Consider the following 126,201-nt stretch of genomic DNA (forward strand, 5'->3'; position numbering starts at 1 on the left):
TGACTCATAAGGAGGTCAACACACACACACACAACTGCAAGATTTTGTCAATTTATATTGACACTCTGCACTAAATAGATTTGAGGTCTCATAACCTTCTCGGTATACTTATGAAACGATCCCGAGGCTTAAATGATATGCTTAAGTAGATTTATTATGTAATGCCCTCTACATTCCTCAGAATGGTCCCAAGGATACACCTTTTACTAAGGCTTTGAGAAATACACTAGGGAAAGAAGCTCTAGCATCCATAAAGAGCTCTGTGGTGGCTATTGTCTAAACGTTAGAAATGAGAGGAAGAAATGCTGCCATCAAATTGGGGTCCATGATTCTAATGGGGATGATGAAATCATGCGGTGGCAGGAGTTACTTGGTGGCATTTAATCACAAAAGATGAGGAAGATGTTGTTACCATAATGGGCAACACAGCTGAAAGGCATCACAAAAGTCTGACCCATACAGACCTTTGACATTCAAAAGTTGACCACGATGTCCCTAGAACTGAAATAAACGATCACCCTAGGAATGTCTCACTCGATTATAAACAGTGTGGTGAAAAGAAGTCATACCCTATTTAGCAATAAAGAATTGTGGACCCTCAGCCAATTGCCAGATTTAAGCCAGTTTAAAGACCCAAAGTCCCTCGAATGAAAGGAAAACAGAGTCTCCTTGAGGTATACTACTACTAGACAATTAAAAATTTATATTCTAAGTCTTCCTCACAGCCATGGTTGAGGGATCTTCCACCTGGGGCGATCTTAACCTCTGGAGAATAGTTGTTAATGTCTGGAGACATTTTGGTTGGTCACAACTGGGAAAGTCCTTCTGGAATTTAATGAGTAGAGGCCAAGGATGCTAATAAACATCCTACAATGTATAGGATAGTCCCCACAACAGAGAATTATGTAGCCCAAAGTATCAAGAGTGTTAAGGTTGAGAAATCCTGGTTTTCCCAAAAGAATTGTGACCACTGAGTTTCAGCAAGCAGGAAGTGGGTCAACTCAATTTGCAGTGATTCAAGAAGACCAAAACTGAACATTATGCTTGGATTTGACATATATAATAAGTCTGGGAGTCAAAACACAGATTGAAGAGTGATGTGAGCTCTGAGCGATGTGAGCTCTGAAAGTTTAATTATCCAAAGCATTATATAATTGCAAGAGAGAGAGGGTTATCTGGAATAAAAATATAAAGAATATAATTAATCATATTAACAGGTTTTTAAAAACTTAGTTTAAACTAAAAATACTAAGCAATCCTTTCTTTCACTTACCAAATGCAATTCCATCAGCAACTGCACTCCAAAATTTAGTCCAAATACCACTCTTCTTGTCTACTCTACTACAACTCTACTTCTCTTCTGCTCCCCATCCTAGAGGAAGCCACCATCATGTCTCTCCCGGAAAGACACTTTAGCAACCTTTTTACTTCCTCCCTTGTTCCTGGAGAATCTATTCTTGATATGCTGCTGCCAAGTGATCTTCTTAAAATGTAGATTACTTGCAATGCTCCTGTGCAGCACAGAGTCCAAGGGAAGATGTGGGCCATACTATGAGAAATGAAATTGGAGTCTTTTTCCTACCTTTAAGGGAAGCCCAGAGGTATGAGTAAAGAAAACACTGATCTAGTTTCACTCTGCTTAAGAGAGCACATGTGGAAGGTCTCCCTGCTTCCATGCCTGGTCCTGCACCACTTACACACACACACACTCACAGACTACCCTTCACAGCAGCAGCGTGCTCCATTCAAACCATAAATCAGGTCACTCAGCATAAAACACACTCCCCCAAGAGCCTGCTGGAGCAAGCACCTAATCTAAATTGTCCTGAGTGGGGCCTGAGGAACTTAGAGTTTTTAATCTCTCCAGGTGATTCTAATGTCTAGCCAATGCTGAGAACCACTAGCTTACAGCTGTGCTTCTTAAAAATCTAATGTGCATACAAACCACCTGGGAGTCTTGTGAACTTCGCTTTCTGACCCCATGGAGCTGGGGTGGGGCCTGAGAAGCTGCAGTTCTAGCAAGCTCCCAGCTGTGCTAATGCTGCCTTCTGAGGACCCCATTCTGGATAGCCAGAGCCTAGGAGGGTAAATCATTGCTCCCCTCTATCCAACTTCCTTGTTCATAATTACTTGCAATCATATTTTTCACCCTCTACCAGTCCTCCAGTTTCCCAGCCTCCTGGACCTACTAATAACTCTGCAGTTGGCCTGCTCAGGACTTCCCAACAAGGACCTTTAGGACAGACTTTTGTGGACAAAAGAATGATAGAACGATGGCGCCCACTATGAATAGGCCCAGAATATTTGAATGGGAAATGCTTATATTTCTTCCCAAGGTACAGTAAGGCTTTCATTCAGGTAAAATTTAGCAAAATTCAACCCCGCCATGTTCTGTTGGAAAATGGATCTTCAGTGACAGGTTAAAACCTAATCATAGTACCCTCCTCTCTCTAATATGTATCTAGAGCAGTGTTTCTTAATTTTTTAGTTATTATCACCTCCTTAGGAGCATTAGACTTTTTTCCCTAATCACAACCCCTTCCCCCATGCAGTGTTAATACCACAACTCCTTCACCTGTCAAACAGCAGTTAAAAAAAAAAAAAAAACCCACCCCCAGGGCTATCATGCGGTTTGGGACAATTAACACTCAGCAGAGAGCCTGGCTCCCATTTGGGGCCTCTCTAGTGAGAGACTGCCTTGCAAAGATGGTTGCCTTGGTGATGTCGCCTGAAGAATTGGTGGCTTCCCTGGGAGGGGAAATAGTGTCCAGTCTCTTTTCTTTATTTCAGGATTCAACTGATGACCAACTTGTATCATATTACAGTACAAACTTATCACTAAAGGATTATATTAGTTTTTCCTGACTTTAATCTCTTTCCAAATTAGATCCTACCAACAGTGCCAAAGGCCTCTTGAGATTCTACCACATAAGAAAAAAAAATTCTTTAAAATATTTAGTATTTCAACAAATAATTAAAAATAAGTATTTCATAAATAAATAATTTTTAGCCATTTTCATCATTTAACCTTATTTCTTGAAAAGGAGAAGGGTAATGACTTATGATTTTCCTATTAAATCACTATATAAAAAGAAATTTTAAATTGAAATTCTAAATCAGAACTGCATTTGACATTGTCATGGTTCTCAACCCTGACTGGTCTTCAAAATCACTTGTAAAAGATCTTAGAAAGAAAGATGGGTAGCTCAGTCGATTAAGCGTCCAACTCTTGGTTTTGGCTCAGGTCATGATCTCACTGGCCGTGGGGAGCTCTGCGCTCAGCGGGGAGTCTGCTTGAAGATTCTTTCCCTCTGCCCCTCCCCCTACTCGTGCCTGTACTCTCTCTCTCTCTCTCTCTCTCTCTCTCTCTCAAAAAAATAAATCAATCTTAAAAAAAGAAAAAAAAAGTTCTTTGGGGCCATAGCAAAGGTGCCTCTACGAACATCTCATAGTCATCTTTTGGGGCATATATCTGTTTCTGTAGAGTATATATCAGAGAATAGAATTGCTAAATCATAGGATATGCATGTGATCAACCTTTGTAGATACTCTCAAAGAGCTTCCTGAAGCAGTTATACAAATTAGTAATCACATCAACAGTGTCTGAGAATCCCCTTTATTCCATACCTTCATCATCACTTGGGATTCTGTCCTTTCTACTTCAACCATTTCAGTGATTGTTTAAATTTGCATATCCTGAAACACTAATGAAGTTGAACATACACTTATTGGTCATTTGCATATTTTCTTTTGAGATATGTCAAAGTATTTTTTTTAATTGAGTTGTGTTCTTTTACTTATTAATATGTTCTATATATGTATTATATTCAAGGTACAAGTTCTTTGTTTTATATATACATACATGTATTGAGGGTATTTCCCTTTATATCTCATGCTATTTGTGGTGGCTTTTATTGAACAGAAGTTCTTAACTTAATATATCTCAATTATCAGTTGTTAGCCATCTAGATGCCCATGAGTAGTAGATAAAGAAATTATAGTTTATTTGCAGAATGAAATACTATATAGCAATAAGAATGAACAAATCTACACTATCTGCAATAATATGGATGAATCTCATATAACATTGAGGGAAAGAAGCTGAGTATATGTTGTTTTAATTCTGTTTTGTTTTGTTTTTTTTTTAATTCCCCAAACTATACTAATCCATGATGTTAGAAGTCAGCATGTTGACAACTTTTGCTAGGCTACAATAACTGGAAAGGGGCTCAAATGGTTCTCTTGAATTGCTGGGGATAATCTGTTTCTTGATCTGCAGCTGGTTACCTGAGTTTGTTCAGTTTGTAAAAATTCACCTAGGTTCACATTTATTATATGTTTACTTCAATAAAAAGTTAACAAAAATGGAGGTACACAAGCCTGAGCCCCAACCCAAAAGGGCCCAGGAGTCCATGTTTCTTTGTGATTCAGATGGGTAGCCAAGGCTGAGGACTTTTGAACAACACTCTGATTATAAATATATACAGATGTAAGAAGGACTGGAAGCCCCATTTCTGAAAAAAATGTCTAGTTTATTGGACTCAGTAAAATGGTGGGATTATGGAAGTTTTTTCCCTTTATCTTTGCCACTTTGTATTCTTGAAATATTGTTTTGTGTAATTATTAAAATCCTATGGATTATACTTCTCTGTCCTCTCATTCATTTTTTTTATTGTTGTTGTTGATTATCCAGCAAGAAACATGTGCTTGTAGGTCCAGATGTGCAGCACAAGGGAGGAGGGACAGAAGCCAGGAGGAAGTGAGAAGATAAACATGACCCTCCTGGTGTCGGCTTTCTCCATCTTTTGCAACTCTGATTAGTTCCAGCCCTCCGCCAAGCAGCCTCCTCTGACCAGGTGTGGGGGGACAGTGATGATGTACACGTCTCAGGAGGGCAGGGTCCAGAATGTATGGGGCTCTGCACATTGCCGGAGGAGAGTGAGGTCCTAAAGAACGGGAAACACAGAGGCGGCCGCAGCTGCTGGGCATAGCCCTTTCATGCCCTGCTTGGCAGTTTGAATGAAGACTAGTCATTTCATCATTTTTTTGCAAGGGCCTATGAAAAGGGGTATGGACTCTGATGCGGCTAGGCAGATTCTAATTTAGATTAGAGGCTGGAGAAGTAGGGCAGGGGACATGAGAAGGACATGTTAACACTTCATTCATGAGCCTGGAAAGAAAGGTGACTCTGGATAATGGAGATGTTGGCCAATGGGGTCAGTTTTTCAGAGAGAGAAAGAGCCTTCATTTCCAGGCCTTTGGTGGTTGACTGTTTTGTTTTGTTTTGTTTTTCCCCTGTCATAAGCCCTCCTTTTTATTCCCAGGCAAAACAAATCCCTCCTTCTCCTGCACTTGGCACTTCTGAATATCCCAGCTCATCTGCACTGTGCTTCGTGGGTTGAGATCCATGACTTGCTCTAGACCCCAGGTTCTCCGAGTGTGGTCCCTGGAGCGCTTGTAAGACATGCACATTCTTGGAACCCAGCCCAAACCCACTGAATCAGAAACTCCAGGTATGGGGTCCAGTGATCTGGAGTAAGGAACAAGCCCTTCAGGTGATCCTAATGCAGGCTGGTGTGGCTCCCAAGCTCTAGCAAGTGGACTTCCGTTTGAGGAGAACACCTGTGAAGTACATCCTGATGGACTTGGAGATCAACTGAATGTAGGAAGGTAGAGAAGCAGTAAAAGACAAACACATTTCTAGTTTGGGAGATTCGATTGATTGGTGGGACCATGAAACCAAATAAGGAATATAAGGAGAGGAGATATTTCAGCCTGTTCCTGTTTGTTTGTAGGGTTCACAGAAGGGAGGGAGCAGGTGAGAAGTTTGGTTTCATGCCTATTTTCAGCTGTGTGAGCGACATGCATGTGTTGTTCAGAAGGTGTCTCCAAGTACAGATCTGGAAATGTGAGGTCTGAGCTGGGGCTCCAGGCAGCAGCAAGCCCTGGCCTGGCTTTCAGTCCAAGTCCTGCCACTTCTAATTCTTTGAGCTTGGGCAAGTCTTACACCTTCCTGAAACTTTGCTCCTTCATCGGACAATGAGAAAAGTCATACGTGCCCCCAGAGTTCAGGGAAGAATGAAATGAGAGAATGCGCTTAACTCAATTAGCAAAGTCCCTGGCTTATAGAAATGGCTGGTGCTGCTATGTTACAGATTGCAAGAGAGGAGAAACACCTCTGAGCCTGGGGGCGCCGGTGCTGGCAGGGCCACGCAGGAGCAGGCAGAGATGGACGAGAAAGCACAGGCTGAGAGGCAGGAAGGGGCTCAGGAGAGAGAGGGTGGAGGGGACAGACAGACAACTGCACATGTGCCAGGACTGGAACGGAGACACGGCCATTTTATTAGGCACTAAGAAAGTCAGCGATGACCTGGAAAACAGCACCACCATGGAGTGGGGGCAGGGAGAGGCAGAACCCCCCAGCAGCGTCAAGCAATCCTTAAATGCTCTAAGTTTGGTCATTAAAATGGATCCATCATTGGAAGAGAGAAAGGGAATGTAATCCACCTTAAAAATGGGAAGAGCCTAATTAACGGCATTAATACACATGATGGAGTAAGTTTCATTTGCTCAAATCAAAAAGGATGTAGGCATCATCCTCGATTCCTTTTTTTCCTTCACATCTCACGTCTAAGTCATCAGTTACCTCTGTTGGACCTATCACCAAAATAATTCTGGCATCCATCCACTTCTCTGCTCTACTGCTCCCGCCTTACACCAGCCTACTCTCATCTCCCTCCCGGGCAACTGCAGTAGCTGTAACTGGTTTCCCTGCTACCTCTCCTGCCTCTCCGGATGGCCTCCCCACCCTGCCCTCTGCCCAGCAGCCCCAGAGATCTTTTCACAATCAATCACTGTAGTCTCCTGCTCCAAACCCCCCACGAGAGGCTTCTCACCACACTTAGCCAAAGATCCAAACTGCTTACTTCCGTGGGCAAAGGCTCCCTGAGCTGTCCCTGCTTTCCCTCTGACCCCGTACTGCCCAATAGGGTAGCCACTAGCCACATGGTGGCTATTGAGCATTTGAAATGCTAGTGAGAGTTATTAAATACATACTTAAAAATATTTATATTCACGGAGCCACATGTGGCTAGTGTGATTAAAGAGCTGAATTTTAGATTTTATTTAATTACTATAACTTAAATAGCCCATGTGGCTAGTGGTTACCATAGTGTATAGCACAGAGGTAGAACATTTCTGTTATAGAAAGTTCTACTGGATGGCGCTGCTCTGGCCTGATCTCCCACCATGATCCCCCTTGCTTACTGGACTTCAGCATCACTGGCCAACCTTCTGTTCCTCACCCACCTCAAGCTCCTTCTCCCAGAGCGTTTTCGCAGATCGTTCTGTCTAGACTTTGTGGCCCATTGATCTTCACATGACAGCCTTGTGTCAGCTTCAATGTTACCTCCCCAGAAAGGCCTTCCCTTTCCACCCAAATAAAAGTCTCCCTATTGTGTTAGCGTCAAAGCATTTCTGGCTAGGTAAAAATATTTTCTATATGGATTATTTGTTTATTGCCATACCCCCCTTTTGGCATGTTTATTTTCCCAAGGACAGGGACCTTGACTCTCCAAACTTGGAGAGGCAGAATTTCTACTTCTCGAGAACAAGAGAGCAGAAAGTGAGCACAGGTGCTTTCCTTGGAAGAAGACAAATGCATCAAATATTATGCCTCATGATCTCTAAGTTCTTTAAAAAATAAGAGGCAAGGTCATCTGCTGAATGTGAGCCTCCTGGGGATGAAGGAATTTGAGAATCTGGGAAATCTAGTAAGGAACTGCTGAAAAGGACTTAACTAGTTATAACTGAGGGGGACAGTGAGCATCACTGAGGATCCAGAAGAAGGTGGAAGTTATAAGCAGTTTGCGGTACCATCTGTAGTATGATTTTTCTCCAAAAAGGAAGAGCCTGGATGTGCTTATCACATTTAATCCTTATAACAATCCCTGAGATACATGTTAAAATATCCCCACTTTATAGGTCGTTAAACTAAAAGACAGGGAAGTTAAGTAACCTACCTAAGACCATGAAGCTAATAAGTAGAGGAGCTACAATTTGAGCCCTAGCATTCAGAATCCAGAGCCAGAACTCTTAGCCACATTGCCTCCCTCCTTATTAGAGTCACACAGAGTAGCTATTTCATGAAAAATGTAATAAATGTCCACTTTAGGGCTCTGAGACTTCCCATTCCTTCCAAAATGGCAAACCAGGCATAAGAAACAGGATGGGGTAGAGAACTTAATAACATTTGCAACCATTTACATAAAATCAAACTTTTGCTCACAAACAATACACATTATGCAAGAATGCATACATAAAGACATTACATACTTTAGCATGGTTACACATGGGGGAATTCAGGAGAAACAGAAAACTGATCAGTAAAACAAGAGAAGGGCCTCGCATGGACGGATAGTGGCAATGCACCATGAACTGAGAAATAAAATTCAGCACTCTACTCCTGAGACCAGGTAGCCTTAGGACTGCCCGGCCCATTTCCCCACACATGAGGACCGGGGGCAGATGCTTTCCTCCTCCCCACAGAGGTCTCCCACCATTCTAACCTCATGGGGCTTGAGGTAAAGTAGGAAAGATTTCAATGCATGTGGAAATGCTTATAAATATGTATTTTTTTTTTTACTCTTCCTAGCTTTTGTCACTCAAAACTATGAATACTTAGCAATTTTAGGTGAGACAAAATGTGGGCCTTCAAATCAAAAGCCTATAAATATTAATGTTATATACTTTGATGGTTCTCATCCTTCGAAATGACTCTCAAATACGCTTCCATATATTAGGAATCTGCAGCTCTGCAGCAGAGCCAGGGATCTGGAGTGTGTATGTGAGTCTTTTAAAAGCAGCCCCCAGATGACTGTCATGACCAGCCACTCGGTAAGTGCCAGTCTTCTAGTCAGACGTAGAAGAGAGGGGCATTCCAGGCATGGAGAAGGACAATATAGCATGGAAAGTTCTGGTGGGTTCTGGAAAAAGGCATCTACTGGAGCTGGGGTTTGCGGAGATCTGTGGTGGAAGCTACTGCAATGGGGTCTGACTCTAGTCTCTAGGAAGCAAAGCTGAGGGCCCTGCCCCTTGCTCTAGAGACAACAGGGCTTGGCACGGGTGTCTAAGCAGGCGGTGACCTGATCGGGCATGCTGGTTGTTAGCATAACCGGTAGCCACGTGGACTGGACTGCAGGGCGGTGGGACTGGTGCACATGCTAAGTAAAAAGGGAAAAAGGAAGGCAGCAGTATGGCCTTTCTGCCCAAGAGATGAGGCAGGTTAAGCATGACTCTGATGTTTCTATCATCAGAGACTGAGTGGAAAGTGGCACGAATAACAGTAGGTCCCCCTGCTTAATTTACAAACTGAACATAGATAAAATCAGGAGGAACCAGGCAGCTGAGCCACCCTAGAAATAAATCCTCTTCTTTTTTGAGTCATGTAAACAAGAATGTTTATGTTTAAACTCCGTGTTCAGGGCGCCTGGGTGGCTCAGTTGGTTAAGCAACTGCCTTCAGCTCAGGTAATGATCCCGGAGTCCCAGGATCGAGTCCCGCATCGGGGTTCCTGCTCAGCAGGGAGTCTGCTTCTCCCTCTGACTCTCTTCCTTCTCAGGCTCTCTGGCTCTCATTCTCTCTCTCTCAAATAAATAAATAAAATCTTAAAAAAAAAATAAATAAACTATCCGTGTTCATTTAATCCTGACTCTACCCCGAGGGTGGAAGCCTGGGAGGAAAATAACTATTGCAGCTTATTTATTCTAAATGCTGTGCAGAAGCAGCTCCGCTTACTTGGTATCTTATGTTTGATAATCTAATTTAGCCTTCTGGCTCCCTAGGCCCGTCTGGCCTCCCCGTAATTACTTAGCAAATCTGCCACCTCTTTACGTCTTGAATCAGCCTGGCAAATATCACTGACCTACCAGACGATATTGTCTGTCATGCCGGTTTCAAGCATCTGTGTCCCTTTGTGTTTTAGTAGCTTTTCCCTCCTGCCCAGATCATTCTCTTCTCAACTGCCTTGTTAGACTCTTTCTTTTTCTCTCTGCTTCAGTCTAGCTGGATGATTATAAAAGCAAGTTACAATTTCTTGTATAAAGTACTGTTCTAATAAGCATGTTACAGTTCAGCTCGGAATCCTCCACAGCAGCGGCTGAGGAAGTCCCACTGGGAGGCTGTACAGTAATCCCGAAAAGACAGGATGAGAACCTGCCTGAGCAGGGCTCAGGGAAATGGGAAAAGGGGAAGAGGCCAGAGAGGTCACGTGGAGAAGGCAAATAAATTTGTTGAAGGGAGAGACAAAAGATATGCAAAAGATTAGGGATCATGATTCAAGAAAAAAGATGTGACAAAAGAAAAGATGAAAAAATAACCACTGGGAGCAGGGGGCGCCTGGGTGGCTCAGTCAGTTAAGCGTCTTCCTTCGGCTCAGGTCACGATCCAGGGGTCCCGCATGGGGTCCCACATCGGGTTCCGTGCTCAGTGAGGAGTCTGCTTCTCCCTCTGCCACTCCCCCTCGCTTGTGCGCGCTCTCTCTCGAATACATACATACACACATACAAACCACTGGGAGCAGAGATGTAGGTAAAGCAGGTATTCCCCCCCCCCCCAGATTCTAGTATGGTAGAACCAGGCAACATCTCAAAAACTTGGAAAGATTTAAAAAGAAACAACCTCTTAAGAGTAGCAATTCAGCCTATCTACACTTCTGTAAAGAACTGCACCTGCTGTAGTGACACACATCAGACTCCAGCTAAGTTGTCCCTGCTCTTATATCTAGGATCCCAAATTGCCTGCCCCCCCCACCCCGCTAAGACATCGACCTCCTTGTTTCTTGTACCCCTGGTGGTTTCCAAAGACCACCCATCTTCCTTTCACACCCTCAGACTTGTTCATAAGTGAACTTCTCTTAAGATTTTTCACGACACTATATCCTGCTAACTCATTTTTGGGGAGTTTATCATGTGCTGAGCAAAGCACTAAGTACCTTACAGAACTTTTCTAATTTAGTGAACACAACTTAGGGAGACAGGCTGTTGAACAAGATGGGTCCATACCTGTAGTTTAGTATGTGGCAAAGGTATATGCCCACCATTAGAGAGGGCTTTGAACAGTCATGGAGTCTGGGTGCTTTATTTAGCAAACACTGTGTAAGAACCTTGTCAGAGAACTAAGTTCACAGACTTCAGAGCAGGTGACCTTGATTATGAATGTAAGAAAAATAAATCTAAGTATCAGATAGGATCTGAATCTTTCAGGAACATAGTCACAAATTTTGCTATTATGACAGGTTGATAAGAAAAGGTGAGTCCCCTGAAGGAAGTTAAGTGATTTAATGATCAAATAAGAGGTAAAAGGATAAGCCAACTAGAAAGACCAGGACAGGGCTTTTAAAAAAGTGCTCCAGGGGCGCCTGGGTGGCTCAGTCAGTTAAGCGTCTGCCTTCGGCTCAGGTCATGATCCCAGGGTCCTGGGATGGAGCCCTGCATCGGGCTCCCTGCTCAGCGGGGAGCCTCTTCTCCCTCTGCCCCTCCCCCCCATGCGCACGTGCCCACACACTCTCTCTCTCAAGTAAATAAAATCTTAAAAAAAACTAAAACAAAAAAAAGTGCTCCAGGTGATCACAATGGTGAGTTTAGAGGCCCCTGCTTTGCTTTCCTGTAGCTCACTTTATACATCTCCCAAATGACAAGAACAGAACATACCAACAGAATATTAATTTATGTTATATGCAAAAAATCCGAAGTCTGCAATATAGCAATGGAAGAAGGAAAATGAAATCAACGAGGGTTAATGTCATTAGGGTTGACGCCAGACTCACAGAACTTTGTCCAAATGTAGCATTATTTTCTGCCACATTTTACTTAAAAGATTTTAGTTGATGCATCCATTTCCCCATCTAGGTTATGGAGGCTCACAGACATATACTGCTTTCTATTTAATCTTTGTATTCCTAGCAACTGATGGTGTACCCAGCACAGAAAAGACTCTCAAAACATATTTGATAAATGAATGTGGTTGGTTTTCTTGACAAAATGATAATAAAGGAATTTCTCAGCTAGAAAGAAACTCATTCCAAGAATCGTAACTGTAGAGACTTAAGGAAATCAGGGTCTGTACAATGTGTTCCTGTCTCTTTAAACAGAGCAGGCCCACCCAAATACCCTACCTACTACATTTGGCCTATAAGATCCAACTGCAGAGAAAAATTATTCAGGAAATTTCCCTGGTGCACTCCCCATTCATATACATATCCACTACTGCTTCTGCCATGCTTTGGCTTTCCAGACTCAGGTTTAGATCTCCAACTCTGATAGATGGCTGCTTTGGGCTCCTTCAGGTTTGAGGACACCAAATGTCCCCCCTCTGGTTCGCAAAAATCTCTGCTTTCCACCTGGCTCTTGTCCCTACTTGCTCCCCAGTGATTATGATTTTATTAGGCTCCAGAAATACCTTCAGGATAATCAAATCACCCCTCCGAGTGCTAAGTGAAAATGGCAGTGAATATACCATGAAATGAATTAATAGAGACATCTGTCATCACTGGGGTCAATGACACTCTTCAGTGGTTCTGTCTTGGCTGTTCCTGGAAATCACGTGGGGAAATCTAAAACTACTGACCCCTGGTTCCCACTCCCATGGATTCTGATGTGATTGGTCTGTGGTGAGGTCTGGGCATCAGAACTTCTTAAAAGCTCCAGGTGATTCCTATGTAAGGTTTTCAAAACATTGCTTTAGGTTGAAAAACAAACTGGTACCATTTTCCCCCCACATTGCAAAGAATAGACATTACTAAATGAAAATGAAACAGTTTCTTAGCTTTGTCTTCTGTTCTCTTGTCTGAGTATACCACAACATCTATTTAAGTATTTCTAGATGAATGTAGGTTGGCTTAGATGGTATATTTAAAATTACCCTGCAAGTAAAATGAGGTAAGATGGGTGGATAGCTTTCAGACTTCTTAAAACAAACAAAAAAAACTCCAAAATGTTAATACCATAAGGATTGATTCTTCTGTCTAAAGTAAGAACTAGGGTTGAATGTTTTCCCCACTCCCTATCTTAACTGAACACTGCAATCTGTCAATCCTCTCAGGATGTGGGCCAATATCCACCAACCCCACAAAATTAAGAATTGGCATTCTCTTACTGGACCCTCTCCCACCTACAGATCACGTGCCCACACACTGGCTGTTCTTAGAAATTCTAGTCTGGACAGACATGGGTCTTAGCTCTTAACTGAGGGGACAAATGCCAGCCTTTGGCCTGGACTCATGCCTAAGAAAAGCAAAGGGAGCCCAGGGGTATGCAGGTCTCTTTCATTAGCTGTTCTTCCTTAAAGAGCTGATGGGAGTGTGTCCCTTCCAGATGCAGTAGCTGCGGAACCGTGCCAACCATGCCAACTCAGCCTCTGTTCCCCAGGCTTCAGAGATAAGGGTAAAGTACACCCTGGATGCTGGCATCTTCCGTCTTAACTCCTGTGTGTCGTGTGTCTCTCTAGACATAAAGGCCAGCTCATACTTGGTACCAAAGCAAAGCTTCAATTTCTGGGGAAAAAGGGGGTGCTTATTAGTTTGAACAGAGTTGCTAACAATGCCATGAAATTTATACTATGTGTAGTTTAAATAAGCCACACACAGTGTATTTGTCTTCTTTTATTATGCCCATTATAGAGCTCTCTTGGGACGCTCCTCAGCATCCCCCACCTGGGTAGTCCAGGTCCGAGGCTCGTCTCAGAACAGCGCTGGGAGGAGAGCGGTCACTAACTGTTCACAACTTGCACCATCCCTAACAGAGATCCTGAAGGGGTCCTGCCACAGCCCAGTTCTCACGGCCCCCAGGGGGGTGTGGCACTGTCATTTAGGAAGACTCCTGGCTCTTCTGTGAGGACACATTTGGACCGATGTTGTGATCGGCTGCCTACTTGCTGGTGGAAGAGAGAGGGCTACGACATCCATTACTGGCTGGCGCTACAACTTGCACAGAATGAGTCAGGCAAAAAGAAGCAGGCAGGCAGGGGATGCTCAGATAGTCTCCACTGCCAGGACTGTCCAAAAGCAAGAGAAAGCTCCCAGCAGGGCTTGCGTGCATTATGGAGAGGGCGAGCATAAACAGCCAACTCCCTGGCATCTTGAACAGCCCGCCTTGTCTGCAGAGTCAGAGATGAACAGGTCTCCTTGGCAACATCGGCCCTTGCTCTGCGGGGCTCTGGGGCAGGCGTCTGCAAGCCTGGAAGGAGTGCTACTGTTCCTGCCTTTCCAGACACGCGTCCTCCCACTCCCCTTCAGTGCTGTCATCGACTGCCTTCGGGTCACTCTCTGTCATTGAGGAAAATCCATCTGCCCCCTCCTACCCCAAAGCCTAAGAGATTTCAACCCCTATGAAAACAGCCAGGGAGCAATTTCACTTCACAGGTCCCGAATCTCCTTGGCTGCATTGCACTTCAGTCCCCTGATGCAAGGAGCCCATCCGGGATCCTAGAAACGCCCCAAAGCAGGAATTCTAAACTCCAGCCATCAGCGCGCAGATCGTCTCCTACCCTCGCCGCTTTCTCTGCCTTCATCCCCGTCGTACTTGTTCCCCCAGACTCTCGAATTCCTTCCTGGCAGGCTAGCCGGACCCTCTCAGCCTCTCCTCTCCAGGACTCAGCCCCTTTGCTCTAAATTACCAGCTCGCCGGAAAAAGCCACACCCGCGGTCCACTCCACCCGCTGCCTTCTCTGCCGCTGGACTTGGGCCCTGCTGCAGCATTTGCGCACAACGGCACACAGTGACTGCAGAATCTCGTGCTTTGCCCCTCAGCTGAGCCCTGAGCACCATTTATCAGCCTTTCTGTTGGTGTTTGACAAGCTTCTTCATCCCGTCTTCTCAACGGCTGTCAGGTGATTGCTTCACTTCCTACTTTATCCACAAAACTGGCCACGGCAGAAGCAGCACGGTCAATGCCCTACCTCGTTTCGCGTGTACACACTTCAGACAGGCTCTCGGTGGGCAAGGGCCCCCCGGGCAAGGGCCTCCCCCCGCAAACCACCCAGGGAAGGCTGGCCTGGTCTCCCACCTGCGCCCTCCAGAAGTGGTGTCATTGGTCTTCCTCGTTTTCCTTGACTTTCAACAGCTCCCTCCCCAAGGGCCCCTCCTCTTGTGTCTACAGACCTGCTCCGGTTCCTCTCACCCTTTGGCCCAGCAGACCCCCTCTGGGGTTTGATAAGTGAGGGCCCGCAGGAAGTCTGTAATGGTGAATAAAATCTGATTGGGATATCACCATGCGCATTTGTTTATATAGTGTCTACAGGGGCTTTTGCACTACAACAGCAGAGTGGTTGAGTAAGTTGTGAGAGAGATCATACGGCCCACGACGCCAAGAAAAACTGCTCCATGGCCCTTTACAGAAAAATTTGTCTGCTCCTCCATATTCACCCCCCACCTTCCCTCCTCTCTAACTCCTTGATCCACAGCCACTGGGATCTTTTTTCCATGCCTTACCATCTTCTTAATCTTACCTTACTCAGGCCACTCAGATGATGCATAATTTCCTAATTCCAAGACAGGGGAGATTCTCTCATTCTTTTTCTTCCTAGTTCCAAGGCAGGAGAAATTTTCTCATTTTTTTTAAGATTTTATTTATTCATTTATTTATTTACTGGGGAGAGGAGTAGGGGGAGAGGGACAAGCAGACTCCATGCTGAGTGTGGAGCCTAACATGGGGCTGGATCCCAGGACTGAGATCATGACCCCAGCTGAAACCAAGAGTTGGAGGCCTAACTGACTGAGCCACCCAGGTGCCCCAGATTTTCTCATTTATTCATTCCTCTGCCACATTGGACATTGTCTATCACAGCCTTCTTGAAATTCTATAGAAAAATCCCAAATTCAAATGCCCAGAGGAGCCATGCAGACCATGTCAATGAATAAAGCAGGCCACACTGAGATAGGAGTGTGTGGGGACCTAGAAAGCCTGTCCCCATAGCAAAAAGGCAGCCCCATGCACTCCTGTAGGTCCCATATACCCAGCTTTTCCAATGCTTCAAGGGAGGCTATAAATGCAGATTTTATGTGACATCTCTCGACTCTAAAATGTTGGCAACTATTTTAAAAAATATGAACCCTGATGAGCCAAACAAAACAAAATTTTTGGCCAACCTGATCTACAGGCTGTGGATTAGGCTGCCTGGATTCCAAGTCCATGCCTGAATTTCCCTGGTTCTCTTGGAGAATCTCTGATTTTTGCTGCTGGAGGTTCTCTGTGAGACAAACTGCTTCTGCCTTCCCAGGTGGTCATCCCCTGTCCATGGGTTTTTTATTTGCTACACAGGCTCTTTAGGCAAAATCCCAAATTTATATCTCACCCTTACCTACGCCCTTGCTTCTGACTCTCGTTTCCAGTACCTGCTGGATCGCTCCACCTGCAAATCCCATGGACACTTCAACATCCACATAAGCCCTCCACCATCCTCAACCCATACCCTTTGCCAAGCCAACACCTATTTATCATTTAAGACTCAGCTTCCCCCCACCCATGAAGCTGCCCTTCTTTCTATCTTTCCATGGAAGGATTGGGGCCCCTTTCTCTCTGTCTTTATAATATTTGGTAACTATACTTTCTACAAAATATTATAATTATTTGTCTTTGTGTCTCTCTTAGCCCCCTAGAGTGTGACCTTTTAGTGGGCAGGGACCATGTCTCATTAATCTCTATATTTCCAGCTTCTAAAAGAGTGCAGCCATATAATAATTTCCTAATAAAAGTTTGGCAAATTAATATATGCACAAATAAATAAGAGAGGGATGCACTAAAAATTAAATTGCCAAATTTTCTATGTCTATAGAACACTTGTGCTAGTGTTATTTTGATTTTATGGTATCTTTGGTACATAACTAGAATTAATAACATCTTAGTATTTATCAGGAAAAGATGTAATTTTCTCTTATGATTGTTGAAAGCGTTTGTTTTCATGTTACAGTAAAACTTTATTATGTCCAGCAATAAAAAATAATAAGGTTTAATAAATGGAAGTCAATGAATAAAGTAGGATTTGCCAAATAAATATAGTGGAGACACATATCTTTTAATATGTGTGAGATTTACCGGGAAAATTTACTTCTGTACAGAACAGAAAAAATAGCTTTTTGATCTTCGAATTCTTGTCCTGTGGAATGATAGTTGACAATGAAACAGGTTTCTCTCAAGCAAATGGGGGCAATGATTCCAGCTTCCGGGAGGCACTTATAGTGCCCTACCACGTCTTTGGTTTTGTGGCATACTTTTAAGAATCCTATGAGCTTTATCTCTGGGGGGAGTCTGTGGGGACACAGCAGGGTGAAAATGCTGAAGTAACATTAATTTTTGTCCATGGTTACTTGCCTGGGACTCCCCATCATTACCACTTGCAGATTAAACATTAAGGTAAAGTTCTTTTTCTACCAATAGGTGGCAGTATTGCTTTGGGACAAACAATAACTTTTTTTTAAGATTTCTAGATGTTTATCTTTATTTCATTCCTAGACTCTAGGCCTCAGAGTGCCCAATATGAATAACAATGAAATAAACAAGACACAAACATGATATCTGAAGAAAATTGAAGAACGCTTACCAATAACACCCCTTCATTCATTGCCTTGCTTTTGAAAGAAATGCCCACTAATTTCTCTCCCCCCAGGAAGGCTTCTTTCTCATCAAGTAAACCTAGAGTTACAATTAAGGCAGAAGAAATAGGTTCCATATTGCAAGTGGCAAATTTGCTATCATAGCAAATTGGGTTATATCCAATTCACCAATCTACTCCCCAGCCTGGCAAGAATCTACTCTGAATATGTATTCACATAAGTCTCTTTCTTACATTGACTGTTAGCATAGGACTAGAGTCAGACTGACCAATTTGTCGATTGTCTCTTAATTATTTTAAATTTATACATGTATATGTGCCCATGTAACCATCACACTGATTAAGATTAGAATACTACCAACATCTCAGAAGGCTGTCTATGCACTCTTAATTTTTAGAATCGGGAAAACATTTTATTTCTCAAATAATGTGTTTAAAACAAAAGCAAACAAACAAACAAACTCATGAGGCAGAAAATTTGGGGAGAGGAGTTGCCCTGCTTTATACATCAGGTCAGAGTCTCTGTGCAGTCTTGAATGGGAACTCTGCGATAGATGCTTTGGGGCGGATGTGCTCAATGCAAGGCTGGGATGGAACATACCAAGTTACAGTGAGGATGTCGAGCAACTGGAACTTGTATAATCACTTAGGACAACTGTTTGGTAGTATCTACATATGCGTACCCTATGACCCAAAACTCCACTCCTGCATAATATGCAACAAAAATGCAAACATACTTTCGCAAAAGACATCTACCAGACTGTTCCAAGAGCAAATGGCCTGTCAATAGTAGGATGCATAATCAGATTGTGGTATATTCACGCAATGTAACATCATATAGCCACAATGAGTATAATCGTCCACAAATACATAGAATGATATGAATGAATCTCACAAACATATCAGTATCAGCAGAAAGAATCTAGATACAAAAAAGTGCCTATGTTATGATTCCACTTTTATGAAGTTCAAAATTCATGTATCCTCTGAAGTGTGGATAGTAGTTACCCCTGGGTAGGAGCAGTGATGGGAGAAAGATTTCTGGGGTGCTGGTAATGTTCTGATTCTTGGTTACACAAGTGTGTTCAGTTTGTGAAACTTCTTCAACCTGTACACTTACATTTAGGTAAGTATGTTAAGTATGGAAGGAAGTAGAGTTAAACTTTAATTAAAGTTTAAAAAATTATACTCTAGCCAAGTATAGATAGAAGTCACTTCTACGTGAAATGACAGTGCAACTTGCCCTCAAAGATGGGCAAGCCTTCCGAAGTAGAGAGGAGAATGGCCATTCTATAAAAAAGCAATGTAAAAAACTGTGATGGTATGAGCAAAAGCATAGAAAGGGTAATGAGTAAGGAACATTTGGAAAATGACAAAATTAACCAAAGAATAAGGTTGATATAAAAAGCAGGAGAAACATCTCAAAACTAGTCTGAGTCTAAAGAACTTAGTCTTTTATTTATTGGGCAACATGAAACTAGTGAAGTCTTTGGTTTTGGTTTTTATTTTGTTTTGTTTTGAAGTGGGAAGCAAAATGATCAAATCTCTACTTCTCGAAGAAAAATGTGCAGGATGCAGTGAAGGAAAGGAAAGTCCAGATTGGGTGGGGGTCACATTCAAGGGCACAAAACCTCTGTAATCCAGCCCCTGTCCATCCACCTCTTCAACCCAGTCCTTCACCTAGCCCCACCCAACTACAAGCCAGTCATCTAACCACTCGTAGCTCCTCAACCAAACCAAGCCCTCCTGGCTTTGGACATGAGGCTCCATCTCCTGGGAAGACCCTTTCTCTGCTCCCTCACTACGCTTACACTGGAAAAGAGCCATCTCTCTTCCAGCAGCATGCCAAGAAGCTCTGCCATAAAATAAATCAAAGTCTGCAAGTACAAAACTAGTCTTCAGGACCAAAAAGTGTGTATGTAAACCACATAAAGAACATAAGATACAAACGGTTTCTATGGCCAAATCACCTGCAAACTCCGAAGGAAAAAAAATCTATTGATTTTCAACATATTAATTTATAAACAATGACGTTTCATTCACTAGTTTCTCAGCACTCCTGAGTCTTACTAATCTCAGTAGTTTGACGACGGTCTTGATAACCACAGGAACTTGTAGTAATATCTATAATGATAAACCACCAGGGATCACCCCAGAATATAACTGCAGCCCAATTTTGTTTTGGTGTACCACACGCTGTCACTCCCCCTTGCCATACTAGCAACCAGAAAAACGCACCCTGCTTGTTGGCAAGAAATTAGAAATTAGGTATTGAGTCATTGGATTTACCAAAAAGGCTCAAATTGTGAAATGTTTGAAGAAAATGTATAAGGGCAAAAGAGAATTATCCGGACATTGTCCAAGATTCAAAAGGAAATAGGAAAACTTAAGTAGTTCATATCCTGTACACCTTCTAAGCAAAACACACCATTTAGCATTTGTCCGTTACAAATGCAAATATTGGCAGTGACTCACATGCCAGGCAGCAGAAAATGTGAGGCACAAATATTTGTAGGGAGGCTGCAGTGCCAGGACCCAATCCTGGTGAAGAGGAAGAATGGAAGCCAGCCATTGCCCTCTTGGAACAGGAGGGGCAGCAGTGAGCAGTTCAAATGAAATGAAGGGGCAGGAAGGATGTTGAGTTTGAGAAGTGCTTTATAGATTTTGGATACTAACCCTTTATCAGGTATGTCATTTGCAAATATCCTCTCCCATTCTGTAGGCTGCCTTTTAGTTTTATTGACTGTTTCCTTCACTGTGCAAAAGCTTTTTATCTTGACGGAAGTCCCAGTAGTTTATTTTTGCTTTTGTTTCCCTTGCTACACACAAAAAACAAATAATCCAGTTTATAGCAGCATTAGCAACAACAGCCAACCTATGGAAAGAGCCCAAATGTTCATTGACTGATGAATAAAGAAGATGTAGTATATATACATGATGGAATATTACTCAGCCATCAAAAAGAATTAAATTTTGCTGTTCACAATGATCTGGATGGGGTTAGAGTGTATTATGGTAAATAAAATAAGTCAGAGAAAGACAAATACCATATGATTTCACTCATATGTGGAACTTAAGAAACAAAACAGATGAACATATGGGAGGGGGGCAAAGGGGAGGGAACAAACCATAAGAGACTCTTAAAGATAGAGAACAAACAGAGGGTTGATGGAGGGAGGTGGGTGGGGGATGGGCTTGGGTATTAGAATGGATGGATGGATGGATGGTTGGATGGGTATTAAGGAGAGTACTTATCATGTGAGCACTGGATATTGTATGTAAGTGATGATGAACCACTGAATTCCATTCCTGAAACCAAGATTATGCTGTATGTCAACTAACTAGAATTTAAATAAAAATTTGAAGAAAAAAGGGGGGGGGCAGTAAGGGAATTGCTCATCTTAGGACAAAGGTCTTCGCTGGAGATCAGGATACTAAAATCTTAAAAATATTGATCCTCAGCCCCTACCCTCAGATTAAATTTGTCTAGGGAGGGTCCCAGATATGGACATTTTCCAGGTGATCCTAAGGTGTAGCAAAGTTTACAAACCACTGCAAAAGCAGAAAGGCAGTAGAGTCAGACCTATGGGAAAAGTTCAGGTTGTATTACTTCCCTGATGAGAACTCATTCTGTTACTTACTCACCCCACCCCTTTCCACCATACCTCACCTCACCTCACCCACACTCACCTTATAACCACCAGCTGGGTTTTGACCTCTCTCAAGTCAGGTCCCTGGGAGTTTCCATCCTTCCCTCCTGAACCCCCAACCCTCACCCAGCACAACTTTCTCAATCAATCAATCACCAAGTTCTGTTTTTTTCTGCATCCTAATTCTCAAATCTACCCTTTCTTCTCCATCTCTATAGTTTCTAACCTTACTCTGGGCATTTGTTTGTTCAACAAATAATTAGGAGTGCCTACAACTCTGTAGGTGTTAGGTATGTATACTGTTTGAGTGAATAAAACAGACATAGCCCCTGCCCTGAAAGGCTTATAGTCTAATGGAGGAGAAAGACCATAACCAAGTAAGTTAACAAATTAATTTAAGATTATAAATATAAGTACTGAGGAGGAAACAAGCAGGGTGTGGTGAGGGAGACTAGGGGAGGTGGAGGGAATCTGACTGGACAGGGAGGGCAGAAAGGACTTCTAGGAGAGTCACCTAATTTCCTTCTAAACATCCAATGCTCCATGCAGAACGTGCCCTCCTTAATACCCATCACCAGGCTAACCCATTCCCCCACCCCCCTCCCCTCTAGAACCCTCAGTTTGTTTCCCAGAGTCCATAGTCTCTCATGGTTTGTCTCCCTCCGATTTCTCCCCCTTCATTTTTCCCTTCCTTCTAATGTCCTCCATGCTATTCTTTGTTCCACATATAAGTGAAACCATCTGATAATTGTCTTTCTCTGCTTGGCTTATTTCACTTAGCATAATCCCCTCCAGTTCTGTCCATGTTGATGCAAATGGTGGGTATTCATCCTTTCCGATGGCTGAGTACCATTCCACTGTATATACGGACTACATCTTCTAGTGCTGTCTTTCAAAGTCAGTGTATACACACTGCCTCCAGTGCCCTTTCATGTCTTCCATCTGGCTTATGCCTATTTCTCCTTCAGAACACATCTTACGTTGCCTCCTATGAGAAGCCTCATTGGACCCTCCCTTTTAGCTGGTCCTGGTAAGTCTTAGAGGAAAACCGGGTGATATTTTGCTCATAAGTACTAAAGCCAAGGGTTAAAGCCAACTTCTATCAACAAAGCCCATATTTCTTTCCCTTAATGATGTCACAATTTTCTCTACACTGTTTTTAAAATCATTGATACTATCTACATTGCATAGCTACTTAATACACGGTCACATTACAAAACTTTGAAAAATACAGAGAAATGAAAAGAAAAAAGCCACTCAAATGTCATCTCTAACCACAATCACTATTAACCTCAGAGTGGGTATTCTTTCAGACATTGTCCCACACAAAGCCATCATATACAAACATGTACATTTTGTAACCAGGCTTACAGGTATATGTGTGCAGACATTGTCCTCTCCTACACAGTTTCAAGGTTATGACTGCAGTTTTTTTTTACGCGGAAGAGACTATTCCTTGCTCAGAATTCAAAAGCTGGGATTCAAAAACAGTTGTGCTGGTTGGTTGTTTTGTTTTTGTTTGTTTGTTTCACTTCAACATTTGCTTAGAACAGGACATGTTGCTTTTGGACCATGTGCTCTATTCCTTTATTATAGCCTCAGTTTTTCGAGCCCTCTCTGATGAACCAATCCAAGCCACCGCGGTCTTACTCTGAGCAGTTTCTCTCAGTTTCTCCATCCTTCTCCAGTGCAGGCTGGGTGCCCTGCAGCCTGATGCTCAGCAATGATCCTGGTAACTTTTAAAAAGGTATTTTAGAGAAAAAAATTCTAATCCTTAAATATTTGAAAATGTCCCCTTCCTCCACCCCCACTCCAACTTAATTCATAGTTTGGCTGAGCATAGCAATCTAAATCTAAAGTTATTTTCTCCAGAACTTTGAAAGCCTCCATGTTTTTCTCAGCATCTCATGAAGCTGATAAGAAGTTTGATGCAATTAATGGTAATTGCCCTTTGTAAATTTTCTGCTTTCTCTCTCTCTTAGATTTTAAGGTGTGGGAGTTGTGTTTATGTATGTAATTGTTGGGTAAAAGGAAATGTATATTTTATTGAGTCAGACAGAATAATGCTCCCACCCCCTCAAAGATGTACATGCCCTAATCCTCAGAACGTATGAATATGTTCTTTTCCATAGCAAAAGGGACCTGGCAGACATGATTAAGGTTACCGACCTAGAGCGGGGGAGATTATACTGGAATACCTGGGTGGGTCCAACCTAATCACAAGAGTCCTCAAAAGCAAAGTGACTTTTCTGACCAGGTCGGAGCTGGAACAGGAGGAGGAAGAGATGTCAAGTGTGAGAGAGACTTGAACTCTGTCACTGCTGGCTTTGAGGATGGAGGAAGGGGGCCGTGAGCCAAAGTTTGCAGGTGGATTCTAGGAGCTGGATCTGCCCTCAGCTGACAGCCAGTGAGAAAAATGAGGAACTCAGATTAAACATCTGCAAGGAAGTGAGTGTGCAAACAAGGGGAATAAACTAGAAACAGATTCTCCCCTAGAGCCTCCAGAAAGGGACACAGCCCTGATGATGCCTCCATTTTAATCCAGTGAGACCCAAACTAGACCATGACCTTCAGAGCTTAAGTTAATAAGTGTGTGTGTGTGTGTGTGTGTGTGTGTGTGTGTGTGTGTGTGTGTGTTTTAAATATGTATTGTTCAAAGCCACTGAAGTTTGTGGGAATTTGTTATAGCAGCAACAGAAAACCAATACATTTATATTTTGGTAAATGCTGCCAAAACTTCATCCCAAAAGGCTGGATTTATTTATACATACACCAATAGTTGTTGAGCAAACTTTCTCAAAACCTTCACTAACAGGGCATATTTTTAATATCTTAATTTTTCCAAGCTGATCCTGAAAAATATTTCATTTTTGTTTTCATTTGTAGTCCTCTAATGTTTTAAACAAAGTCAACCATCTTTTATATATTTGCTAAACATGTTTTGTTTTGTTTGAAATTGTACTTTTTTTATCCTTAGATTGCTAACATTTCAAATTGTTATGACTATGTGTATAAAAATGTATCCTGTTAGGTGTTAGGTACTTTTAATTTAATAATTTGTATCTCCTTTCTGCTCTAGAAGCTACATTGCATATTAAACCATGTGCAGAACATGCTAGCTGCCCAACTCAAAGAATCCTGGTCTTTATCTGATCCTATTGCTGCTGAGAATGAAGGATTACATGTCTTAGCTTTTCTTGCAACTAGGTTTGACAAAAGTGATGTAAGCAAAATTATGGGAAACCTGCTTAAAGATAGTTGCCACAGCTTGGAAGACCTTTTCTTTCTTTTACTTTCTTTCTTTTACCTTTCTTTCCTCCTTCCCTTCCCTCCCTTCCTTCCTTCCTCCCTCCATTCCTTCCTTCTTTCTTCCTTCCTTCCTCCTTCCTTCCTTCCCTCTCCCTCTTTCCCTTCATTCTTTCCTTCTTTCTCTTCTTCTTTTCATTATTCTGTTGGCTTCTCTTGGGTTTTCCTTTTCATATTGGAGACTTTCATCTGATATCTATTAATTTTTGGTTGCTGTTCACATTAAGAATGAGGCAATAATGGGACAAATTAACATCATATGCCTCCTGATAAGATGCACTAAGAAAAACACCTACTTGTGTGGTATTCTGCCAAAAGTGTATAACCTGAATTTAATCATGAGGAAAAACCTGACAAACCCAAGCTGAATTTCTACAAAATAATTAAAGAGTAGTCATAAATGTCAATGTCATGAAACACAAATTGGTGTTTGGTGATTAGCCCTCATTGAAAAAGATTAAAAAAGACATGGCAGCTGAATGCAACATGATCTGGTCATTTCTTTTGCTAAAAAGAAATGTTAAAAAATAATCGGCAAAATCTGAATAAGATCTACAATTAGATAATAGTACTATGTCAATGTTAACTTTCTGATTTTGGTAATTTTTCTATCCTTGCATAAGAGAGTGTTTTAAAGAAATAAATATACACTGAAGTATTTAAGTATCATGTTTATAGCTGTCTCTAAAATGGTTCAGCAAAAAATAAAATGTATATATATATATATGTATATATACATACATATATGTATGTATATATACACACATAGACACACACACAGGTCTACCTGTTTGTTAAGAAAGAGAGAAAGGGATAAAGTAAATATGTTAAAATGTCAATATTACAGGACTTAGGCATTGTGTATATAGAAATTCTTTCCACTTCTCCAACTCTCCTATAAATCTAAAATTATACCAGAATTAGAATAAAATTGTGCCAAAATTTAAAAAAAAAAGCTTTTTTTAAAAAAAGAGAATATGGCAATAGAAAGACTCTCTGGGAGCTGCGTGTACACGGGCTGGTTGATGGTAGGCTTCAATAGAGTCCATACAGGCATGAAGCCAGCTGTGACTCTGGGAATCCTTAAATGCCAGAATAAGGAGGCATTTACCCTGGAGGTGTTTCCTGTAGTCATCTGCTCTAGTCTTTCTTTGGCAATTTCTCAGGATTATTTAAACCTTCCAATTTTTGTCCTGGCCTAAATGGCTGTCTGCAAATCCTTTCAGTCCAATGTCTCAGTCTCATCTCGTATTACATCTGCTGTGTTAAAGTCTAGGGCCTATCTGGGGCTCTACCAGACAGTCAGCTCCATGGTGTGTTTTCGGCTAAGGCTTCCTCTACTCTGCTTCATCAAACACCACTCACGAATCTGTTTTGCATCTTCCAGAAATTTGTTGAAATCTTTAATTTGTTGAAACTTTTGTTTACCAACAAGCCCTCTCATTCCTTTCATTTTTATTCCTGAGCATGTACTTCAACAGCCATCCTAAACCAGAATTTAGACAATTTAATGTTAATCTGTAACTTATTACTCAAGGAACACATCTTTTTTCTACTTTTTTTTTCATATCTGACAATCCATCAGCTTTTCAATATTCCATGTTATCATAAGCTTTCTCAGCTCACTATAGGTCACATTGAATTTTTAGACCTTCATACTTTTTTGTCATACTATTTATTTGGTCACCTGGTAAAGTTATATTATTTAATTATTTCATGTGTATTGTCTTCTACAGCTTCACTTTATAGATTTGGGCTTGTCAAGGCCAACCTCAATTTATTCCTTTCTTTATATTTTATCTGAAGTAAGGATATGCCCGGAAGAATGGGGTAGCCCAGCACATCACGTTACCTCTCCTTCATCCAGCCATGGCTGATTAAACCAGGTATCTGCCCCAAATGGGCAGCCAATCCATTGGTTGATCAGAGACCTTTGATTGGTGTGGCTTGACTAGAACAGATACCTAGACTAATCAGATCCCCCCTACTATGAGTTCAAATTATAAAATACAGAGATGGTTGCTGGTCAGGGGTGGGCACTGAAATGGCAAAGTCATGTCAGCTTAGTGATTGAGGCAGCCATTTACAAACAAATGAAACTGATCTTCAGAGAGATGAAAATGTTTTAATTGTGGAAAAGAAGCTGTGATTACGTGAGAAAGAGAATTTATCTTGGTTCTGAAAAGCCCTCTAGTTTGTGTGAGGCCCAATTGCACAGAATTCTGTGAAATATCTGTAGCATTGAAACAAAACTTCCTTCCTAATAATGAAGCTAATTTGGGTGGGTATCTATTCCTTGCAACCAAAAAATAAAAAGCCTTAACTTTATTATCATTCTCTGGTTCTTGTTTTTGAAAACAGAAAGAACTATTTGTTAACAAAGCTATTCATAAAAATTAACATCTATATCAATCGGTACACAAATTAAAATGTCACAAGAATTAGGAGGGGTTTTTTTAATCCTCCGATAGAATGTGGGATCTTTTTCCCTAATCCTTGACTCTTTTTAGTCAATTTAATCTAATCCCACCCCTAGAATACAAATTTCTTTAGGGTGAATTCAGGTTTGTTGTTTCAAGAGTCAAGGATTAGGCATGAATTTTCCATTGTGAACTCTCCTATAAGATTTCCTGCCAACAACACATTAAGGAAACCTAATGCTTCCTCTGCTCCCTTTATTTGTCCTTCATCTTCCTCCAGAAGCAGTAAGAAAAAAACTCGATGACTTCAATATGCTTCCATATTTGCTACTGTGAAATTATGTCTTAATCCAGTACTATCCTCTCTATGCATCTTGACCTTTGAAGCTACAATTTCTTCTTGTTTTTATATCAAATGGATCAGATATATCATGGGTTTTGGAGAATGAATGCATAGATTTATAAGAATATCCAGCCAGAATAAAATTATTTAAACACACTTAAACAAATTCTACTTTCAAAAGAGTTATAAAAGAGTTCTACAATAGTCTTCTAAAGTGAGTTCCTGAATTCAGGGACCATGTTCTTTGATTTCTTCTACATTCCCTCCAAAAAAGCAAAAGATTCAGAACTATGTAACTTTCAACTATCCAATTAATGTAGTTGAATCGAATCATTTCAATTACCAGAAGAAAATTTTATTAAGCTTTAGTGCCAAGTTTTAAAAATGAAAATATATTTAAATCAAAGTTAGGAAATGACATTAAAATTTTTAAATTGCAAAAGTCAGCAGTTAAGAGTAATGTTCCAAAATAAGCACTGCCCATCTTCTGTGAATAAGCAGTTTATTTTGGCAAGCGCAGAAGTTTGCCTTGGGTGGATTCATAATGATCCATGCCATTGCTATTCTCTTCCAGACCAGTTAGAGATTTACTTCTTAATTCAGCTATCTGATTGCTACAGCTAAAACAAATGTGGTTCATATCATCTTCAAACAACAATTTTCTTTCAATTTAAAATAGTTTGTTCATAAAAGAAAATTCTGAATATAACAAAATTGGAAAAATAAATTATCCAGAGTTCCACCACGCAAACAGATCTGCTCTTAATATATTCTTCTAGTTACTTTCTGCTCACAAACCAAAGAAATATATGTTAATCGCTTTTTGCATAGGATAATAAGCTAATCTGTATGACATGCTGAGGAATTTATGTTCTAAATTGTAATGTACCATTTGTCCATGAATTCTCCCAGACTTACTTTTGTGCTCTAGGTCAAAGTTGCCCTGCTGGAAGGAATGCTTTGTCCCCAATGACAGTATGTTCAGGTACATGAGTGTTGAGGAGGGAGAAGGAAGCTTTCAAAAACATTGCTTCTTGGGCACCTGGGTGGCTCAGATGGTTAAGCGTCTGCCTTCAGCTCAGGTCATGATCCCAGGGTCCTGGGATCGAGTCCCGCGTCGGGCTCCCTGCTCCTTGGGAGCCTGCTTCTCCCTCTGCCTCTCTCTCTCTCTCTCTGTCTTTCATGAATAAATAAATAAAATCTTTAAAAAAAAAAAAAACATTGCTTCTCAAACTTCACGGTGCATAGGAATCATTTGTTACTCTTGTTAAAATGTAGAGTCAGTTGGCATTTTTAACAAGCTCACAGGTGATGTAGGAGCTACTTGTCCATGAACACACTTTTAGTAGCAAAATCCTAATATAACCTGAACATAAGAAAATTTGATGGAAGAAATTTTTGCCTTTACACATCCATCCACCATTAAGCCATGCCATGTTTCTGACCCATTTCTGGGAAGACATGGGACTATTTCTCACACTTGGAAAGTTTGCCACAGGCTGAGGGTGGAGCAAGGATTTATTTATTGCAATGCAAGTGAAAATATTGAGCAACTATACTGAGTCTCCCCTCTGCAAAGGAAGCCTTGCAGAATTCACAAAGTATCTGTTCATCTCTTCTTCTTTGGTAGCAATATCTATGACATCTGGGCACAGGGTCTCCTAGAATGAAGCCTACCTTTCCCAGCCTTTGAAGCTGAATGTGGTCAGGTTACCAACTTCCAGCCAATGGGATCTAAGTAGCAGTATATGTGCAAGCCATGTTTTGAGGATGACAATTAAATTGAACCATTTTATTTGTCCTAGTTAGGATAAGCTGCAACCCAGGTGCAGTCAGCTAAAAGTTTAACTGGAAGTGTATACCCCAGAGGTCGTCCCTGATGTTCCAGTCAAAAAACCCATAGCTTACAAGTGACTAAGTGTTTCTGTCATCAATATCTGAATCAACACCAGACTTGCTGCTGATGCTCTCAGTGAATTTCAGAAATGGGGTTTTAAGGGTGAAATTAGCAGTCTACTAACGAGTATGATGAATGCTAGAAAGGAACCCTTATTGGTTAATTTAAAGATACGTAAGAAATAAGGTTGACTAAACCCTTTTACAGACACTTCCCACCCTTGCATGAATAGAGTAAAAGAATCCAGTGAGGCCTGCAGCCCACACTTTTAGGAATGGTGCCCGAGGTTTGATCTCTAATGATCCTGGGTCAACCCTTTGGTTTTAGGCTACCTAATGTTGACCATACAGATAACAGATTCCTGCTTCTGGCGTGTTGTCATGCCTGCCTTGATTGAAGTTTTCACTCCAGGTAAGACTGGAGATTGGAATTGAGACTTCATTGAATTGAAAAACTAGATACTATAAACTATTCTTATGCTTGCTTATAAATAAATGTTTTGTTAATAAATATTTGCTTTTGTGGCAGAATTTTTTCTGAGACTTACTTATCACCTGGTACCAAGGTTGGGGAAGCGCTTTGAAACTACTGTTATCTACCAAAAAGACCCTAAGAACTGTGTGGGACCCGGTTGGCTGGTGTCAGCTCATGGTAAAGAGAAAGACGGATAGAAGGAACTGGATTTCCTGAAATCCATGGAGCAAACATAGAGCTCTGGACTTCTTTCCTCCAGATGTGTTTTCATGTCAGAGAGAAATAACTGTCCAAGTTACATCAGACATTATCACCTTACATTTTCTGTTACTCACAGCAGAACCTATCCTGATAGTCAGGGATGCCCCAGTCACCATCCCAGGAAAAACCATTCCATGCACAGCTTTTATGATTTCACTTCCCCTCATTCTTATTATTTTCTGTATTTAGGATTCTCTTCTACCACCACCCTCCTCCCTCTACTTTCAGATACTTTGGACCCCCCTTCAATCCTTTCTAGTCAGAAATATCTACTCTCCCAAGAAAGGCTCATCTATGACATTGCTGCCTTGGTCCTCACCAAGGGTTGATCACTCACCCTGACTATTTCAAGGAAAAACAGTTGCTAACCTAACTATTTTCCAATGACAGCTGTATCAGAAGTCAGGCATTTTATCCTTAGACTTCACATCTTAGCATATATGATCTTAAAAATAAAAATGATCAATTGTTCATGATCAAATATAATCCAAAACGCATATAACATGCTATGGAACTTCTCGCCATTTTTCATTTATTTTCATCCCATCCTTTGCATTCATTTCACAGATTTTTTTTAAAGCAGTGTTTCAAGATTACAAATGCCTCAAGACTATATAACGTTCATGATTACATACATGGCCTTGACAGTTAGAATGCCTTTCAGGCTGATTATCATTCTTTATCCTTCTTTTCATGCTTCCCTTCCCGCTTCTTCAATAAGGTAGAAAATGGAACTAAATAAAGGGCTTCGGGTTCCTCAGACCTCTTTTTTTGCACAGCAGAGTACCATAATTTGGACTTGGGGAGATTTCTTCTTCATGCAAAGTGCAGTCCATGAGGAAAGTGGTAGTCTGGGCGCCTGGGTGGCTCAATCGGTTAAGCATCTGCCTTTGGCTCAGATCATGACCCCAGGGTCCTGGGATTGAGCCCCACATCGGGCTCCCTGCTCAGCAGGTCTGTTTCTCCCTCTCTTTCCACCCTTCCCCCTCCTTGTGCTTGTGCACCCATGCATGTGTTCTCTCTCTTTCTCCCTCTCAAATAAATAAATACAATCTTAAAAAAAAAAGAAAGAGGGTGCCTGCATGGCTCAGTTGGTTGGGCAGCTGCCTTTGGCTCAGGTCATGATCCCGGAGTTCTGGAATCGAGTCCCACATTGGGCTCTCCCTGCTCAGCGGGGAGCCTGCTTCTTCTTCTGACCCTCCCCCCTCTCATGTACTCTTTCATTCTCGGTCTCTCAAATAAATAAATAAATCTTAAAAAAAAAAAAAAGAAAGAAAGAAAGCAGTCAAGTGAAATGATCTAGCATACGCTCTAGAGTCAGTCTGAGTTTAAATCCTGGCATGAGCTATGTGTCCTTAGGCAGGTAACGTAATTACTCTGTGCCTTAGTTTCCTCATCTAAAAATATGGCAATAATAATAGCGCCTCCTTCCCAAGGTTGTTGTAAGAATTAAACAACATAATCAATGTAAAGAGCTTAGTGTAGTGCTTGACATGCAATAAACTTGTAATAGCACTCATGTATTCAACAGGTAATTACTTGCTATGTGCTATAAGCAAAGTACTACCTAACACTGTAGCAAATTGAAAGCTGAGTCAGAGTGTGTTCCTTCCCTTAAGAAACTTACAGTTCATTGGGAGAAATAAAACAGCAAAGTAGATCACCACAATACAGATGGATATATGTCAAGATATTCCAAAAAATTATTTATTGCACTATATTAAAGATAGTTGCAAACTCTGTTATTCCTGACATGGAGTCTGGTTCCTTCCCTTTGAATTTAGGATGGCTTTTGTAACTTGCTTAACTAACAATGTAATAGAAGTGATATTCCAGGACTTTCACCCAGGTCGGCTTTAGAACACTCTCACTCTCAGGGAAGCCAGACTTCGCACAAGAAGTCCAAGTGGGTGGAATCATCATGCTGTAAAGAAGCCCAAAATATCCGCCTAGCGAATCTGCATAGACAGAGCACAAGGTCTGGCTGTTTCAGCCATCCCAGCCCAGGAATCAAACCTGAGTGAATCAGCTGTCCTGGCAGCATCTCGGCAGCCCCAGGAAATGCAATGTGGAGAAGAACCAAGAACCCAAATAATAGCCATGACTGAGTCCAAAGATCTATGGTCCTAGGTCAAGCCATCGCAACCAACTAACTAGATAGGACTTTAGAAAAGCCATGTAAACCATCCTTGCTACAGGTTACTTATTTCAAATGGGTTTATGATAGATAGCTGTCTTTCTTACATCTCTATATGTGCTGGAATAAAGTAAATAGTATGTGCAGAAAAGAGTTAGCTGAGCAGTCCTGAGACTGCTAGACTTAGAAAGGTTTACTTGCAAAATTGGCCCTGGGCTGGCATCTGGAACCTTGGCTGCTAAACAGTTCCCTACACTGGTATAAAACTTTCCCTATAGGATCAAGGTGGCTCTCTAATGCTAGACTGCTTCTACAAACCGTATGGTTTATGCTGAGCACCTGTTTTCCTTCTAGAAGTCTGGGGTTGGGGTATGTGGTGAGCAAAGAGTGCTTCTTTGACCACACTTGATAAAAACCTTGAGCACCAAGTCACTAATGAGATGTCCCATGTGTTGTCACTGCTCATTGCTGAATGAATTAAGCTACCCCACTGTAAAAGGGCTCTTCAAACCTTGAACTTGAGGTTGCCCCCAACTTCACCCTATGCACCTTTTTCATTTCTGATTTTGTTCTGTATGTTTTCATGGTAATAAATCTTAACCATGAGTACAAACAGATGCTGAGTTCTGTGAGACCTTTTCTATCAAATCACTGGACCTGGGGGGTGACCTTGGGGACCCCCAATACACAGCGTTTTAAAAACTGTGTGAGAAATATTAGAAACTTCTTCAACTTTCTTTTCTTAAAACGTGGTATCCCTCTTAACTCTTTCATGTTCTGCCTCGTATCCCGCCTCCCCAGAATATGCATATTGAACTTCCTTCCCACCTAAATCCAAAGTGGCATGTGGACATAAACACACTGTTGGAGATTACACTTGGTTCTTCAGGCCTAGAGCAGCTGTGTAACTACTATCTCTCATAAATATAGAACCATGATTGCCTGTATTTTATTCTTTATCCTATTGTGTTTGCCTTGTGTGGGTGTAGTATAGGAGCCCCTCATTGGGCTAAAGGTATCACTGAAGTTCTTTTTACAATATTTACCCTAAGACTGAACTAGTGATAAGTATTTTCTTTGCAACTGTATAACAAGACTTTATAAACTTATGGCTAGTCATAAAAGAACTGGCACCACAACATCGGCAAGAATCTAGATCTCCCTCATAAAATATATGCAGCATATCTGGCTATGCAGCATATCTGTCTCACATTGTGTAATATGCATGACTTATTTTCAGATGGTTTTCCTGATAAACTTTATCATTTTACTTGGACAGAGCTGAATATCATTTCTTTAATCTCAGAGAATGACAAGAACTGAGGCACTATGACAAGCAAAGTCCTTGAATTTGGCTCTAGAAATCCACTGAGCACAGTATATTTTAAGAATTCACACAATAAGCCAGCAAACTGAATATTATGTGCTAAGCACTTAAAATCATACTGTAGACCCAGGACTGAGACTTAGGAGACCAAGTCCTAACACAATCTATGTTCTAAAAACACGACCTTGATAAATAATTTATCCTTACTGGATCTCTATCACATCAGCTGTAAAATGAGAGCATTCACATGAACCTTATTTTCAATCTCAAACATTCTATGACTCAATGATAATATGAAGTGTGGGAAGGTAAGGTAAGTACCAAATAAGAGAGTGCAAGTTTATTTTGTGGAAGGGAGAGGTTCCTGGAGATTAGAATAAGAAAATTTAACTGGCCAGAAAAGAGAGGGGCACTCCTCTCAGACTAAGGAGCTTGGGTAAAGGTATACAGAAAGAAAATTTTCAATATAAAATAACAATGATAATAATAGCCAACCATTGTTGGGTATTTAGTAAGGTATTATATATCATCTTATTTAATTTCCATAACAATCCTAGGTATTGTTATTATTCCTGTTTACAGAAGAGAAAACTGAGGCACAGAAAGATTCAGAATTTTCACGAGGTCACATAGCAAGTGGTAGAACCCAGATATGAAGCAATCTGACACTCTAGAGAATAGCTCTAATTGCTATTACGGCAGTCGTGTGTGAAAGTCAGCAATAAAACTATCCTCTGAAGCACTGTAGCTTAGATACAACTGACTGGAAAACTAACATAAGCAGAAAATAATAGGCCATCATCAAGAAGAATCATGATAGTTACTTTTCATGGAGTCCATTTATGTGCTTTTCATTTATGAGCTCTAACCTCTGCAGATGTTTTTTGTTTTTATTTTTGTTTTAAATTACCATTTTACAGTTAAGAAATTTGGGCCCAGGAAGTTCAACTCATAATAGGTCGAGAGCTGTTAGGCGGGAGAATTGGGATCCAACCCTGAGTTTGTCTGACTTCAGAGACCCTATGTACTCTACTATGCCATGCTAGATTCTTGGCAAGAAAAAGAAAACTATTCGCAAGTATTAAAAACAGCTGTATCCTACCGCATGCTTTTATTCTAGAATAGGGAAAAGTAGTCTACAGAGATAGAAAGCAGACCAGTGGTTGCTTGGGGGATGAGGAGATTGACTGCAAAGAAATATAAAGGACTTTTTTTGAATGATGGAAAAATTTTATAACTTGATTATGGTGTTGATTACATTTGTACCATATTTGTCCAAACTCATTGAACTGTATTCTTAAAATAGGTGTTTATTGTATGCAAATTATACCTTGATAAAGTTGATTTTTAAAAAATGCAACCGAGAGGCACCTGGGTGGCTCAGTTGGTTAAGCGTCTTCCTTCAGCTTAGGTCATGATCTCAGGGTCCTGGGATTCGAGCCCCGCCTCTGGCTCCCTGCTGAGCAGGGAGTCTGCTTCTCCCTCTCCCCCTGATCCTCCTCCCCACTTGTGTGAGTGCTCTCTCTCTGTCTTAAAAAAAATAAAAATAAAAATCCAACTGAATCCAGTACTTGGCCCTTAGACATAAACTTGGACCACTGGCATTATGTGTCTTTTCATATGCATGGATCACCATGGTGGATATGAAATGCTGGCTCTTAGCAATCATTCTGAACTCTTCTATGGCTCCTTCTTGTATTGCCATGGCTAAAAAGCTCGAAATCACATTTCTCTGACTCTTTCACAGCTAATGTTCAGACTGTGAGTTAAATACACTCAAGAGACTTGAAAGGAAGGAGTAAGACCAGGGCCAACTCCCTGCTCTGTTATTTGTTGCTACTGGCAAATAAGGTCATGCAGACATTGAGTCTTTTGGCAACCACGTTCCAAACATCCAGTGTCCAGCTTCCTGAGGATTAGAAGTTAGTGGCTACAAGGGTGACAGTGTTTTCATGATCCTCAGATTGCAACTATACAGTCTCTACAAGTTTCAAAAGCTTCCCCCAAAGACGCTTGACTTCACATCTTTATGACTGTGGCAGGAGCAAGAGCTCCCCTGGGAAACCAGATGAATAGTTATCTCCTGGGAGTTATTTCCGGCATTGCAGTTTAGAAACTGCTCCTCCAGCTCTCCAATGATTTTGCAAGCACCTAACTACCTGTATTAAATTTCTTTCTACTTATAATTGCCGGAATGGTTTCTGTTCCCCCAGAACTCTACACTGACGTTGCTAGGAAAGATGCTGTGCATTTGTTGGTCAGAATGGCAACTAAAATAGCAGCAGAGCAATAGCAACTTTTTCTGAGTACTGACTTTCTCCCACATGAACTCACTAAGGTCCATTCAGAGCACAGTTTTCTTCTTTTCTCCATCCTACTCAAACTCTGTGGGTAGATTTGTCCACTCCTCCTTCTTTTTCAGTCACTCTCAGATCATAAAAATCCTCCTGTTCATTGCAGTCCTCCAAGTCAACTCATTTCAGTCCTTAAAATGTCCAGTCCAGGGCCATTAGCATATAACCCGAAGCTCTCATCTGGTTTAAAGTGTATTTATGCCCTCAGTTTGAGCTTCCTTTGGGCCGGAAAGTCTGGCATTTTTGAGGACGAGAACACGGTTGGTTTCTACTCCATTTCTCCATAAAATATTTGTTTCCCTTCTCCTCCCCATGTCCCCTTGCCCACTAGGCTGCTTCAGGATCTTCTGAGGTTAGAATGTGGTTGTGAAGAGGTAAAACTAGTCTCTAAAAAAGTCTCTCAACTGGTCTGAATACAACCTGGCATGTGAGCCCTCTGGGTATGGCAGATTTCCAGTGCTGATACTTTCTCTGCTGGAATGCTGACATAGCTTCCTTAAAGAAATCCCACTGCTGCCTTCCAACCTCCAACCCGCATCTTTCCAGACTGCACGGTCAGGCATCCTCCTCATTTCTGTATAGGATGGTATACTCCAACTTCTTTTTGCTGACGTCCAGTTTGGCACAAAGCCTTCTTGGGCAGTCTTTCCAAAATGACTCCCAGTGAGCTCCATCCTGCCAGCCCACTAGGCACACAAGAAAATTCCCCACTTCCCCGCTCTGGTGTCGGTGAGGGAGCATCTGGGTCTCTGCAGCCACCAGGCAGGCAGCTACACCCATGGTCTTCCACATTTAATTTCCCAAGGCACGAGTCAAATATCAGTTCCTACTTCCCTCCAGGTCTGAAGGGTCCCTGTCACCTGACTTGAGGTGAGTGGGAAGCACTCCTCTCCCCTCCCACATGAGGAGGAGAACAACTCTCTAAAAATACATTTCTTTGTAGCCTTGTCAGCCTTGGCTTATTTATCAGTAGAAGGTGGGTGATTGCATACACCAGCTCAAGCAGTCTCATAGTCTGTGAGCATGTCTTACATCGGTGGTCCAGCAGCTCACTTTAGAATGCGGAGGCACTTTGTAATTGTTTACTTTGTTTTTGGTCTTGAAGCCATGAAATTTTGGTCTTTATGGCCAAAATTGAGACCGATTGTTGTTGAATTACCACAACAACCCTAAAAGGTAATGACTAATGCTCCCATTTTAGAGACAAAGAAACTGAAGTTCGAAGGGCAGAAAATGAGATTTCAACACAAATGAGTATGACTTTAAGGCCTTTGCTGTTAAATATTATGATTATATATTTGACAATGCAAACGCTAATGACTGCTATGGGTTGAATTATGTCCCCCAAAACTCATATATTGAAGTCTTAAGCTCCGGTGCCTCGGAATGTGACCTTATTTGGGTATAGGGTTGTTGCCGATGTCATTCATTAAAATGAGGTCATATTGGAGTGGGGTAGGCCTCTACTCCAATATGATTGGTGTCTGTATTAAAAGGGGAAAATCTGGACACAGACATGCACACAGGGAGAAAGCCATGTAAAGATGAGTTAAGCTGCCACAAGCCACGGGACTGCCAGGAGCTAGGAGAGAGTTCTAGAACAATCCTTCTCTGGTACCTTCAGAGGGACCATGGCCTTGCTAATACCTTGATCATGGACTGTGAGCCTCCAGGCTGTGAAATAATAAATTTCTGTTTTTCAAGCCATTCAGTTTGTGGCACTTTGTTATGGCAGTTCTAGAAAACTCATAAAACAACTGTGTGACAGCCATGGAAGTACTGAAATTTTAGCTGAAATAAGCATTGTGTGAGAGAACCAAGCTGCTAGGAGAAGAAAAGGTATTGGAGGAGCCAGAGTGGGGCATGCTATTTGTTCATGTTGGATGACAGAAAATTGGGCTGGTCATTAGGAGCCTTTGAGTAGGTTATTAAGTAGAAAGCTTCCAAACAAATTTTACTTCCCTAGGAACAGAGAATGATTACAATACTCACCTTGAAAAACGTTAAGAAAACAAAGCTCAAGCCAGGATTTTGCATAATTGTTTCTGGGAAAGCCTGAAGAAATTTGAAACTGGGCCAGCAGGAAGTTATACCTGTATCTGAATATACAGAACCAGGAATAAGTAAGTGAAAGGGCAACACAGTAGAAGCTTATATTTCATATTTCACACTCCTGATGGCTTTGAGAATAGGAGTACTGAGATACTAGAATACCTTAATAAAATTTGTTTATACATTAATGGGACCTTGAAACATATAAATAAATATGAAGATTTTCAAATTGTAATTCATGCAGAATGTGAAGACACATCTGCATGGCCTAAGCAACACACACACATGCAATATTATTTAGACATTTTAGGTTTTAGATTTTAATTTCCAAAAATGTTGGTCCAAGTAGCAGGGGTATACAATTAAATATTAATAAAAATACCTCAAAAACTATTAATAAGAATATCTCAAAATTTCAATGGCTTGTCACAATAAAGTTGGCTTTTTGGTTTTTTTTTCACTACCATCGCAGTCCAGTGTATCAGGTGGCCCTCCTAAAGCTTGTAGCTCTGCCATCCGGAATGCCTGGCCTCCACTGAGGGGAAGGGAGGGATAGAAAAGGCACACTGGTTCTTAATTGTCTTGGTCCAGAAGAGACACACACCACTTCTGCCCACAGATCATTGGTGAGAACAAGTCACATGGCCCAACCTAACTGCAAATGAGGCTGGGTAACATCGGAGAACACCTGGAATATTTAGGGAACAATAATTATCTTCACCATAAAACTATACAAGGAATAAGTGTATAAAAGGTGCTTAAAAGGTGCTAACCCCAAAAGTGAGATGTTTCTTAGATGATAAATCCAATGAGAATCTGATCTCATTAATCTTAATGAGGGACACTCTGATGCCTTCCTATCTATATGCAAATTACTATGCCCTGGTAATTTGCTCAAATTTAGTGCTGTTCAAGAGCCCCCCCATTACTTCTGATACTTCCCAGAGGAGTGCCTCACATGTGACCCCCAAACTAAATTGCTTCATATATAAAACAAAAGGAAGCAGGGATTTGGGAGGGAGTCAGTGAAAGGGAGATAGCAGTGAGAGTCCCAGGACTTGGAAGAGATGTGAAAAGATTGAGGAGGAGATCTAAGCAGAGGGAGGGAGGCCGAATCAGATGGCAACTGGCAGGAGGCCTGGAGCAAAGGGTGGCTAGTGTACATCCCCCATGCCAGGACAGTGATACCTAATATTCAAGTTTCTATTTTTTTCCTATCTATCTATTTATTTATTGATGTAGTGTTCCATCATTCATTGTTTGCATCTAACACCCAGTGCTCCATTCAGTACATACCCTCTTTAATACCCATCACCAGGCCAACCCATCCCCCCAACCCCCTCCTCTCTAGAACCCTCAGTTTGTTTCTCACACTCCATCGTCTCTCATGGTGCATCTCCCCCTCTGATTCCCCCCCCTTCATTTTTCCCTTCCTACTATCTTTTTTTTTTTAAACATATAATGTATTATTTGTTTCAGAGGTACAGGTCTGTGATTCATCAGTCTTACACAATTCACAGCGCTCACCATAGCACATATCCTCCCCAATGTCTACCACCCAACCACCCCATCCCTCCCACCCCCCACCACTCCAGCAACCTTCACTTTGTTTCCTGAGATTAAGAATTCCTCATATCAGTGAGATCATATGATACATGTCTTTCTCTGATTGACTTATTTCGCTCAGCATAATACACTCTAGTAGCTTAGCATAATACCCTCTAGTTCCATCCATGTTGTTGCACATGGCAAGATGTCGGGTTTTTTTGATGGCTGCCTAATACTCTGTTGTATATATATATACCACATCGTCTTTATCCATTCATCTATTGATGGACATCTTGGCACTTTCCATAATTTGGCTATTGTGGACATTGCTGCTATAAACATTAAGGTGCACATACCCCTTCAGATCACTACATTTGTGGTAGTGCAGTGGCTGGGTCACAGGGTAGCTCTATTTTCAGCTTTTTTAGGAACCTCCATACTGTTTTCCAGAGTGGCTGCACCAGCTTGCATTCCCAACAGTGTAGGAGGGTTCCCCTTTCTCTGCATCACTGCCAACATCTGTCGTTTCCTGACTTGTTAATTTTAGCCATTCTGACAGGTGTGAGGTGGTATCTCATGGAGGTTTTGATTTGGATTTCCCTGATGCCGAGTGATGTTGAGCACTTTTTCATGTGTCTGTTGGCCATTTGGATGTCTTCTTTACAGAAATATCTGTTCATGTCTTCTGCCCATTTCTTGATTGGATTATTTGTTCTTTGGGTGTTGAGTTTGATAAGTTCTTTATAGATTTTGGATACTAGCCCTTTATCTGATATGTCTTTTGCAAATATCTTCTCCCATTCTATCGGTTGTCTTTTGGTTTTGTTGACTGTTTCTTTTGCTGTGCAAAAGCTTTTGATCTTGATGAAGTCCCAATAGTTCATTTTTGCCCTTGCTTCCCTTGCATTTGGCAATGTTCTAGGAAGAAGTTGCTGCGGCTGAGGTTGAAGAGGTTGCTACCTATGTTCTCCTCTAGGATTTTGATGGACTCCTGATTCACATTTTAGGTTTTTCATCCATCTTGAGTCTATTTTTGTGTGTGATGTAAGGATATGGTCCAGTTTCATTCTTCTGCACGTGGCTGTCCAATTTTCCCAACACCATTTGTTGAAGAGACTGTCTTTTTTCCATTGGACATTCTTTCCTGCTTTGTCAAAGATTAGTTGACCATAGAGTTGAGGGTCCATTTCTGGGCTCTCTGTACTGTTCCATTGATCTATGTGTCTGTTTTTGTGCCGGTACCACACTGTCTTGATGATGACAGCTTTGTAATAGAGCTTGAAGTCTGGAATTGTAATGCCACCAGCTTTGCTTTTCTTTTTCAACATTCCTCTGGCTATTCGGGGTCTTTTCTGGTTCCATACAAATTTTAGGATTATTTGTTCCATTTCTTTGAAAAAAGTTGATGGTATTCTGATAGGGATTGCATTAAATGTGTAGGTTGCTCTAGGTAACATTGACATCTTCACAATGTTTGTTCTTCCAATCCATGAGCAGGGAACGTTTTTCCATTTCTTTGTGTCTTCCTTACTTTCTCTCACGAGTATTTTATAGTTTTCTGAGTACAGATTCTTTGCCTCTTTGGTTAGATTTATTCCTAGGTATCTTATGGTTTTGGGTGCAATTGTAAATGGGATCGACTCCTTAATTTGTCTCTCTTCTGTCTTGTTGTTGGTGTATAGGAATACAACTGAATCCTGTGCATTGATTTTATATCCCACCACTTTACTGAATTCCCGTCTGAGTTCTAGCAGTTTCGGGGTGGAGTCTTTTGGGTTTTCCACATAAAGTATCACATCACCTGCAAAGAATGAGAGTTTGACTTCTTCTTTGCTAATTCACATGCCTTTTATTTCTTTTTGTTGTCTGATTGCTGTGACTAGGACTTCTAGTACTATGTTGAATAGCAGTGGTGAGAGTGGACATCCCTGCTGTGTTCCTGAACTTAGGGGGAAAATTCTCAGTTTTTCTCCATTGAGAATGATATTTGCTGTGGGTTTTTCATAGATGGTTTTAATGATACTGAGGTATGTACCCTCTATCCCTACACTCTGAAGAGTTTTGATCAAGAAAGGATCCTATACTTTGTCATATGTTTTTTCTGCATCTGTTGAGAGGATCATATGGTTCTTGTTCTTTCTTTTATTAATGTATCGTATTACATTAATTGATTTGTGGATGTTGAACCAAACTCGCAGCCCAGGAATAAATCCCACTTGGTCATGGTGAATAATCCTTTTAATGTACTGTTGGATCCTATTGGCTAGTATTTTGGTGAGAATTTTTGCATCTATGTTCATCAAGGATATTGGTCTGTAATTCCCCTTTTTGATGGGGTCTTTTTCTGATTTTGGGATCAAGGTAATGTGTTCTCATAAATTAAGTTTGGAAGTTTTCCTTCCATTTCTATTTTTTGGAACAGTTTCAGAAGAACAGGTATTAATTCTTCTTTAAATGTTTGGTAGCATTCCCCTGGGAAGCCATCTAGCCCTGAGCTTTTGTTTGTTGGGAGATTTTTGATGACTGCTTCAATCTCCTTAGTGGTTAAGGGTTTGTTCAGGTTTTCTATTTCTTCCTCGTTTAGTTTTGGTAGTTTATACATCTCTAGGAATGCATCCATTTCTTCCAGATTATCTGATTTGCTGGCATATAGTTGCTCATAATATGTTCTTATAATTGTTTGTATTTCGTTGGTGTTGGTTGTGATCTCTCCTCTTTCATTCATGATTTTATTTATTTGGGTCATTTCTCTTTTCTTTTTGATAAGTCTGGCCAGGGGTTTATCAATCTTGTTAATTCTTTCAAAGAACCAGCTCCTAGTTTTGTTGATCTGTTCTACTGTTCTTTTGGTTTCTAGTTCATTGATTTCTGCTCTGATCTTTATTATTTCTCTTCTCCTGCTGGGTTTAGGCTTTATTTGCTGTTCTTTCTCCAGCTCCTTTAGGTGTAGGGTTAGGTTGGGTATTTCAGACCTTTCTTGTGTCTTGAGAAAGGCTTGTATTGCTATATACTTTCCTGTTAGGAACGCCTTTGCTGCATCCCAAAGATTATGAACAGTTGTGTTTTCATTTTTCATTGGTTTCCATGAATTTTTTTAACTCTTCTTTAATTTCCTGGTTGACCCATTCAGTCTTTAGTAGGATGCTCTTTAGCCTCCATGTATTTGAGTTCTTTCCAACTTTCCTCTTGTGACTGAGTTCTAGTTTCAAAGCACTGTGGTCCGAAAATATTCAGGGAATGATCCCGATCTTTTGGTACCAGTTGAGACCCGATTTGTGACCTAGGATGTGATCTATTCTGGAGACTGTTCCATGGGCACTAGAGAAGAATGTGTATTCTGTTGCTTTGGGATGGAATGTTCTGAATATATCTGTGAAGTCCATTTGGTCCAGCGTGTCATTTAAAGTCTTTATTTCCTTGTTATCTTTTGCTTATATGATCTGTCCATTTCAGTGAGAGGGTGTTAAAGTCCCCTACGATTATTGTATTGCTGTCGATGTGTTTCTTTGATTTAGTTATTAATTGGCGTATATAATTGGCTGCTCCCATGTTAAGGGCATCGATATTTACAATTGTTAGATCTTCTTGTTGGATAGACCCTTTAAGTATGATATAGTGTCCTTCCTAATCTCTTATTATAGTCTTTGGTTTAAAATCTAATTTGTCTGATATAAGGATTGCCACCCCAGCTTTCTTTTGATGTCCATTAGAATGGTAAATGGTTTTCCACTCCTTAACTTTCAATCTGGAGGTGTCTTTCCGTCTAAACTGAGACAGTGTATCAATGGGTCTTGTTTTTTTTTATCCAGTCTGATACCTTATGTCTTTTGATTGGGGCATTTAGCCCATTTACTTTCAGGGTAACTACTTAAAGATATGAATTTAGTGCCACTGTATTGCCTATAAGGTGACTGTTACTGTATATTGTCTGTATTCCTTTCTGGTCTATGTTTCTTGTAGGCTCTCTCTTTGCTTAGAGGACTCCTTTCAATATTTCTTGTAGGGCTGGTTTCGTGTTTGCAAATTCTTTTAGTTTTTGTTTGTCCTGGAAGCTTTTTATCTCTCCTTCTAATTTCAGTGACAGCCTAGCTGGATATATATTCTTGGCTGCATATATTTCTCATTTAGTGCTCTGAATATATCATGCCACTCCTTTCTGGCCTGCCAGGTCTCTGTGAATAGGTCTGTTACCAATCTAATGTTTCTACCATTGTAGGTTACAGACCTCTTGTCCCGAGCTGCTTTCAGGATTTTCTCTTTGTCTCTGAGACTTGTAAGTTTTACTATTAGATGTCAGGGTGTTGACCTATTTTTATTGATTTTGAAGGGGGTTCTCTGTGCCTCCTGAATTTTGATGCCTGTTTCCTTCCCCAAGTTAGGGAAGTTCTCTGCCATTATTTGCTCCAATATACCTTCTGCCCCTCTCTCTCTTTCTTCTTCTTCTGGGATCCCAATTATTCTAATATTATTTTGTATTATCGTATCTCTTATCTCTCAAATTCTGCCCTCATGATCCAGTAGTTGTTTATCTTTTTCTCAGCTTCTTCATTTTCCATCATTTGGTCTTCTATATCACTACTTCTCTCTTCTGCTTCATTTATCCTAGCAGTTAGAGCCTCCATTTTTTATTGCACCTCATTAATAGCCTTTTTGATTTCGACTTGGTTAGATTTTAGTTCTTTATTTCTCCAGAAAGGGTTTCTCTAGTATCTTCCATGCTTTTTTCAAGCCCAGCTAGTATATTTATAATCGTCATTCTGAACTCTAGTTCCGACATCTTACTAATATCTGTATTGATTAGGTCCCTGACAGTCGATACTGTTTCTTGTTTTTTTGTGGTTTTTTTGAGGTGATTTTTTTCCACCTTGTCATTTTGTCCAGAGGAGAATAGATGAACGAGAGAACAAAATGCTAACAGGGTAACAATGACCCCCGAAAAATATACACTATACAAATCAGAAGAGACCTGAAACTGGGGGAAAAGAAAGGGAAAGAAAGAAAAAAGAAAAAAAGGAAAAAGAAAAAGAAAAAAAGGATATGATCAAATATGATCAGGCTAGTGAATAGATCAGTGCCACACACTAGATTTGGGCATATTTTGGTCTGTTAGAAGAAACTGCCTCCCAAAATTTTAAAGAAAGAAAAACTTACATATATACAAAAATAAGGGTAAATACGATGAAGAGATGGAATATGACTGTAAAGATGAAAATTATAAATGATTTATAAAAGGAATTGATAAGATAAGAAGTTGGTTGAAAAAAGAAAGAAGAGAAATTAAACAAAAAAGGGAGAGAATGTGATCAGGCAGGAGACTAGAACAAAGCTATACACTAGAGATTTAGGGTATATTTTGGTCTGTTAGAAGAAACTGTATCACAAAATTTTAAAGAGAGAACAACTTAAATATATATATATACCAAAAATAAGGTTAACTACAATGAAGGGATAGAATATGACTCTAAAAATGAAAAATAAAAAAGATATTAAAAAAGGGATTGATAAGATGTTGGTTGAAATAGGGAAAAAGAAAAATTCAAAAGAAAAAGAAAGTTTAAAAAAAATTAACTTTGAAATACTAAAGAATCATGGGGAAAAAAGCCATGAATTCTATGTGCTGTATTCCCCTAGCACTGGAGTTCTACCGTTCTCATTGATCGGTAAACATGGTCTTGGCTGGCTGTTCTTGCTGATCTTCTGGAGGAGGGGCCTCTCGCAGTGGTTCTCAAATGTCTTTGCCGGAGGCAGAATTGCCCCAGCCTTGCCCGGCCCGGCTAAGTAATATGCTCTGGTTTGCTCTTGGGAGCTTTTGTTCCCTGCAAGCTTTCTGTACAGCTTTGGAGGACAAGATGAAAATGGTGGCCTCCCAATCTCCACCCCGGATGCGCCGAGAATTCAGGGGCCCACTCCTCAGTGCGCCCCCAGAGAAAAGTAGTCAATCACTCCTGTCTCCCCGGTCTCCTGCCGCACTCCGTGCTCACCCGGCCAGTGACCGAGCGTTTCTATCTTTGGCACCTGACCCCGTGTGGAGTCTCCAAACCCAGCAGATTCCTGCGGTGCACTCCCATGCTACTCCTCCCAGGGGAGGAAGGGGAGTCTCCCCGGATCTGCCACTTGTTGGGTCCCTGCTGGAAGAGCAGTGGCCCGACTGCCCGGATCATGGTTTATGGCAACCCCGAGCTAAGAGCCCACTCTTGGCTCCGTCTTTACAGCCGGCTTCCCCACTCTGATACCTGGGAGCTCTGCCACACTCAGGCACCCTGGTCTTTTTGTGACCCCGAGGGTCCTGAGACCACACTGTCCCAGCGAGGGTTCCACCCTCTGCTTAGCCAGTGGGGCGATGTCCCTCAGCCGAGCAGACTTCTAAAAGTTCCGATTTTATCACTTGCCAGTAGCAGCTGATGGAGGTTCCCTACCCCCGCGGTCTATCTTCCCATACATCGCCTTGGATTCACTTCTCTGCACGTCCTACCTTCCAGAAAGTGGTTGCTTTTCTGTTCAGAGAGTTGCTGCTCTTCTTTTCTTCAGTCTCCTGTTGAGTTCGTAGGTGTTCAGAATGGTTTGATCCCTATCCAGCTGAATTCCTGGGACCAAACAAAATTTAGGTCCCCTACTCCTCTGCCATCTTGCTCCTCCCCTAATATTCAAGCTTAAATTATTTTCAATTCTTTCCTGAGCTGTCAGCCTAACTACTACTAAACAACTGCTATTCCAGAGAAGGAGCCTGGCCTTCGGGATTAAGGAGGGTTGGAATAACTATAGAGACGTTGGTCCCATGTTTTCTAGTGCAAACCCATGATCTGGACCCATATTTTACACAAATTCACTTCTTAGACCATGTGCCCCAAGTTTTGTTTTCAAAAAATATTGTCACTGTGCAAATCATCCCTGTAGGAAAATGGAAAAGAAAGGATTTTTCTGGGCAGGGGTAAGGCCCCGCTGAGAGCAGATGACAGCACAGATTTGAAAGTGGGTCCAGGCAGCCTATTTTCATAGCTTTTGCCAGCAGTGTTCAGCAGGAAAAAAAAAAAAAAGCTTTCTATATTTGCATTGTGTTATATTTGCATAAGTAAACCCTAGAGGGATACCAAGAAAAGCCAATAACATAGCTACTTGGGGTGGGAAATGGGGACAAAGAGGGCAGACAAGTGCAGGGGTAGCAGTGAGAATTTTCACCAGGCACCCTCCTATATAATTTGATTTTTAACCATGCAAATATATTATCTGTTCAAAACTGTAAACACAAGCACCCCAGCCTTGTATTCAAGCTACTTTGGGAGAACAAAAGACTTGAAGCAAAAGCAAGAGCAAAGCAGTGTGAAGTAGCCACCGGAAGAATGACACTGTGAGCACAAGCAGGAAATGAGAGGGAGAGGTAACTAAGGGAGCGAAGAGTCCCTGATTCTACTCCCATTCCCTAAAGCTCCTGAGATATTTGGGGGGAAGGCCCGAGGAAGAGGAGGGTGATGGTGGGCTCTCTGCACAGTGTGGAATGCAAGGTAAACACTTTGTCGTTTTGAATATAAGATGAAAGGGTGGCCTGAGAAGGGGAGGATGTGGGGACATCCAGGTAGTAGACACCTGGATTATAATTAGCATGACATTCAAGGCTCTTGACGATTTTGACCCACTTCTTTACTTGAGCACTTCTCTCATTAAGGACCAGTCCAGGCTAAGTGTTAAGTGTTTTATTCAGCCAGGGATGAATAAAAAATTAAGAAGCTCACAGTCGGGTTGATAAAAACTGACTTAAAAACAACCAGGTATTACTTGTGCTCTGTTAGGAAAGTGTACAGTTTCCGTGGGGCCATGAGTGAGGAGTGGACAACTGTGCCCGGAGGAGACCAGGTCATGAGGCTTCATGGTCAAGGTAAACCTTGAGTTAAGTCCTGGAGGGCAAACAGATATGCTGGGAGGTGGGGGAGGCGAGGAGGGCATTCCCGGCCCAGCCATCTGTGCATAAGCTCAGACAGAGGACACAAAATGGGGTTTCGAGCCTGTGCTGTGCAAGCAACTCCACATGGCAAAAAGATAAATGAAGGGGGTGCAAAGAGCTGCAGCTGGAGAAGCAGGAAGAGAGACTTTGTATGCCATGGGCTTTTATCCTATAGACAGCCAGGTGTTAATAAGGGTGAACCAAAGATCCCACAGTCATCTGATAACACTGGCTTCACTAGTGAGAACTGATTGGATCCACCGAAGGGATGTGAGACTGAAGCTGGTGAGATGCAGGAGCGACTGCTGCCATAGAAAGAGGAAAATCGGAGAAAGCCTGAAATGAGGCCTTTACCCTCCAGCTGACCATCCTGCAATGACCATGCTCCCCGTGAGGCCTTGAGCAAGTTACTTAACATCTCTGCAGTTTAGCTTTCTCATCTGCCAAATTACCTGCCATACAGGGTTACCATGGGGGTTAAATAAAACAAAACAATGTATGTACAGTACAGGCACAAAGAAAGTACTTGATTATGGGTAAAAACAATTATTCCCTAATACGCCTTTAGCCCAGGACTTCGATACTCTCACTTCTAGGAAGCCATGGTTCATTGTGGGTGTTTCAGTTACCTATGGCTGCATAGTAATAAATTATCCCAAAACATAGTGGCTTCAAACCACCACCACAACTCTGTTGGTCTTATTGGGGCTCCCTCATAGGGCTGCACTTAGCTGGTGGCAAAGCTATATTAGGAGGCCTAAGGAGGTGGCTTTACCCACAAGCCTGGGGCCTTGGCAGAAATGACTAGAAGGCTGGGACTGAAATTTCTCCACATGGTCTCTCATTATTCCATTATGTAACCCAAGCTTTATATATGGTGGCTGACTTCCAAGATAGTGACAATGGAAGCTGCAAACCCTCTTATGTTCCAGGGATTTAATTCTATGAAACAAACCATCCCAAACAACCCCAACCATTTATTTGATTTATTGCTTGTGATTCTGCAACTTGGGCAGATTGGCAACTTAACTCTGTTCCACATGGTATTGGCTGGGGCAGCTCAGCAAAAGCCAAAGGATCCAGGGTGCCAGGCTTCACCTGCATGACTGATACCCAGCTGAGGTGACTGAAATGGTAGCAGACTGGCTGGGCTTCTCTCTCTCCACTCCCCACCTCATCATTCAGTAATCTAGCCTCAGCTGCCTTACATGGAGGCCACATCCCGAAAGGGAAATAATGAAATCTGCAAGGCCTCCTAAGGTCAGGGTGTGTAAGTCATGCCACACCATTTTCACCACATTCTGTTGGTTAAAGCTAGTCATGGGGCTAGTCTAAATTCAAGGTAAAGGAAATAGACTCCATCTCTTGATGGGAGGATTGGAAAAGTAATATTGCAAAAAGGTGAGTGGAATGGGAGTGGTTAGCTGGCTATCAGTTAGGAAGCACTGGTGTGGGAGGGAGATCCTCATTCCACCACTCAGTAACCATTTTCTCTCAAACTTACTAAACTTAGATTGACCATCCAGTATCTGGATTGTCTTTTTAAATATGGGGTATCCCCCTTGTGAGCACAATTTTTTATGATCCACCACTAGATGTGAACACATTAAGGGAAAGATTCTCCAGTAATCGTCTCTCTGCATTCAAAGTTTTTCATGGTGCCTGGCACTTAGTACAGTGCTCAGTAAGTACATGTGTTAAACTACTAAATAAGTAATAAATAAATAAATAAATAAATAAGCACCAATATTAGCTCTTTACTGGGCACTTCCTATATACCAAGAACTGTTCTAAACACTTCACATGTATTGATGATTCATTTAAATACTAAAACCCTAGGAGGTAGGCCCTGTCATTCCCTGTGTTCAGATCAGGAATCCGAGGCATGAAAGGCCATGGAGTTCACCCAAAACTACACAGCTAGTATGTAGTGGCTCTGGATCTGGACCCACTTGACCTGCCTCCAGAGCCTGGCTCTGAACCACCAGGCTTTGCTGCCTTTGTAAAAGTATAAACAATTGCAATAAAGACAGGATTGAAAACTGAGAAAACAATGGACTTGGAAAGGGATAATTATACAGGGCATGAATCATTCTAGAAGCATTATAGCATGCTGGTGAAGCGTATAGAGTCTTGAGTCAGACAGATACTGCTTTCAAGTGCAGCTCCACCGAGTACTACTCTATTACTTTGGATGGGATACTCCTCAAGTCAGTTTTCTCACCTGAAAAATAAGTCTAAGAATAATACCTATCTCAGAGGGCTGTGGTGAGGCTCCAAAGAGAGAGGGCAGGTGTAGTCCTTACTTCAGTGTTCATATGTAAATATTCCCACAGACAGGGAACAGGGAAATGACACGGTAAGGCAATGCAAAAAAGAAAAAAATAGGGTCAGAGGCAGGTACGTGTATACTCCCAAAAAAGTTTCCTTTTAAATTGTACTTAATACAAGGAAATGGAAGAAGTTGGAAATGGAAAAACAATTAAGAGTCTTCATTAGAAAGTTAAGAGGGGTGCCTGGGTGGCTCAGTTGATTGAGCATCCAACCCTTGATTTTGGCTCAGGTCATGATCTCTGAGTTGTAAAACTGAGCCTCCTGAGGGGCTCCATGCTGAGTGTGGAGCTTGCTTAAGATTCTATCTTTCCCTCTACCTCTGCCCCCTATCTAAAAAAAAGATAAAAGGAAAAGCAAGTCAAGAGAAGTCTGAACATTAAAAATGTCATTTTTTAAATCCAGAATGCTATGTTGACCTTTTGGTAGAGGTAGATTATATCAATAAAGTTTTTAAAGGGCTACTATAAGCAGAAAGAAAAAGCTAGGTAAAATAGTAAAGCATTATAAATCTTGAGTCAAGGGGACTACCCAAAAGAGCAAAACACAGAAAATGATTATCTCTATAAGAAAATAAAGAAAACTCCAGCATGCTAAAAAAGCTAATGCCAGTTTTCAAATTAAGTTTCAAGAACACCATAAAGAAAATCAATATGTAAACACCAAGTGATGAAAGGTTTGCAACCTATTGACACAGGTTTTATTAAAAGGAGATCATCCTAGCTAAGTTGCATAAGTCTGTGATTGATATCTGATGAAAGAAAAGTCACAGACATGGTCACCGGGGTTGTCTAAATAATTTTTTTTTTGTCAATGAAGCCTTTATTAGAAAATTAGCAGGCAACTGCTGTAGAAATAGAAAATGATGCATCTTACATTTCACTGGCAAAGATGACAGTTGAGAGAATCCTCCTGTCCTCAGGCGAGGGAGGTCAGTGGGAAGAATCTGAGTGACAACAGTGATGGTGGGGAGGAGGTGGGTTGAAGCTTCTGAGCCTACTCCTTCCTTGCTTCTACCACACATAACAACAACCAAAAAGGGTTTGTTTTTCATGCATAAACTAGATCTCTTTTTTGTTTCAAATTATAAATACAAGTTGAAGTAGATGATTATAAAACTGCAATAGATCTTTTATAAGAAGACTTTCATAAAAGAATTGGCTCTGCAAAGCTCTGGAAAACTAGAGACTCTACAAGGAATGCAGTGTTCTTTTTTACTTCACCTGTTCATTATGCAGCTCCATAGACTATAAATGATCCAGCATAAGCATTTTTTTAGAAAAGAGGCAGAAAAGACAATATTTACTTTAGGTATAAAAGCATAATAGTATTTTAGAAAGAGAAAAAATAATATACAAGGCTGCTTGTCTTTCATGGACTAAAACAATGGGTTTCATTCAATCATTTATGCAGCAAATATTTGTCAAATACATAATATGTGCCAGGCACTGTTCTAGAAACTGGGGAGACAGCAATAAACAAGACAAAATTTCTGCTCTCTTGGGCCTTGCATTCTAACAGTAAAAGAGACAATAAACAAAGAGACATATAATAAGTGATTGGGGTGCCTGGCTGGCTCAATCAGAAGAGCATATGACTCTTAATCTTGGGGTCATGAGTTTGAGCCCCATGTTGGGTATAGAGATTACTAAAAAAAATTAATAAACTTAAAAACATTTTTAAGTGATTGAGTTCTATGAAGAAACATAATTCAGAGTAAAAACAGGAGGGGAGAGGTTGTGAACCTTTTTGGGTTCTGACCTCCCCCTTTGAAAGGTCTAACTCCTAGGGCACCTGGGTGGCTCAGTAGGTTAAGCGACTGCCTCCAGCTCAGGTCATGATCCTGGAGTCCCGGGATCGAGTCCCACATCGGGCTCCCTGCTCAGCAGGGAGTCTGCTTCTCCCTCTGACCCTCTTCCCTCTCGTGTTCTCTATCTCTCATTCTCTCTCTCTCAAATAAATAAAATCTTTAAAAAAAAAAAAGTCTAACTCCACACCAAGATTCTGGCATATGGTAATCTTTGAACAACTTTTGAAGATCCTGGCATATAGAAATCTTTGTTGAATGACTACCAGGGCTATCAGTGGTCCCTGGTAAGCACAAGTCTCCAGGGTATTTGCTTGTGAGCATGTTAGAGCCCCATGACAAGTCACAGGGACCAGGGGGATTGAAGAACCTACAAAGGAAACATAAACTGTCTGGGGTCTTTTTCATGCAGTTCCTGTCTGATGAAGACATCCTTCTACCTCCATAAGTGACCCTAAGAACACAGGGCTGGGCAGGCTTCCTCATCTGGCCACCACATGAAGCAGTACTCACACAGAAATTTCTTTCATTGTGCACAAATCCTGACACTTCCTGGGCCTCAACTAATCCCCAGGACACCCCATCCCCTCTCCTTTAGACCCTAAGGCACAAAAGATCTCCTATTTCCCTAAAACAGAATTACACTACCTTTGAGAAAGGGCTCAGAACTGAGAAAAGCCAGTTTATCCTCCCTGAGAAGTAAAAGGGGACAAAATTTAGAAGCTTTGAAGAACAGAGTTTCTTTTACTCTCTCCCAACACTGAGTGTGAGTGTGTAAGTATGAGTGTGTCTGAGTGACTGCGTGTGCGTACCTACTGATCCTCTCCTTCAGTCACCTACCTGTTCCTCCCTTCTGTAGTGGGCCATCACCTTGCTAATCCTATTATTTGAACACTGGGGGAAACTGAAACGGTATTGGAAGTCATAGTGACATAATTGAATTAGGTTTTTTCATATAAACAATAATGAGGAAAAGATTTGGTTTTTGACCAAGGGCCTAAGAATGACCAGGAAGACCAATTGTTTAATCAACTATAAATTACAGAGCTATGTCAAAGGAATGTCTATACCTAGATAGAGGCTTTTAGTAATAAATCTAATATGTTGGTTTCTTGAATTTTTGTGTTAAAGGTTACAACATAAATGGCTCTTTACCAGTTGCAGAATCAATGTTTATTTTTTAAAATAGATACTATTATTAAAATGTTCATTGCATTAAAACACATTTTTAATTGACATTTCTTCTGAAAAAAATATGGAGACAGAAGTACCGCATTTATTGTTATTAAAAAGAAAACCTTAAGCCCAAAATGGTGTCACTTAGGTTAAGGCTGCAAGTCAGTAACTGGGGCTTAATACCTAATCTAACTGCAATTTCAACCTCTCCCATAAAGATGAGTCTTACCCAGATCAGTCAGAAGTTTTCTGATAAGCACCAATGAGGTAATCTGTCTGGACTTTCTCTATCCCCAACAAAGAAACCTGAGGTCATCTGCATAATAAGATCTCCTGTCCTTCCCCCTAAAGGAAGGTGATCTTGCCTGAAACAATCCTTTCTCTATTTTGCTTATACCTTTCTTACTTCACCCTCCTTCCTAGGAAAACCTTCCATTTTGTACAACTCCTCTGAGAGCCCCTCTACTTGCTAGATAGGATACTGCCTGATTCATGAATCATTTTAAAAAGCCAATTACATCTTCAAATTTACTCAGCTGAATTTTTTTTTAACATTATAAAGGGCAAAATGAGTTGACTGAATTGTTAAACTCAGCAAAGGTCTTTCCTTGGCCAACCAAGAAACAAGGGCATTTCCATGTTCAGGAACCAATACAACTTAATTAAAGGTAATCGAACAAGCTAATGGTTATGTCAAGTAATAAATCAGAAGGTGAGTCAAGGTCAAGTACATAGAAACAAATGGTTCCAAGAAAAGCAATTGCCTAAGGAGGAATACAAAATGAGATAACGGGCTCACCTACGTAATAGCGATATATTATTAGCTAGAAAATGATCATCTCTGTCATTCAAATATGACAATAAAACAAATTTGAAATCATTGCTATTCCTGTCTCTGTTGCAACCTCTGAACTGTAATAGTGAAAGAGAAAGAAGGACGCAAAGGTGTAAACCTGAACTCATACAAATATAAATATACAAAATAAAGATGGAATCTAACATTTCAGAGTATCTACTTTATATCAGGCATATCCATTATCCTATTTCATCCTCCTCAAAACTGAGGAGATTAGACATTAATGTATCCATTTTACACATGTTAAAATTGTGTCACAGAGACGCCTTGTAATGGATCTAAGTAATAAAACTAGCAATCAATCAATCAATCTAGCAAATAGTGGTACTGGAATTTGAACCCAGGTCTGCCTACTTCCAAAACCCTTGTTTATCCTGCTCCATGGACCCAGCCTCTTTTCTGATCCCAACTAAACAGGTCCTGGTAAGTGAGATGTAAGCACGGGTTCTGGGAGCCTGAGTATGGAGTGGAACAGGACTGAACTTCGGGCCTCAGAGCCAAGAACCAGATACAAAATAACAGAAACAACAACGATAATGATAATAATATACCAGACAGAGTCAGAATAAAGAGGCAAGAAGACAGCCAAAAAATCTATCAGAAAGATACCAACCAGTGTTTCAAGAAGCACTGGGCTCTTGTTGGACAGTCATCCTTTCAAAACAACCCATGGGAAAAAAAAGGAATCTTTAGGACCCAGAGGTGTGGGATGATGTAGAAGGGAAAGCTACCATCACCTGTAAGATTGGACAGTGACAAAGCCCAAATAACCACAGGAAGCCAGGGGCGGGGAAGAACTGGGGCCTTCACATCTCTCAGATGAGATGACGGTAGTAGTAAGAATACCAACCACAGCGAGAACAGCAGCTCATGGAATAGAGAGAGAGAAGGCCCAAGTGGGGGTTGCAGAACCTTCCTACTCATTGCACTGGGCAGTACAGGCACAGTGTCCAGGCTCACAAGCATTTCAAAGGTCTGAAAAGTGGTTTCATGCCTGAGAAGAAAAGAAAGTATTGGGCCCACAATACAAAAGAAGAAAAAAATGGAAAAATTAGAATTAACAAATATTGAATTAAATATCTAAAGTAATATCAAGTCAAGTGGTCAAATGCTGCTAAACCTTCACTTGGTTATATGGGAATATCTTTGATGAGAAATGGCTGCCCTTTAATATGTTTGATATGACACTGGGTGGATCCAACAAAGGAAGACAGGCTGAGTGGTGCTCCACTCCCAGCCTCCAGGGTGCAAGCTGGGGCTGTCCTCTGTAGCTTCTCCAGACTTCTTCAGCACTAGGCCATATACAGGAGTCCTCTTGATTCCCAAGAGCCACATCTAATTATGGCATCTCCATAAGAAGCCTGATCAAAATGGCCAAACATATTTACTTCCAGTTTATCACTCACAGCTACTTTTCCCTCAGCATATAGTTCTCTCCACTTCTTGACTCCTCTCTTTTTCCCCCACCCAAGAAAAAATCCCATCTGATGACACGGACTCCAGGTTTCAGGAGGACCTAAGGAGCTGTAGCTAATCAGCTTGGCAAGTTTAAGATCTATGTCAACTAAATATAAGGGGAGAACATAAATTAGGGACAAAAGTTACACTACTTATAAATGACATCAAATGAACTGAAATCATGCACTACTGAGGAAAAGAAAACATAAGGTAAACATTAGAATGGGCATTTCTATCAATGTAAGATCCATTTTAAAGTATTTTTCCTGTATTTAGTTCTATATTTTTTTTGATTCATTAAAATATTTATGGAGCAGCTAGGGAGATATAAAAGTGATTAAAACATTGTCAAAGAGGTGAGGCAAACGCACACATCACAGAAATCCAAGTGTAAGGGGTCACTGAATCACAGCAGTCAAAAGAAAAGTGCTTTAGGAGATCAAGAATGAGATTGCTTCCAGTGGTTAGTTCTATATTTGATAATGAAAGATGATCATGACTGATATATCAGATATGTCATGAAAAAGACTATAAAACAGTATGACCATATGATTCTAGTTTTGTTTTAAACACCATTGTGTGTTTGTTCAAAGAATGAAAAAGTCTAAAAACGTGAAGACAAAAATGTTTGTAACTGGTATGAGTTTTGTTTGGGTGACAGGATTATAAGCAAAGTTTTTTTTCTAATTTTTCCATAATAAACATATTGTTGCTGTAAAAGTTAATGAAAGGAAAAGTTATGACCTAGTCTTCAAGAAACATTTTATTATGGGATACAGAGAACAGGATTAGTTTATTTTGGGGAGAAAATGAATGATGCTATTTAAAAGTTTATACTTTGTCAGCAAATGAGTTTTTAAAGAGAAATTCAATAAGCTTCAGAAAACTGGATCCATTTCCTGGCTCATCCATGGGCCGTTTGTGCATCTTGGGCAAATCACTCTGAGATAGTTTATTCATCTTGATCTAAAATCTCCTCAGAACTAACATTCTTTGACTTCACATTGCTAGCTCTCTGGTAACTAGTAATATGGATAGCTCTTTCCTTTTCCCTACCAGGTATAGCCTGAAAATCACAAATTTATTCTTTAAATGTATCCATACATCTATCCATCTGTTCACCTAACATTTACTGGCAAGCTATTATGCTCCTAGAACTCAGCTGAAGAATCTCATGATTACTTGATTGCCTGAATCTTGTTTTCTAGGTAGATTTTTCAGGGAAAAATATTCCATGAGTTCTTGCATGTTCACAACTGCTTTGTTTTACTGTAGTTTATACTTAAAAGCAACTCTGCACATGTATAAAAATCAGTTTCATGTGTTCTTTCCTTGAGTCTCTTAAATATGTTGCTCTATTACCTTATGCTGTGGATAAATCTGATGAAAATATGATTTTATTTTTTCTTTATAAGTAACTTTGTCTTTATGCTCAGATGTCCAAAAAGTGCTTTGTTTACTGCCCAGTTTTAATAGACTATGTCTTAGTGTTTGCAATTCTGAGTTCATTTGCCAAGGTTAATGGGGTGATCTTTCAATATAGATGTTCCAGTTTTTTAAAAGAAAATCTTGCATTATGGAGTTTTGTATTTGTTTTGCTCTATTGCGTTCATCTTCTTATGCTTATGTTGGATCTTCTTTTCCTATCTTCTATAGCTCTCATTTTTCTCTTGCTTTCTCTCTCTCTCTCTCCTTTTCTTTCTCTTTCTTTTCTTCCTTCCTTCCTACCTTCCTTCCTTCCTTCCTTTTCCTCCTTTATAAACCGTATTTCCCAATTTCTATTTCTGACAATGGTGGACTAGATTGTCTTGTGAAGGTATTTGAAGAATCCTCACTCAGGCAGTAAGGATATATGGGGACTTGATCCAGAAAATGAGGGAATCTGAGAAGAGTAACCGAAAAGATGAGAATTTGAGCAAAAATTTTCATAGATTCAAGTTGTAGGGAGAAAATTAGAGTTTAGAACCATGCAGGAAAGAGGGGACTCTATAAATTTCAATTAGGACCAAAAAGGGACACACTTTATAAGTAAGGGTAAGCTGGAAATAGGCCAGCCTTCACATGACTTGAGCCCAGTTCTGAATCTTACCAATCCCCAATTGATGTTTAGCCACCTCATTTCTCAGTTTCCTAATTATAATGTATGCTGTTCTTTTACAGTTTTTATTTATTGTTTCCTTAAGTTCTTTTAGATAATTCTATTATTTAGTTTTCATCTGCTTTTTGTAGTATATTTTCTAGAATACATTAATTAACCAGTTTCATCATGTAGCCCATTTTTTTTTAAAGATTTTATTTATTTGAGAGAGAGAGAGCACAAGCAGGGGGAGCAGCAGAGGCAGAGGGAGAAGCAGGCGCCCTGCCAAGCAAGGAGCCCGATGTGGGACTCAATCCCAAGACCCTGGGATCACAACCCAAGCCGAAGGCAGATGCTTAATCGACTGAGCCACCCTGTAGCCCATTTTTTTAAATACTAGTGTATTTAGTGCTTGACAATATTCTTTGCTGTTGTTCATGTATAAATAAACCCAAGTGTTCCATGTCTTTATAAAAATGATTCCCTTGTAGGGGATTAAGATGCACTATGGTAGCTTTCCTACCTCTACTGCTTCAGAGCTTTCTCCTGTATTGTTATTACAAAGACTATAAGTAGAGAGATAAAGATACAACAAATAGAGATATAAATAGCCTCTCTGTGTAGTCATACCCACTTTCTGAGATCTGCCATCTTTGGAATCCTACCTTCCCCCCAAAGTGTTTGATCCTTTTCTCCCATCTGCCCTAAGAGTTCCTGCCCTGCTCAATTTGAATTCTCTTCACAGGAGCATTTTCCTTAGGACAGGAATTTTATTAGATTATTTCTGAGTTCTTTGAGCATGTGAGCCACGGCATACCTTCTTATCTCTCCATAGTGCCTGAGTGTGCAGCTGTGCTCTTCTCATTCCACTCACCCATAACTACAGCCTGGAGTCTTCTCCTTTTCACTGTTAGTCTCACAATATTCAATTTCTGAGAATTCCATTCCAGGAGGGACTCTCTCTCCTTTGGGGTGTATCTTGGCAATTGCTGTAGTTTTCCCCTATCTGAAAGTAGAATGTTCCTATGAAAGCTTTCATAAACCAAAATGCCATAAAGTGAGGAAGTAATTATCATAACTTATATGGAAAACCTTTTAGAGTTCCCAGACCCCCAAGAAAAAAAATAACCTCTCTTAGGCTTTTCTGATATCTTAGGACACATCTTGCTAACAAACGCACAAAATAAGTTGAGAGAAAGCACAGATGCTCATGGATAGAATTCAAAGCTATGGCAGCTGGATGCTGAGATGCTAAGTGTAGCTCTCAGGGAAGGAGCTTCAGGGTGCCACTCTCACTGCTCTGGGTGCTCACTTCATCTATAAACACTGAACACTATTTTTGCTTTTTACCTTTCTTCATAAAAGTGAAAACCCTCTTTGGATTTCTTTTGGTTAGCAAAAATAGGTACTAATGTAGGTCTTTTGTACAAGTGAAATGGCCTAACATGAACTTTCTAAAAGCAGAGGAAATCTGTATTCCAGTGTTCACAGAACAATTAAAACTCTCTTTCTCTCCCCTCCACTACCTCTGCATAGCTGCTAAGCCTAGACATGTCCTGTATGGGTCCTGCATTGTTTGTGGTTTGGGTAAGGTAAGCCATAATCTGAAAGGGTATTCTGAGGTCCATGGGATGTTTTTTTAGTTGAGGATGTTGTGAGGATGTTGTAAATAGAATTTTTCTTTTGCTATTCTAGTTATATAGTATGTTTTTAGAATGGGGAATTGGAGAAATTTAAAAATTATGCATCATGAACTTGCCTTGACCTGAAGTCAATATGGGCTTATTTTTAAATCATGATACTATCAAGCAAGGGAACATAATCACTACTTCTTCATTATTTCACTGTCTTGACTAGCTTCTAAGATGATAGTTACTTCTGAAGTACTTTCTGCTCAACTTTGTTAAGTGTTTATTAGCTTCCCTAAAAGTATTCTTTGGAAATATAATCAGCCTCTGAGAGTTGTCCACATTCCGATACTGCTTTCATTTCCCTCACCAACTTCTCTTCAAATTATGGCTTCCATCATTAGCTAGCCTCAGATTGAGTACATACACATACATTCTGAACAATTTATTAAATCAATGATATTCTTTTTCCTTTAAAATCAGACTTCATTTGAGAACTTCCTTATGCTCCAATTGCTGTATTTTCCTCCTAGGCATGTTTCAAATTGTTCTTTGTTTCAGGAGCTTCAGTTAGAATGGCTCCTTTAATGTTCAGAGGACTTACTAAATCAAAAATGGTTTCCTCAAGTTAATATTGTATTAACTTTGCAGTAATTCCTTCCAAATGAAAATTGGCACATTCAAGCCCATTACCCTCACACTGCTAGAACTGACATATTCCTCTGATAAACAGAAGAAATTTACTATATTTCTCTGCAATTTTGTAGATTCTCTCTACTCTTTAGAACTTGTTAAAATGCCCCCTTCCTTTTCTCTAAAGAAATGAAATTAAATGGTGAATAGAAGTGGGGAGAGTGGCCTCAAGCCTCCAATGATCTACTGCAGGGTTCTGTACTTTACTCTGTTTGATTTAATTCAATCAACACTCCAGCCTTCCATGAATACCTCCAATGTGCTAAGTTTTGTGTTCAACAGAAAAGATAAGTAAGAAATTATCTTCCAAGGGAGGCTTAGAGTTAGATGTGGGTTAGAGTCCTTATCTATATCTACTAATAGGTGGCTTGAGTCAGCTATTTGATCTCTCTGAGTCCCAATTTCCTTTTATTTTATTTTATTTATTTGACAGAGAGAGACACAGTGAGAGCAGGAACACAAGCAGGTGGAGTGGGAGAGGGAGAAGCAGGCTTACCACTGAGCAGGGAGCCCAATGCGGGGCTCGATCCCAGGACCCTGAGATCATGACCTGAGCCGAAGGCAGATGCTTAACAGCTGAGCCACCCAGGTGCCCCCCAATTTCCTTATCTCAATGTAAATCCTACATGATACAGCTGTTGTGAAAATTTAACATGTACGTAACATTTTATATTATTATAGTTTATATATTACATACATATATTTGTATATATGTGTACATATATATAATTTTTATAGCAGCTGTATCATGTAGGAATTTTTTATATAGGTATGTTTGTGGTCGGCAGCGCTCAATGTTTGTTCCTTTTGGATGATGTTACAATCTATTTGATAACATTTCTTCCCCGTTTACCTCTCCACCCACACAAAATGGCTGCTATATAGCCTATCGATTTTCTTAACAAAATGAATTAAAATTGATTATATTCTATGATGTTTTACGATTCCTTCTATATCAAATTGTGTGACATTTGTGAAATGTATTGCAACAACCGGCAGGGTTCTTGATCTGAGGTCATACACTCCTAAGGGGTTCAGGGAGTTTTTGAACATTCTGAAATTGTACACAAATCGATTATGCCCATGACTTAGGCATTTTTGGAAGGAGGCAGTTCATTGCTACCACCAGATTTTTAATGGGACTGAGAAACAAACAAACTAAAAGCCAAGAATCATGAGGGTATTATAAAATCACAGTATACATTGTATACTTCAGAAGTCAGACACTATCTATGCAATTTCCTTTTTATAATGCCTAGCACAGATCCAGAAAGAGCAAAGAACTTAAACTTTTCTTTTAATGAAAGTAATAATGACATCCCTTTCTCTACTAGGAGGAGCAGATATAAAAGATATAAAAACAATAACTGAAAAATAAAAAGGAAGAGATTGAAAGGAGACAGACCAAACACTGAGGGCAGTGAAAGAGCAGGAAGCAAAGAAAAAGAAGAGAAAAACCCCTACCACCTTACCTTCCCCCATCCCCAAAACATATGCAAATGAAAACAGAAGGAGAGGGAAAGAGAGAGGAAGAGGAAAGAGACAGATGGAAAGAAGTAGAAATGCAAAGCAGTTGAGAGAGAAAGGAAAAGAAAGTGATCTTTCTGTCAGACTGTAGTTAGTTTGTTCCGTTCCCGACTTCATCCCCCTCCATCAATACTGTCTTCAAGGCAAAGGCTCCCTAGAGATCCGGTAGAAAAAGAAGTTTCACAGATTGAATGAAGGTGCATGAAATTCTAATTTTAGTTCAATTTGATCATAATGTCTTTTGCAAGTCACTGTTTTACCTGAATTTTCCTTATCTGCAACATCTAGATAGTTAATGTTAGTAAACTAGAAAAAGTCTCCTGTCTCCATGTGAGCTGTATCCCAAAAATTCATTTTAAGGTGATCCGATATGAAGAATGCACTTTCCTACAGAAATAGTGTTAAAACATTATCATAACAGTTCACAAAAACATATTTAACATAGAGTGGAAGAAGAGGGAATTGGCCTTTCAGTCATCAGCTGGATAAACTGGAGTACAACATCTCTCCTCATTTCCTTTCTCACACTCTAGGGAGCTTTATACGTGTCCATGTTGCTAAATTGGGGGATATGTCCGCACTTAAAAGATAAAAGGCAGCAATACTATAAAAAACCATTGATACAAGAGAAGCAAACCAGCTAAATTTCCTGATGCTTATTCCTTCTTTCAACTCCTTTCTGCCCCGCGTGTGTCTTTCTTGCCCCTATTAACTTTGTGTGTGGGGGGGGAGGGGTGTAGAAAGCATCTTTCTTTCTTTTTTTATTGAAATTCAATTAGCCAACATAAGTACATCATCAGTTTCAGATGTAGTGTTCAATGATTCATTAGTTGCGTATAACACCCAGTGCTCATCACATCACCTACCCTCCTTAAGGCCCATCACCCAGTTACCCCATCCCCCCAACCCACCATACCTTCCACAACCCTCAGTTTGTTTCCCGGAGTCCAGAGTCTCTCATGGTTTGTCTCCCTCTCTGATTTCTTCCCATTCAGTTTTCCCTCCCTTCCCCTACGATCCTCTGAACTATTTCTTATATTCTGCATGAGTGAAATCACATGATAATTGTCTTCCTCTGATTGACTTACTTCATTCAGCATAATATTACCCTCCAGTTCCATCCACATCAATGTAAATGGTAGGTATTCATCCTTTCTGATGGCTGAGTAATATTCCATTGTATATATAATCCACATCTTTATCCATTCATCTGTTGAAGGAAATGTTGGCTCCTTCCACAGTTTGGCTATTGTGGACCTTGCTGCTATGAACATTAGGGTGGAGGTGGCCCTTCGTTTCACTATTTCTGTATCTTTGGGGTAAATACCCAGTAGTGCAACTGCTGGGTCATAGGGTAGCTCTATTTTTAACTTCTTAAGTTACTGTTTTCCAGAGCAGTGTACCAGCTTGCATTCTCACCAACAGTGTAGGAGGGCTCCCCTTTCTCCACATCCTCGCCAACATTTGCTGTTTTCTGTCTTGTTAATTTTAGCCATTCTAACTGGTGTAAGGTGGTATCTCATTATGGTTTTGATTTGTATTTCCCTGACAACAAGTGATATGGAGCATATTTTCATGTTTCTGCTGGCCATTTGTATGTCTTCTTTGGAGGAATGTCTGTTCATGTCTTCTGCCCATTTCTTGACTGGATTATTTGTTTTTTTGGGTGTTGAGTTTTATGGCTCTTGGATACCAGCCCTTTATCTGTAGTGCCATTTGCAAATATCTTCTCCCATTCAGTGGGCTGCCTTTTAGTTTTGTTGACTGTTTCCCTTGCTATGCAGAAGTTTTTTATCTTGATGAAGTCCCAATAGTTAATTTTTGCTTTTGTTTCCCTTGCCATTAGAGACATGTCTTGTGAGAAGTTGCTCCAGCCGAGGTCAAAGAGGTTGCTGCCTGAGTTCTCCTCTAGGATTTTGATGGATTCCTGTCTCACATTTAGGTCTTTCATCCATTTTGAGTTTATCTTTGTGTATAGTGTAAGAGAATGGTCCAGTTTCATTCTTCTGCATGTGGCTGTCCAGTTTTCCCCAGCACCATTTATTTGAAGAGACAGTCTTTTTTCCATTGGATATTCTTTCCTGCTTTGTCAAAGATTAGTTAACCATAGAGTTGAGGGTCCATTTCTGAGCTCTCTATTCTGTTCCATTGACCTATGTGTCTGTTTTTGTGCCAGTACCATGCTGTCTTGATGATCACAGCTTTGTAATAGAGCTTGAAGTCAGGTATTGTGATGTCCCAGCTTTGGTTTTCTTTTTCAATATTCCCCTGGCTATTCAGGGTCTTTTCTGATTCCATACACATTTTAGGATTGTTTGTTCCAGCTCTGTGAAAAATGTGGATGGTATTTTTTTTTAAGATTTTATTTATTCATTTGAGAGAGAGAGAGAGAGCACAAGCAGGGGGAGAGGCAGAGGGAGAAGCAGACTCCCTGCTGAGCTGGGAGCCCAACATGGGACTCGATCCCAGGACCTGGAGATCACGACTTGAGCTGAAGACAGACACCTAACCATCTGAGGTTGGTTAAGCACCCCGGTATTTTGACAGGGATTACATTGAATGTGTAGATTGCTCTGGGTAGCATAGACATTTTAACAATGTTTATTCTTCCAATCCATAAGCATGGAATATTTTTCCTTCTCTTTGTGTCTTCCTCGATTTCTTTCATAAATGTTCTCTAGTTTTTAGAGAACAGATCTTTTACCTCTTTGGTTAGGTTTATTCCTAGATGTCTTATGGTTTTTGGTGCACCTGTAATTTCTCTTTCTTCAGTTACATAGAAATGCAACTCATTTCTGTGCATTGATTTTGTATCCTGCCACGTTGCTGAATTGCTGTATGAGTTCTAACAATTTTGGGGTGGAGTCTTCTGGGTTTTCCACATAAAGTATCATGTCATCTGCGAAGAGTGAGATTTGACTTCTTCTTTGCCAATCTGAATGTCTTTTATTTCTTTTTATTGTCTTATTACTGAGGCTAGGATTTCTAGTACTACATTGAACAATAGTGGTGAGAGTGGGCAACCCTGTCATTTTCCTGACCTTAAGGGAAAAGATCTCAGTTTTTCCCCACTGAGAATGATATTTGCTGTGGGCTTTTTGTAGATGGCCTTTATGATATTGAGGTATGTTCCCTCTATCCCTACACTTTGAAGAGTTTTAATCAAGAAAAGATGCTCTGTTTTGTCAAATGCTTTTTGGGTATCAACTGAGAGGACCATATGGTTCTTGTCTTTTCTTTTATTAATGTGATCTATCACACTGATTGATTTGCAAATGTTGAACCACCCTTGCATCCCAGGAATAAATCCCACTTGGTTGTGGTGAATAATCCTTTTAATGTACTGTTGGATCCTATTGACTAGTATCTTGGTAAGTATTTTGGTATCCATGTTCATCAGGGATACTGGTCTATAATTCTCCTTTTTGATGGGGTCTTTGTCCAGTTTTGGGATCAAGGTAATGCTGCCTCACAGAACAAGTCTGGATGTTTTCCTTCCATTTCTATTTTTTGAAACAGCTTCAGTAGAATAGGTATAATTTCTTCTTTAAATGTTTGGTAGAATTCCCCTGGGAAGCTATCCGGCCCTGGACTCTTGTTTTTTTGGGGAGGTTTTTTTATTATTGCTTCAATATCTTTGCTGGTTATTGGTCTGTTCAGATTTTCTATTTCTTCCTGTTTCAGTTTTGGTAGTTTATAAGTTTCCAGGAATGCTTCCATTTCTTCCAAATTGCCTAATTTGTTGGCATATAGTTGTTCATAATATGTTCTTAAAATTGTCTATTATTTCCTTGGTGTTGGTCATATCTCTCCCCTTTCATTCATGATTTTATTAATTCAGGCCCTTTCTCTTTTCTTTTGGATAAGTCTGGCTAGAGGTTTATCGATCTTATTCTTTCAGAGAACCAGCTTCTAGTTTTGTTTATCTGTTCTACTGTTCTTCTGGTTTCTATTTCATTGATTTCTGCCCTAATCTTTATTATTTCTCTTCTCCTGTTTGGTTTAGGCTTTATTTGCTGTTCTTTCTCCAGGTCCTTTAGGTGTAAGGTTAGCTTGTATATTTGAGATTTTTCTAATTTTTTGAGAGAGGCTTGTATTGCAATGTACTTCCCTCTTAGGACTACCTTTGCTGTATCCCAAAGGTTTTGAACAGATGTGTTTTCATTCTCATTAGTTTCCATGAATTTTTTTAAATTCTTCTTTAATTTCCCGGTTGACCCATTCATTCTTTAGCAGGATACTCTTTAGTCTCCAAGTGTTTGAGTTCCTTCCAATTTTCCTCTTGTGATTGAGTTCAAGTTACAAAGCATTGTGGTGTGAAAATATGCAGGAGATAATCCCAATCTTTTGGTATCAGTTGAGACATGATCTGTGACCCAGGATGTGATCTATTCTGGAGAAAGTTCCATGTGCACTTGAGAAGAATAATTATTCTGTTGTTTTAGGATGGAATGTTCTATATATATGTTTATCTGTGAAGCCTATCTGGTCCAGTGTGTCATTCAAAGCCCTTATCTCTTTGTTGTTCTTCTGCTTAGATGATCTGTCCATTGCTGCGAGTGGGGTATTGAAGTCCCCTACTATTAATGTATTATTATCAATGTGTTTCTTTACTTTGGTTATTAATTGGTTTATATAACTGGCTGCTCCCATGTTGGGGGCATAAATATTTACAGTTGTTAGATCTTCTTGTTAGATAAACCCTTTAAGTATAATATAGTGTCCCTCTTCATCTCTTACTACTGTCTGGTTTAAAATCTAATTTATCTGATATGAGGATTGCTACCCCAGCTTTCTTTAGAGGTCCATTAGCATGGTAAATGGATCTCCTCCCCCTCACTTTCAGTCTGGAGGTGTTTTTAGGTCTAAAATGAGTCTCTTGTAGACAGCATATGGATGGGTCTTACTTTTTATCCAATCTGATACCCTGTGCCTTTTGATTGGGGCATTTAGCCCATTTACATTCAGAGTAACTACTGAAAGATATTAATTTAGTTCCATTATTGCATGTAAATGTGAAGTCCCTGTTTCTGTAGGTTGTCTCTATTTCTTTCTTGTCTATGTTACTTTTGGAGTCTCTCTTTGCTTACAGTATTCCACTTAATATTTCTTGCAGGGCTGGCTTGGTGGTCACATATTCTTTCTGCTGGAAGCTCTTTATCTCTCCTTCCATTCTGAATGGGAAGCCTTCCTGGATAAAGTATTCTTGGCTGCATCTTCTTCTCATTTAGTTCCCTGAATGTATCATGCCAGCCCTTTCTGGCCTTCCAGGTTTCTGTGACTAAGTCTGATGTTAGTCTGATGTTCCTCCCTCAGTAGGTAAGGAGCCTCTTGTCTTGAGCTGCTTTCAGGGATTTTCTCTTTTTCTTTAAAATTTGCAAGCTTCAGGGGCACCTGGGTGGCTCAGTTGGTTAAGCGACTGCCTTCGGCTCAGGTCATGATCCTGGAGTCCCCGGATCAAGTCCCGCATCAGGCTCCCTGCTCGGTGGGGAGTCTGCTTCTCCCTCTGATCCTACCCCTTCTTGTGTACTCTCTCTCACACAATAAATAAATCCAAAAAAAAAAAAAATTTAAAATTTGCAAGCTTCACTATGTCAGGGTGTTGATCTATTTTTATTGATTTTGGGAGGGGTCCTCTCTGTCTCTTGGACATGAATGCTTATTTCCTTCCCCAGATTAGGGAAGTTCTCAGCTATGATTTGCTCAAATATACCTTCTGGACCTCCCTCTCTCTTTTCACCCTCAGGCACCACAATAATTCTGACACTGGTACGTTTCATGGCATCATTAATTTCTCGAAGCCTTTCTTCATGGGCTATTAGTTGTTTTTCTCTCTTTTCCTCAACTTCCTTCCTTTCTATCAGCATGTCTTCTAGATCACTTATTCTCTCTTCTGCCTCATTCAGCCTAGCTGTTAGAGCATCCAATTTAGACTGCATCTCAGTTATAGCATTTTTAAGTTCAGCCTAATTAGATCTCATTTCTGTACTAAGAGATTCTCTAGTGTCTTTTATGCTTTTTTCAAGCCCAGCAATTAACTTTATAATTGTTATCCTGAATTCCATATCTTACATCCACATCTTACTTATATCTATATTGATTAGATCTGTGGCAGAGAATGTTACATCTGGTTTTTCTTTTGTTGTGAACTCCACCTTCTAGTCATTTTGCCCAGAGAAGAATGGATGAGAAAGTGAGCAGAATCAAAAATATCAACCACAACCCAAGCAAAATACACACTGGACAAATATGAAGTGGTCAGAAACCGAAACAGAAAAGCAAACAAAAACAAAACAAAAGGGGGGGTTAGAGAGAATATAACCTCACAGGATCAACAAAGCAGGGTGATCCACTTGTTCCTGAGTGAATTTTGATCTGTGTGTTACAGACACTAACTCCCAAAGTTGCAAAGAAAGCAAAGCTTATAAATATACAAAAATAAAATTGAATAGAGAAAAAAGGCCAAAAATGAAGCATATGTCTATAAAATGTAGATGTAAAAAATAAAAGTAAAAAAGTGATTTAAAAACAAAGAGTTCATAAAATAAGAAACTAGTTGAAAAGGAAAAAAAAAGGAAAAAAGAAATGGGAAATTTTAGACTGAAAGATAAATGAATCGAGAAAAAAAACCTCGAGTTCTATATAATATTTTCCCCTGGCTCCGGAGTTTTACAGTCTTGTGGGATCCATAAACTAGTTGTGCACCTGTTCTTCCAGTTGGTCTTCTGTGGTAGGGGCCTGCTGTGCTGCTTCTCAGGTGTCTTTGCCTTGGCAGACTTGCACCACCCCTTGCCAGGGGGCTGGGCTCTGTGTGGCTTTTGTTCCCTGAAGGCTTTCTGCGCTTTAGAGGATCAAAATAAAAATGGCCGTGCCCCAATCTCCAGCCCCAGAGTGGAAAGATCTTGATCCCCTCTCTTCACTAAACCCTCTGGGACAAACAGTCTTCACTTTCCTGTGTGCCAAACTCGGCAGATTCCTGTAGTGCATGCCCACAACAATTCTCCCGGGGGGAGCCCAAGCGTCCTGCGTTACTGCCCTTTGTAGTGCCTTGGGCCTGAGAGAAGTTGCGGGCTTGTGTGCATGCCCACTCAGGTGCTCCCAGAGTACAGCTGAGTGTCACCGTACTGCCCTTTATGGGGTCGCCACCCTGAGAGCTGTTGCCTGGTTGTGGCACACCCATTCCACCCCTCCTGGGCAACAGCAGATGGTCCACTTGTTCCAGTACTTTCAGTGTTTCCAGGTGGAGAGCAGTCACCTGATGGGCCTTGCTGGTGCTTTATGGTGACCCTAATGGAGAGTCACCACCTGGGCTCATTAACCATAACCAGTTTCCCTGCTCCATTGCTTGGGCACTTTACCGGCTCAGGCACCCCAGTTAGTTCTGTTACTCCTGGGATCCTGAGACCACACTGACCCACCTAGAATTCTGCCCTTTTCATCCCCTGAGCCCCTTTCAGACAGGGATGTCTCTCAGTGGAGATTTCCAATGGTTCCAATTTTGCCTTCTGGGGTTATACCCTTTTCTGGTAGCCAGCTTATGGAGGCTCCCTCCCCCCAACTGTTTATCTTCCAATATCTCCCCTCAAATTCACGTCTCCGCAATTCCTACATTGCAAAAAGCAGTCACTTTTTTACTTCTAAAGTTCCAGATATTTTTTTCTTACAGCTCAGGCTGAATTCCTGGGTATTTAGAATGGTTTGATAAGTTATCTAGCTACATTCATGGGACTAGATGAAGTGTGGCCCCTACTCTATCACTATCTTGCCTCTGACCCTGCCCCCATTGTCTTTCCACATTTTATATTGAGCACAAATTCTACTCTCCTCATAGAACTGGGGTTCTGATTCTCCTGAACTCTGGAAGTTTCTATTGTTTCTGTATACCACCTTCACCTTTCATTTAGATCTGTCAGGCTTCAACTATAAAGTGTTACCTCCCTACTCAGCCTCTACCTTCTACCCTCAACCCCTGGCCACTGCCATTTTCTTCCATTATTTATATCCTTGACAAAAGTCCAATGTATAAGGGGGTAGGTAATGTTATCTTGATTGGCAATGTTCTAGTACTTATATTAGATGGTTGAAGTAGGGTGAAGTAGGGTAGGGAGAGAGACAAAATGCTACCCTATTTCCTGTGAGAAAGCAGGTCAGACTCCTCTTCTTAGGCAGAAAGTAAAAAGATGGATGTAGGGATAGATATTTAGAAAGGGAGGAAAATAAAGATCATCTTATGTGTCTGCTAGCCTGGATCCACTCAGTAAGAGAAGACAAGTCCAACTCAAAGTAGAGCTAAGGCTTGACTGTAAATTGGTTCTAGAGGATGGATATATGTATACAACTCATTCCAGAGACAAAAGATGAAATGGGGGGTGGGGGCCACATGCCCTAGGACGTGTCCAAAGATGTAAGGTAGCTGCAGGAACTGTATCAGAGAAACTAGTCCCTGGGGGAACCCTGTTAACAGATGACAGAGGGAAAGCTAAACTCTTCCTCTCTGATTGGGCAGAACTGCCTCTGTGTTATATATAAACACTAATCAGCAGAAGGAATTAGTATTGAGAGAAAAATAATGAGCCATAATATATAATCAATTTAAATAGAGTTTAAGCAACTGTTAGGCTAGGGATAAATACTGGAAAGGTACTTCCACTTTTATAATAATGTAATCACTACTGACTGCTTCTATACTGACAGGTATTTTGTACACACAATGGTATAACAGATTGAGAGTCTTGGAATTATTTGCAAAAAAGAATATTAGTCAAGGAGACTTAGAACTAAATTTCTGTTGACATGCAGCCACCCTCAATAGAGAGAGCTTCAAATCCCAGAAACAGTTGCTTCTATTTTTGGAGGGTCATCCTAATCCATAGACTCTTGAGGCTCTAAGCACTGAAAAAAGACTTAGAAATCATTTATTCCAACTCCTTTTCTTTAGAGATAATTGCCTCTTGGATGAAGATCATTTATGCACATTTCAGTATAGAAATCTTTATAGTGAATATCTTTATCAATTAATATTTACTACTAGGGGACTAAAAATGTGGCAATAAATCATAATACTTGTTGAAAAGGTACTTCCTTTTAAAACTTTTAGCCAATCCACTTATGTCATTATTATACTTGTTTATAAAAATAGCTACCATTATATCATGTGCCCTCTTTAATTCCCATCACCCAGTTAGCACTGGGTGTTATATTCAACTAATGAATCATTGAACATTATATCAAAAACAAATGATGTACTATACCTTGGCTAATTGAATTTAAATTTTAAAACATTAAGTAAAAATAAATAGCCACGATTTATCGAATACTTGAATGTGGTAGGCCCTTTGCAAATATCCTCTCATTTAACCAACACAATCACTCTAAAAGATGGGCATCATTACCTCTCCTTTATAGGTAAGAATTATGAGGCTCAAAAAACAGCTAGTGAGTGACAGAGCAAGGATTACAACACATTTTGTCCAATATCTACTACTCTATCAGGTTGTATCACCATGGAAACATTTTAAAAATATACCAGAAAAAAACAGGAAAACTGTCTCTAGCATGTGATCTTTCAAGTATCCTTAAAATATGTGTGCAAGTGAATCTTTTATTGAGGCTTACCCTAAGGCAAATATGGTTATAAAGAGTGCTGACACACTGGAAGTATTTCAAAATTCTACCTCTGATTAAATGTGAACATTTTAAAAACTAGTAATTATCTAAATCAACATTGAACAGCATGGTAAAATGACTGTGGGCTCATTTGTGGACAGAGAACAAGACTGACGGGTTCACTGGTTCTATTTCTCTTCATTTCTCATGTGGAACACTGGTGTCAATGCATGAAGAACTAGCTCTAGGTAGGCAGAAATCACTCAAAATTATATCACCTACTGACCTTAGATACTTAGAAAAGAGCTTGGATTTCGAGGGGGTTGAGAAACAGCTCTCCTCTTGCTTTAGGTGTTGTCATTGGTGGAACTCCCCAGAAAACAGACTCTGAAACAGAGATCAGCATAAAAATTATTAGGAAGTGCTTTTGAGGTCGATGCCTGTGAAAGAGAAGAGTAGGAAGCAGGATTGTAGAGGAAGAAGTTGGGCTATGTGTAGTCTTTCTATGGGGAACTCCGATGTTGGAATGGCTCTAGAGAATACCACAGATTGAAGCTGGGAGGCTGAGTTTCTATATCCTTATGTTGATCAGTCCTTGCATGTGGGTGCCCTGAAAGGAGGCATGACCTTGAGTTAAGGCAGGTGTTTGCACCTGAGGCAGTTCCCTGAGAGGGCCGGCAGCTGTGGGTTGTCTGCTGCCAGCACTCCCAACAGCTAGGGGAATAAATCTTTCAGTCCTGAAGAGGGGATGAGAACAATGCATCACAGCGTCCACCTCAGGTTTGCTGCCTTTCATCACATGTACAGTTTCATTTTTATTATTTAAGATGTCTGGGTTGAGTCATCATAAAATGCCCCAAGAATGCCCAAGCGTGGTGAAGATTAACCTTGCCTGTCAATTTATTTCCTTTAGACCCTGAGACCCTCAAAAGAAGGACAAAATGGTGTCTAGTTAGTTAGAATTTCAAGAGTCAGGCTTGTATTTTTCTGTGAGCAAGACAAGAAATCACAGAAGTCAGTGAGAGAAAATGGTCAGATAACTGAAAAACAGGAGGCAGGTTAGGAAGTAGCTCAGACCAGGTTGTGCCCACCCATTTGTGTGAGAGGATGTGATTCTTGTACAAGTAGGTCTGGGACTAAATAAAGCTCTTTTGTGGGCTGGATTTAGCCCAAAGGCTGTAGTTTGCTGACCTTTGATTTTTAAAATTAGCATTAAAATCACAGGTCCAGGAATCTATTTGGTTCCATTTACATTTAGTACGATAAGATTTCTATCTGTGTGACCTTGGGCAATATCCCAAAGCCCTCTCTGTCTCAATATCCTTATCTGTTACGTGGGTGTAATAATAGTACTGGCCTTCCAGGGTTATTTAGAGTAGGAGACAGTCCCAGTTAAACATCCAGCAGGTAGTCTGGCACTTATCAGGAATTCAGTAAACAACTTTTGGAATTGTTATTGTTGTATTTGTTATCATACTGAGTTAACTGAGTATTTTCTGCCAAAGCCACTATTAGCCTAAATTTTGGAGGCAAGAGAATAGGAGAATAGTTTAAATGAGTTGTTAAAGTTGTAAAGCAATAATCAAGGAAAAGGTTGTATCAAGACTCTTTATACTACTCCTGCAACTCTCCTGTAAAATCTGAAATTATGTCAAAATAATAATTGAAAGTTAAAAAAGAAAAGCTCTTTGACTGACTTTGCTGGGATTATTTGGGAGAGAAGCATGTTCTGGAACCCTTGACTATTTCTACAGTTTGGTTTTATATACTTATACCCTTTTAATTTATCCCTTAATTTTTGTGAAAACATCATTCTATTTCAGCCATGGTATGAGAATAAGAAAAAGAATTTGTGTCCATATTTGCATTAGAGAGAAAAGGGAAACATCATCTCCATGAGGTGCAGACAAGATGTAAGCAGGAGAAATTAAATTGAGCAATCTTCAAGAATGAGATGAAACTGCAGAAAGAAAGACTCAAGAAAGGCATATACTGCTATATTTTTTCTTTTCCTTCCCGGAGATATATCTTTCCTGGAGAAGATGAATATTTATAAGCACCAACTGTATGCCAGGCACAGTACTAGGTGCTTTCACATGTTATCTCACTAATAACGATCCTGTTGGGAAAAATATTATCGCCATTTTTACAATGAGAAAAACTGAGGCTCAGAGAGAATAGTTAGGTTTCCCAAGACCACACAGTATGTGAAGGAGCTGGGGAAAGAGTGTAGCATGGGGTTAGGGTCAGAAACAATTGGGTTAATTGTCCATTAGTGAGTGAATGGATACACAAATTGTGGTATATCCTATAATGAAACACTACTCAGCAAAATCAAGGAATAAACTATTGAACAAAACAACATGGTTTAATTTCAATGTAATTATACTGAGTGAAAAAAAGCCAGATAAAAAAAGAGCACACATTGTGTGATTCCATTTACAGAACTCTAGAAAATGCAAACTGATCTATAGTGACAGAAATCAGGTCAGTGTTTGTTTAGATATGGGGAGGGGTGGGAAGCAGCAGGAGAAAACTTTGGAGGGGGAGCAATAGATATGTTCAATATCTTGATTGTGGTTATGTTTACATATGTCAAAACATCATCATATATCTTATATACACCTTATTGCATATCAATTATACCTTAATAAAGCAAAACAAACAAACAAACAAACAAAAACCGGAGTAGAATCCCTTTTACTATTTATAAGGGCTTAATCTCTGAGACTAGTTTATTAGTTGGTAATGCCTCCTCAGAGAGTCTGTGTGAAGATGAAAATAAATCAGTGAGGAAAGTGTTTAATATAGTGCCTAATATAGCAGTAAGTGAGCAGCAGAAGTTATGTAAGTCCTAGACTCTTGAGTTCTTCCTTCTTAGAGCTTTCTCCACTTCAATTAGTAATGCTAGTCATTGTTATTTTTATTTATAGTTATAATTCAAGCACATAGATCTTAATCCAAAGCACAAGATCTTTCCACTAAACCACACCAAACCATGACAAATTTTATGATTTGAGTTCAGGGACATCATCTCCTGATGGGGGACCGGGCCAAAATCTTCTGCAAAAAAGCTCTTTTGTCTTAGAGCCAATAGTTTGTTCAACCTGTTGCTATCATACTCTTCAGTCCCAGAATTTTTCTTTTGTTCCTTTTTATAATTCTATTTCTTTATTGATATTCTAATTTTGTTCATACATCATTTTCCTCATTTCCTTTAGTTCTTTGTCCATTTTTTTCTATTGGTTCTTTGAGCATATTTAAGACCATTATTTTAAGATCTGTCCAGTAACTTCAACGTTTGGATTTCCTCACAGACAGTTTCATTCCTTTGAATGAGCCATTCTTTCTTGTTTCTTTGTATGCCTTGTAATTTTTTTTTTTTTTTTTTTTGGTTAGAACTGACATTTGACTATTATAATGTTGTAACTAGAAGTCAAATTCTTCCTCTTTCACAGGGTTCACTATTTTTTGGTTGTTGAAGGCTGTAGCAATCAGTTGATTTAATGTCCTTCCCAAACTATTATTGCAAAGACTGTATTCCTTGTCACATGTGGTCACTGCAGTCTCTGCTCCTTAGCTTGTGTTCAGCAAGGATTGTAATAGAAATATCCTTGAATGCTAGGAACTCAGTCTTTGCAAATTGGCTCTAAGCCAGGGCCCTCCTTCAACTTGCCAGCTTTCAATGTACCAAGGGATGAGGCCAAGGTGAAAGCATAGGGTCTTCTTGAGTGTTTGAGTATGTGTCTTGCCCTGAGCATGCACATGGCTTTCTAAATTCCCCCATTTACATAGTTGCTTTTGAATGTCTTAATTTCCCAAAGAAACTCTACCCAGTTTTTGTCTTAGGCAGTCTGTTGTAAGTTTCAGCCATAATCTCTGCCTCAGGTGTTTGAGGATTATTAATTCAGCTTTCAGCATTTTCAAGCTTTTTTCACCTGAGTTCTGAATTAGGCAAAATAGGGCAGAACGTCTTGCATCAGAGCTTGCCCCATATTAGTCTGCTTGGGATGCCATATCAAAATATCACAGCCTGGATGACTTAGACACAAGAAATTTATTTCTCACAGTTTTGGAGAATAGAAAGTCCAAAATCAGGGAACCCACCAATTCAATTTCAGATGAGGATTCTTCCTAGTTTGCAGACAGCTGCCTTCTCACTGTGTCCTCACATGATAGAGAGAATGAGCTTTAGTGTCTATTCTTACAAGGGCACTAGCTCTACTAGATGAGGGTCTTATCCTTATGACCTCATTTAACTTATACCACCTCTTTATAAGCCCTACAATTACACTAGGGGTTAAGGCCTGAACATATGAATTTTGAGAGACACAATTATCTATAGCACCCCCAGATAGATTAGAACAGACATCACAGTAATCTCTGAACAAGGTCAGTTTGCTCCCTTCAGAACCAGGGAAACAGCATACATTTAAATACAAGTTAAAAGAAATGAGAAAAAAAAAGATGTCACAATATGTAGCTAAGATTTGTAAGTCAGTTAGTTCTTTACAATAAAATAAGTAGCATACACATTTATAATTTACTGCTTAGGGATTTTAAACTAAAGCCAGCTTCACCTTTCCATTTAAAACAAACGCTTTCTGCTTTTGTTGAATCACAAGGGAAAACAATTAAGGAATATTTTGATTCATATTCTAGGAAACTAGAGAAACTCAGGGTAAGTAATCCCAGAGAACCCAATCTCATAACTTGAGAATCTTTCTCTAGAAGACACAAGTTCCTCAGTGCAACCGTGGCAGTCTCTGCTTTCAAGCTAATATGTTGTGAGTCATGCTGAGTCCTCTTCCCTTGAGGTTAAAAGTATTTCCTAAACTTTCTTTTTTTTTTTCCTTATCTTCTCCTCTCCTCTGTTCTCTACCTTTATCCCCTTTACACGTCGATCAACTTAGAAAATATCATTAGCCTTTCCAACTGTTTCAAAATCTTGGTAGATTTTGTGAAGATGCAGCTGTAAGGAATAAAAACTGTTTGGAAATCCTCTTTTAGTTTCTGTAGGATAAAAGTACTTTATCTTGGCAGGTATTTATGAAATGAGAAGCCCTGCTTGAAAAGCACACCATCACCAGAAAAGAAAGCTCCGTCCTTTTTTTCTAGAATTCTTCTCCTTCCTATTCAAGTTAGTATAGATGGTAGGTAGCGGGGGTCATCTACAACTACAAATAACCTGATGTTTAGTTAAGCCAGTAGTTAAAACTGATGTGGAGTCACACTGGATACCAGAAAGCAAGAAAGAACAATACAATAAAACCAGGGAATTTGGATAATTCACCCACTACATATTTTCTTGCTGTTGGGTACAATTTTGCTTTAGGATAAACTCTTAGATTCAGAACAAATTATTGGTTAAATGTATATTTATTACTAAATATGCTTAACTACCACTGTTACCACAAAGAGGGGCACACACCCAATCGCAATTACAAATTAATTCATGGAAAGGAAAAGGAGGCAGTCATAATTACGTATTCTTTTAAAAGTGCAATAAATTTTCAACAGGCTAATAAAATGAGATCTGACATATAATAACCTACCATCCTGCCATACTCTTAAATCTTAACTGCTCACTATGAATGATGCTAATATTTTACAAAGGTACACAGTAAAATCAGTAATAAGTTATCACCTCTTGAAAGAAAACTCTTCATGGTATACACACCTAAAATATTTAATACCTAATTGCTTAAAAATAAAATAGGATCTCATGAGCCTAATGTAATTAAAAGAACATCCATGCTTTTCAAATACACTGTCACATATAATCAGATTAACCACCTTTTGAGGCAGGTTGGGATTATTTTCCACAATTTACAGATATGAAAATTGAGATTTAGAAGGTTTAGATGACTTGCCATGGGCCATTCAGCTAATCAGTGATAAAAGTGGGAGAACTATACAGGTCTCAAGGGTTCCACTGCTCTATTCACTATATGTTTCCTCCAGGATTGTCAATGTTTAGATTTCAGTAAGATTCACAATTGATTTCTCTATGATCACATCAGAAAACCCTTAGATAACACAGCTGTCAGGGAGCAAAGATAATACCAGCCTTGTATGCTACCCTTTAAAGTGAAAAAATATATATTCTACTTCACTGAATTGTTTGTTCATTCAAACAACAAATCATTAAACACCTACATATGTGCCAGCCATTGTGCTAGGCTCTATTATACCCAGCTATATTAGTTATCTTTGCTGCATGACAAATTATCCCAAAATTTAATGGCTTAAAACAACAAACATGTATTATCTTACAGTTTCTGTGGTTCAGGAATTTGGGAGCACCTTAATGGAGTGGTTCTGGCTCAGGATCTCTCCTAAAGTCAATAAAGATGTTGATGAGGGAAGCAGTCATCCGAAGGCCTGACTAGGACTGGAGCATCTGCTTCCAAGTTCACTCACATGGCTGTTGTCAAGAGTCCTTGGTTCCTTACTGACTGTTGGCAGGAAGCCTTAATTACTCATAATGTGGGCCTCTCTATAGAGTTGCCTGAAAGTCCTTATGACTTGACAACCATCTTTCCCCAGTAAGCAGTCCCAGACAGAGAAGAAGAAAAAAACTGGTGTAGGTTTTATTTTTTGGCATATGTTTTATAATCTCCTCTAAGAAGTCACACAAGTCTATTCAGGAGAACAAGTCACTAAACACAGTCCAAACCCCCAAGGTGAGAGGAATTAAGTCCCACCGTTTGAAGGAAGAAGCATCAAAGAACTTGTGGACATATTTTAAAATCACTACATCAGTGAATATAATTTAACTTACAGAATTTAATCAAATTATTATAAAATGATTTGTTAATCTCATTGTAACATTTGGGTATTTAAAGGGAAACTAAGTATATTAGAGAGTGGTTTGTGTGTGTGTGTGTGTGTGTGTGTGTGTGTGTGTGTGTATGGTTGTTACTTATTTGTTTCCATTTTGTGTCCCCATTTTTATTTTGCCCTATTAAAAAATTCTACATACAATGCTAAATAAATGCTGACTTGTCCTGTCTCGTTCTATGATTAGGAATTGCATTCACGGGGCGCCTGGGTGGTTCAGTCATTAAGTGTCTGCCTTCGGCTCAGGTCATGATCCCAGGGTCCTGGGATCGAGCCCCACATCGGGCTCCCTGCTCGGCAGGAAGCCTGCTTCTCCCCCTCCCACTCCTCCTGCTTGTGTTCCTGCTCTCGCTATCTCTCTCTCTGTCAAATAAATAAAATCTTTAAAAAAATGATGTTAATCATGATATATTGTTCAGTGAGAACTATATACATAATAAAATCCAGTTTATGAAATATTGAATTTATATGTCTTTATGTGTTTTTTATTCTTTGTATCTGGAAGAATATAACATACACTTTAAAAAATGGTTACCTGTAGATTATGGGATTTGGATAATTTTTGTTGTTGTTGTTTGAATAACTATGTTATTGTTTTCACGAAAATAAAAGCTATTTTCAAATACCCAAAATGATGGGAGGGACTTACTTGATCTGGTTTTGTCCGTATCAATAGTGTTTCCTGCCAGTAATTTTCTGAGACCTGCTATGGCTGAACTTATCTTTGGAAGGGTTTCTTATCTTTGCTCAATGGAAAAACAAAATTATTCCTTATTCATTAAAAATTTCAATAAAATTAAAATGAAGTAAGGGATCTTGCATTTTTGTTTGTTTTGCTTTCTATTTGGAACACTGTGACCTCTGGAAGGGTCTCCTTTTCCTGTTTTACAGTGGCTGTGGAAGGGAAGGGGATGAGGCTGGGCAATTAACTATACACAAATTGGAAAAGAAAGAAGAGGATATAAGTAAGGATGTAAGGGAGAGAAGTCTGGAGGTATGGGCCAGGAAAAGAGCACTAACCTGAACATCAGGGTACTTGCACTTCTAGCTTGGGCCCATCAGTTTATCTTTCTGACCTCAGTTTTCTCACCTGAAAAATAAGTTTTAAATAAGAATCACTAGATGTGCTTAAATTCTTTCGGAAGATTCTCTTGGATCTATTAATGGCATATCATGGTAAACTACACTAGAGATGAATCTAAACAAAGGAAAAAGAACAATAACTTACATACATTGTTCATTATTTCTCTCAGGCACATTAAGTAACTTGCCAAGGTTGCACAGCAAATAGGTGGAGGAACCAAGATTCCAGCCCAGAGCCCACACTCCTAAAGGCTATGCTTAAAGGCACTAAAAGAACTGACAGAGACGGGCTTTTAAAAGAAGCTGGACAGTTTTCTCACCCTCAAGCTAAGGCATTGTAGATGATGTTAAAGCCCAGACCTTATCCCCACCTCCTGACTGCTGTTGGGTTGCCTCAGTGGCTCACAGTCTCCTCCCTCTATCCAAAAACACTTTCTGATTCAAAGTCCTTTAGCCAACTAAAAGGAAGATGATTTTTGGAAAGCCCTAAGGAAGCCCTTCCTGTTATTGCCTGACAGAAGCAAAGTAATGACAGACCAAACCACGTGTGATACAGAAGGCTTTGTGGTACCACTGTTTCCAACCCTTTCGGGTTCACGTATCTGGTTACCCAGCACCCGTTTGCATACCTCATCTTGCTGTATTTCCTTTCATTAAGGCCAGAGAGACACCGACTACAGAGTACGGTGGGGGCGGGGGGAGGCAGGGGAGTGGGGGTCAGGAGAAAAAAGAACGGGAAGCAGGCTAGAGGCCAAAAGACTTCTGCAGGGTTAGAGCCTGTCCCTCACACGGAGGTCCTCAGGTACCTCTAGCCTCAGTCCCTGTAGTTTCAAAACTGCTTTAGTTTCTCTTCAAAGTCCGGAAGCTAACGCAAAACCCTACAGCAGAATCAGGAAGGAGAATGCTAACAGGGAGAAGCCGCAAGTGGGCTGCCACTATTGCTTGTAAAAGACCCGACTTCCCAGACCCCTTCGCAGAAGGGCGGGGCGTGAGCTTGGCGGCCAATCCCCACGTCCGCACGTCGCCATAGCCCCGCCCCACCCTGCCCCCTCTCGCTCCGCCCTTCCCTGGGGCTGGTGCGGCGGCGGAGACGTCAGCGTTAAGAGACCCCTGGGTGGCGGCTGCGCCGTCGGCGGGCCGCGGCCTGGACGCGCTGCGGGGGAAGGGGCGGAGCGAGCGAGCGAACGAGCGGGCGGGGGGGGGGAGAGGGAGGGTGAGCTGGGTCCGCCTCGGCCGCCGCCAAGGAACGATCTGGGCGGCAGCGGGCGGCCCCAGGCAGCGGCCGCGAGCCACTTCTGCGGGTACCGGGAAGAGCTAAGGTTGCCGGTCTCGAGTCGTCCCCCTCTCCGCCCCCCAGGAGGGGCGAGAGGGAGCCGCGGCTGATGTCAGGTACGGCCGGCGGAGGCGCCCTCAGGCTGCGGGTCCAAGGTCTCGGTTCCCTTCGTCCTCACTGCTCGGAGTGTGTGTTTGGGGGAGCATAGAGGGTGGAACCAAACCTGGGCGCAGCCAAACAGGTGTCTTGGGGTCGCCGCCGGGGCCGGGGACTTGCGGGCTCCTGAGGGAGGCGTGGGGCACTCCTGCTCCGGCGCCTCTGTGAACTGCCATTGGGGCCGTCTGACCATCGGGCCGCTAGCTTGTTGACGAGTAGCCTCCTCTTCGTGGTGGGTTCTTCCTTTCTGCCCCCGGGTGCCCCTCACCTCTTCCTCGCTCCTCTCTCCTTTTCGCGCGCTGCCCACGGGCGGGCGGCGGCCGTGAGGCGCGGGACTGCGGCGGGTCGCGTTCTGACCACTTAGAGGTCCTGCCCGTCGGGCCTCTCCGCACCCCCCCCGACCTGTGGGTCAGGCGAGTCCCGGGGCTCAGGTGTAGGCACCTTCCGCGAGAGCCGCCGGGCTGCCGGGCAGTCGGAGTGCCGGGGGACTTCCTCGGGGCTTTCTTGGATCATCAGGTTTGTCTGTGGCTGATGTGTTTTTTTAAATTTCACTGCCTCTGGCAGAATGAGCAAGCCAGGTGTGTTTGACTCACTTGCTGCGTAGAGGGGGAAAAGAGTTTTTTCTCTCCACCCCCCCCCCCCGCGAGTGTGTGAGTAGTAGGTGCTGACAAATTGGCCATACAGCTTTGAATTTGGAGAAACTGTATACTCTAACAGAAGAACGTAATTTGGGAATGGGGATTTATTCTTCCCTAGCTCGTACTCTCTTAATTTTTAAAATAATAAACAAGAAAGCACCACATGCTCTGGAAAAGTTGATTGGCTTTTTAATCTTGTTCTCTAAGTTCGTTATAGATATTGTAGTATATGTTTTTAACGCTTTTCAGTTTGGAAACTATTATGCTAACCATGAATTGACTTCATTATGAATTAGAAAGTTATAAAGGTAGAACTTTAACGCATTAAAGTGGATAATTAAGCCAGTGTGATTGGGACAGAAATATGTTCATTTACTAAAAGTTAGGCACTGAATATAGGTAGGTCGGCCTGGGTGCCAGGAAAAAGCGTTGTGCATGATTTCAACTTGTTTAATTTTGGTGTAGGTTTAGACAGTGGGAACCTGAATTTTTAGGAGATATTTAGACAGCTTTCCATACCTTTAGCAGATAAATGTCAAGTGAACCTTATGCACGTGATGTTATGTGTTATAAGTATTGTATAAAGTAAACTATACGTATTTTCCACTAGCCTTAGTATATATTGATGTGCACTTTAAGTGAATATAAAGATTCAAGTTACCAGTTAACTCTTTTCACCATATGTTAAGTAAAACAGTGATTTAGTAAGGAAAATATGACTCATTTAAAATTCTTCATAGGAAAAGAGCATGGTTTTTCAGTACTCGTGGAGAACTATTAAATATCTCTCTTAAATTTGCCTGTAATTTGTTTTTTCTGTATCTTTTTAGGCTTCAGCATTTTAAAAATACTTTGTGGTTAATACCTTTTGAGGGATAAATATGGTTTGTTGTTTTTTTAAAGATTTTATTTATTTGACAGAGAGCAAGAGAGGGAACACAAGCAGGGGGAGTGTGAGAGGGAGAAGCAGGCTCCCCCGCTGTGCAGGGAGCCGGATTTGGCGCTCAGTCCCAGGATGCTGGGATCATGACCTGAGTCAAAGGCAGACGCTTAATGACTGAGCCACCCAGGCGCCCCTTGATAAGGTTTTTCTTAAATATGCTTTTTTGGGGGGCATAGGTTAGTAGTACGTACAATGGATTAATTTTAATTTTCACCCAGTCATAGAAATACAAAACTGTGTCATTTAGGCATATGCAATTTACTATTTGTATATTGACTTGTGCTAAGATAAAAATTGCATCTTAAGCTTATAAACCTTGTAAACCATGGTAATTTAAAATAGAGTCTCTGTGATGAAATTATTGATCGGAATTCTTGTGATATTGCAGCGGTAAACATTAAATGGAAAGGGGAAAACTTGATGAAATTAATTTCAGATTCATTTAAAATTTTAAGCTTCCCAATACAACCATGTTACTTTTAGAAGATTTGTTGAGATTTGAATAAAGACACTAGTGTACAAACTGTAACAAGATGGCCAGAAAAGTATGACAAAATTTTTTTTGCTCAAAATTTTTTAGGATTAAGGTCATTACTTTAAAAGACAGAAGAAAGAAAAGGAAAAAAAAAGGAGACTTGTTCTCTAAAAGAGGAGATAGCATTTTATCTTAAATCTAAATGTATATCTAACGTGTACTTAAATTTTCACTTTGCAACTAATTCAGATAGCCAAAGGGAAACTATATACCAGAATGTATAATGTGTGAAAATAAGAAGTGTCCCTTGAAGAAAAAAAAATTAAAGAAATTGATATTAGTGAAATAGGGAAGCATGTAAGAAGGTAGGAGAAACCAAAAAAAAAAAAAAACAAAAAAAACCCTGAATAAACTATCTAGAACCTGTAGTATGAGCTGCCTTGTATATTGAAGGCAGGAAGAAACAATTAAGTTGGAGAGATTCTGAAACGGGAAATCTGATTAGTTTACAACTAAAGCTGTATATTAAAACATTTAAACTGGTAGAAATTAGATAATAGGCAGAATTTGAAATTATGTATGGCTTGGTGTAGTCATTTGCATTCTTGGTCCTTCTATTGGTTTCCTAGGGCTGCCATAATAAAGTACAGCAAACTAGGTAATTTAAAACAACAGAAATTTATCATCTCAGTTCTGGAGGCTAGAATTCTGAAATCAAGATGTTGGCAGGGCCATGGTCTCTAGGTTCTAGGGGAGAATCTGTTCATGTCTTTTAGCTTTTCATGTCACTGGAAGTTCTTGGTATTCCTTGACTTGCAGCTTTATCACTCCAGTCCTCAGTGTCTCTTGTCATATGGCATTCTCCCTTTTTTATAAGGACACCAGTCATACTGGATTAGGATCCACCCTGATGATTTCGTCTTAATTTACATCTGCAAAGACCCTATTTCCAAATAAGGTCCCATTTATAGGTACTGGGGTTAGGACTTCAACCTCAGTCTTTTGCGGGGGGAACACAACCCATCACAGTCATATAATTTATCTTATACAGTGTTCGGCAAATTTTTAGCACCATATGGCAGGCCAAATCAGGGAGGTATGGTAGGAACAGAGAAGGGAACATCTATATTTATTTGTCATTTACTTATCTCAGTGCTTACTCTGAACCAGGTTGCAGAGTGAAAGCAAACAGGTAGACAAAAATCTCTGTCCTGGAGGAGCTTATATTCTAAAACATTGGTTCTCAGAATGTGGTCCCTGGAATTGCAGCATTGGCATCATCCTGGAACTTGTTAGCAATCCAGACCTCTTGATTCAAAAAGTATTTTAACAAAACTTTCAGGTGATTCTGATGCAGACTCAGGTTTGAGAACCAATGAACAAGATGGAGAACAGAGACAATAAACAAGATGAGGAAGTAAAATATGTAATATATTAGATGTTAGTAGGTGCTGTGGGTAAGAATAGGGCGACCAGGGAAGACCCCCTGAGAAGTAAAGGCCTTGAAGGAGTTGGAGAGTAAGCCACATGACAATGTAGGTGAGTTGTGTTCCCAGCAGAGAACAGCAGATGCAAAGAGCCTCACGTATTTGAGAAATAGCAAGGAGTCCAGAGAGAACACAGCAAGGGAAACAGTAATGGGTTCAGTTTATGAAATTTCTGTTTGTTCCTTTTTTACCTATAAAAACCAGAAAGATCAGAGAAAGAAGATCAGAAAAGAGAGATCCGAAAAAGAAGAGTGGGGATGGGATAGCAGACCCTCGAGGTTCATCTTAAGGCTTTTGCTTTGTCTCTGAGTGAGATTGGGAAGACACTGGAGGATTTAGAGCAACTCAGTGATAAAATGTTTTTAAAAGGATCACTGGTGAAGTGGGGAAAAATGGATTGAAGAAAGAAGGATGTAAAGGGAAAAGTTGATTAGGAGTCGGTTATGGTAGTTGAGGAAGGGAGAGGAGAAGAGAGAAAGGGAGGTGACTTGGACTAGGGCAGTAGCAGTGGAGAGGTTAGAAGAAAGGTACAAGATCAAAAGAATATGAGATGGTAGTGAAAAAGAAGGGTTTTTTTCCCTCCTACTCTAGTTACTATCAAAAGAATATGAGATGGCAGTGAAAAAGAAGGGTTTTTTTCCCTCCTACTCTAGTTACCTCCTACAACTACCAGTTGCCTGCCTCAAGTGTTACAATTAGTCTTTATATATTCTTCCTGAGATATTTTATGTATATATGATAAACTAGGTTTTAACAGTTTAGTAGAGTGGTTCTTAACTGGAGCTGATTTTGTCCCTCGGGACATTTGGCAGTGTCTAGAGACGTTTTTGGTTGTCGCAACCAGGGGGAATACTGCTGGCATCTAGTGAGTGGAGGCCACAAATGCTACTAAACATCTTATGGTGAACAGGACAGCCAATCACAAGAGAGAATTATCCAGCTCAATATGTCATTGGCTTAATGGGAGTTACAGAGGTTGAGGCATAGATGGTGAAGGGAGGATAGTGTTGTATAGACAGAGAAAACAGTAGGAATAGAGGAGCCCACTACATTGGGATATTTAGTGAACTATAGATAGTTCAGGATTGCTGAAGAGTAAGTAATAAGGCATGGAGTATCGAAATATGAGGCTGAAAATTTGGACAGAGTCTAGATCAAGGAGAATCTATATATATCATGTTAATTAAAGATGCTTAGTTTTTGTCTTATAGGCAGTAGGGCTCCGTGGAGGATTCATGGAGTGACTTGGTCAGCTTTTCATTTTAGATAGGTCATTCTGGTGACAGAATGGGGATGAGTTGAGGAGAGAGAGCACTTGAGTGAGGGAGACCAATTAAATATTGCAATTGCTTAGGAGAGAGAGGAGGGTCTGAAATAGAGATGATGAATAAATAGATGAATAAATAGAGATGAAATGGAGACGAGAGGATGGATTTAAAAAAAAATAGGAAATAAAATTGGCCCTATTTGGTAATTGGATATGGGGTAAGGGGAGTGAGGAGTGTTACAAAGAAACTCTGATTTCTAGTTTAGATAAACGGATGGCTCCTGGTAAAATAGGAACCCACTGGTGAGTAATTTAGATGATCGCCAGTAATTTTAGTTAAGATGAGCAGGTAAGAAGGGAATTAAGGGAGGAAGGTAATGAGTCACATTTGGACATGTTGAATTTGAGATGCCTATGGTCAAGGTGGAAATGTTTAATGTATATGTGAGTCAAACTTTGAGAAGTCTGAAAAGGATCCCCAAGTGTGGGGATTTCAGTGCACTTTGTTTTTCCTAGATTATCTTTATAGATGAAGTAGCCTACCTTTATTTAATTTTTGTGATTATACTATACAGACTGTAGTACTTTGTCTTAAAAAATAAATCTTTTATCTTACACAGTTTTAATGAATGAAGTTGTGTTATGGAAGAAAATAAAGGAAAAGGGTAAAGTGGAGACTAACAGATATAGCATCATCTCTTTGATTAAAGTAAAAGATGCAAATACACAGAGAAATGGGGAAGAAAACATACTCTTCTGTATATACACATTTTTTTATGGTTTCAGTTTCAGTTTTTTCATTTGTTTTTTTTTTACATTTTTCTGATTTAAAAAGTAGCCACTACACCTTACTAGCAAAAAGTCATAATTGCCAAATATGCAAAGATTTTCTTTATTAGCACATATAGATCATTGTTTTGACAGCTGCAGAGTATTCTGTGGTATGGATGTATCATGTTTGTTTATTTAACTAGTTCCTTATCAACAAGCAAACATCTGTGGCAGTGGCTGCCATAAATATCTTTGCAGACTTCTATGTTCGTGTCCATAGGAGAAATTTCTGATGATGAAATCATGGGTCAGGTCCTACTCATTTAAAAATTTTAAAATACATTGCCAAATTGCCCTTCCAGAAGACAGTAAATATGTATATTGTGAGAAAGAATGCATGAGTGCCAGTTTCCTCTTCCATGTCATTATTGGGTGTTACTAAACATTTTTTGCTAGTAAGGTTAAAAATAGTATTTCTGCATTTGAATTACTTTAATGTGAAATTTGAACATCTTTGGCCATTGTATTTTCTTCTTCTGCAAATCCTTTATTTCATCTGTTTTTATATTAGATTGATCTTTTGTCTTTTTCATTATGTTTTTTGGCATTTTTTGCTGTACAGATTTTTTTTAACATTGTATACAGAAACATCTCTGAACCAGCAGTTTCACTGCCAGAAGTTTAGCCAATGAATAATTTCATACAGTTTTCCTATAGTCATAGCTTCTGAGTTTTGAGACGATCTCAATTCATGTTATAAAAATATAAAAAGATATTTTCTTCTAGTTTGTTATAATTTCATTTTTTTAAATATTGAAACCTTAGAAACATTTGGAATTTGAAAGAGAAAGGTAGGAATCCAGCTGGCTGATTTTTATCTTTTTCCCAAAAGATTATTTCAGTATCATTACTTGAATAAACCATCTTTTTCTTGATTTGAAATGCTATGTATATTATGTATTAAATTTCTATATGTACTTGTTTTTTTAAATAGACTCTTTAATTCAGTCTGTGTAAAGACCACCAGGGATATATATCTTTAGGCTGACAAAGGTTAATTAACTTGCTGCCGTGAGGAAGACCACACACCAGATGAACTGCCAGCATTTTACTAAATAAAGAAAGGACAGGGTTATTACAGATTTTGGAGAAGGGTGGAGTTTAGACAAAATTTAAATGAAGCAATATTTGATAGGTTTGAAGTACAGCGAGGCTGTGTGTCAAGGGGTTAATTAACATCAGGCCTGGGCTGAGAAGCAAACTCAAAGCCCTATTTCCTTAGAGACTACACAGTTAAGATAAATGTGGAATGTTGTGTCTGGGAAACCCTATCTGAAACTCTGAGTTGGAAATTAAGGCTGCTGCTGCTTGATGAACTGTCCATCATCCATGCAAGAATGGGATGTTCCAGTCTCACTGATATACTTTCAGATAGCTTAGTTCTGATGGCATGGTTGTAGAGAAAAAAAGTTTCTCAGCATTATGTCTGTAGTATTAATTAAAAGCATTAAAAATATTTTTTAACTGATTCATAAAGAAATTAATATGTCTGGCCTGAATATCAAATTATTATGTTATACCACTGTTTATTGTAGGTAATATATTTTAATCTCTGGTAGGCTTAATCTACCCTCTAACCCGCAGTGCTCCTTTCAGGAATTTCCCAGTTATATTTATTTTCCCAACAACATTAGAATAATTTTTTACTACGTTACTTAATTTTTAAAAATCTTGTCTTAATTGGGTCCATTAGGCTTAGTCTACCCCCACACTCCTTTCCAGAATTTCCCAGGTATACTCACATACTTATTTTTACAAATCTTTTGAATGCTTTTACTGAGTTATTTAACTTTCTAAAATCTTCTTGTATTTAAAAATAATAAAAATAAATAAAATCTTGTATTTTAGTTTGGATAATATTACATATATAGATTAATTTGGAGAATATCAACATTGTTATTTTTTTCCAATTTTTTATTGTAAAATACACAAAATTTACCATTCTAATCATTTTTAAGTGTACATTTCAGTGATATTAAATACATTTATATTGTGCAACTGTTACCACCATCTATCTCCAGAATTCTTTGTCTTGCAAAACTGAAACTCTATAGACATTAAACAGTAATTTCCCATTCCCCTCTGGCAACCATCATTAGGCTTTCTGTCTCTATGATTTTAACTGAGTGTCTCCTGTCTCTGGCAACCACCATTCTACTTTCTGTCTCTATGGTTTTAACTAAGTGTCTCCTGTCTCTGGCAACCATGTGTCTGGCAACCACCATTCTACTTTCTGTCTCTATGGTTTTAACTGAGTATCTCCTGTAAGTGGAATTATATAGTATTTGTCTTTTTGTGCCTGGCTTATTTAGCATAATGTCAGAGTTCATCCAAGTTATAGCACACATCAGAATTTCCTTTCTTTTAAAGGCTGAATAATATTCCATTGTATGCACATAACACATTTTGCTTATCCATTCATCCACTGATGGACACTTGGATTATTTCCACATTTTAGCTATTGTGAATAATGCTGCTATAAACATGGGTATACCGATATCTCTTTGAGACTCTGCTTCCAGTTCTTTTGGTCATATACCCAGAAGTGGAAGTACTAGATCCTATGGTAACTGTAAATTTTTAATTTTTTGTGAACTACCATACTACTTTCCACAGTGGCAGTACATTTTACGTTTCTGTACATTTTACATTACAGTGCACAAGTAGTTGCATTTCTCCACATCCTTGCCAACACAATTTTTTGATAGTGGCCATCCTCATAGTTGTGAGGTGGTATCTTATTGTAGTTTTGATTAGCATTTCCCTGAATTTCAGTGATGCTGAGCATCTTTTCATCCTCAACATGCCCATGCTTATCAGCCAGTAGTATATCTTGTTTGGAGAAATGTCTTTTCAAGTCCTTTGCCCATTTTATTGGTTTTGTTGTTAAGTTTTAGGAGTTCTTTATATATTCTGGACATTAATCCCCTATCAAATAGATGACTTGCAAATATTTCTTCCATTCTGTGAGTTGCCTTTTTACTTTGTTGATAGTGTTTTTTGATATACAAAATTTTAAAATTTTCATGAAGTCCAATTTGACTAATTTTCTTTTGTTGCTTGTGCCTTTGATGTCCTATCAAAGAAATCATTCCCTATTCCAATATCAGGAAGTTTTCGTCTTATGTTTTCTTCTAAGAGTTTTATAGTTTTATATTTGGTCTTTGATCTATTTTCAGTTGATTTCTGTATATGATGTTAGATAAGGGTCCAGTTTCATTCTTTAGCATGTGGATATCCTGTTTTCCCAGCACCTTTGTTGAAAGATGTCCTCTGCTCATTGAATGCATGTGGCCAATTTGTTGAAAATATTTTGCCCGTAAATGCATGGGTTTATTTCTGAGCTCTCTATTCTACTCCATTGGTCTATATGTCTATCTTTATGCCAGTGCCACTGTTTTGATTACTGTAGCCTTTGTAATAAGTTTTAAAATTAGGAACTGTGAGTCCTCAGGTTTTATTCCTCTTTTTCAAGATTTTTTTTTTTTTTGGCTCCTTGGGGTCCCTTGACAATTCCATATGAATTTTATGATGGTTATTTCTATTTCTGCAAAAAAATCATTAGATTTTGATAGAGATTACATTAAGTTTGTAAATCATTTTGGGTAGTACTGATATTTTAACAATATTCTTCCAATCCATGAACGTGGGATGTCTTTCTATTTATTTATGTCTTCTCTAATTTCTGTTGAGGACGTAAAAGAGGACATAAAAAATACTTATGTTCTTTTTTTTTTTAAGATTTTATTTATTTATTCATGAGAGCCCGAGAGAGAGAGAGAGAGAGAGAGAGAGGCAGAGGGAGAAGCAGGCTTCCAAGGAGCAGGGAGCCCAATGCGGGACTCGATCCCAGGACTCTGGGATCATGACCTGAGCCAAAGGCAGACACTTAACCATCTGAGGCACCCAGGCGCCCCAAAATACTTATGTTCTCATGGAACAGTAACAAAAGGTATTCTCACTTGATTTTCTGAATATGAAATTGTGGGAATATTTTTTAAAATAGAATTATAGCTCAAGACAATACAACTTGATTTTAACTTGGTTGTGAACTGTTATATAATTTTTGGAAGGTTATTAATTTGTTTCTTATCCTACATTTTCAGGATTTATGAAATCCCATGGTCATTTTTATGCTAACGTTGTGTAACTATAATGCTTATAAAATACTTCAGGGTCATTAGGTTATAGCTGTGTGTTAATTTTTTCTATTTCTATCATTTTAATAAATTAGTAATAGAAAATGCTTTTAGTCTTTCTGTCTCAGAATTAATATGTACTTATAGTTCATATGAGTGGAATATACACCAAAGGAAATAATATATAGGTCATATTATATATCTGTTTTAAGCTTTTGGGTCAAAGAAGTGTAAAAGCGTCAAATGGTGGAACCATACATGATTTTTTTACTTAGTAAATTAGGTGGTATAAATATAGATCTCTGTTTGCAAAACTCATTTCAACTCTCTTCCCCCTTTCAGTAAAACAAACACACAAACATTTGAGTGCATTATATAAGCCAGGCAGTGTGTTAGGTGCTGGAGATAGAGAGATAAGAGCCATAGCCACTTTTCCTGAGGAACTCACAGTCTAGTGGGAAAAAAATGCACATACTTACTATTATGCAGTATGACATATACATAGTAGGAAGTGTGAGTAAAGGCACAAGGAAACATTCGAGGGAGAGCAGTTATTTTGACCATGGGCAGTAGGGAAGAGTGGTCATGGAAAGTACTGAAACTAAAGTAACCTTGGAAGAATTATGTATCTCTCCAGTAGACGAAATTGAGGAAGGCACACCCAGCAAAAAGAATAGAATGGCCAAAGTCATCCATATGAAAGGTCAAGGCAAACTTGGAGAATGGCTGAATGGTCTTTGCAGGTAAGGGAGTATGAGAAATAAGAGAGCAGGAAGGTGAACTAGAGCCAGTCTTGTGTACCAAGTATGCGATACGGATTTGATCCTTGGATAGTTTGGCTGCGTCTAAAATTCTAGGTTTGAAATAATTTTTCCTAAGAATTTTGAAGGATTTTATCCATTGCCTTCTAGCTTTCAGTGTTGCTGCTTGAAAGTCTAAAACCATTTAATTCTTGGGGCACCTCAGTGGCTCAGTTGGTTAAGCCATCTGCCTTCGGCTCAGGTCATGATCCCGGGCTCCTGGGATCAAGCCCCTTGTCGTGTTGGGCTTCCTGCTCAGCGGGGAGTCTGCTTCTCCCCTCTGCCTCTGTCCCTCCCCCTCCACTCATGCTGTCTCTCACTTTCTCACTCAAGTAATAAATAAAATCTTTTTAAAAAATTAAAATAAAAAAACATTTAATTCTTGTCTCTTTGCCTCTTTCCCTTTCTCTGCAAGCTTGCAGAATGGTTTCTTTGACCAAATTGTTCTGAAATTACCTGATACTATATCTTTGTGGGTCTGTTTTTGTTCAGAATATTAGCTATCATTGGAGCCTTTCAATCTGGAAACATCCTTGAAGTATTTGATTGTAGATTTCCTTCCTTTTTTATCTGTACCTGTAAACTGATCTTTAGTTATCAGTTTTCTCTCTTTATTTTCTATCACCTTATCTTTTTGTTTTTCTTACTTTGAGGGTAACTTCCTTAACTTTATCCTGTGGCTGTTCTATTCAGGTTTTTTATTTTCTTACAGTTTAATTTGTTGTGGAGTTCTTTTTGTCCTCATAATTTTTTTAAAGCTATTAACTTATTTCCTGAATAAAATGGCATGACATTTTTTAATCTCTCAGGATATCAATGATTGGGGTTTTCTTAGTTTTTATCTCATTATATCATCTCTTCCAAGTTGCTTTAAATTTGACTTTGTTGATTTTTTTTTTCTTTCGTATTAGAGGCTTTCCTTAAAATACCTGGTGATTCTTAAGTGGCTATTTATATTTTAGAGTAGATACTAAAAAGCTAATTAAAATTTCTATATGCATTGTTAGGCTGTGCAGTATTCTTCACTCTACAATGATTGAACTAGAATGATTGATTGCTGAACCTTTTGGGGATTCCATAGAGCAAAACCAAACCAAGTGATTTTTAACTTTCCAAATCATAAAGTTGCTGTAGCAGATGATGCTAATACTTTGTCCAAGGGCCTGTATCTCCTTTCTGTTCACAGGCTCCTAATGTATATTCATGCCCGTTATCTGTCTCCTAAGGTTCTTTGTTGCTGGGCTGCCCTCACACTGCCAGAGCCAATTTTGCCAATGTACAAGCTATGAGAGTGTCTGGGAATTTTATTTCCTAAGAACAGCCCTTAACCACTGATTAAATATATGAGTACAACTCTGAGGTGCAGCTTGTGTTGCCTCTAAAACTACCCTAGGGGATGGAGCTAAAATTACCTCCCATGGAACTTCGCATGACTTCTTTCCTTCCCTGTCCTACTTCCCTAGAAGTTTTTCCAGGGAATATTTCTTTTTTAATTCTTTTTTTTAAGATTTTATTTTATTTATTTACGAGACAGAGAGCGCACGCACAAGCAGGGGAAGCAGGAGACAGAGGGAGAAGCAGGTTCCCTGCTGAGCAAAGAGCCTGATGTGGGACTCCCTCCCAGGACCCTGGGATCATGACCTGAATCAAAAGCAGATGCTTAACTGACTGAGCCACCCAGGCATCCCCAGGGAATATTTTCTAATAAAACACTTTCACACAAAGGCCTCATTTCATGGTTTCCTTTCTGAGGACCCAACTTAAGATAACCATTAATGTTTGGGCTGCATTCCCTTTGATGATGTATTATTTTGGAGTGAGATTGGACTGATTTTTTTTTAATTCTATCTATATTTTGGGCTCTGTCAGAGATCAGTATCAAACTTTTACATAAAAGAAGGATTTAAGTTCTGCTTAACTTCCTGAATGATTCATGTAGTACAGGCATACCTCAGAAATATTGCGAGTTCGGTTCCAGACCACTGCAATAAAGCAAATAGCACAATAAAGCAAGTCAGATGAATTTTTGGTTTCCCCATGCATATAAAAGTTATGTTTACACTGTAGTGTCGTGTGTTAAGGATGCAATAGCATTATGTCTTAAGAAACAATGTACATAACTTAATTTACCTTATTAAAACATACTTTATTGCTAAAAAATGCTAACCATCATCTGAGCTTTCAGTGAGTCATGTTTTTGCTAGTGGTGGGTCTTGCCTTCATGTTGATAGCTGCTGACTGATCAGGGTGGTGGTTGCTGAAGGTTGGAGTGGGGGAGAGTATATACGTGCTGATTTCCACATTTCTCACAGCAAGAAGTTAATAGGAACTATCTAAAACTGAAATACGTGGTTTTAAAAAAGGGCCTCCAATTGCTTTATATTTTTCATAGTCTTTTTCTTGTCTTTAGAAGGATCATTTAGAGGAGAGGAGTCGTATTATAAATGCTTCACTGACTTTCAGAGTTCATTTAGATTCACTTAATTTCCCTTTTTTCCTATACATTCAAGTAAATCTTAACATGTTAAATCTTTAAAATAGCATGAGTAACATTCATTCCAATTCTGTAAAACTACTGTAAAATGGTTAAGAATCTGAATTCTTGATTCATATTGCTAGTATGGCCCTGGGAAGGTTACATACCTTTCTGTCTGAGTTTATCTGTAAAATGAGATTGATAGTCCCTCATTTATGGTTTACAGTTAACCCACATAGAGCTCTTAATACAGGGTTCAACTGTTAGCCACAGTTACCTCTCCTTCCATCTCTGTTATTTATAAAGATGGGTTATTCATATCTATAATGATATTACTAAATGTTAATGATAGTTGTTTCTGAGTGATGGGATTTGGGGTGATATTTATCTTTTTCACATTGTTCTATATTGCTTGATTTCTCTTTTACAATGAATAACACAAAGCTGTCCTGTAAAAAATACAAATTTTAGTTGTCCCAGACCTTCTTTTGCAAATGAAATCTCAATTGTGATGCCTGAAAATCTATATTTTTAAAATGCTCCTCAAATGATTCTGATTACATACCAGGTTTGGAAAACAGTTGGCAATGAGAACTTCCCTCCACTTAATTTTAATTAATATCTTAGAAGCCTCGTAATGTGCAACTTAGTTACACAAGGTCTTCCTGTCTGGTCTATTTCAGCACTCTTGTTAAGAATCTGAAGAGTTGAGGGTGCTGATTTTTGTGAAAAATCAGAGTAAGGTTTGGGGTGCATTGTACCCATATGAGATGGCTATTTTATCCCAGGACCAAGAAAGAAAAATCAGAGTAAACAGAAATTTAGTCTTAAGGCAAGAGTCTTTGAAATTGGAAGGGTATGGAGTAAAGCAACAGGGATGAGCCAGCACATGTTGGTTGATAATGCTCTGGAGGAGGAGGGGTAAGAGGATGGTAGCCATCCAATAGCATCACAAGGTATTTTTTTAATTAAAAACAAAATTTTAAACATCAGGAAGTCAATTTTCCCTCCACTCACCCCAGAACAGGTGTGTTGCTAAAAAAGTGCCACCTCAGCTAAGAAAACCCTATCCATAACTATGTCACTAGTTTACTACAAACAATAAATCCTCCATGCTCCAGAAGTAGACTTGTTTTAAAACTCATTGTCTTTTGGAAAATGGTGGGGTGTCAGGTTAGTTTTCATAGTTACTGGAGCTGGATCAGCACTTATTTGATAATAGTCACTGTCTCGCAGTCCTCCTCAGTCACAGGGCTTTCTGTGACTGTTGATTCTGTAGCAGTGGAGAATTCATTTGGACTGTGCCCTTTTGAGACTGTGAAGTGATTGTATCTGGTATTAAGGTGAGGAAGGTCACGGCCAGTACAAAAAGAAAATCAAAACCAGTGTGCTAGAAGGCAGAGCGTCAGAGAATCAGATTTGGGAAATTACGCAGTGTGGCTCTTAGATGATATCTCAGTTTAAGTGTCTGCTAATGTTACCTCAATAGCCTTCCTTCAGGTTTATTGCTTCAGTCTTATTCTGCTAATCTTTTTACATTTACCATAAGAAAATTGGCATTATGATACCTTTCATTTACTTCTCTTGGCTTCATGTTTGCAGTTTATGGGATTTTCAAATTACCTCTCTTGTGGGTAAATTCTTAGTAATATACGCTCTTACTTTAAAGAATTTCAGATTCTTGAGTAGTTCTCTTCAGCTTTTTTCATATAATGATTCAACAGTTCTATACATTACTCAGTGCTCATCACAGTAAGTATACTCTTAATCTCCTTTATCTGTTTCACCCATCCCCCCACCTCCCTTCTGCCAACCACCAATTCTCTGTATTTAAGGCTCTGTTTCTTATCTTGTTTTTTCTTGGCTTGTTTTGTTTCTTAAATTACACATATGGGTGAAACCATATGGTATTTGTCTTTCTCTGACTTATTTTATTTAGCATTATACCCTCTAGATCTACCCATGTTGTTGGAAATGGACAGATCTCATTCTTTTTCGTGGCTGAGTAACCCGTCCCTCTGTCCATCCCACATCATCTTTATCCTGTCGTCTGTGGATGGACACTTGGGTTGCTTTCATATCTTGGCTATTATAAATAATGCTTCAATATACGTAGGGTGCACATATCTTTTCCTACTAGTATTTTTTATTTTCTTTGGATAAATATCCAGTAGTGGAATTACTGGATCATATGGTAATTCTATTTTTAATTCCTTGAGGAACCTCCGTACTATTTTCCACAGTGGCTGCACCAGCAGTATACAAGTGTTCCTTTTTCTCCGTATCCTGACCAACACTTGTTATTTCTTGCCTTTTGATTCTGGCCATTCTAACAGGTGTGGGGTGGTATCTCTTTGTGGTTTTGACTTGCATTTCCCTGATGATTAATGATGTTTAGCATCTTTCCATGTATCTGTTGACTATTTATATATCTTCTTTGGAAAAATATCCTTTCAGGTCCTCTGCTCATTTTTAATCAGATTATATGGGGTTTTTTGATGTGGAGTTGCAGAAGAAATTCAAATAATATAGAAATTATTTCTGTATTTCAGATATTAACCCTTTATCGGATTATATCATTTGCAAATATTCTTCAGGTTTTCAGAGTTTCAAAAGAGTTACTTAAACCAGGAGGGATATTTTCCCTGGAATTGCAGATTACACCTTTTGTGTATAAGGATTTCACTAAAAACCAATCTAAGTGGGGAAAAGACAGTAGCAAAGGAGAATTTGAGACCTCCTCTCAGGGAAAATAGCAACAAGACTGGGTAATCTTGTTTCTGCTTTTCCTCTGGGAAATTTTATGTAGGGGAGTTGGTGGGACATGTATGTATACTCTTCACCCGTGAAGGCCTACCTTTCTGAACCTTAGAATGCAAGTTAAGATAGAACAAAAGGAAGTAAGTAAACAAGTGCCTGCCAGTTTCATGGGTAATTTACATCTCCTGTGTTACTGAGCAACTTTGTCCTTCCTTTACCTGGGCTTCCCCGGGGTCATCCTTCTCAAACTTGAAAAACTATTAGAGAGCCTGAGATCCGAGATATAAGATGAGCATGGTGTAGTTCCATGACATGACAATTTTACTTATGGATTTGAGGATAAATATATTTGCATTAAATATACATATATTACACATGTATTAAAAGGGATAAAGTAAAAGGTCACATGAAGGTATTTTTATATAAATTTTTTACTATAGTAAATATTAATACAAAAAAGTATGTAAATCAAAAATGTAAAGCTTGGTGAATATCAGGAAGATAAACTATGTAACCGCTAATTTATTTTGATAACTGCATACTTTCTTTTTGTATGTGATCTTTTCCCATTCTCTTGCTCTTAACTTTCTGAATATACTTAATGTGTCTCCTATAAGCAACATATAGTTGGGTTTATTTTTTTCTGTAGTCTGGCTGGCAATCTTTATCTTTTACGTTAACGTCTTTGGTGATAATATTTGCGTTAAAATCAATCATATCACTGTTTGTTTTCTGTTTATTTCATCTATTCTTTACTGCTCTTTTTCCTTGTCTTGCTTTTATTTTATTCATTTTTTCCTGTTATATATTCATTTACTATTTATTTTAATGATTATACTAGCAATTACACTATACATCCTTAGTCTTTTAAAGTTTAACATTAGTACTTTCACCACTTCTGGACAACAAAATGATTTTAGAACACAAACTCTCTGTGTCCTCCTCACAATTTTGTACCACTTATGTTATTTATTTTAATGATAATAGTAATATCTTGTGGAATATTATATTTATATATAATATATACCATATAATATAAAAGAGAAAAAAGGTAAATTTAGTATTTTGACAGCAAAAAAGGAAAAGAACATGGCAAGCAGGCTTGGGTTCACAGAGGATTCTGGTGGGAAGAAGAGGAAATTCTGTGTGTAAATACTGACCTATTTACCCATACGCCACCTAACAATGATTCTCCAACTTATTACTCATCTATTTTATTGAATTGTCCACAAGGTGTGTTTTAACGTCAACTTGAAGGGATAAAAGTTAAATATTCTCAGAAACGTTCTCCTATATGGAAGGAATTAACTTTCCCATATGGCTCAAAGTTATCAACTTGATTTTTGTGTATTTTTGTGTTGTTTTTTTTTTTAAGTTATCAAGTTTTTTACTCATGATACATATATTGCTTTATAATTTATAACATCCTGCTAATTTTTTTCTTACAGAAATACACTTTCGGGAAATGGCCTCTAAATCTTGGCTGAATTTTTTAACCTTCCTTTGTGGATCAGCAATTGGATTTGTTTTATGTTCTCAGCTATTGAGTATTTTGTTGGGAGAACAGGGTGATACCCAGCCTAATATTCTTCATAATGATCCTCATGCTAGGCACTCAGATGATAATGGACAAAATCATCTAGAAGGACAGATGAACTTCAATGCAGATTCTAGCCAACATAAAGGTATGGTTCACTTTATTAAGGTGTAAACAGAAACAGTATTTTTCAGTCTGTGTGTTATAAGAATTGGAAAAAGCTATTTATGTGAATTTTGTTGTACACAATATTTTTGATGAAAATGAGCTTAATTCCCAATATTTAATGACAGCTCTTGGTTTGCCTCAGGAAGGAAATTGCTAAAACCCAGATTTATTTAGGGAGTAAGATATTAATTTTGATTTTATTTTTAAGTAGAGACAGTTCAGAAACTGTAATTCCAGGAAAGGCAAAACTTTTCAGATTAGATTTTTTTTGAAAATATTTATTCAGTCTGATTTTGTTGTCATGGTTTATATCTGTGTCTTTAGTGTTTTTGCTATTATCTTGTTTTGGTCTTAGTTTTTGCTTTGTCTTGTTCTAGAGAAACTCAAGAGGTATATATAAATCTCAATTTATATTTTTTCAACTTATATTTTTATCAGTAACTAATATAACTAATCTTTTCACCTTTTAAGAGGCATAACATATAACATATAACATCTAAGGATATGTTATAATGACTTCATTTTCTCTTGGTTTCCTACCTCTAACCAGATGTTCTCAATTGCGTCCCCTACGTGCCAACATTTAAATGTTGGTTGTCTCCAAGTTTCTGTCCTTTAGCTGATTCTTTGCTTATGTGATATCATCAATTCTCATCATTTTAGTTTCCATTTATTCTTTACTGTCTTTATCTTAGCCCAGTTCCAAACACTGTGAAAAAACATTAACATAATTCAAAGATCTCTGCAAATGTGATTTATTTAACAGTAAAGAATACAGCAGCTTGGAAACAATTGGAATTCTGAGTTGCAGAGGGTCCCTCCGTTAGGAATTGTTTCCTTTATCTTTTTGGTAGTAAATACCAAGCAGAGGCTGAGGGATGAAGTGTACCACATCCTGGTTGAGTTATATGAACTAGCAAGCACATGCATACTATTACAAATTATGTCATGTTGTATAAACGTTTATATAACTGATTCAGCTCTGAGTAGGTGCTCTGTGTACTTATCATAGAGCAGTTTGATCACTAGACACTTGCTCTGTAGCCTTGCTCTGGATTGTTAAAGGATTGGCACCATGCTTCTCTACTAGTAGGGTGTGTCAGGTCAGTGTAGGAACATATATTAGGTCCCTACTTGTCCTGCGTGATGGTCCACATCTGTTTCAGCTAGAAACTATGAAGTCATGGTAGGTGTTTTCCTTCACTTACCAATCAATCCCATTTGTCATAAGTTCCAGCATTCTGCCTCTTTACCATTTTTCAGATTTCTTCTCAGTTCATTTCCCCTAGTTCAGGCCTTCACTTATACCCATGTACCTGCACTCAAACAAACTTCACTATACCTTTTGTCCTTTCTTATTGTGTAAAATGTAAAATGAGCTTCTACTCATTTAAGGACCTATTTTCTGCATCATCTCTGTTTTCCCTGATTTTGCTCTATCTCCCCTTCTCTGTTCCAGCCAAGTTCCCATTCCATTGCTCTATAGGATTTAGCAGCCACTGCTTTCTTTTTCCTCAGGACATTGAACCCTTTTACATACCTCTATTATAGCATGCCAGGGTCCACTACAAGACTGAGTTCTTCTGTAGCAGGACATGTGCCGTGCTCATCTTTTCATCTCCTGAACCAGCACATGCCTACAAAGTAATTAATGAAGGAATAATTACAAAATGAGAAAGAATATCTACCAGATCCCAGCAGTGGGGAGAAGGTTGTCTTATATAAAGTGAAACATTGAGAATTCCTGCATCTACCATTTTCCCTCTGCATCCAGTATTTAGTTTATAGCCAGGAGATTGGGCTCCTCAAGTACATGAAATGTGAATGCTCTCTGACTGAAGGGTGATTCTGTCTGTTTTTGAATTGTGAATTATTGATTTTCAGAAGGACATGAGAATATTTTCAAAAATTCCATGCCCAACCACACCCAACCATCAGTTAACTAGAAATTTATGCCTCCAGTTACTAATTTTTCACAGGACTAAGTTTTTGTAACTCACTGGTTGACCTTAATTTTAAGGATCTGCTTCCTTAGGATTCTGCCTACAGCATTACTACAAAAAGTATGGTTTTGCAGACTCATGCTGGTCCACAACTACATAAGTATTGAAACTGGGACTACAGAGAAACTTTCAGGGTAATTTAACAGAGTAATTTTGTCTAAATCAAAACATAAGAATTAGGATTTGTATTTTATATTTCTTTTTTTAGTTTTATTTTTCTAGTAATTCATTTTTAGCGTATTTATAAAAGTATAGGTCTCTAACTATTAGAAATAAAAATTGATCCTTCACCAAGCACTGATCTAGAATCTTAAAATTGGACTCTTCCTCTAAACCAGTGATACTCAATATGTGATCCTGGCCTGATGGTCTGAATTGTTTGTTACCAGTCTGCACCCAGATAAGGAGCTTGCACCAGGATGTAACTCATTTAAGCTTACTGCTTTGTTAAGTGGACTTTTTTGGAGGAAGAAGTAATATGTGCTTTATATTCTGGCATGGCTGCCTATTTCTTTACAAAGGAGTACTTTGAAAAACACTGCTCTAGACAATCTTGGAAATACTATTGCTGCCTGTTCTGTTTCTGACTGATGGATTTGCATTTTGGAATGAAATATGTTACTATCAAAAGTAACCTCAATGCTGCATTAACTCCTCTTCTTCAAACTGGGGTAGTCATGAGAGCCTTTTTTAAAGCCACCTAAAGATACTTGTATAAATTCATAATAGTGAATCTTGTGGACTCCAAAATGAATTGTTATTTTCAGCAGCATGTCTTTCCTGTCCTTCAGAAGTTTGTTTAGAGGTGCAAGAAATTCCTGTCAGTGTTCTGTTGAGAACTAGTTGAAGCTTTCTTTGTAGAATGAAGTGAAAAGCAGATACTAAGACCATGCTTTATATTTATACCAATCTCCAGGAGAACTTGTTAAAATGCAAATTCAAATCAAGTAGGTCTGGGGTGGGGCGTGAGATGTTGCATTTCTAACAAGCTCCCAAGTGATGCTGATGATGTTTGGTCAACGAACCACAGTTCAAATAGTAAGAATTTAAGTCGTGGTGGAAATTCTTGTTAACTGCAATGGATCTCCTGGATAAGACTGACATGAAACCAATAAATCAGAATGTCAGTTCATATAAGGTTGAGTTTTGCTTTCTTTCAGCTAAATTACTGATGGTAGAAAGGTAAATAGAAGGGGGTTTTTGAAATTGTTTAAGAAAATTTTTCTTCAATATAATTTATTTGAATTTTACATCTATGTGAATATAACTCTAAAAATTTTTTGTTTAATAGATGAGAACACAGACATCGCTGAAAACCTCTATCAAAAGGTTAAAATTCTTTGCTGGGTTATGACAGGGCCTCAAAATCTAGAGAAAAAGGCCAAACATGTCAAAGCTACATGGGCCCAGCGTTGTAATAAAGTGTTGTTTATGAGTTCAGAAGAAAATAAAGACTTCCCTGCTGTGGGATTAAAAACCAGAGAAGGCAGAGACCAATTATACTGGAAAACAATTAAAGCTTTTCAGTATGTTCATGATCATTATTTAGAAGATGCTGATTGGTTTATGAAAGCAGATGATGATACATATGTTATACTGGATAATTTGAGATGGCTACTCTCAAAATACAACCCTGAAGAACCCATTTACTTTGGGAGAAGATTTAAGCCCTATGTAAAGCAGGGCTACATGAGTGGAGGAGCAGGATATGTACTGAGCAAAGAAGCCTTGAAGAGATTTGTTGATGCATTTAAAACAGACAAATGTACACATAGTTCCTCCATCGAAGACTTAGCATTGGGCAAATGCATGGAAATTATAAATGTAGAAGCGGGAGATTCCAGAGATACCGTTGGAAAAGAAACTTTTCATCCGTTTGTACCAGAGCACCACTTAATCAAGGGTTATCTACCTAGAACCTTTTGGTATTGGAATTATAACTATTATCCTCCTGTAGAGGTAAGTTCAAAAATTTTATTACTGTATAAATACTTAGACTGACTTTTGTTTACTTAAAAAAAAACTAGCAAATAGTGTGTTTCTTTGGCACCAATAACTAAGAATCTCCTTTACTCCTTTTATATAGAGTGGCAATGTATAACAAAATAGATGAGAACATGAATGTCAGCACTAGTAACTCAGTAAATATTGCTACTGTTACCTACTATTTATTGCCTATGTCACGCACTAAAAACGTAGCAGTAAATATGGCCAAGTTCCAGTTCTTGTAAACCTTATAAAAGTATATTATGAACCTACATTCTGGCTACAGAGACATACAGTAAACAGGCAGACTAGTAAAGATAAAATATGATTTTAGGTAGTGGTAAGTGCCCTAAGGTAAAATAAGGCCAAGTGAGGGGATAGAGAATGACCCAGAGTGGAGCGGGGCACCCTAGTTTGGGTGATCAAAGAAGGTGTCTCTAAGAGGTGACTTCTGAACAGAAATCTGAGTGAGGTTAGAGAACAGGCTGTGTGAAGAGCCTCCTGGGCTTCAGGAGCAATGTGTGAAAAGACTGTGAGGTTTAGGAAGACCTAGATTCAAGTCTTCTCCCACTTAATAGTTCAGTGACCTTGGATGGACAGAATTTGCCCAATTTCTGAGCCTGAGTTGCCTCATTTGTAAAATGGACCAGATCTACCTGTTACATTCAGTTGTGATTACAGTATAGTACAGTGCCTATTGCACTGTAAGCATGTAATAAGCCTTACCTCTCATTTAACACCTTAGCCTCCATTCCTGAGGATTTTATCTAAAATACATTATTTTATTAAATATCTCAGCTAAATGTTTAAGAAGAATTAATATCTTATACCCACCAACTAGCTTTACCATATGTTAATCTTTTGCCACATTTGCTTGTTTTTTTAAAAGAAAAAGGGATAGGGACGCCTGGGTGGCTCAGTCGTTAAGCATCTGCCTTCAGCTCAGGTCATGATCCCAGGGTCCTTGGATTGAGCCCCGCATCGGGCTCCCTGCTCCACGGGAAGCCTACTTCTCCCTCTCCCACTCCCCCTGCTTGTTTTCCCTCTCTCGCTGTGTCTCTCTCTGTCAAATAAATAAAATCTTCAAAAAAAAGAAAAAGGTATAGATACAGTTGAGTCCTGTGTGTACTTCCCCAATCCAGTTTTCTTATCTCCTTCCTCAGTGTTAACCGCTATCATGAATTTATTCGTCATCACCGTGTACATTTGTATCTTTTTTCCTACATGTTTATGTATCCATAAGTAATATATAGTATTGTTTTTTAGGTTTTTACATAAATAGAATTATTCCATATATATCCTTGAACATTTGCCCTTTTCATACAACATTAAAATATATCCACATTATTATATGTATGTGCTTCATTAATTTAGGCTGCTCTGTAATCTAACATGAGCGTATGTAATTTATCCATTCACCTACTGATACACATTTAGTAGATTGTTTCCAGTTCATCACTGTTAGGAGCATTGCAGCAGTGAGTGACTGACTGAAGGACATCAGGAATCATGAAACCTAGCTTTTAGATTCAGATCTGTTACTGATTAATAATGCATGTAGGCAAGTCATTAGTACTGTGTGCCTTCTTTTTTCTGGCCCTAAGATACAAATAATACACTTCATGCTAGCATTCTCATTTTCACAAGCCAGTGTTTTCAAATCATTATCTAGGACAGTGCTTCTCAATTGCAGGCTTTTTTGCCTGCCAGAGCACATTTGACAAATTCTGGAGACATTTTTGGTTGTTAACTGGGAGACTGGCATGGGGTGGACATTGCTACTGGCATCTAATGGGTAGAAACCCACAAGATTGTAAACCCACTAGATGCTAAACATCTCACAATGCACAGGATGGCTTCCCACAATAAAGAATTATCTGGACTAAAATGTCAGTAACACTGAGGTTAAGAAACTTTGACCTAGAACATTTGACCCAATCTTTAGACAATCAGCTTTAAAAGGAAATGTTGAAGCAAATCACTACTACAATTACTGGTATGTTCTTGGTACTTACACAGACACAGTAATTCCTTACAGTAATTCTGCATTTAATAGGTGACAACTGAGGATCAGAAAAGTCAAGTAGTTTGTCCTGATGAATAGTCTAGGCAATATTACAAACCATGCTGATTATAAACTCTTGTGATTTCATCATGAGTTCCCCTCCATGGTTAATATGTGCCCCAAAGGGTTGGGGGGTGGGGCTGAGGGATGTTAGAATAAATATTCTGCTGTTGGGATAAAAATCCATTTTAATAAGTAGTTTAAAGTTCAGTTCTACGTAATGAATCTGTTTGAAACCTTATGCTAGCATTTTATTGCTCTTGTGGATGCAACAGTATCCTAGACAGATGTATTCCTAAGTCTGCTCTGTGATAGTCTATTTTTGTTTTGTTCTAGTGAGGTACTACTTTGATTTTTTTTTTAAGATTTTATTTATTTGAGATTGAAGGAGGGAGAGCATAAGCGAGAGAGAGTACAAACTGGGGGGAGAGGGGGAAGGGCGGGAGTGGCAGAGGGAGAGGGAAAGGGAGGAACAGATTCCCTACTGAACAGGGAGCCCAAAGTGGGGCTTGATTCCAGAACCCTGAGATCATGACCAGCGCCAAAGGCAGATGCTTAACCAACTGAGCTACCCAGACGCCCCTGAATTTTTTTTTTGATGTAAACTTTTCTTAGTATAATCTGACCATTCCAAGATTACTTCTTTCCTTCTTAATGCTGTACCCTTTCCCACATAAAAATATATCCAAACTTAAGAACATTACAAATAGATATAACAGAGACATCTAAATGCATATAAGATTTTACTGAGAGTATCTGCTACTACATACAGTAATAGCAAAGGGACATGATAATTGTCACTATTTTGTAACCAGTAAAATATCCTCCTTTCCTTTAAGAGTGCTACACACAATTCCCACCTACAGATAGGGTGTACCTAACAATATACTTTATATGAACAAAATAAATATTTCTGTGGTGCATCTTTTATTTAAATTGTAGTGGTTTTTAAAATGGATGCAGGGGCACCTGGGTGGCTCAGTTGGTTAAGCAACTGCCTTCGGCTCAGGTCATGATCCTGGAGTCCCGGGATCGAGTCCCACATTGGGCTCCCTGCTCAGCAGGGAGTCTGCTTCTCCCTCTGACCTTCTTCCCTCTTGTGCTCTCTCTCATCCTCTCTCTCTCTAATAAATAAATAAAATCTTTTAAAAAAATAAAAAATAAAAAAAAAAAATAAAATGGATGCAAAATTTTATGTTCTTTCTATAAAATTTCTTCAGTTATGTAGAAGACAATAAAATAGACTTGGAAGGACCAAAATTGACCCAGCTTCCTAATGTTGCCTCTTCTCTCCCAGGAGGTTTAATACAAACACATGTGAAATCCAACTTCTCTTAGTACTTATCCGTCATTTAATAAATTTTCTTCTCCATAAGTAAGTTACTATTTTCAGAGTTATCCTAAATCTCATACATACACTTTTGCTCTGTAGTAATCATGGAAAACACTGTGGAAAATTTTTATTTTAGCAAGTCAGTGTGTGAGATATAAAGCTGATGAAAGAGTTATGTTCTTAAATTGGTTGTTTAGAACTTACTCTTCCTGCAGTTCCCTTTTCACACCACCTTCTCACTTCCCTAGAATTGAGTTTATTCCCTAGGACTAAAGTCAGCTCCCTAGGAATAGACTTTTCATCAGAGAATTTATAATCAGTCTTAATACAGAGGATTTAAAATGTATATGTGTATAGTCTACATGTAATAGTGTATATAGACACACATACATATATACACACACGTGTACACCAACACACATATATACATATGCCCCTATATGTGGAATTGCCTTTTTTATAGGTCAGAAATGATCAAATAGGATTTATTCTGTTCCTCAGTTCTAATTACATTAACTATAACCCATCTGAAACTTACTGATACATGGTTAAGGTTGAGAACTCCTGATTTTTCCAAATTGTTAACTGATTTTTCCAGTGCCATTTTTTTAACTAAATCTTATTTTCAGTAGTGATTTAAAATAATCTCCTTTATCATATACTGTAGTGTTACTTGCAGTAGTAGGATTGGTGTCTGGTATTACATTTCTATTCTGTCATCCTATTTGGTTTTGCCTCAGCACCGTATCATCTTAAACCTTGTAGCTTTACAGAATTTTGAAATTATTACTCTAAGAGTGTATATTCCTTTACTTTTTCTTTCAAATTGTTTTGGTAACACTCATGCCTTTATGTTTATGTATTAATTTGTCAATTTAGGGACAGTGAATATCTTTGGGATTTTTAAAATTTATTTTAGGTCTTTTAGTAACTTTATAGTTTTCTCCAGATTTTATTTCTTCTTAAGTATCTTATGTTTTTAATATTTTCACTACTATTCTACTTGGGCTCTTTTGTAATTAACTGGTATATATATAAAAGCTGATGTTTCTTAAAAGCATCTTTAAAATCTGGCTCTGTTCCTGGATTCTCTATATCTGATGATTTTTTACTTGACTCTCTTGAGTTTAGGTGGTAGCCATTATTATATGCAAAGAACTATTTTCTAATAGTTATAGCTGTTTTCTTTTATTGTCTTTATTGCTTATAAATTGTAATAACAGAATCCTCGTCATCTAGTAAAAAAAACAATAATGCAATAGAATGAAACATAATGCAGTAAATCTTACCAAAAATATTATTATAGTATTTCAGGGTCATATAAAGTTGCTTTCAGAGAGGATCAGCAATTTAAAATTCACTGCTATTGGTCTAGTCTTTTTAGTTTAATATGTACTGGCCAGCATAGTAGCCAGTAGCCAGGTGTGACTGTTGAGTACTTGAAATGTGGCTGGACCAAATTGAGATGTGCTGTCAGTATAAAATTCATTCCTGATTTCAAGAACTTAGCACAAATAAAAAGAATGATTTCATTAATTTTTAAGATATTGATTGCATATTGAAAAAAGAATAATAGGATTTACTCATTTGAAATATATTCAAATTCCTTTTTTTTTTTAAATGTGGCTACTAGATTTTGAACTGCATCATGTGGCTCACATATATCTGTTGGACAGAGCTGATTTGATGATCACAAGTTGACTTATCATTTTACTTTTCAGATTTGTTCCTATCCTTCCATTGCCTAAAGGTGTTAAGAAGTAGGCACCAAATAATTTTCTAGTGCCTATGTGTTTGTCCAGAAACCCCACATATGCAGTGTTTGTTTCAAAGGAAAGTTCAGAGAGAAAGCCAGAGAAATACAGTGGACAATTCCCTGATAATTTTTACTGCATCGTAAGCTACCTACTTCCAAACATGAATTATTAAATGTTCAGTATGAATCTTCTCTGGGAACTTGCCAGAATATCTTTCTTCTTGGGTCCTTGCAAAGACTCTAGATAGAGTCTGAAGTTTTGTTGGAGTCACCTGGGTGAAACATTCTCTAGATACCAAAATAATCTTAGAACTGTTTAATTCTGGGGCCAGTTTTGTTTTTTGTTTTGTTTCTGTTATGTTCTTTTTTTTCTGTTGTATTTTTTTTTATTACTTTGTTTTTGTCTTTTTTAGACCTGTTCTCATACCAACTCTGTTAGGAATCTATATCTGGACAAATGTTTAACCTACTTACTGAGGACCACCTAAATGTGATTATTTTGTCAATAATGTCAACATTTATTGAGAATTTACTATAGGCCAAGCTGATTCCAAGCATTTTACATATATTATCTCCTTTAAGTAACCATCTTTTGCAGATGGGGAAATTGAAGCTTATAGAGATTAAGTAACTTGCCCTAGGTCATACACTAGTAGGTGGAATTTGACCCTAGTAGACAAACTTTGGATTCAAACTTAGATTTGACTCAGTACGTCCTCTCTTAAATATTGTACTCTTTGGGTTGATGTGCAGATGAAGTATTAGGTTGCAGACACATAATGGGCAAGGGTTTTGTAGTCATTGAATGCTCCAAAGGTGTCTTTGTGAAGTTGAGCCACACAAAAAGTTAGAGTGAGAACATACGAAGTTTGAAAGCAAAACTTGGAAATAGAGCTTCATCCTTTGTCTAGCTGCCCCTTTCATTTGAGGAAGTCTCAAGATTTTTTTCAGTGAAAACACTGTAGAATATGAAAGAATATTATTTCAGGTCAATATATTTTAGCAGTTTTCATGTTTAGTTTTAAATCATTAAGAACTCTAAAAACTCCTGGTTTCTTCCACAGGTCTAATAAATAAGGTGCCTCTGCTTTACCTTGCCAACTTTAATGCTTGGATTCTGTTAAAATTAATGTTTCCTTTATCAGTATGTGAATATTGTATGTTAATTATGTACTGTTTCTTAATGCCTGTTTCTGCTACTTTTTTAGGGTCCTGGTTGCTGTTCTGATCTTGCAGTTTCTTTTCACTATGTTGATCCTACAACTATGTATGAGTTAGAATACCTCGTTTATCATCTTCGTCCATATGGTTATTTATACAGATATCAACCTGCCTTACCTGAGAATATACTAAAAGAAATAAGTCGAGCATACAAAAATGAAGACCCAAAAGTAAAATGAGAACTCTTGAAAGAAAAACATAAATGAAGAGGTAAACTGTCTAGCATTGCACTGAAGAACTTCTACATTTCTGATACAGAACACTGGAATCCCAGTGAGGAATTCTTTCTAAATGAACATTCCATATTAGAAATCTTTCATATGAATGACTGTAAACTGAAGCTTTAAGTGAGCTGTGAAGTCTGTTAAAATGTGTTTTGATACAGTAATATATATATATATGAAAAACTTGTGTTTTTAAAATGTGGCCAGGCAGAGGATCTAGAAATGAGATTTTTGTTTTCTATTCTTGACCACGTGTATTATTTTCACTGAGAGACTAGAACATTTAAATTTTCTAAAACTACACTGCACATATTAATAACACAGATGATGCTAAATAGATCTGCCTTAAAGAAAATTTTAGAAGGAAACAGTGTTGCTTAATGTTATTTATAAACTCAAGACATGAACAGTATGATATAAATGAACCAAACCCCCCCCCACACACTCATACATGTAGGTTTTGTCTAATGAAAATTTCCTGTGACTGTAATTTCTTCCAGACAAGGTAAAATAAGAATGGCACTTATCCTAAAGTGCATTAATAAAACCACATTTTGAAATTATATGGTCCTTGACTGTATTATATACTTTGTTCTGATTAGTAGTTAATGTTTTACTGAGTCCCCGTTGTCTCTTTTCTAAATATGTTTATCTTTGAATACAATTTTAATTATTAATATTTATTTACTCACAGCATTAATAGCATTCTATAAATGCATTTTAAAATATTTTGTTCTCAAATTTACCCATTGTTAATTGTGGGTAATTAATAAATAGTAAATTTAATGCTATTTGGGGATGCTTTTCTTAGATCAGTTCCACTCTCAGGAATTACTAAGTGACATTTTAAATTGATTATTTAAAACTCTTTCCAACTACATAATTATAGTTCCTTTTGTTATCATCCTGTTGAGAGATGAGAATTTGTGCCTTTCATAACTTGTTTAAAGCAAAGTTTAGACATTCAGTTTTAGGCTCTGAGGTGGCTATTACACTGGCAAAATAATTTGAATGTACAATTTTGACGAGAGTTGACTAAAAACATTAGAAAAACAGAGTGCTTAAAGAAACTGAAATATGCCAGGTATTAAAAGACCAAATACTTAATTCATGCATAACTGCCTGAATTTTGATGCTGACTTATTATTTGGGGTGGTTTTTTGTTTGTTTGTTTGGGGTTTTTTTGGTGTTTGGTTTTGCCAGTGGATAATTCTAACAGAGCAGAATACCCAATTCAACACTGTCATCAAAAATATATTCATAAATATTTCATTCTAATTTTAGTGACCTTCGATTTAAAGAATTTCTGGAAGGAAAGAAAATTTTAAGTTTTGTTTTCTTTAGCAATATTATCTGAGTATATCATAAAAGAATATTTTGCAGAATTTCTATAAGATTATCTTAAATGTTAACAAATGATTTACATTGTTTATCATGCTAATTTTACATGGTTGTCATGCCATTGAATCTGCTGCTTAGCTAAAGAGTTTATATTTATTGTGCCAAAACATGTCAAAATCATGATCTCTTTGGGTGGTATGTTGAGAGGATGTTCATCTTGGTGACAATTAGTGGTAATTATGTCCACACAGTGAAAAGTCACACCAGTTTTTACCTTAAATTGTCTTTCATTGTTTTCATGACACTGTCACCTGCCAGAATTTCAAGGCATTCATTCTATTCTTTGAACAACTCTTCACCTTGGTGTGGATATGAATTTATTTATAGTCCATATATACTACTTTCTAAAAACCTTAAAATTTACTCATAGTAAGTTAACATTGTGATGAATCCTGGGGTCTGGAGTCAGACTGCCTGGGTTTAAATTCTTGATCTATCACTTACTAGTTTTGTAACCTTGAGCAATTTACTTAATCTCTCTCTGTGCCTCAATTTTCTCATCTTAAGGGACAGTAATACTATCTACCTCACAGGATTTTTATGAGGATTAAATGAGTGAATATATGTACAACTTTTAGAATACTTGTCTGGCCCAGACTATGGAGCAATAAGTATAAGGTTTTATTATTCTGTTACCTTAGAGTGTAAATACTTGTTCTAAATGAATGAAAAAAATTTGCTTAATTCTAAGATATTCTAATTCAATATCAAATTAGATATTGAAGGACTTATTTCATACATTTCTTATAATAAGTAATAGCTAGTTTTTATCTAATGCCTACTGTGTGCCACGTAGTATGCTTTAGATATTCTGTGTACATTAGTGTTAATCTTCACAAATTGGGTGTTCTTCCTATATTGTAGACGAGAAAACTGAGGCTCAGAGAATTAAAATAATTTTTCCACTGTCACAGAGCAAGTAACAGAGCCAGGATTTATGCTCAAAGCCTGTGTGTTCTTTGTACCATGTCAGCCTTGAGGTTAGTCATTTAGCACTATTTCTTTCCATTTTTACTTAATAACATGTGTGATCTCATACATCAGCCAGTAATAGACAAATTAACCAGCCAGATTGGCATAGTGACTCTCAAATTGTGGTTCTTCTACTCTTGCCTGGGAGCTTGTTAAAATGCAGATTTCAAGACTCCAGTCCCAGAAATTCTGATTCTAGCATGAGGCCCATTAGTATGCATTCTTACCAGATTCCCTTGGTCAGTGGTTCTCAAAGTGTTGTTGTTCCCAACTAGTAGTATTTGCATCATCTGGGAACTTGCAAATGCAACCTCTCCTGGGCCCCACCCCAGACCTTCTGAGTCAGAAGCTCCAGGAGTAGAGGCTAGCAGCTGTCTTTTAAACAAGCCCTCCAGGTGGTCCTATTCATTCTAGTTTGGGAACCAAGACCTGGGTGATTCTGATGCAAATGATCGTTGGAATGCGTTGAAGATTTATTGCCCCTTAAGTAGGATATCTTTGAAAAGATTTAGATGAAGCATATTTTAAATCTGTGTCCTCCAAGATCATATCATATTAAATTCGAGAGACTTTAAAGATAAGTTAAAGGGTCCGTGGATCATTAATTTTTTGACAAAATTCTTTAGCTTCTTCAGATTGACTAATACCAGGGCCCACAGTAACATGTAATTCTCCCAAGTTTAGTAATTTAACAATTGGGGCAGGAAGAGTTTAAGTACTAGTAAATACATAATTCATTAAAAGCATACCTAAATGAGTGTCCTCACTTGTTTGTAAAAAAAACTTTCCAGTTAATAAAAAACTTTAAATGGAGGTAGCAAAATACTGCTTTATGATATGCAGAATGTTTTTCTGCCAATTCATACTATCAAAATTTCATCACTTTCAAAATCAGTTGACTGTCCTATATGACCTAATACAGCAAGAAATTCTCCAAGTATTCAGTAGAGAACATACAAGCAGATTTCATGATGATAACTTACCGTCTTTTAAATTAAGATCTTTGTCATTTGGATAAATTATTTTAGTGTGGTCTCAAAACATAAAGCTTTTGCTATCTTTATGTTTCCCAGTAACAGTAGACTTATATTTCAAGTGAGAAGTTCATAGATGATACAAAGCAGATTTTTGTCCCAGAGTTCAATTATTTGTTTTTAAATACCTTAAACTTCAGAGGAATTTTTGTTACTGTAAGATGATTCAAAATAAATCACTGGCCAGTTTTTAGTATTTTTTGAAATACGGTAATTGTATTTGAGCATTAAATTTGTTAACTGATTATTTTCATAATTGTTTCTTGAGTATTAATTTTTCACTTCCTTGAGCCTATTGAACTATAGTATTTCCAGGTTGAGACTTGAAAAAAAAATGCCTCACTTTATTGATTAGATCAAGTCTATCCTTTTGTTCTTCATTTAATTCAGTTCATTAGAGTATTCTATCTTTGACAGTTTCTTCTTCTTTGTATTTGTTGCCCTTTATTTTCTTTACAACTAACTACCCCTAATGCTGCTTTTGCAAGGTTAATTTGGCTGTAATTAGTGATTAGAATTTGTATCACTTACTAATAATTTTATACCTGTTTAACTTTAGATTTCCCTAGGAGATTGGAAGTAAAAAATCTAAGAATAATGCCTGCTGGCTCTCAGGATATTTGCCCTACTTAAAAGTCTGCAGTTTTAAACAAATTCTAGATATACAATTAGTAAATGAACTAAAGTTATTTGGATTCCATTTCCTCTACACCTTTTTCTCAAAAACAAACCAAAAAAACTCATTTGCCTCATTTCTCTATTGTAGGGCTGACAGAAACATTCTTAAGCAAACTGGGGGACAACCTGTGGTTTATTTTATGCTAAATGTAACCTCTATTGATTTAAGAATATGACTTACATTTATATATTGGAGTTGAAATAGAAGTTTTAATACAGATTAGATTAAAAAATCTTTACAAATTCTCTCTAGAGAAACCAACTCTAAAACTAGTTTCAGAAGTAAATAGTGCTCTGTCTCAACTCCTTTTACCTCTCTAGTTTTTAGTTTATATCAGTTCAGTTTAAATAACTTTGCAGGGCCCTACTAATTAATATTCCATATACAGTATTTATTAGAGGGAAACTAATCTTACTGCTAAGCAGTGTGTTATATTACACAGTGAATATTTGTGTTTTGGAATTTAAAAGTTATGTAAGGTAGTAGTGTTATGAATGGTTTAAAAATGTGTGGTGACTTGCTTACTTTAAGTGGTCCACCAATAAGTCAGAAAAGATGTATTTTTAAATATGTTTTTAAAGTGCCTTTTGAACATTTTTAAACAATGGATTTAAACAACCACATAAAATAAATTACCATGTTTAAAGCTGTTTTATCTGATTATTTTTAACTGATATAAGAGTTATGGGAGACACTAAGGGGTAGTTTTGGGGTTATTTTGCCAAAAATATTAAAGTATTTTCCCATCAAAGTTACTCAATTTGAATAGGCTTAAGTAGTTTTTACTGCAATATATATCATTTGTCTTTAAAGCAGCAAAATATTCCACCTCTGATTTAGAATAATAACCTTTGAAAAATTAGAAACACTGTCATCCAGGTAAGTGTGTGTATGTGTACATAGTGGGGGATGCTTTTCTATCTCTTGGTATATTTTGATCTATCATGTACACTGGAATTCATTTATTCAACTGATTATTCAAGTAATATTCAAATAATGCCTAGTATCTACTAGAAATACAGTGGTGAGCAATACCTATAGGATTTCTGTTCTCATAGAGCCTCATATACTTCAAAAGTTATTTATATTTATGAGGTTCTTTGCCCCTACTGGGTAAAAAAAAAATAATAACCTTCCACCTTTGCTTAATTATGCTCTGGGCATGTGTAAAGACTCAGTGAAATGCATTTTATAGGCCAGAAACTTTGTGGTTTTAGATATATTTCATCCATAGCTCAGGTCTATCTATTGATATTAGATCAGTCTGGTACTTTTAAGATAGAAATAAAAATTGACCTACCTCTTCCTTAAGCAGATGATTGCAGCTGTTCATAAGGTCCTTGAGTCTAGCCTGTCTGCCTCAATTTTCAGTAACATGCCACCCAATATGTTCCTTATTAGTGCATATGTACATGTATGGGTGTATATGTATATATATACACACTGTCGTTTGGATTCACCAGCTTTAGAAAAGTGGAGGAAATGAATGCCACTTCATATTGTTTTAGTAGTGGAGTTGTACAATTTAATTTATTCAGATAGCCCCATGTTTTCCAATTAATTGTATATAGTTGTACTGCTAATTGATAAGTCATTTGAGAGGAAACTGATTTACCTAAATACATACATATTTACGACTACCTATTTTAAGTTTTCCAAAGGTATAATCCTGGAAAGAATACAGAATTATTGCTTAATTTATCTTCTTACTAAAGGGAAGGGCTCTACCTCAAACATATTTTACTTCGGATCTAATAATGCTGATGATATAGATTATCCAAATAGAAATTCCTATAGTGTTTAAGACTGAATGAACATTTAACAACTGAAGTTCAGCAACATCGACATTCTCCAGATAAATCTATCAGAATTAGTAAGACATGGAAGTAAACTGTTTTGCCATGAGTTTGTTACTCATTATTGAATTTAGTATTGCTATCTAGAACTTTAACTATTTTAGTTCTTAAAACTATCTTTGTGTTGCATCATTTCTTCTGCCTAAAGAACCACCAGGTGTTTGTACTAGTGCTCCTCATTCTGTTATTGATAGCTCTTTTTTTTTCCGGGACTGAAAATTTGTGCAGGGCATTTCTACCCTTTCTGTATTGTATATTGCCTCTGTATAGTACAGTAGAATACAACCACTTTTCTCCCAATAATGAAATATTCATTGTCTTTTTTTATGAAATTCAGTCCTAGGACTTCAGCTATTTGGGTTTTCTAATGAATGTCTAGTGACAGATTAACAGTACTTCCTCACTTGTAGAACAGCTAGGTGATGTGCCATCTTAAAACTAATTTGAGTAGCAATGTCTTAGTCTTAACAAGTCACGAAGTTTTGACTTTTGTTAGCTTCAAATCTTTTTTCATAGAACTCTAAACCACATTGTCTTTCCTCTTTCTATTTCTAGAATACCAGAATTATACTCCTGGTAGCATTTAGGTTGAATTTCACTTTCTCTTCATTTTGTTGTTAGACTGTAGAAAGTTGATGATAAAATCCAGAAAGTAGTTTGAAAAAGAATAATGATCTACTCTTTCCTTTAGTTCTCTGCAAGGCTATCTTCCATGTATTTGCCCTGTTTAGTGCTGTATGTATCAGAGATATAGGAGTAGTAAGGTATGGTTATCTTAATACTTGGATTTTTCTTTAATGAAAATAGTAAACCTTAACTTTTTCATGCTAATTAGGTGTATATAGTAAGTAATTTTATTCAAAAAAGTGATTTTATTCTCTGAGGTGAAGGTAACTGTGCTTAGACTAATAAGATATAAAAATGATTTATTGTTTATAAAAAGTAATTTTTACAGGGGCACCTGGGTGGCTCAGTTAAGCCTCCGACTCTTGGTTTGGGCTTAGGTTATGATCTCGGGGTTGTGGGATCAAGTCCCACCTCGGCTACCTGCTCAGCTGGGAGTCGGCTTGAGATTCTCACCCTCTCCTTTTGCCCCTCCCCCCTGCTTATGCATGTGCATATGCATGTGCGGGCACACTCTCTCTCAAATCTTTTATTTAAGATTTTATTTATTTATTTGACAGAGATAGACACAGTGAGAGAGAGAACACAAGCATGGGGAGTGGGGGAGGGAGAAGCAGGCTCCCCGCTGAGCAAGGAGCCCGATGCAGGGCTTGATTCCAGGACCCTGGTATCGTGACCTGAGCCGAAGGCAGACGCTTAACAACTGAGCCACCCCAGGCGCCCCATAAATAAATCTTTTAAAAAAATGTTTTAAATAATTTTTACAGACCTACTTGCCTGGTTACAGAAGCAGAAAAAAAGGGAAATAATTGAATCACCTATATTTTCTTAATGATCCTAAATTAGACATGTATCTAGCTATTTCTGAGCTTCTAAAGTAATCATGCTATTTGGTGTTTTTTTTCTCATCTGAAAGTTTCGATCTTTACGAGGTTACACCTTCATTTTATGTTTTATTGTCTTTAGACCCTCTTAGGCTACTAAATCCTCAGATTTACCAAATGGAAAACTGGTGTTCAGAAGTCAAATGACTCAGAACAAGTGAAGCAGAACTGAATGGTGAGATTGAACCTGAGTCTGAAGTTTGAAAACACATCAAGATCCAGTCTTCTTAATAATATACTTACTTAGAGGGTAGAAAGACAAAAAACTACTGGGTGCACATAGTTTTAATTTAAGATCACCAGTGACTTCATTTAGGGCTAATCAGTTACCTCATAATAATGTAAAATAGTGCTTATTAAAGAATATTAATAGAATTTTTGCTGTATATTAAATAGTAGAAATTTGTCTTACTAATTCAGTAGTCATTATAAATCCTAAACTTAGAGTGTATTTTCTAAATTTACTCTAGTAACTCTAGATTACTGCCTAGAATTACTTAAAACTCACTTTGTCAGGGTGTCTTTAAAAGGGTTTTCTTTTTTCCCCTTTGCATCTAAAACTTTTGATGTAAAATTACCCAAACTTTCTGTTACTACTAAAACTGAAATAAATGAAGCAAGAGAAATATGAAAATGTGAAGCAGGCACTTGACCCAAAAGCACAGTTATTTACATCAGTGAGATTATTTTTTTAAAGAAGTTAAAGTAGGTTGGTTTCCTTTGACACCCGTTTTTCTCCAGACTCCACCTTATGTGACAGGATGGTAGTGGTTTCCTCCCTAAGTTATTCTTCTTACACCTAAGAATTAAGTATTAGCCTCACTCCATGACATACCACGTTAAAATTAGGAGTTGTCTTGTTTACTTCTTCTTTCGCCTCTCCCACAGGTAATTTTTCCTAAGATTCCACCCATGCTTTGTACACAAAAGGTCAGCAAATATTTGATTTATTTCATTGACTTATTAAATATATCAAAATCACACCCAGGATCCCAGGGTGTGGTACTGCAGACGTCAAATCTCTTACTACCCTACTTCTAAACCAGTCAGTGCACACCCTTTTTCATATGAGAAATAATGACAGAGACAATCTGACAAGTAACAATGGGGCTTCCAGAGCCAAGGGTGATTGCAGTTAAATTAAGTCTTCACTGTTCTTGACACTTCAGAGCTATCTTCTAGGAATACTTGCTCTCCCTTGTTAACAAAACAGGGAACAAAACTTCAGGGACCTCACTTTTCATTTAGTTCAGCAGTTGGTACCGGGAGCTGTACCTGAGGCAACACAAGTATTTGAGTGACCCCGTTTTCTACTTCATGGATTGCACACAGGAAAGGTCAGTAATTTGATTCACCACTTTTTTTGCTTCAGTATTTTAGTCTTGAGTCCAGGTAATTAAAGAGTAATTTTACTTCACTTATGTATTGTGATCCCACAGTTTGCTTCCCACTGAATAAAATTTAGCTCTCTGCTAAACATGTAAGATGGGCGAAGGGTTACCATTAAGAGAAGTGGGAACGGATCAGCCCCCTGCTCCATACTACCAGTCAGGACTTTGGCAGACTTCCCGCTTTTTATGATTCTAACAGAAGAAACAATACCTTTTGGTAATGAGAGGAGGATCACGCTCTGAGTCACTGTCAAGGGAGGACTGGCCAGGTAGAGGGAAGCTTGAGCTAGGCTTCTGCCTTGAGAGGAAAAGCAGCTTCTAAGTGGTGTGTAGTTCAGCCCTTTGCCTAGTGCTTGTTTTTTCCAAGTCTCTCAGTAGCCCTTTCTTCATTTTCCTTCTACTCTTCCAAGTCCCAATTCTTGGATGCATAGGAGTGACTGTTTTTACCCCCAGGTAGTTTGCTGGCCCTAGAGTTGCAGAGAGGAAAAAATATAGTCTTGCCCCTGGGGAACTGAGTGTTTAGGGAACACTCCTCTAATTTAACTGTAACAAAGCTGACGACAGTCTTCAAATATGTGAAAGCAAAATGGGCAATGAAGGGCTTCAAGAGCAAAACTCAGACAACAGATGCCTGTTCACAGAGGTAAAGCCCTGCCGGTGTACTGTCCAGGGCAAAGAAAGTTTCCTTTTGGAGACTAAGTTTTTTATGAGATTAGAATTTGAGAGAGGTCTCCCAGTGACTTCTGTAATGATAAGTTTTGTTGGTAGTATTGGCTCACTATTAAGCCCATCTATTGAGTTCTTGGTTTCATTTATCAAATATTTCAGTTCTAGAATTTCCATTTGGTTATATTGTATAATTTCCAGATCTCTGCAAATGTTCTCAGTCTTATTTTTTTTACATCCTTAAACATATTAAGTATAGACGTTATGGAATATATGTCTGCTACCCCCATTATCTGGACCACCACCACCACCACCACCGCGGGTCTATTTCTATCAGTCACTTCTTTTGGTATTCAGTTACATTTTCTTGTCTTCTTATTTATTTTTTAATACCGTCTTTGGCAGGAACATCACACTTCTTGGTAGTCTTTTGAATAGGAAAAATGAATCTGTGTCTCACCTTACAGAAACCATAAAATCTGTGCTATCCCGAGTCTGTGTAACCATCGACCCAAGCACCCCACTGACCTGCTGACTGGCCTCCTAGTGAAGTGAAGAAGTTACACAGAGAGGTCAGCCAATGATTGTCCTCAGAGAGCCAAATGAGAGAGGAGCCTACTCTGATTCCTGTGATGTGTATAATACCCACATTGTACTAACTAGGATTCAGCCTAATCAAATCTCTTCATTTTAGGTACTCAAGGATGAGCAAAACCCACATGATCTTAAAGGATAAACTTGTGTTTAATGCCTTAACAGTCATACTTCAGTGAGGGCTCCATGAACTCAAATTTAAGCCAAGTACTAAGCCAGTAGCTTACATTTCTTCAGCACCATTGAGTCTTAGAAGCACACCATACACTGCAGGCTTAGCTGACCTCAATTCATTAAAAGCCAGATTTGGAGAAACTTCTAGGTATTCATCTAGATAGTAAAATTATAAGGGTTGGACCCTGTGCACTTCTGAACAGATACTGTCTCAGCTCTAAAGGAGTTTCTAAAGTTAAACATAGAAGGCTGCAAGTTCTCAAATTTTAAAGTCAAGTCTTAAAATATAGAATACACTCCAGGTCGGGCTTTTCTTGCTGGAGTTAGAACCTTGATGTTGTATCTCTAAGGACTCCCTGAAACAGTTAATGGGCTGAGACACCCTCACACCAACAAATCGATAGTAATGTGACATACTACACTTGGGGAATAAGCACAGACCCTTTGACTATATTAACTTTGATTTTGTATGTTAAAGCCACATGCCTGATAGCATTTCAGTCTGATAGGGTAGGTTGGAATTACTGCTATTCACCTACTCATCTGTTCACTATCCTGGTCTTGATCTTAGAGTAGGGAGATAAATTGAGAGCAAAAAGTAAAATTACCAGTTCAATTTTATGAGCATTATATTAAATGACATCCAAGAGACAATCTTACATGAAGAGATATTAAGAATAAAAACAGATTTGGGGAAAGGTTGAATTACATATTTAGTCGAAAATTAGATGACATTTTAGATGCACAGAGAGCAAGAATTATGTCTCATTTATCTTTGTATCTTCCAGAGATTTGCAGAGAGTAGGTCATTCATAAGTATTTGTTCAACTAAGAGGATCTCAGATTTGCATTAAGTTTCATATTGTAGCATATCCATGTGCCTTGGTCACAGTCCAAGGGGTTTGGGCTAGATTTATCTTTGAAGACTTTTCTAGCCCTAAAGCTAATCATCCTATTACGCCAGTTTTTCTTACATTTCAGTGTGCCCAGAAATCACCTAGTACGCTAGTTACAGCGCAGAATCCTAGGCCACATAGGTCAGGAGTGGGGCCCAGGAATCTGAATCTTCAAAGTCATTCCAGATAACTCTAATGCAGACAATGTGAAGCCTCACTTTAGAAGCCTTGAATTATACTATATAGTCTCATGTTTCGTGTTTGCTTAAAATGTAGCAATTTATTGTTATCACTCTAAAGAATATTAACCTCAGATGATTCTCTCTAAAAATGTACATTTTATATTTTTAAATATCTTTTGAAGCCAAATTTTTACCCAGGATGAATAGCACAGGAAACCAGAATCTTTCATGCACCTCTTACCCACAGAGAGCCTTCTTGATTCCCCACCACATTTAAGAGCACTTTGCGCTCTCACTCTTTAATGTTGGGTTAAGAAGTGCTCTTTGCAAATTATCCCAATTTCCACAAAAACCAAAGGTATCAGAAGACCTAGAAAATGTTTATAGAATTGTCTACTTTGGGGCATGAAATAGACATTTAGACACATGAATCTGACCTATGTCTTAACATCCAGACTGATTCTACCTTACCCTATTCTTAGATAACTGTTATTCTCTCTAGGGAAGTTTTCAGATACTAGCTCAGCATCAGTGTCAGTTCCAGCCAAATTAACACTCTGAAAGATGCAGAATGGAGGTCCATGGGTCAGGGCTCTGGCTGCTCTGCAGAAGAGCCCATTCTTGTCCTCAGGAGTAGCTCTTCCAGCAGGGCTGCCTCTCAAGGCCATGTTCCCACCTCCCACTGCAGACCCTACAGAAGAACTAAGATGAATTTTGGGAGAATAATTTCCTTGAATCATTTTTCTAAAGATGATGGAATATTCTTAAATGTTGCTAATTTGAACTTTGAAATGGCTCCATTATTTTGTAAGTACCACATCCTGGATAGCTAACTATGGCTGACAATCTACCCCTTGTCTTGACTGCACCCAAATCGTGTCTAGTGCATCAGAGAAGGAAATGAATTTGATGCACTTACTGTCTCTCTGAATTTTTCACTTTTCTGTCGTTAGCTTTTATAACTCTTCTTGGCAGATGAAGTTGAGACTTGAAAAAGAAAATTAAAGCTCATGATGAAATTTGAAAATCCAGTAAATTTCTGGTCATATTTTAAACTGCTAGATCATTTGCTCATTCTTTATTTCTCAAGCTAAACACCAGAACACACAGATACACCCTCTGCAGGCATAAAGACAGACACATCCTCAAGGTTGATAGGACTAGTTAGAACCTTCTGCCAGCCTGAGATGAGCATGCAGGAAAGTGGTCGGGAAGTGGCTGTGGAATTCACGCCTCTGGGGAGGTAGAGGGACAGCTTTGTGCTGAGGCAGGCATTGAACTGTAAGGTGGCCCTAACAGAGGCTTACACTGGTCTCAGGGAAACTCTGAAACTGGGATGGCCTTTCATTCTTGTCCTGCTTGGGGCAAGGCTGCCTGGGCTTCATGCACCAAAATTTACCCATCACTGGATGAGGACTGCCCAGGGAGGAGGCATGATCTTGCACAAGGTAGCTCTCATCAGCCAAAGGTAATTCCCTGAAAGGAACTTGGCTGAGAGCCCTCAGCTGCCAACCCTCCCAGCAGCTGAGGGATGGGTGCCTCAGACTTGAAGGAAGGACTGGACCATACCCCACAGTGTCCACTACAGAACCACAGTAAAAACGTGGACATGAAAGCTTACCTCGGGCTGCTGTCTTCAGGCCTTTATTTTTTGTTTTGGTTTGGTTTTTCAAGATTATCCAGACATTCCTCCTCTCTCCACTCTTTACACTTTGATTTTCAGTACTTTTAAGTTTTCCCAAGCTAACGATTAAAAATCAAGCTAAAACAATACTTGGCCTAAGACTCCTAAAAAATACTCTGGGTAACTAAGAGGTGGGTAGGCTTTGCTCCAAAGGAGTCATTTTCTGAATCAGTTTGGGCTTCTGAAAAAAGTCAGTTGCGTTTAGGAGGCAGGGAAGGTAGGGGCTGCCTGTGCTGGGTGATTGGAATGGTCGTGGAAAGATTGCCCAGGTCCTGCAGCTCTGAAGTAGTCTCCGTTTATAACTAGCTCTGAACCCCTGTGGTGCTTACTATCAGTGTCCCTCACCTGGCCCTTGGAATGAACTGTCTCCTCTTGTTTATCACTTTGTGTCTAACGGGAATTCTCAGGCGTGACTGCCTGGTGCCTCCAACCCCTCGAGGTCAGGCCACACTCCTGATTCTCCATGTCCGTGCCCAGGGCATATATGACGTGTGAAGCTGACATTACTCCTATCCTGGTTTTTGCCTAATATGGGAAATAAGTTATACCTAATCGAGCTTCAGTAAAATACCTAACAGGTACTAACACTTTCACCTGCAGATTGCTAAATACTGGCTGATAGCAAGATTGGAGGATGGGTGAGAGCCACTGGGATAAAGGGGTGCTTGAACCAGGGAAGTAGATGGGCAGCTGTGGTAGGCAGAATTTCTAAAGTAGTTGCCCTCCCCAAAGATGTCCCATCCTAATCCCCAGAACCTGTGACTATGAGAAGTATCACGTCCATGATTCTGTTGTGATAAAGCACAGTTTACATATAATAAAGGGATCATCCTGCATTATCCAGAGGGGCCCAGTGAAATCACAGAAGCCTCTACAAATGGAGAGCTTTCTCCAACTGGAGCAGAAAAGGAAGGCAGAGAGCATGGAAGAATGTGCTGCACTGTTGTTGCTTTGAAGACGGAGGGGACCACGTGAGAAAAAAATGTGAATGACTTCTGAGAACCGAGAGAGAACCCCAGCTGACATCCAGCAAGAAAACGGGGCCTCAGTCCTACAGCTGCAAGGGACTGAATTTTGCCAACCCCCTCAATGAGCTTGGAAGTGTGTTCTTTACCCAAGCCTCCAGATAGGAGCCCAGCCCCGGCCATTCCCTACATTTGGCCTGAGACCCTGAGCATGGGATGCAGCCTAGCCTGCCTGGACTTCTAACCCACAGAACTGTGAGATAACACGTTGGTGTTTTAAGCTACTGAATTTGTGGTAATTGGTTACTACAGCGATAGAGAACTAGTACAGTAGCCAAGATAACAAGTCTACTCAGTATTTTGAAAAGCGCTGTTTCTCTGGGGAAAATGAGAATTTTTTTTAAGATTCCACGTGTAAGTGATACCATTCAACATGTTGCTTTGGCTTATTTCACTTAGCATAATGCCCTCCAGATTTATTCATGTTGCAAGTGGCAAGATGTTCTTTTTTATAATGGCTGAATAATATTCCTATATATGTTATATATATTCTTCTCTCTGTGTATATTCCTATATAGAGACATTTCAATCTATATATTCCTATATATATTAAACGGTGTGTAGACACACACACACACACACACACACACCCCACATTTTCTTTATCCATTCATCTGTCGATGGCTACTTCAGCTGTTCCCATGTCTTGGCTGTGGTAAATAATGCTTTTATGAGCAGGGGTGTGCAGATACCTCTTCGAGATACTGATTTCAATTACTTTGCATATATACCCGGGAGTGGGAATGCTAAATCATGTGGTAATTTAACTTTTGGAGAAACTGCCATATTATTTTCCATGACATTCTCCCTGTGAAAAAAGAGAGAAAACAAATATGTTAGCGCTGATGATGATGAGGTGAAGTGAGGCGAGGGATGTGTTAATTATCTCGACTTTGGTATTCATTCTACAGTATATATGTATACCAAATCATCACATTGTACACTTCAAATATATATGATTATATTCATCAGTTATCCCTCAATAAAGTTATAAGTAAATATTTTAGAAAAAGAAAAAGGAAACTAGAATCTGCCTCTAAAATCAATCTGGTGGAAGAGGAGGAGGGTAGAGTAAGATCCAAAACTTACGACGCGCACCTATATGTGCTGGCTTGAGCTTCGACTTTATAGTTGCCTACCCATTTATTTCTAATACTTATCCTATGTGGCAAACACTGTTGTTATCCCAATATTATAGCCATAGGCTCCCAACTGGTGTTCAGAGAAATTAACTGATCCAATGAGTTCTTAATCCTAGCTGCACACCAGAATCACCTCATAAGCTTTTAAAAAAAAAATCCAGTTGTTCAGGCCTTCCCTCTGACCCACTCAATCAGTGGAATCCAGGCCTCTGGCACTTTTTAAAACTCCTTGGGTGCTTCTGATGTAACCCAGATGATGTTTGGCAACCATCTGTTTAAAGTGTGGTCCATGGAATCCCCTAGGGCTAGGGAAGACACCAGTGGTGGTCTCCTGACAGCCATCCCCTTCTTCCTTTACAACAGAACTGCAGTTATGTTCAGGTGACAAAGTGTCTAGCCTTAAGGGATACATCACAGTTGTCTGAATTTTACACTCTAGTCAATCTCACCTTTCACTTTCCCAAATACTTCCCATCTCTTCGCACCTAGAGGCAACCAGTAACAGTCTGACCAAAAACATCTAAGTAGACCCTGCCTGGAATGGGGAATTTCTGGGAAAGATTTTACTTCTGAAAAGGGATGAAAATGCCCAAGGAGAGCTGTCTGGTACCATTCCTTGGGCATGGTAGTGAGAGGATTTGCTACTGGGAGCGGCAGTCCTCTGTGGCCATGAGGTGAGCCGTCTAAGATGAAAAGCTAACATGCTGAGAAGTTAGAGCAGAAAGAAAGCCCGGGACTCTGATGACACCACTGAGCCTCAAAAACCCTGGAACAATTATTAGGAGACTTCATACCATGTGAGATAATTAGATTATGAGTATTTTGTTATTACAGTGAAAAGCCTTTCCAAACACACACAGGACTAATTTAGAATACAAATCAGAATTTCTGCTAATGGAGCCTAGATTACTTGCATTCTGCGCAATCACCCAATTCACTGTGCCCTGAAGTAAACACACTGATCCAGGATCACCTATCCAGAAAATGATGAAACTCCTTCTAACTGGTCTGTTTTTTCCACTTTACTGTGCTGCAAATGAATGGAAAAACATCTGTATTCTTGTTACTACAGTCCCCATGGGAATGTTGGTATTAGTTATATCAGAAAATAAGAAGTAAGGAAATAACCTGAAGGAAACACATCTACAAGTTTTTTGTTAAAGAAAAAGTCTGTAAAACCCATATTTGCACATGAACTGGGAAGTAATGGGTATGTGGGGAGGGGTGGTAGAGGTGTGTGGGGGGGAGTGAAGACAGGGCTCACTTTTCATATTAATTACAGAAGACCTGCTGAAGGGTAGTAGCTTCCAGAATCTCTGAAAATCTGCACAGTAATCAGTTTATATGATTTTTCTTTTTTTTAAAGATTTTTATTTATTCGTTTGAGAGAGAGCGAGAGAGTATGAGCAGGGGTAGAGGCAGAGGGAGAAGCAGACTCCCCGCGGAGTGCAGAGCCTGAAGCAGGGCTAGACCCCAGCACCCTGGGATCATGACCTGAGTTGAAGGCAGATGTCTAACTGACTGAGCGACCCAGGCACCCCTATACAACTTTTAATAAGTATGTTAACTCTGCATATCAGAGTACACCCTAATAACCTAGATATAGAGAGAGACACAATCTCCTTATCTAAAATTGCTTCCAGAGTTCTCATTTAGAGTGTCTTTGTGTCTTCATCATGACCCCTAGAATTGTCTCTTGATATTTCCCATTTGGAAATGATTTCCTGCGTAGTAAGTTGTATGTGTGCTCCTGAAATGAGTAGCCATCTCCTTTTTTTTTTTTTTTAAGATTTTATTTATTTATTTGACAGAGAGAGACACAGCGAGAGGGGGAACACAAGCAGGGAGAGTGGGAGAGGGAGAAGCAGGCTTCCCGCGGAGCAGAGAGCCTGATGCGGGGCTCAATCCCAGGACCTGGGATCATGACCTGAGCTGAAGGCAGATGCTTAACGACTGAGCCACCCAGGCGCCCCTAGCCATCTCCTTTTTGTTCCTTGTCGTATCCATAGTGTAAAGCATAATGCTTTGAACATAGTAGGAGGTATTGAGCCAATGTCAACTACAAGATCCAAAAGACCCAGCAGGTGGACACCTTCTAAGAACTGGTGTTTTGTGAGGCACCTGGAACATACCATTACATTATTCTCTCAGATGAGGCCAAAAGCAAAGCACTGTCCTAAAGGTCACAGAGCTAAGCAGCTGCAGAGCCAGCTATCTGAATTTATTCCTGTGTTCTTTCTCTGGGTTCATTCCTCAAAATGCCCAAATCACTCTTCTTTAAAATCAATCTGAAATAAATGTCCCCTGTGAAGATTACATAGAACAGCAAGTAACTACCCTCAACAAAGAACATTCTGCCATCTAACAGAAAAAAAGCTCAAATGTGGGTTTCCCTCATATAATTACAATTTAATGTCCTTGATATAGAGACACATAACTCTTATACTGTACATTATATAAAGCATAATGACTAGGACATGGAAATTTAGTATCCATTCACCATGTTAATGGATCAAAGCACAAGTTTTTAGACCCTTTTTCTCTCATTTCACCAGATTCCTACCCCGGTTCAATGTTTTTCCCCAAGAATCAACATCTCACTAAATGTACAAAGTAAGTCTAGCCACTTCCTGTCTCACATGGGGCGCATCATGGACTTTAGTCCATAGTGGCTAACAGTCAAGAGAAAGACTTGCAGAAATGTCCTTAAAATGTGGATGAAATCAAGCTTGGTCAAAAAGCCTGGTCAAAAGGAGCTGCCATTTTCCCATCACCAGTGAGCCTAGCTGTTCCCTTCGAGGACATCACTCTAAAGTCCCGTTGATCAATCTGGGATCCCTCTTATTTTAGAACAAGAAGACCCCTTCCCCAACAAGGCCCTGGACCTAAGCTATAGTCAATAAATGTTGTTTGTGTGTTGTGTTGTGATTTGAATTCATCAGAATGGCCTTCTCCCTGTAGGAAGGGGCTCCTTCCCACATGGCCCCAGGAGAAACAAAGTCAACCAGGATTGCAATGGGTTAGGCAAAACTGTCTTCAGGCACCTGCCTTGCCTAGTCCTGAGC

General features: G+C 39.1%; 1 protein-coding gene and 1 long non-coding RNA gene across 2 annotated transcripts; one reads left to right on the forward strand and one right to left on the reverse strand.

Annotated features, from left to right (window-relative positions):
• Positions 1 to 70,536: 70,536 nt before the first annotated feature.
• Positions 70,537 to 80,338, reverse strand: LOC113911154. The gene is made up of 3 exons (XR_003516379.2): positions 79,891 to 80,338; positions 78,332 to 78,401; positions 70,537 to 70,855 (listed from the first exon to the last, which is right to left on the reverse strand). It is a non-coding gene; the product is annotated as an uncharacterized LOC113911154 (long non-coding RNA).
• C1GALT1 (core 1 synthase, glycoprotein-N-acetylgalactosamine 3-beta-galactosyltransferase 1) lies at positions 79,569 to 115,959 on the forward strand. The gene is made up of 5 exons (XM_035723239.1): positions 79,569 to 79,783; positions 97,088 to 97,324; positions 100,639 to 101,306; positions 107,696 to 107,918; positions 115,465 to 115,959. The coding sequence occupies exons 1-4, from the start codon at positions 79,777 to 79,779 to the stop codon at positions 107,885 to 107,887; spliced, it is 1,104 nt and encodes a 367-aa protein (XP_035579132.1). The 5' UTR covers positions 79,569 to 79,776; the 3' UTR covers positions 107,888 to 107,918; positions 115,465 to 115,959.
• Positions 115,960 to 126,201: the final 10,242 nt, after the last annotated feature.

This window comes from Zalophus californianus, chromosome 12 (genome assembly GCF_009762305.2).
Source record: "Zalophus californianus isolate mZalCal1 chromosome 12, mZalCal1.pri.v2, whole genome shotgun sequence".
Classification (NCBI taxonomy): domain Eukaryota; kingdom Metazoa; phylum Chordata; class Mammalia; order Carnivora; family Otariidae; genus Zalophus; species Zalophus californianus.

What these genes read in the sequence shown, in the direction of transcription:
- C1GALT1 (XM_035723239.1), top strand. An exon ending in AGATTCTAGCCAACATAAAG is followed by an intron (nt 97,325 to 100,638) that starts GTATGGTTCACT and finishes TTTGTTTAATAG; the next exon opens with ATGAGAACACAGACATCGCT. An exon ending in ACTATTATCCTCCTGTAGAG is followed by an intron (nt 101,307 to 107,695) that starts GTAAGTTCAAAA and finishes CTACTTTTTTAG; the next exon opens with GGTCCTGGTTGCTGTTCTGA.